The following is a 128,892-nucleotide window of genomic DNA, read 5'->3' as shown; positions in this document are numbered from 1 at the left end:
TTGTAAAATTAAAAAAAATTTAAATATGGGACTTGTAATAAAAGGTAACTAATTGAAAAAGGTTCTTGGTGAGGAAAATTTAAGTACTAGTGAATGATAAATAGAAAAATAGATGTAGCATGGTTACTTAGTAGTGTATAATGAAACATCTTATTCTAAAATAGGTTTCTTTCATATTTTTAAACCATATTTTGATAATTTTTCAATGAAAGAACATAACCAAATATTCATTTTTTTCTATTTGTAATTTTGTGTATGGGTTATGGGGCTTGAACTCTCATCCTAGGCGCTGTCCTGAGCTCTTCAGTTCAAGGCTACCTCCATACCACTTGAGCCACAGACCCCCATGTTTTAGTGATTATTTGGAGATAAGAGTTTCACAGTCTTTAGTGCCCAGGCTGGCTTTGAGCCTCGATCCTCAGATTTCAGCCTCCTGAGTGGCTAGTATTACAGACATGAACTACTGCATTGGCTCTATCCTGAAGGACAAAGTAAAATGAAATGAGAGGCTTTCAGTCTCTCTCTTATCACAAGGCCCAGGGCTTGATCTCAGGGCCTGAGCACTGTCCTTGGGCTTTCTCAAGGCTAGAACTCTACTACCTAAGCCACAGCACCGAGGAGTCGAACCTGGGTTTTTGTGCATGATAGGCAAGCATTCTACCACTAGGCCAAAGTCCCAGCCCTAGTGCTTTAGCTTTGAGAAAGCCCAAGGACAATGCTCACATCCTGAGTTCAAGCCCCAGGATTGGCAAAAAACATTATTCAATAAAACAACAATTAAAAATGTATTCTCTGTATCACTAGAGCATCTAGTCCCTCCAAACCCTCCTAACAGGTTTCTGACATTCTCTTAATCTTCACACTTCTTACCTTCTCGTTCTGTCCTTCACATGATCTCTTGTGGTTAACCCCACATCCTGCAGGTGAAGTGTGTGTATTTGCTGTTTGTCGCTCACTCACATATCAAGCCTTTTGAGATGTTTCTCTATAGGTTGTTGTAAAAACAACCTAGTAGTAGTTTCAGGGATCACCTTGTAGGCTTTTGTTACCCTATTTCCCTATCCTACTCCCTTCTCACTCTTTCTCATCTGGTCTTCATACAGACATTCTATCCACATTCAGTGCTCTTGATATCCCACCTTACAGCACACACAGTGGTGACAAGGCATTTATTTCCTTTGTACAAGTCTTGTACTTTCCCTGAAGGGAATTCTGGCAAACTCAATTTTCCTACTTTGTTGCACTAGCAAAACAGATTATGAAAGGCCTTATGAGATGGCAGGAGTAATATTTCATCTTTACTTTGGTAGTCTATTTTATTTTTGGTTGACTTTACCAAATGGCTTCAAATAGCACAAGGAAGAATAAGTTTCACAGATTCTTGACACAGATAAACTTCAGTATTGGAAACCATTGGTTTGGTAATGCTGTTTATGTGTATTTCCATTGGTTTGGTAATGCTGTTTATGTGTATTTCCTTTCTTTAAAATGAATTAAATAAAGAATCTCAGCTACAGTAATTATTTTTCTTTATTGCAATGTAGACTTACCATTGCTTGAAAAGAAGAAGGAGGAAGGAAAATAGGAAAGGAGGCAAAAGAACAAAAAAGAGGGGGTAAAAGGAAGGAGAACAAGAAAGAGAAGAAGAAAATCTATTAAATTATTTTTGCTATTTTTTTTCTTTCCTACAAATAAATGGTTAGAAGCCCTGGAGATCCATTGTGTTCTAGTAGAAAATCATTGTTTATCAGTGGAAGAAAATAAGCAACATTTTAGTATTCAACAAACAAACTGAATGTGATATCTGGCCAAAAGAAGGTTATAAATAAATGCATTGTTTTCATCTTTATTTTTTTCATTAGTAATTTTTAAAAAGAACAAAGACAATTCTGTCCTTTTGCTTTATTCTATTATTTCTTTTTCTTGGAGATTTATTTTGTTTTACTCACTTTGTCAAAATCTAAAGCATTTTATTTTTAGTTTTACTTGAAAAGGTTGGGAAATTGCTGAGCTATTTTCCTGGTGTGCTATTGAATATGTTTCAGATGAGACTTTCATGAGTCATTAGCCCAAGGTTGATATAATAAAATAACAAAAACTACCACAAAAATCACAGTCATTTTCTTGAGCCCTTTCTCTCTTTTCAGTATTTTTCAAATCTTTAACATTGTTCTCTTCCCCCTCCTTCCTACTCTGTTTTTTCTTTCTTCTCCTGTGTTAGTTAGTTTGCCTTATCTTAATGATGAATATGATCCACTTACTTCCTAAGAAAATATCCCTTAGGAATTGAGAAGCTTCTGACTCTCACTGCATGAGGAAAGCAGGCTGTGCCCTGCTCTCTTACTTCCACATTGTACAGAACAGCAATTTTCTTCTCAGGCTGTGCCTTGCTTGGCTCATTTCATAAAGCTCCATCCCAAGTGCAAATGCCTAGAAGGTCTCTGTATCTTGTTTTGGGAAATAAACAAATCTTCTCTGTCCAATACCAACCATGAGACAGAGAGAAAAACCTATGCAAATAATCATCTACTATAAATTTACCAAATTAAATATGAAACCCAGAGACACATGGGCAAATCAAAACCATATCAGAGAAAGCAGGCCTATGGCTTTTCAAACACACCAGACCAACAATGCTCACACCTGAATCACATAAAAGAAGGGGTTCCCACTGAAGCATCATGGAGGGATTGCCAGACCATGATGATTCCCAACAGGCTCTGCTCAGATCTCCGCTTGCAATGGTCATAGGTCTGCACTTTCCCTTGGCATCTCTGTCCCTGAACAGCTCTGTTCATATTAATATTGTATCTGACACTTGCAGTATTGACACTTTGTTAATATTGTATCTGACACTTGCAGTGATTCCCTTTGTGTCTGTATCAGCTCTCTGCCTTTACCTTCATCAAGGACCTTGGAAGCCTATGGCCGTATTCCTGTTTTCTTAGCTTATCTATAGCCTATATATTGTCATGGGATGTATGCTAGGTGATCTGAGGGTTGTTAATAATAGTTATTAGGATTAGAATGGAATAACGAACCTGTGATTGCAGTGGTGATGATTGCCAAGTGGACTAAAACGTACATCCTAAGTGACATAGCATGTCAGTTTAACATTATTCAATAAGTCCTGACATCATGGAAAGACACGGATATGTGTATATTGATGAGATAGCCCATTCAAGACATCATTTTTTTTGTCAGTTATGGGGCTTGAACTCAGGGCCTGGGCACTGTCCTTGGACACTTTTTGCTCAAGGCTAGTGCTCTGTCATTAGAGCTACGGCGCCACTTCTGGGTTTTTCTTTGTACATGGTACCAAGGGCTTCATGCCTGCTAAGAGAGCACTCTATCATTAGGCTATACTCCCTGTCAGGACATCACATTTTGATTTGCAAGCTTGCATCTCTGAAAACACCATACTCTATTTCTGTATTTATTTGATAATTTTTGTGGAACTCTTTTTAAAATGTTTCTCTCAGAATATTGTAAGCATTTTCCCCCAGATTCCAAGCTTCCCAACATCTCTGTTGAAAACCATGATATCATTATCCCCCCAAATCTTGAATATATCATTTTTTCTTTCTGGAAGCTTTGAGCTTAGCATACTATCTCTGTCCTTGATGGCCTCCAATTTCCTGATGATTCACTTAGGTATATATATTTTTAAAATTTACAATTAGTAGCTATTTGGCAGTCATATATAAGTTCAAGCTCTCATTTCAATATGGATGGTTCTTTCCTTTTAAATCATTTCTAGGTATTCTATAGTTATGTTGACACATCTTTCTGGCTTTCTTTATATATTTCCTTTTTTTTGATTGTCGCAGATATCATACAGTGTTAGAAGATGTTTTCTTTTCTTTTCTTTTTGTGGTACTGGAATTCAAAAACAGGGTCTTGCACAAGCTAAGCAAGTTCCCTTCCTCTGAGCTATGTACCCATTCTAATATGGATTTTTTAAAAAAGATTTTCTTCTTTCTCATTTAAAAAATTATTTTCTCTGTGTATTTCCTCAACTTCATCTGCCAAAGGTGTTTTGTTGTTGTTGTTGTTTTGTGGGTCATGGGCTTGAACTCAGGACCTGGGTTCTGTCTCTGAGCTTTTGTGCTCAAGATTAATATTCTACCACTTGAGCCAGAGCTCTTGCTTTGGCTTATTTGGGCAGTTAATTAGAGATAATAGTCTCACAGGCTTTTCTGTCCAGGGTGGCTTTGAACCATGATCCTCAGGTCTTATCCTCCTGAGTAGCCAGGGTTACGGGCGTGAGCCACCAGTGCCCAGCAAAATCAAACAATATTGAATGACTTCCTTGTACTTTTCCTTCTGTAAAAAAAAATATACCATTTCCCCTCAAACCCATTCGAGATTAGCTCCTCATGTATCCTGATTGAACTAAGAAAATCTATTGCTCTCTGTGGATCCAGGTTACATTTCAGGACAGATAATATGCTTTGACTTTACTGAAAAAGTGAAGTTCATCGCACTAAAACCACCAGTTCTCTATGTGAACAGGAGCCCTGGGAAATCGCAAGTGATGATGGCAGTCATTTATTTTTAGCATGGTGCCCAGCTGGGCTGTTTTTGTTTGAGCTTGCCAGCCAGGATTTCTAATCATTACCTTTTGCTTGTTTAGCAAGGCTCTGCAAAGAAAGGGCAGCACCTCTGTTAAGAGACCAATTAGAAAAGGAACATGGTGATATTTATTGAAACTGTATATTTGGCACCTTCTGCACAAAATGGCTTATTGAATTTTTTTCCAGAGCAATTATTATTTGCATTGGATTTTATGTGGATTCACCTCTGTGTTTTCTTTCATATCTGGTCTCTGTAGCCCACAGTTTTATTCTTCAGATAAGACTGTGCTTGTTTGCTGCATAATAACTATGGTGAAATTGACAGCCACTCTTAGTTTTCAATATCAGGCTCAAAGATGGTATTAATTACCTAATGAAAGGTCAGCTATTATGTTTATCAATTGTTTGAGGACCAGCGATTCTATTTGGGTAGAAATTGCCTTCAACCATAAGTGTCATCGTTCTGAGCTGTGACATCATAAAACTCCAACACCTGTGCATTGGTCTCAGAGTCTAAGACAATGCACAGAGGGATAAGAAAATTGGCAAGAGCTTATTGAAGAAAAAGATAAGCAGAGCTCCTCTTAGGCCAGCAGGAGCCCTCAGGGAAAGTACCACTCCTCAAGATCGTTGGATAGCTTGTAGGCCATATCGGTTCTGGGAACCAATCAGAGACTCCACACAGCCTTCCCAAGCTCTCCATGCATCCTCTAGCCCCTGGGACTGGATACCCAATCCAAGGCACACCTCTGGGGTCCAGTGAGTCTGCAGTTCCTGAGCATGTCTTCCTGGGGGCAGAGGGTCCTGCAGGCGCCAGAGCCCAGAGTTCAAGCCTACCACCAACCCCCGCCCCCCCCCAAATCTTATAGACTTTACTGCCTGGGCTGTGATTTAAACTGTGATTCTCAGATCTCAGCTTCCTGAGTAGCTAGGATTACAGTCATGAGCCACCAGTGTCCAGATCTTTGTAAGTGTTTTGGTGTGAATTTATAACCATTCTCTAACTGCAAACTGCTGAAGGAGACATGATTGTAACCCAGGCAAGCGAGAATATGTTTCTCTTAAAAGTTGTGATTAGTGCTGTTATAAGAGTCACATTAAATACATGCCATGTAACTTTCCTAGAACTTATTGTTGCTGTAAGCAACTCACAGGCAAATTTCACAATATGAAATCTATTCCATCAAAGAATTTTTTTTTAGCAAACATCTGGCACAGGAGAAGACATGAATCAGAAATGAAGTCACATGCTATGTAACAACGTTTAGCTGTAAGAGGAAGCACAGAGGACAAAGTAGGGAAAGATGCTTGCATCAGAGCTTGGGATTCTGTCCTTAAGGTCTTTCACATTATTTGTGAAGAAAGAAACAGAAGGTTAAGTGCTGGAGTTGAGATAATGTCTAGAACAGCCAATTTCACATTATGCGGTGCTAAATTCAAAGCTAATGTCACACAAAAAATTCCTAAGGCATGTATGAATTACATAGGCATATTATTTATTTACTTACTTGTTCTTCTGCTAGTACTGGGGTGTGATCTCAGGGCCTCATGCTCTCATTTGGCTTTTTCACTCAAGGCTGACATTCTTAAGTTACTTGAATTTCCCATTTCTAGCTTTTTTGGTGATTAATTAGAGATAAAGTGTTATGAATCTTTCCTTTCCTTTCCCCCTCCCTCATCCTCATTCTCTCCTTCTCTCTCTTTCTTTTCTTTCTTTCTCTCTCTTTCCCTCCCTTTCTCTCTCCTTCCTTCCTTCCTTCCTTCCTTCCTTCCTCCCTCCCTCCCTCCCTCCCTCCCTCCCTCCCTCCCTCTCTCTCTCTCTCTCTCTCTCTCTCTCTCTCTCTCTCTCTCTCTCTCTCTCTCTCTTTCTTTTTTTCTTTCTTTTTCTCATGGGTCTTGGACTCTGGGCTTGGATGCTGTACCTGAGAGCACAAGGCTAGTACTCGACTACGTGAACCACAGCGCCACTTCCAGTTTTCTGGTGGTTAATTGGAGATAAAAGTCTCACAGACTTTTGTGCCTGGGCTGGTTTGGACCACGATCCTCAGATCTCAGCCTCCTGAGTAGCTAGGATTACAGATGTGAGCTACTGGCACCTGGCTGTTATGGATTTCCTATTTGGATTGGCTTCAAACTGTGATCATGAGAACTCAGTCTTCTAAGTAGCTAAGCTGGTATGAGATACCAGCATGAGGTAGAAATCTTACAAAAACAACTCGGTGTTTTGGCTGATGGGGTGGCTCAAATGGTTGCACACTGGTCTAGCAAGTAAATGCAAGGCCTTGAATCTAAACCCTACCACTGCCAAATATAAAAATAAACTTAAGAAACTAGATTCTGAGGTTTCAGGTTGGGGCTGAGTTGTCAACAGTTTTGTGTTTCCCACTTGGTTTCTTGTGATGGTTTCTAGAGCAGCCCTGACAAAATATTTCTTTTTTTTTTTTTTTTTTTTTTTTGCCAGTACTGGAGCTTGAACTCAGGGCCTGGACACTGTCTATAGGCTTTCTCAAGAGTAATGCTCTACCACTTGAGGCATACCACCAGTGCTGGCCTTTTCTGTGTGTGTGGCACCAAGAAATGAAACCCAGGGCTTTGTGCCTGCTAGGCAGGCACTTTGCCACTAGGCCACACTCCCACCACCCTGACATGCTTCTTTTGGGCTTTGTTTCTTGCATAAATGGAGAAGGTGAGTGTTAGCTGGCTCTCTCACCTTTGAAAACATCATTATCTGTCATATAAAGCTTATTCCTGAGATGAACTGAACATTTTCTTTGGTGCTCCATTAAGAGATGCTTAAGACTGGCAGAGATGATTGGCAGTATCACTCAGACTGTCAAGCAAGGACCTGGTCCTGATCCTGCCCTCCAGGGGCCCTGATTCTTTGGAGCTTGTTCTTTGAAATTTTTGAATTCCATTTTTAGAGCTGCTTCTGTCTGTCATCAGTGGAGTGCGCTCTCCTTTTCTGTGTATAGGATTGACAACATATTCCAGTGAGCTGGGACTTCTATGTAGAGGTTTCTCCTGAGGCCCTGTTCCCAGGCTCGAGTCCCAAGATGGTAGCCTGGTGAGTATCAGCTGTTGTTACTTGGCAAGGAAATTATTTTGTAGTTTCATGTGAACATTGGCTGCTGGACACACACTGACTTGTTGCCACTCATAGGGGACATAGGTCAAGTTCAAGGCTCTGGACTATCAAAGTTCACTGTTTAAACCACACACACACACACACACACACACACACACACACACACACACACACACACACACACACGGTCCTGTGCATCCACTCTCATCGTCTGTGTTCCGAGCATTGGTGACTGCAGTAGCCCCACTGGGACACTTACTCCATGCCTCTGTGAATTCTATGCCATGGGTCAGGCACCTCTTATGTTCACACGTCTCTTTCCTGAGGGCATTCAAGATTGTGGTTTTCCATACCAAGAGATACTTGTTTTTTTGAGGGACTAGGGTTTTAACTCAGGAGCTTGCTCAGCTGGTACTCTACCACTTAAACTCAAGTTCAGCCCATTTTTTTTTGTTTGTTTGTTTTATTGGGTATTTTGGACATGGAATCTAGTGAAATTTTCTGCCCAGGCAAGTCTTAAATTGAGATCCTCCAGATTTAAGCCTCCTAAGTCTTTAGAATTACATGCACAAGCCACTGGCACCTGGCTCTGGGAAATGATTTATGTATTTTTTGGCTGCAATGATGCTATATTTTCCTTGGTTGGTTTAAGCTCTCCTAGATGAGGGACAGATATTCTTTATGCAAATGCAATTGCTCATCTTGTCCTGTCTCTTATCCCCTTGAGCTGCAGGTGGTGTACAGGGGACAAGGTTTCAGTCAATATGAAAGCGATCAATTCTTAGAACAATGAAAGGCCTGAAGACTTCAAGATGAGACATAGTTGGAAGATATGATGGTCTGTTATAGTCTAACATTCCAAATGATGAATTTATCATGGCCAGAAATCAAATTTATGATTCAGGTTTCCCTATACTCTGGATAATTCTTGAATTTGTGGTTATCACCAAAAAAGTACAATCAGAATCTTTAAGTGACTTGATGACTTGATGACAGCATTCACAGATAGCACAAACGATGATTCAAAGTCCAAAGTCGTGATGGAAGTAATAAGGAGTAAATGGTAGGTAGTAGGGTAAGTAGGGTATTGAAAGGGGAGAAGATTCCTGTTATTTGAATACAAAAGTACTACAGAGAGCCACAATATTGTAATAACAGTGTTGTGATCCATTCTTGTGGTGAAATGCGTGGTATTGTCATAGAGTGGCTTATTTCATAGACAAACGAATGAACAACAACAAAAAACACAAATGGTACCTGACCAAACAAAAATGTTACGTGGATACTAAGAAACATCTTAACATGCATTGACTGTATAATAAAATCTACCAATGTTTCAGTATTCTATAACTTCATCAACACATGCACACAGACTTATGATACATCTTTAGTCAAATTGCTTATACAGATAGAAGCTCTACAAGAAAAAATTCTGCCTAGGAAATTTCCCACTGAAATTGGAATTTTAGTGGGAGTGAAGGCCCTTGGGGGAGTTAGGAAATGGAGATTGTCACAGTAAAACATTTGGGCCTTCAGTGAAAAATTCTAAGGAAGAAGCTCACACTTGAAATATGAAGAGAAATGGTAACACACACACACACACACACACACACACACACACACACAGAGCACTAATTGTTCTATGGGAGCAAGCTGCTCATACTTGTAAATTCTACCTACTCAGGAAGCTGAAATCTGAGGATCAAGGTTTGAAGCCAGCTTGAGCAGGAAATTCTATGAAATTCTTATTTCCAATTAACTAACCAAAAGCCAGAAGTTGAGATGTGGCTGAAATGGCAGTGTCAGCCTTGAGTGAAAAAATCTAAGCAAGAGCAGGAGGCCCTGATTTCAAGCTCCAGCACTAGTTTAAAAAAAAATCTCTCTGTCTGTCTGTCTGTCTGTCTATCTATATCTAGCTATTGTGCTTATAGACATTTAGCTGAAATTCACTCATAAAGGGTGAAAAAGCTAGAATTAAAACATCAAGTGTTGAGCTTGATTTTAGAGTGCCTGCTTAACAAAGTCTTAGAACCAAAACACACACACACACACACACACACACACACACACACACACACACACAAAGAAACAATGACAAAATGCAGGAAGTTTTCTTTTTTGCACTTAATACTGGGGTTTATTCGGGAGAGGGTTATGTCTTGTTAACTGGTGTGTGATTAGATAATTTAAAGCCAGTTTATAGAAGACTGTTTGTATTTAGTAATTGCCCAAGAGGAGAGAAGAGAAAATCCAAATATATTCAAGGTCTTTCTAAAGTAAAGAACAAGGTGTTGAGATTTAGCAATATCAAGTGTGTGTGAAAGTTTCTCTTACCAGGTTAGATAAATAAAATGGCTTAATTATTTACAACTATGCTGTGAGGAAAAATTCATACACGAGGCAGAGAAGACAAAATTTCCATCTTTGTTCCACAAAGAACAAACTTATAGCAATGTCAAAATTCTCCATCAATCTATGTTGAAGGCTGAGGTTTGCAGATAAGCATAAGGATTTTGCCTATTGTGTATCACCAACATAAGACAAAATTACCGTGTCAGTATATGTTTCCACTTCATCTATACTTAGTAACATTTTCAGGTTTTTTTTTCAGTCTTGGGGCTTGAACTCAGGACCTGGGCACTGTCCTTGAGCTTTCTCAAGGCTAGAACTCTACCACTTGAATCACAGCACCACTTCTAGCCTTTACTCTGTGTGTGGTACAGAGGAATTGAACCCAGGGCTTCATGCATGTTAGGCAAGCACTCTACCACTAGGCAAAATGCCCAGTCCTTCGTTTGCCTTTTTTCATTTAATGTACAAAGGCAATTTTGATGTAGTTTCTCTTAAGTTTTGCATTTTTTCCTTTACTGTAACACTCAGCCTGAGTGTTAAGTCTTTATGTTAGTATTGTGAATAGTCACATGAAATGTTAGGAGACTGAGTATCCTGTTTGTGAGTATGGCTTTCTGACTTTTTATTTTTCATGTAGTAGGAACCTTTCTGTCAGAATGGAAAACTAGGAAAATTACTTTGTGCTGTAGAATCTGGTATCTGTAGATTACTTATAGATTAAAACTTATTTGTGAATAAAACATTTATTGAAGCACTATTTTTTAATTAAAAATACCTCCATCAAAACAGACGTCATTGCAATCTTTTGGAATACAATTTGGCAATATTTGTGCAACATTTACATCATTTGACCCTTTAGCTTAGTAATATTAAGTAATTTATTTTATAAAGTATTCCCACAAGGGCCTGGAGTTTGGCCTAGTGGTAGAGTGCTTACCTAGCATGTATGAAGTCTCGGGTTTGATTCCTCAGTACCACAGACATAGAAAAGCTGGAAGTGGTGCTGTGGTTCAAGTTGTAGAGCACTAGCCTTGATAAAAGCCCAAGGACAGTGCTCAGGCCTTGAGTTCAAGCCCCAGGACCGGCAAAAATAAATGTTTGCAAAAATTTGTAATCTTTCTGTAAAAAACACAGCTATTACCTTTTCATTTGGTTGTGTAACAGTCACTAGTCTTAGTCTCTTTCTTATGCTACAACAAACACCTCAGAGTGAGTTATTTATAAGTAGTAGAAATTTATTTCTCAGTTCTCTATTTTTGAAAAATAGAAATACAGACAATTAGTCCCACTTATTCAATTGTAGATAATGCCAAACCAATGTTTTTAATATTCATAGCACTGAGGGAAAAATGGTTGCAGCACTGATTCTAAACTTAGGTTCAGATCATAAGTGTGCATACATCTCCGGTATATTTTATTTCTTCTTGGTTTTTTGACCAACCAGTGCTTCAAACTGAATATTCTGTACACGACTTATAGCTGCCAAAGCACGTTCTGGAAGAAACCTGCGTTTGAAAAGAGATGGAAAAATTCTGATATTAAATCTTTGCTATCACAGTGTCTCTCCTTTTGCTTTGTTGTTAATCAGCAAAGCCCTGAATTATCAGGCTGGCCTTTCTTCCCCAATGTCTGTCTTTCTGATGTGTATGACATGTTTTGCAAAGTCATATTAAAAATCAGCTTGTATGTTGGGTGGTGGTGGCTCATGTCTAAAATTGTAGCTACTTAGGAGGGTGAGATCTGAAGTTCATTGTTCAAAGCCAATGTGAGTTGATAAATCAGTCAGATTTTTGTCTCCAATTAAATAGCAAAAAGCTGGATTAGAAGGAGGTATGGTTCAAGTGATACAGTGAAAAAGGTAAGGAAGAGTGCGAGGCTCTGAATTTCAGTGCCAGTTCTGCATACAGTCAGCTGGTATTGTTGACCTGTATTGTTTACAAATGCTGGATTTACTGATTGGGCCTTGGAGGGTTGGGAGGTGGGTGAATGAGGAAAGACCCAATCTGGGAAAACTTGTGTAGGTCTTTCTAACTACACGCACAAAGAAATGTTCTTTTTTTTTTTTTTGCCAGTCCGGGGACTTGAACTCAGAGTGGGTATACTGTCCCCGAGCCTTTCTGTGCTCAAGGCTAGTACTCCACCATCTGAACCACAGTGCCACTTCCAACCTTTTCTTTTTATGTGGTACAAGGAATTGAACCCAGGGCTCCATGCATGCTAGGCAAGCACTCTACTACTAAGCCACATTCCCAGCCCAGATACTTTCATACTATTAATTGCACATGCCAATAAAATTGCCTCTGTAACAGAAGTTAAGTGCAGAGAGTATGAGCAAGTTGTTTCTCTGTTGCTGACCTACCATGATAATTCCATAATGATACAAAAATTTTGAAGGCCCAGAATTGTATAGGGGTATGCCTAGAAGAGGTATCTTTACAATTTTTGTCATGTGCATGTCAGCTCTGATTTTATTTTCTTTTTATTTTCTAATTTATTTTATGTTTTATTTTTATTATTTTTTTCCATTGCATGTGTATGTGCCAGTACTGGGGCTTGAACTCAGTGCCTCACACTATTACTGGTCTTTTTCATTCAAGGCTGGCACTCTACCATATGAGCCATATCTGTACTGCCCAGCTCTGATTTTATAATTTCAGCATTAATATGATCTATTTTAGCTAAGGAGGTTTAAAGTAGAAAGATGAACGAATATGCTAACTATATTAATATCAAAGTGTATGTCAAAACAAAGAATTTTACTAAAGTACTTTTAATATCTCTACTAAAGAAATAAAGTTTGTAATTAAACTTTTCTCATTATGAAAATTACAGTCATGCACAACAAAGCAAATGAGCATGAGATCCTGAGTGCCAGCCCCAGAGCCAACACACACACACACACACACACACACACACACACACACACACACACAGATCACTAATGAGATGAAGGTTGAAGGATTGTGAGGGTTGTTTGTTTGTTTGTTTTTTTTTTTGCCAGTCCTGGGCTTGAACTCAGGGCCTGAGCACTGTCCTTGGACTTTCTCAAGGCTAGAGTTCTTCCACTTGAGCCTCAGCACCACTTTCAGCTTTTTTCTATGTATGTGGTAATGAGGAATTGATCAGAGTCTTTGTGCAGGCTAGGCATGCACTCTACCACTAGGCCAAACTCTTGGCCCAGGATTGTGAGTTTTAAGCCAGTCTTAGATACATAGCAAGACCTTGTCTGAAGAAAATAAAATAAAAATGAAGAAACAAAAAAAAGCACAAGATGAAGTAAAAAAAGAAAAAGGGAGGCAGAAAAAGGCTCAGAAGAGGAAAAGAAAAAAATTACAGAAAAAGGAAGAGGAGAAAGAGAAAGATATAGAAAGGAATGAGGAGGAGGAGGAGGAAGTGGAGGAGGAAGAAATTACTGAAGAGCATGAAAGAGGAAGAGAAGGAAGAGGAAAAAGAAATGTCAAAAGAAGGTGAAGGAGCAGGAGGAAGAGGAAACATTACAGACCAATGTAGGATTGGAAGTGTGGCTCACATAGTAGAGAGCTTGACAAGAGAATGCAAGACCTACAATTAAAATCCTAGTTCATCTTCCCCACTCTCCCCAAAGAAGCAAAAGTACAATCAAGCTGTTTTTGATAAAAACTCTTATCAAAATCCTGGTAGCTTGCAACTGTAATCATAGCAATTCAAGAGGCTGAGATCTGAAGATCATGGTTCAAAGCCAGCCCCAGTAAAAAAGTTCAGGAGACTCTGCAATTAACCACCCAAAAGTCAGAAATAGAGCTGTGGCTCAAGTGGTAGAGGGCCAGCCTTGAAACCAAAAGCTCATGAACAGCTCAGGTTTTGAGTTCAAGCACTATGACTGACATAAAAACAAAAACAACAATAACAACAAAAAGCAGCAATAAAAGGGAAATTCATGGGCTGGGAGCATGGTCTAGTGGTAGCATGCTCACCTAGCATGCACGAAGCCCTGGGTTCAATTTCCCAGAACCACATAAACACAAAAAGCCAGAAGTGGCGCTGTGGCACAAGTGGCAGAGTGGTAGGCTTGAACAAAATGTTTAAGCCCCAAGACTGGCAAAAAATAAAAGGAAATTCCTTAACATGATAAAGGGCGGCTGTGGGGGAAAATATATAGATGTCATTGTACTCAGTCTTGAACGACGGAACACTTTTTTTCTTAGATGAGGAAGTGTACTTGCATTCATATCCTCTCTTATCCTATTTGATATTGGACTGTTTGCAGCAAGCGAATAGAGAGAAGGCATGTAGATCGTAGATGAAAAGTTTGGCAATATTGCAAAATGTGAGCACAAAATATAAAATTGAATGGATAATAGTAGCCTACAATGGGGAAGAGAAACTTTATAAAATGCTGTTTACAATAGCATCATAAAACCATGAAATTCCTTGTGATAAATCTGAGAAAAAATGTGTGATATTTGAACACCAAAGACTTGGAAAACTTGTCTAAAGATTTTAAAGAATGCCTGCCTGCCTGCCTTCCTTCCTTCCTTCCTTCCTTCCTTCCTTCCTTCCTTCCTTCCTTCCTTCCTCCCTCCCTCCCTCCCTCCCTCCCTCCCTCCCTCTCTCCCTCCCTCTCTCCCTCCTGCTCGCTCACTTGCTTGCTTTCTTCTTTTGCCAGTCCTGGGGCTTGAACTCAGGGCTTTAGCACTGTCCCTGAGCTTCTTTTGCTTAAGGCTAGCACTCTACCACTTGAGCCACAGCACCACTTCTAGCTTATATTTCTGTGTATGTGGTACTGAGGAATAGAACCCAGGGCTTCATGTATGCTAGACAAGCACATTCCCAGCCCTAAAGAATATATATCTATATCTACATCTATATCTATATATTTCTATATAATTTGTTGGTCATGGGAGTTGAACTCTCGGCCTAGGCATTGTCTCTGAGCTCTTCAACTCAAGGCCACAGTGCTACTTCCAGTTTTCTGGTGGTTGCTTGGAGATAAGAATCTCACAGACTTTGGTGCTGGGGCTGGCTTTGAACTGCGATCCTCAGATCTCAGCCTCCTGAGTAGCTAGGATTACAGACACGAGCCACTGCTCTAGGCTAAAGAATGTTTCTTAAAGAAAAAAAATATTGTGTTCTTGGAATGAATAACTCAACATTGTTAATATGTTAAGTATCCTCCAACTGATCTACAGATAAAAAAGCAATTCCAATGGAAACATTTTGTTAAAAAAAAAATAGTGACTAGCCAGGCACTGGTGGCTCAGGCTATAATCCTAGCAACTCAGGAAGCTGAGATCTGAGGATCCAGGTCCAAAGCCAGCCTGGGCCCGAAAGTCCATGAGATTCTTATTTCCAATTAACCACTAGAAAACCAGAAGTGGCACTGTGGCTCAACGTGGTAGGTGAGTTGAAGAGCTCAGGGACAGTGTCCAGGCTCTGAGTTCTAACTTCACAACTGGCCAAAAAAATAAAATAAAATAAAAGCGCCTTTGTTAACTATATTACTATATTACATTCTCTTAAAACTATTTTTCCATATGTGGAAGCTGGAACTAAATTATAAACAAGTGAAAATATTTACAGGTCATATGCATATATTCATAAACACATTGACTAAAGCATAGTTATACACAGGGAAGGATTCCTTCAAACAGCTCACAGTTTAACACAGTGAATACCAGGATTCTTGGACCTGTGTTGTCACGGGTGGGGAAGGTCAAGAGATAAAAGGGTAGACCGATGGAGAGAGGAAGGGTGGACAGATGGACTCACCATTCTCAATGTACATGAGTGAAAATGGATCGAGGTAACTTGAGGATATGAGCAGGGTTGGGAGAGGTGGAAGAGAAGGACGGAAGGGTCAACATTGATTGAGTGCACTGCATTCATAAAATGATATGTTGAACCAAAGTCCCTTTGTATAACTATGCAAAGGTATTAATAAACAAAAAAACCCCTCAAACAACAGCAACATTGTTTTTCCTTCGGTGTGAATAGTTTTCAGCAAAGATTTGGTAGAGATGGTAGGTGTAAAGAGAAGAATCCTTTTTTAGAACGGAGAAAGGAATAATAGAGGCAATACAGCTCTTCACCTAAGGATGGAGAGTTTCCATGGCAGCTTTCACAGTGGAAGACTGTCCATAATAATAGTTCTATTGTGTCGTCAGATGTTTTGTGCTCTACTTACTTTTCCAGGATTAGAGAAATATTGATATATGATGGAACAAAAATCATTTTCTTGTTGGTAAGTATTCCATCTATCAGACTTCTTGCAACTTCATCGGACTCTAAAATTGGCCACAATCTATGATGGAAAAGAAAATACATTTATTTCTCTTTTTGGTTGTATTTATTTATTTAGTTTAGTGCTAGGGATTAAATCCAGCCCCTCACCTATGCTATGTGCATGTCCTACCACTGAACTGCACACCTGTCCTCTCAATTTTAATTTTTTCTAAATTGGTAACAGTAATAAAACCGACCTTTTCATCAACTTTGTACTTATGGCAGGTACCTGTGGCATATGCCTATAATTCTAGTTACTTAGGAGGCTGAGATCTGAGAATTGAGGCTCAAAGCAAGCCCAGGCAAGAATGTCCAGGACTCTATTATCTCCAATTAACCATCAGAAACGCTGGAGACAAAGCTGTGGCTTAAGTAGAAGAAAGAGCACAAGCCTGGAACAAAAAATTTAAGGGGCAGTTCCTAAGTCCTGAGTTCAAGCTCTTCCCAGTATTGGCACACAGAAAATGTTGACCTAGGATTTGTTGACTGAACTGATCAAACACTTAGGTGTCAAACACTGTTTTAAGGCTTTGCATGTATCATATTAATCTTCTCATAACAACTCCATGAGACAGGCAGCTTTTATTATTGTGTAAAGCTTGTAAATCAGGGACATGGAACAGAATGAAATTAGGACATTGTGTTGCTTAGATTGCCACAAATACTAGTGACGCTGGGGTTAGAACTCAAATTCAGGAAGTAATGACTCTAAAGCCCACTATCATAACCATGGAATGTTATACTATCTGGCCCAAAGCAAGCACTAGATCATGATTTTTTTTTTTTGCCAGTCTAGGGCTTGATATCAGGGCCTGAATACTGTCCTTGAGCTTTCCTCAAGGCTAACACTCTACCTCTTGAGCCTCAGTAGCACTTCAGGCTTTTTTTCCTATGTATATGGTACTGAGGAATTGAACCCAGGTCTTTGTGCATGCTAGGCAAGCACTCTACCACTAGGCCAAACTTCTGGCCCCTAGATCATGAACTTAACCCTCATTTTCTTTATGTTGGAATGAGGACTGAAAGTATTCCAGAACTGTGCTAGAAAAGCCATCTCTGTCCTCCTGTCATCTCCTATATAGATCACCATGGAAATGAAACAAACAGAAACACTTGACTCTTGGCATTCCTCAAAGTCTAGTAAGGCACAGTCTCCAAGGAAAAGCCCATGGCATTTCAGGTAAGCTTAAGGAGTGGAGGACCAGTCAAGTTTGGAAAATGTTAGAGGACTGTGTGTTGGCATCATACTACGGAAGCGTTGAAGAGGCATGTGGTTTCACCTTGTTATGCCTTTTGGAGGATAACCACTGAGGGAAAGGGATGTTAGGATTCTATGTGGAGGCCTGGTTCCCTCCCTCCCCTCTCCTAGATAAGCGTCTTCAGCCCACTCATTTCCTGAGGTACTTGTCTTCCCACCACCCCCTTCCACCCATGCATGGCGCCCAAGGGCGGGTTCATTCTTTTCCTGAGCACAAATAAATACCAGTTGCTTAGTTATTGGTAGCTGATCAATACTGCTAGTCGTGTGTGTGTGTGTGTGTGTGTGTGTGTGTGTGTGTGTGTGTGTGTGTGTGTGTGTGTGTGTGTGTATCTGGTCCTGGGACTTGAACTTGGGGTCTGGGTGCTATGCCTGAGTTTCTTTTGCTCAAGGCTTCTGATCTACCACTTGAGCCACAGCTCCACTTCAGGCTGTGTGTGTGTGTGTGTGTGTGTGTGTGTGTGTGTGTGTGTGTGTGTATGTGTGTGTGTGTGATTAGTTGGAGATAAGAATCTTACGGACTTTCTTACCTGGGCTGCCTTTGAACCATGCTCCTTATACTTCAGCTTCCTGAGTAGCTAAGATTACAAGTGCTGGTTCCTAATATGGTTTTTTTTGTTGTTGTTGGTGGTGGTGGTCATGGAACTTGAACTCTGGGCCTGGGTGCTGTCCCTGAGCTCTTCAGCTCAAGGCTACCGCCCTATCCCTTGAGCCACAGCACCACTTCCAGTTTTCCAGTGGTTAATTGGAGATGAGTCTCACATATATTAGTGCCCCTGGCTGGCTTTGAACCATGATCTTCAGATCTCAGCCTCCTGAGTAGCTATGATTATAGGCATGAGCCACCATGCCCGGCTTCCTGTGATTTTTTTTTTCTCACCTTGTACTTGGGTTTTTGGTGAATCCGGTGTTCACAAAAACTGGGCAGAGGCATGAGGTTTTGATGCCAGTTTTCCCCAATGCCTCAAGTTCTGCGGTGAGACCCTTGTGGAAGCCAACAGCAGCAAACTTGCTGGAACTGTAAGACAATCACCCAAGCATTGTTACTCAACAAACAACACTGTGCTACAGTCCCTAGCTTCCTGTGAGCAGCAGGAAGCCATTTGTTTGAGAACAAGCACTAAAACACCTAGAATCTTCTAGTTGAGATTTTCCTGAGAAGATAAAAAAGACTTTCATTTTCTTATATTATTTAACAGAATTCTGAATTTCTTTTTAAAAAATTTTTTTGGTGCTAGAGATTGACCCCAGGGCCTTGAACATGCTAAGAATCCAATCTACCACTGAGCTGTACCCTCAACCTCTGTAACTCATTTCTCAACAACCAATGATAGTAAGACAACAATAAGAACTTTGACCAATTTAATGTGAGATTTTTCCATTCAACTCATTCAAGTTTCAAAATGTTTTCTAGTCACTATATTGTACTTACTTTTTGCCAGCACTTGAGATTGAACTCAATGCTTCAGGCTCATACAACTTGTTTGCTCATGGCTGGTGGTCTGTCACTTGTCCTATGCCATCAGTCTGGCTTTCATTTGGTTATCTTGGAGAAGAGAGTCTTGTACACTTTCTTACCTACCTGAGCTGGCTCTGAACTTTAGTCCTCTCAATGAGCCTCATGAGTAGCTAGGTTTACAGGTGTGAGTCAGATCTCCAGGCCTTTGGCTATAAAATTCTTTCTTTCTTTTTTTTTTTTTTGTTTGTTTTGGCTTTCCGACATGATTTCTTTACAGTGCCTTATAGTAAGTGCTATGAACTATTCTAATTTTTTTCCTATGTAGAGTCATTGTGAAATTCTTATGTAGAGTTTTAAGGTATTAGACACCACTTTTTCCCCCTCCAGTCCTAGGGCTTGAACTCAAGGCCTGAGCACTATCCTTGGGTTTTCTCAAGGCTAGCGCTCTACTGCTTGAGCCATAGTAGCACTTCTGGCTTTTTACTATGTACTGAGGAATCGACTCCAGGTCTTTGTGCATGCTAGGCAAACACTCTACCGCTAGGCCACACTCCTGGCCCCTAGACACTGCTTTATTTTTCATTTTTTATATATTTTTTTATTGTAATTAATAGAAGGGTTACATGATATTTGCGAGATAGATGATGCATTAATTCCTATACATTGATACCCTTTCACATGTCTTGGTCCCCATTTCCCTCCCCGCCACCCCCACCCCTCATCTTGTTTTCCCCTGTTCCCTATCCAATTTCAAATAACCAAATACAAATATATTTGATATATCAAATAACAAAGTGAGATACTGTAACAATATGAGATAACCAAGGGACAGCAAAAGAGATGAGAGATAACATAGTACCTTAAGAAAAACAATCATTCATTATATGGCTTATGTTTCCATATCCTAGAGATCCTTTCATTTAGCGTCCTACTATATGGTCTTTTGTATCAAGGTTTTGCTCTATTGCAAATCTCTGCTAGTAGAGTCCAAGGTTTCTACTGATTATGACAAATGGGGGAAACCATTGAGCCTAAGTTCCTTTGAGTCTGGCTTACTTCACTTAATGTGATTCTTTTCTAAGTCTTTCCATTTCCTAGCAAATGGGGCAATGTCATTCTTTCTGACAGCAGCATAAATTCCATTGTGTACAAATACCACATCTTGTTGATCCACTCATCAACTGAGGGACATCTAGGTTGGTTCCATATCTTTGCTATGGTAAATAGTGCTGCAATGAACATTGTTGTGCTGGTGGGTTTAGTATGTCCTTGTTTCTGGATGATTGGGTAAATGCCAAGTAGTGGAATTGCTGGGTCACAGGGGAGCTCTATGTTTAGTCTTTTGAGGAACTGCCATACTGCTTTCCATAGTGGTTGAACGAGTTTGCACTCCCACCAACAGTGTAGTAGTGATCCCTCCTGGCCACATCCCCTCCAGCATCTGTTGTTATTAGTTTTCCTGATCCTGGCCATTCTGACTGGAGTGAGGTGGAATCTTAGAGTTGTTTTGATTTGCATTTCTTTTATGACCAGAGATGTTGAGCATTTCTTCATGTGTCTATAGGCCATTTTTGTTTCTTCTTCAGACAAGATTCTCTTTAAGTCTTTGACCCATTTTTTAATGGGATGGTTGTTACTTTGGAGATTAGTTTTGGATTGATTCAATTTTTTGAGCTGTTGATATATTTTAGATATGAGGCCTTTGTCTGTTGTATGGTTGGTGAAGATCTTCTCCCACTCTGTACGCTTCCTAATTCCTATGTCCTTTGCCATACAGAAGCTCTGCAGTTTAATGCAGTCCCAGCCTTTCTCTGATTTGTTGTGATTCTTGGTCCTTATAAAGAAAGTTTTGACCTGTGCCAAGGAGGTCTAATGTATCTCCTATTCCTTCTTGTAAAGTTTTCAGAGTGTTGGCTTTTACCTCCAGTAGACACTGCTTTAAAAGCCATATATGTCTACAATGGCACCTTGCTCTGCCTGCACTGCCATTTATCTGAGTTCCTGTCCACCCTGTGGTACTCTTTCTCCCCCGGCTTTGCCTTCGTTGGGGATTCAAATTTTAAATATCCCTCTGAATACATGCCATGCCACACATTGTCTGTTCTATACCTAGATTGAATTTTGAATGTGTATATATAAATCAACAACTTTCAAGACCCGATAATATTCCATGAGTTGGTAGAAAATTTCTGAGATTAATATAAAACAGAAGTAGGAAAATAAGTGAGATATTATAAGAGTTTTCAAAGAAAGAATATTTAGTAAACAGTGCCTTCATCCCCCTTCTTTTTATGTCCATCATAGGGCATCTGTGTCATTTAATCAAGTAGGTGCTCTCTTTCTTTCTCACTTATTTATTTTTGATGCTAGTACTGGGGCTTGAACTCAGGGCCTTGGGATTGTTTGTTTGTTTGTTTTTGGTTGGTGATGGGGCTTGAACTCTGGGCCTGGGTGCTGTCCCTGAGCTCTTCCGCATCAAGGATAACATCCTATCCCTTGAACCACACTGCCACTTCTGGTTTTCTGGTGGTTAATTGGAGTTAAGTCTCATGGACTTTTGTGACTGAGCTGGCTTTGAGCTGCTATCCTCAGATCTCAGCCTCCTCCAGTCTCTCTCTCTCTCTCTCTCTCTCTCTCTCTCTCTCTCTTTCTCTGGCTCTCTCTCTTTTTCTCATGCCTGTGTATGCACACAACACACACAGAGGAACTTTTACTGCACACAGCAATATATTTTAATCCAGAGGTTTCTTCATCTTGGGCACCCAGGCCACAAGAGAGACTTGTGTTCAAACCTCTGCATCGTTTGCTGGGTAGTTTGTGTATTGTCTAATTCTTTGATCAACATCTAATCATTCTAGCATATAATGGACCCATCCTTTCTGGAGATATCATTTTATTATATTGTTCAACCGAGAAGTTTTCAAAAAATTAAAAAAGAATTTTAAATAAAATTATTTCATTTTATTGTTTAAAAATTATTCTACGTTAAAATAGAAATGCTGGGGGCCGGGAGTTTGGCCTAGTGGTTAAAGTGCTTGCCTAGCATGCATGAAGACCTGGGTTCGATTCCTCGGTACCACATACATAGAAAAAAGCCAGAAGTGGTGCTGAGGCTCAAGTGGTAGAGCTCTAGCCTTGAGAAAGTCCAAGGACAGTGCTCAGGCCCTGAGCTCAAGCCCAGGACTGGCAAAAAAAAAATAAATAAAATAGAAATGCTGTAAGTATGAATTATAATGTTGTGAACATTTAAAAGTAGGCAAATAATACCAGGCTGGTGGTTCATCCTGTAATACTAGATATTCTGGAGGCTAAGAGACACTTATCTTCTACTAACCAACAAAGCATTGAAATTAGAGGCATGGCTCAAATAGTAGAGTGCCACAAGAGTAAAACATCTGAGCAAGTGATTGAAGCCAGGAATTCTAGCCCCAGTACTGATTCAAAAGATAACTAAGGAAATAATGGTACCATTTGTAAATAATACTCACCAGTATGGGATGAGATAAGGAATCACTCCATGGCCACACACAGAAGCCACGGTGACAATGTGACCATAATTTCTCCTTATCATGGATGGAAGAAGAGCTTTGGTGACCTGAAAGTTGGTGAGAAAGAACAACAATGACACCTACACAGGGTCTGCTAAGGGTTTGTTAAGATAGAACGGCATTTGAGAGAGCTTTCACAATGACATGATTCTATGCTCATGTCTACACAAATAGTAAGAAAAAAGAAAATGAACATTTGTTGGTTTGAGCCAGCACTTCAGAAGGACTCTGGATATGTCACAGTATTCTGGTTCTGTCTTTCTTTTTCCTCCCTTCCTTCCCTCCCTTCGTCCATTTGTCCCTTCCTTCCTTCCTTCCCTCCTTCCTCCCTTCCCTCCTTCCTTCCTCCCTTCCCTCCTTCCCTCCTTCCCTCCTTCTTCCTCCCTCCCTCCCTCCTTCCTTCCTCCCTTCCCTCCTTCCCTTCTTCTTCCTCCCTCCCTCCCTCCTTTCCTCCCTCCCTTCCCTCCTTCTTCCCTTCCCTCCTTCCCTCCTTCCCTCCTTCCCTCCCTCCCTCCCCCTCCCTTCTTCCCTCTCTTCCTCCCTCCCTCCCTCCCTCCCTCCCTCCCTCCCTCCCTCCCTCCCTTCCTTCCTTCCTTCCTTCCTTCCTTCCTTCCTTCCTTCCTTCCTTCCTTCCTTCTCTTGTGTGCTAGTCCTGGGACTTGACCTCAAGGTTTGGATGTTGTCCCTGAGTTTTTTTGCTTTTGTTGTTGTTGTTGTTGTCACTGCTCAAGGCTATCTACCACTTTGAGCTGGAACAACATTTCCAGCTTTTTGGTAATTAATTAGAGATAAGAGTCTAATGGACTTTCCTGCCTGGCCTTACTTCAGATCTCAGATATGGCTGAGATTCTTAGATCTCACCCTCCAGAGTAGCTAGGATTACAGGCAAGAGGCACTGGTACCCAACTGGGTCTTGCACTCTTGCTTGGCCTTTGCAGTTAAGGCTGGTGCTCTAATATTTGAGCCACACCTCCACTTTGTCTCATGGACTTTTTGCCTAACTAAGTCTTGATCCTCAGAGCTCAGTCTTTTGAATAGCTGGGAATTCAGGCATGAGCCACCAGCACCAACACAGCCTGCCATATTCTTCTCGTTGTTGTTTGTGTGGCTGGGAGAGATGCATCATAAGCAATCACTGTATCATAGAGCTATACTCCACTCCCAAAGAGTATATTACTATTCATGTATTATTATTACTGACATTTTTCTTATTGCTGTTCTGGGGTTTGAACCCAGGTACTTGGGCTTGCTAGATAGGCATTTGAACCACATTCCTAGTCCATATAATATTATTGAGGGAGAAATTCAGAGTTTTTATATCAGAAGGAATTCCCTGTATTAGCCTGTGACTTTGTAAGGTTTGGGTTTGAGACTTTATCATTTCAATTGGAAGATCTGAAACCTTATGTATATATATCGACACAGCTTAATAAAATCAATTAAGATTTCCATTCTGATCCACAACCATGATGTGCCCAGAGTAGATTCATTATCTCCATATTTGTATAATAATGCTATTTGTACCAATATTTATGACTGTTATAGGAAACAGAAGTCTTTTTTTTCCAAAAAGCTTTATCATTCTGTGAGAAATATAAAAAATGCTGTATTCAAATTTTATAGACCACTTCCCATAGATTCTGTGCAAATTTATAGAGCCAGAACTGTAAAACCAAGCTGACTGCATCTTCCTGGCCCTCAGAAACTGTAAGCCAAGAGGGAACTTTTTCTGGTGTTGCTAAACTTACAGGTTTGAGTATGATATCTTGTTTAGCTGCAGATAACAATATAGAAGTCTCCCAAAAGTCTGGTGGGCTCAATAATTAGACTGGGAAATATGATCTTCCAGAACCCTGGTTTTCCCTGTGTTCTATGTTAATTTTGAAATCTTACTTCAGTCTAACCAATTGTTAAATCTCCTTCTCTTGCCCCTCTCCCTTTTCCTCTCCCTCCTATTTCTCCCCCTCTCTGTCTTTCTCCCTAGCAGTACTGAAGTTTGAACTCAAAGTCTAGGCTTGCTAGGTAGGGGCTGTACCACTTAAGTCATGCATCTACCTCCTTCATTGCATGAGTTATTTTTTTCAGATATGATCTCACAATTTTTATTTGGGGTCAACCTTAGACTGCAATCTTTCCACATATGCCTTCGGTGTACCTGGAAAACAGGTATAAGCCTTCATAATCAGCTTATTTGTTCAGATGAGGGGTGTCTCACTAACTTTTAGTAGTCCAAAACGACTACTTTTGGTAGTCTCAAACTATGAGACTCCCTACCTTCACTTCTGGAGAAGCTGGGATAATAGGTATGAGCTGCTGTGCCCATCTGTAAGAGAGGTCTTTTGAGTTCTTATAGATGTCTAACTTTCAGCATGCCATAAGTTTCAGAGTTCTAAATCACCCGTACCCTTGTATACATTGAAATAGTTACTTCTGATACCTTTTTTTTTTTTTTTGGTGGTTGTGGGGCTTGAACTCTGGGCCTGGGAGCTGTCTCTGAGCTTCTCAGCTCAAGGCTAGTGCTCTACCACTTGAGCCACAGCGTCACTTCTGGTTTACTGGTGGTTAATTGGAGATAAGAGTTCCTGGACTTTTGTGCCTGGGCTGGCTTTTAACTGTGATCCTCAGATCTCAGCCTCCTGTGTAGTTAGGATTACAGGTGTGAGCCACTGATTCCTGGAGTACTTTTTTTTTCTTTTATGATTTAAAAAAAATTTTTTTATTTCAATGTATAGAGGGGTTACAGTTATACTCACCAGACAGAGGGTGCATACTTCTCACACACTGATATCCTTTCTCACGTTTTTGTCCCCATTTCCCTCCCTCCACCTCTCCCCTCATTTTTCCCCTCCTATTTCAAATAAACAAGTAAACATCTATATAATATACCAGGTAGCAAAGTGGGATACTGCAGCAATATGAGATTAACCAAAGGGCAACACAAGAAAGAAAAACACAATACATAAAGAATAACAGTCACTTATAAATAAGCTCTTGTTTCCATGTCCTGTAGGTCCATTAATTTGGGCCTCATCCTATAAGGCCTTATGTATCTAGGGTTTGGGCTATTGTAATCCTCTGCTAGAAGAGTTTTAGATGTCTCGGGTACTTCTGATACCTTTTTATTTCTAAGATTCCATAAAGGGAGGTTACAGATGATGGTTCATTGTATATATTTACTTTGAATAAATGTGCATTGACAATAAAACTCCACAAACATTTGTTGAAGATCAGGGCCACGCCAGGTTCTGTGTTAGGTACTTGTAGATAAGACAGACCAAGTGGCATACACCCTGGTAGACTGTGTCTATTTGACACGCTTCCTTCCTGTCAGAGACTCTGGGACTTCTGGTGATGCTTATGTTAAGAAATAAATTCCCACTCAAATTTCCCACCCGAAATACATGAACTTGATTATCAACTTCATGCATCCTGAGAGAAGGCACAGGAGGATTTTTTTTTTTTTTTTGCCGGTTCTGGGGCTTGAACTCAGAGCCTGAGCACTGTACCTGAGCTTCTTTTGCTCAAGGCTAGTACTCTGTTACTTGAGTCAAAGCACCATTTCTGGCTTTTTTTCTGTGTATGTGGTACTAGGGAATGGAACCCAGGGCTTCGTGCATGCCAGGCAAGCACTCTACCACTAAGCCACCCTCCCAGCCATCAGAGGTATTTTTGATTCACACTTACCCAAAAGTGTCCTAGGATATTGACCTCAAACGTTTTGGTAATCTCTTCATCCTTAGTACTAAGAAGGTCAGCTGGGTAGATTGCGCCTGCGTTATTCACTATGATGGTCACATCACCCACTTCTTTCTTTACCTTTCAAACGGAAAGAACACATTCAGGAAGCCTGCTATTTAAACTCAAGATTTGGCACGAATACCACTCAGGGATAGATTTAAAAACAAAATCCTACTGGGTGAAGCGAAGTATCTAAGAGTTCAGCCATGAAAAAATTTCTAGCTCAAATAGTAGATATAAAGAAATCTGCCAAAAAGATGGGCTAAAAATGTTAAACATCTGCATTTCAGTAACTAGTGTTATTATGAGCTCTTTGAAAGTTTATTAACAAAATGTATGAAAAAAAGTAAAATTAGCATTTGCACTACATAAATCATGATAATTATCACCTGTTTTTGTTCTTTTCTCCCCCAACCCCTTACTAAAGCTTCAACTCAGAGCTCAGAGCCTTAGGCTTGCTAGGCTGGCTCTCTACTACACTCTCAGCCCCTGACAAAATAATTCTAAAGTACTAATTGAATAATCCTGCTTTCACCACCCACAGGCTACATGACCTTTGTCTGGCTTAACCTCTTTTGAGTCTTAACTTGCTTATCTAGAACGTGTAGCTAATAGGATCATTGAATTAAATTAAATTGAATTTAAAAAGAATAAACAATTGAGGCAGGGAGTTTGGCCTAGTGGTAGAGTGCTTGCCTAGCATGCACGAAGCCTTGGGTTTGATTCCTTGGTACCACATAAACAGAAAAAAGGTGGTGCTTTGGCTCAAGTGGTAGAGCACTAGTCTTGAGAAAAATCCAAGCACAGTGCCTAGGCCCTGAGTTCAAGCCTCAGGTCTGGCCAAAAAAAAAATTGAATCTATCTATTTGTCAATCTATCCATGGCATATATGTATATGTATATATGTATATGCACATATGTATATTTATATATATGTATGTGTGCATATATGTATATATATTCACAGCTACTTCATTTGGTAGGTAAGACTAATTTGTTATCTTTAAATGGTTGTAGAATGGGGTTTCAATTCCACATGTGAACTTATGTGTACAATTCATCTTGATTAATGCTGTCCCTTCCACCATCTGTCTCTCCAGTCTAATTTCCTTTCCCCCATCACTGGCAGGAGCTGCAAGCCCTCTGCTGCTGGTGACCTGCGCCTCACCTGATTCACGGAGTTGTAGATCTCCTCTCTGTTACTGCAGTCCACCACATATGCGTGCACCTGGACCCCTAGTTTCCTGCACTCCGCTGCAGTTTCCTCCACACCACGCTGAAATTGAAAAAAAACACAATAAAAAACAAACCCCCACCCCAACCAACATCTAAACACTGTACAATATTACTATTCTGTAAAATGAAACAACACAGAGATTTTGCTAGTCATTCACATATAAGTGTATAGCACACAGTAAGTACACAGAATTCCTGTATCTAAAGCAAACGCTGATGGACCAATTTATACAAATATAGTGAAATGAGAAATCTGCTTATATCTGTCTCTTCTACAAGGCTATGGTGTTTCACTGAAACATTAAGTTTGTGAAAAATAAAATGTAATCTAAAGTACTCAGAAAAAAAAAAACAAAACCCCAGATTCAGCAGAGTGGAAAATGTATTTAATAATTTGTAAAAATTTTTTTTGCCCAATTGGTGATAAGATTATACCTAGCTTTTCTGCTTGGGTCTTGTAGAAGAAAAGCAAAAGCAACACAAACAATAACGCAAAAAGAAACTAGCCAGCAAAAAACATCTTTTCTGTTTTTGTGTTTTCAGCTTTTCCTTTGGAGGTTCCGTAGCAGGCAGATTGTCTAAACCAAGCTACATTTGCAGAATGAAGGATATTCTGGATGATCCTACACTTTGAGGTGATATAGACAGATTTGAGTACAGAGAAGGAGGGAAGATTCAGTAGCTAGTTTAATACAACTTGGATGAGCGCCAACTATTGTGGCAAGTCACAATTCTAAGCAGGCACTATTGGCTCATGCCTAGCTGCCAGCTACCCTGGCTACTTAGGAGACTGACATCTAAGGATCCAAGTGCGAAGCCTTGGCAGGAAAGTCTGTGAGACTCTTTATCATCAACTAACCAGCAAAAAGCAGGTAGGGAAGTGTGGCTCAAGTAGCAGAGTACCACTTGAGCCTGTACATTTTTCTTGTGTGAGACAAGAAATGAAGGGGAAAAAAGGATCCTAATTTGAGAAAAATTCCACGTGGAGACCATGTTATTCTCCTAAGACATCATGGGATGTTCTTCAGGTGACTGAGTGAAGACAGGCCAGGACCACTGGCTCAAATGTCATTTAGACATAGTTTTGTACACAACTTGGGGACACAGAGACATTAGCACTGTGGTTTTCCTGCCTTTGGAACAGCAGTTGAGAGTAGATGTTTGAGCCACTATGCTTCCCTCTTGAAAATTTTATTTTTCATTTTCTTCAAGTTTTGGTACCTATTGACTTATATAGGGAGGATTATCATTAAACATTACACTTTCTCACTGGGCACTAGGGTTTCACTCCTGTAATTCTAGCTACTCAGGAGGCTGCGATCTGTGGATCAAGTTTCAAAGCCAGCTTGGTAGAAAGACCATGAGATTCTTATCTCCTCTAAGTGGAGATGTGGTTCAAGCAGTAGAGTACTAATCTTAAGCAAGAAGCTCAGAGACAGCACTCCAGCCCCTGAGTTCGAGTTCTAGGACCAGCATCACCTCCTCACCCTCTCCCCCACAGTTACACTTTCTCCTTTCACAGCTGCAAGCTCTTTTCTATGATGAAGAAACAAGAATGTCTGAAAAGTCCTTTTCTTGTCCTATGAGGTTGAATGTACTATGGTACTATTGTTGGGATCCACCATCTAACATTAGTCAGGCAGTTTTCCCTAGCTTGGTGGCCTCCCGGGGGTCCTTTGTATTTTACTATTACCCTGGAGTAGCAGCCAAGAGATGAAATCCAGTAGCAAATTCGGTGTCCTGTCTATTTGGAGATTGCACGAGTAAAATGAGGAGTGTGTTGGAAGTCTTTTTCACTGACTTCAGCTTCAGCTGGAAGCTTGCTTGTTGTCAGATGGCAAGAACCACTGTGTACTGTGCATTTTGCCTTTTATTTCAGAACTTGCATCAGAAGCTCTGACCGAAGCTTTGTCAGTCTCCAGTGTTATCACTGAAGCTAACACACAGCAAGAAGGATTGCCCTGTCTTTTTGCTTTAGGGTCAACTGCACTGGGCACAGTCACTTCCCTGCTCACTGAGTTCTAAAGCAGCACTTTAAGTTCAAAGGCTATGCCTAATATCTTGGAAGGGAAAAAGAACCTACAAAAGGCACTCGGTAGCTTCCTGGACCAAAGGAAATTGGAGTTACATGTACAGCCTTATGGTAAATTATGGAATAGCTTCAATGTCTAACCATGAAATTCTGGGATTCAAAGAGAATTTACAAAGTTAGATTCTTTGCCCTTCCAGTTAAAAGAAGTTTTAAATAATTTTAGGACTTCTTTCTAATTTTTATGTTTCTCTTATTACTAGAATTTTTTTCCTCTAGTCCTGGGGCTTGAACTCTGGGCCTGGGTGCTGTCTCTGAGCTGTCCCTTAAGGGACTTGAACCACAGTTCCACTTCTGACTTTTTGTGGTTAATTGGAGATAAGAATCACATGGACTCAGGGCCAAGAGTTTGGCCTAGTGGTAGAGTGCTTCCTAGCATGCACAAAAACCCAGGTTTGATTCCTTGGTACCACATATACAGAAAAAAAAGCCAGAAGTAGTGTTGTAGCTCAAGTGGTAGAGCTCTAGCCTTAAGAAAACCCAAGGACAGTGCCTAGGCCCTGAGTTCAAGCGCAGGACTGGCCAAAAAAGAAAAAAAATCATCTCAATCTCATGGACTTTTCTGCCTGGGCTGGCTTTGAATTGTGATCCTCAGATCACATAGCAAATCCTATGTGTGAATCACCGGTATCCATCTTACTATTAGAAATTTAAAAATTAAGAAAAAACATGAAGTAAGCACAGCCCACTCCCCAAATAATACATCTAGAAAGAGATTGGGAGACTAAATTTCATCGTCTTGTTCATGGATTTATAATAGTTATGCTTTAAAAAAAATAAATACCGGAGAAGAGCAGACAACAGTTTTCTCAACTTGTAAGTTCTTGCCTATTCTAGAAGTTTCACAAGAATCTCTTGGAAAACCAGACCCATGCCAAATCATTTTTTTTGTCATGCATTTTTTATCAGCTCATCATGTACATACAGCTATATCTGAAGAGTAAAGAAGTAACAACTTTTCTTGAATAATATTCTCTACCATCCAGAGAGGGCCAGACAATTTGTTCCCTAGGTTTTAGAGACATCTTGAAGTGTCTAAGAAAATAGTGAACAATGAGACATGACAACAAAGAACAAAAATCTCAATGTGACAGTTAAAATCCCAATCAGCGGGGCCGGGAGTTTGGCCAAGTGGTTAAAGTGCTTGCTTAGCATGCACGAAGACCCGGGTTCGATTCCTTGGTACCATATACATAGAAAAAAGCCGAAGTGGTGCTGAGGCTCAAGTGGTAAATCTCTAGCCTTGAGAAAGTCCCAGGACAGTGCTCAAGCCCTGAGCTCAAGCCCAGAACTAGCAAAAAAAAAAACAAAATCCTAATCAGCTTCTCAAAAAATACTTCAAAGGGGCTGGGAGTTTTACCTAGTGGTAGTATGCTTGCCTAGCATGCACCAAGACCCCGGTTCTATTCCTTAGTACCGCATACTTAGAAAAAAATAGCTGGAAGTGGTGTTGTGGCTCAAGTGGTAGAGCTCTAGCCTTGAGGAAAAAAAAGTCCAAGGACAGTGCTCAGGCCCTGAGTTCAAGCCTCACCACTGGCAAAAAAAAAGTACTTCAAAAATTTCCTGACTTTGAAATTCATAAACTTTTTTGGGCATATATATATATATCCATGGTTTTACTGAAGGAAAAGTAATATAAGATTAAAGTTTATTTGCATTGATGATGAGTAGTTAGTATTTGGAAATCGCAGTGTAAGAAAAATACAAATACTAAAGAGAGAGCCTAATGATACATAGGTATTTTTTTTCTTTTTGTCTGTCATGGGGCTTGAACTCTGGGCTTGGGTGCTATCCCTGAGCTCTTCAGCTCAAGGCTAGTGCTCTACTACTTTGAGCCGCAGAGCCACTTCCGGTTTTATGGTGGTTAATTGAAGATAGGGTCTCATGGACTTTCTCTTCTGCCCAGGCTGGCTTTGAACTGCAATCCTCAGATTTCAGCCTCCTGAGTAGCTAGGTTTATAGGCATGAGCCCCCAGCATCTGGGTGTACATAGATTCTTTTTAATCTTTTTTTTTTTTTTTTGGCCAGTCGTGGAGACTGAAATCAGGGCCTGCGCACTGTCTTTGGGCTTTCGCAAGGCTAGAACTCTACCACTTGAACCACAGTATCACTTCCAGCTCTTTTTCTATGTATGTGGTACTGAGGAATAGAACCCGGATCTTCATGCATGCTAGGCAAGCACTCTTACCACTAGGCCAAATTCCCGGCCCCAGGGTTTTGTTTTTTTTTTTTTTTTTTTTTAACACAACTAATGTTCACCATGTACCAGCCATCATGGTAAGCATTTAACTTATATCATTCTCTTCCCCGAGTAGTACTTGCCAAATTTGTTTCTTTAAAATATCACATAGATTTCTGCTTCATGCTATTTGTTTCTTTCTTTGTTTTAATTGTTTTCTTGTGTGGGGAGTTGTAGTTGGTCTTGAACTCTGGGCCTGGGCGCTATTCATGAGGTCTTCAGCTCAAGGCTAGTGCTCTACCATGCTGAGCCACAGTGCTACTTTTGGTTTACTGGTGGCTAATTGGAGGTAAAAATCTCATGGATTTTTCAGGCCTGGGTTGATTTTTGGACCATGACCCACAGATCTCAGCCTCCTGAGTCGTTAGGATTACAGGTGTGAGCCATTGGCACTCAGCTTGGTTTAATTTTGATATTTATTTTTGCCAGTCCTGGGCCTTGAACTCAAGGCCTAGGCATTGTCCCTGAGCCTTTCTGCTCAAGGCTAGTGCTCTACCACTTGAACCACAGTATCATTTCTGGGTTTTTCTGTTTATGTAGCATTGAGGAATTGGACCCAGGGCTTCATGCATGCTAGGCAAGTACTCTACCACTTAGCCACATTCCCAACCTTTATTTCGACAGTCTTTTAAAAGCATGAAAATCTAATCCAACTGTTGGTGGCTGATGTCTACAATTCTAGCTATCGAGGCACCTAAGATGTGAGGATCATAGCTTGAAGCCAGTCTGGGCAGAAAAATGACTGAGATTCTTATCTCCATCTAGCCACCAAAAATCTAGGAATGGAGTGGAGGTGTGCCTCAAGTGGTACAGCACCAGCCTTGATATTAAAAAAAAAAAAGCCAAGTATACCAGGTACTGTTGGCTCATGCCTGTAGTTATAGCTACTCAGGAGGCTGAGATCTGACAATCGTAGTTCAAAGCCAGCCTGGCCAGTAAAGTCAATGGGACTTTTATCTCCAGATAAACTGGAAGTGGAGCTGTGGCTCAAAGTGGTAGAGTCTTGACTAAAAGAGTTCAAGTCTGTGACCAACGACAACAAAAAAAGCCAAGTGAGAGCACAGGTCTTGAATGCAAGCTCTAGTATTGGCAAGCATGCACATGCACACAAAGACACACACACATCCGCTTTTTAAAAAGTATAAAATTATTCTTTGCTCAACAGAATGTCCACTGACCAATTTGGCCCTTTTCAGTAACTTGCTATCCCCATTGCAGGAATGAAAAAACTCAACTGAGCTTGGGGGAATGTGAGAGGCCTAATTTCAACAGCTTGGCAGGTGCCACCTACTACATTTTTGTTATCAACTTCAAAGCCTGCATATTAAAAGTCACTGCTAAGCTGGGTACCAATGGGTCACATGTATAATCTTAGCTACTCAGGAGGCTGAGATATGAGCATTGTGGTTTGAAGCCAGCCAGGGCAGGAAATTCCATCAGACTATGTCTCCAATTAACCACCAAAAAAAAAAAAAAAAAAAAAAAAAGAAAAGAAAAGAAAAAAAAAAGAAAAGCCAGCAATGGAGCTGTAGCTCAAGTGTCTTGCATTTGCCTTGAGCAAAAAAGCTCAGGAACAGCACCTGAGTTCAAGTTCCAGAACTGGCACAAAACAAAACAAAACATAGTCGCTAATCAATCTAATGTAAATGTACAGTAAGACTCCAGGGAATTTATCACACTTTGGAAAAGAAAAGTTCAAAGAGAAGCAGATGCTAATTCAAATCCTTTAGAAAACATAGGTCTCACTTTGTATGTTAAAAAGACTGGCAGGTTTATTTACCTTATTAATATCCCATAGAACCAGTCTGCTTTTCCGCTTTGCGAATTCATAGGCAGTCAGCCTGCCTATTCCATGCCCAGCTCCAGTGATGAGAACAGTCTCCCCCGCCACTGATTTCCTCCTTCGGGGAAGGCAAAACTTCACCAGTGCCTCCAAGTAGGAGTAGATAATGGTGAACAGAAGCAAGAGGAGGTCCAGGACAAGGTTCATGATTCTGCTCAATCCTCTTCCAGTGACTGAGTCCTTGTGTGGTTCCAGGAGAGACACTGTCTGCTCAGAACTCCAGAGAGTGGCAGCTGGAAATGAAGCCTTGAGTTAGGTTTTCTAATGGGTCAGATCCACCTTGAGGTTTTGAAGAGAGGCCAATTCAAGTAAGAGCTCAGTGCAGGTAAGGGAACCCAGCACGGTGTACTCTTTGGACTTGCTTATCAGAGGCACGCTTGTTTCTGGGGATCAACATGAAATTTCGCCTTTTGAAGCAATGCTAGAGCTATTGCGTCAGCTAATGGCTTGTTGATCTTTGTAGAGTTTGGAAAGCATTTCCACTGAATAAGATTCTGAATAGTATAGCTGAGAAAATTTTAACGAGAGTAACTCATTCTAATATGAAGAAAAGTAACGTTAAATTAAAAGTTGCCTAGTTTCTTTCATCTTTTCTTTGCTTGACATGTGTGGCGCTGTGGGACAAACTCAAGGACAAGCTTTGTGCATGCCATGAGGGCTTTCTCCTACCAAGCTGCATCGCCAGCCTTCTAGTTTACTTTTGTGTTATGAGGGCTTAAGTTTAGAGGTAGCTAATCTTAATCTATTTTATTCTTCTTTCATAAGCATTGAGTTTCAGCTGGATAATCACTTTATATGTAAGACCCTTTTCCCTGAAAATCTCCAGAACTGGAGAGAGCTATTTACATTGCACAAATCAATGCCCGTGGGACAATAGTAAAAGCAATATTAGAAAAGTTATCAGTACTCTCAATAGTGCTGTGCTTTCTGTCTCAGTCACTTCAGGCTGCTGCAATGAGTCACCGTAGATGGAACGGCTATAGAAATTCATTTTTCAGGGTTCTCAAGGCTGTGGAGTTCAAGATCAGGGTGCAGGCAGTATTCATGTCTGGAGAGGACTGTCTTTGTGGTATGTAGACAGCTGTTTTTCAATGTACCCATATATGGCAGCAGCAAGAAAGCTCTCTATGGTCACACTTACAAGAACAGTCAGGATAGCGTGGAGCTTTTGACCTAAGCATCTCCCCAAACCCTATTCTTCATACTGTTGCATTGGGAGGTAAGGCTTTGACTTAGGGTGGGGAACACATTCTAATGCGGAAATACTCATCTACAAGTGGATTAACGGAAAATGTATGGCATATAGTTGCATACTTAATGGCACATATATATGGTGTAAACATATCATAATAAAATAGAGCAGTACCCAATTTGGGTTGTTTTGGGGGTGCTGGCCCTGGGGCTTTAACTCAGGATATGGGCACTGCCATTGAGCTTTTTTGTTCAAGGTTATCACTGTAAGCCAGGTGCTAGTGGCTCATGTCTATGTTCCTAGCTACTCAGGAGGCTGAGATCTGAGGACTGTGGTTCAAAGACAGCTTGGGCACTAAAGTCCATGAGACTCTTATCTCCAATTAACCACCAGAAAACTGGAAGTGGTGCTGTGGCTCAAGGGGTAGAGTGGTAGCCTTGAGCTGAAAAACTCAGGGACAGCACCCAGGCCCAGAGTTCAAGCCCTGCGACCAACCAAAAAAAAAAAAAAGTTCTTACTGTACCACGTAAGCCATAGCTCCACTTCTAGCTTTCTGGTAGTTAACTGGAGTTAAGAATCTCATGGACTGACTTAGAACTGTAATCCTCAGCTTCCTGAGTAGCTAGGATTACAGGTGTGAGCCACCAGTGCCTGGCTGATTATTCAGTCTTTAACAGGAAGGAAATTCTGATACATATCCAATATGCATGAACCTAAAAGATTTGCTAAGTGAAGCAAATCGAACACCACTGCCTCAGTTGTTGGTGTTGCACTGCCGTGCTCTCATGTTGGCTGGGGCCTGGAGTGTACCACAACCCATCTGGAGACTTGGATCTGCCCAGTCTCTTTAATGCCAGATTTTGGAGGCAGTGGGAGATCAGGACCTCTGGATGGACTCTGCCTTGAAATCTTTGCCATATTCCCACAGCTGGACAATGTCCTCATTAGCATCTGTCAGTATAGTTATGACACCATTTCCCTGTGGGGGCATGGACTCAGCTCTAAATTCTATCTAGAAAAAAAGCACCGAAATCCAGTCTTTCAATGGCTTCAAGACAACCAGAAGTACTTGTTCTTGAGTCTAGCCAGCCCCTAGAGAAGACATTGCTGGGCATTTAGCTATAACACCCTTGAGGACTCTGTGCCCTCGACTCCCTTTCCACTGGACATGGGCAGCGCCTCCTGGAAGCCAGGCATTCCAGAGTGCAAGCATCAGAACCTCACCAAGGTAAAGCCAGTATATCATCCCTTCTCTATTTCAACGCTGTTAATGGCCACTGGTGATAGCATCAAGGTCCTGGTGGTGATGCATAAGGCTACCTGTGCCATCCTGAATATTTCAATCATAAAACAGACCAAGAAGAGCATCTAGCATTTTGAGCAACAGGCAGGGCTGAGAGATGCTGGCTGTAAACCCTACCAGGGCCTCACCACCAAGGAGACCAGTACTTCTGAGTAACAGGGGCATTCCACAAACTAAAGAAGAGAAGCAATCTGGATGCTGGTAGCTCACACTACTCAGAATCCTGCGATCTGAGGATTGCAGTTCAAAAACCAGTGAGAAAATGAAAGTCTGGGAGAATCTATCTCTCAGCAAGTAGCAAAATGTTGGACTGAAGGCATGACTCAAATGGTAAAGTATCAGTCATGAGTGATACTCCAATCTCATCAGTCCTTAAGTTCAAGCCCCAGTACTGGCACATACACATACATAAAACAGAGGCAGCCTATAGCAGCCTATAGCAGAAGTTCCCCTAAGCAGAAAGTTCAGAGGCTTATCTAACTTATCTCTCGTTCCTCTTTTGCCTTACCTGGGCCAAATCCTAGCACCAAGACCCTTCTAGAAGTCTGATTCTGGAGTTTTTGCCATCCAGTCCTACTAAGGGGTTCAGAAGCCCTCTCTCATGATGGGAACCCAAGCTCAGGACACCCAAATACCTAAAGACCCAATTACCTTCAGGCATCTCTCAGGGACTCTTTTTTACCTTGGCTCTGACATGAAAATGGTATGTTTTCACAAAGCCTCTTAAACTGAGGCTAGACCTAGCAACGTCACTGAATTTTTTTGGTGCCAGTTCTGGGGCTTCCACTCAGGGCATGGGCTCTGTCCTTCAGCTTCTCTTCACTTGAGGCTAGCGCTCTACCTTGAGCCATAGCTCTATTTCTAGCTCTTTGGCTGGTTCGCCAGAGGAAAGTGTTTCACGTACTTTGCTGCCAGGGTGAGCGTTGCCTCCTGAGTAGCTGGGATAAGGCACCAGTGCCCAGCCGTAACTGATTTTTGAGCAACATTAGTGCAAAGCTTGTCCTTTGTGTGGAAGTAATCCTCGTACATTCCCCGAGGAATGTCAGCAGTGTGTAAGGTGTTGGTGGTTCATGCCTTTAATCCTATCTACTCAGAAACTAGTTAAGATCTGAAATCATCCGGGACAGGAAAGCAGGTAAGACTCTTAGTTATGATTAATCACCGAAAAGCAGGAGGTAGAGCTGTGGCTCAAGTGTTAGGATGCTGGCCTTGAGCAAAAATGCTCAGGGATGGTGCTTGGCCCAGAGTTCAAGTCCAAGTACCAGAACAAAGAATGTCAGCAATTATGTTTGGGAGAAACTTAGGATAATTTTTTTTGGTATAATTTACCCTACGTAAGAAGTTTGATATTGTCAGGTTTCAGTGAAGATATGCTGATAAAAAACAAAACAAAACAAACAACAAAAAAACCACAACACTGGATAAGTTTTTATTCTCAATTGCGTTCACCCTGCCATGTATGCTAGATATGTGTGGCCGAAGGGACAAGCAGCAGCTTAGCTCCCATTTACGTAGGGAAGAGGTGGGGAAGAAGGTGTGGCCAGATGTAGCCAGGTGTGGTCACACTAGATGCAGCATGTGACCTCAGAGCCCACAGTTTAATGGGAGATGACCAGGGGTCATCAGGAATGCGACCTCAAGAAAGGGGGAGCCCTCCAGAACTGCCTTCTCAGGGCAGATCTTACATTCTAGCCCTTTAATAATTATGGAAAAGGGTGCAGACTCTCTCTGGCTGCTTGCTACTGTCAAGGGGCATGGACATTAGGGGTAAAGGCGGAGATGTGGTCCTCTCCAGCTGAAGGCAGCAGTCCCTGGTGGTGGAGGTGAATCCTAGGATGAAGTCTGAAAGAAGTCTCATCAGGCAGGGACTTGGCAATAAGAAAAATATTGCAACAGGGAGGATTCTGAACAAAATTAATTAAAAAATTTGGGTAACTTGGCCAGTTCTTATCTACTGCTTTCCAGTAGGTCCTGGGTGTATGGGAGATCTTGGAAGCTGCCAAGGCTAACAGACATTTGCTTACTATGAAAATATTTATTCTACTCTCAAACTTGGACTTTGTTGTTGTTGTTGTTGTTAGTCCTGGGCACTGTCCTTGAGCTTTCTCAATGCTAGTGTTCTACCACTTATGCCACAGCACCGCTTTGGCTTTTTCTATGTATGTGGTACCAAGGAATCAAACTCATGGTTTTGTGCATGCTAGGCAAGCACTCTACCACTAGGCTAAACTCCCAGCCCCAAATCTGGGCTTCTTTATTCTTTTAACATGAACAAGGTGAGCGCTGATAAATCATAGCATCAAGGTCCCTGCTAATTAGAGGGGGCTGAAACTAGAAGCACCTTGAGTTTTGATCAATTCAATGGATCAAGTTGTCCCACAGCCAGTTCTTGATAGCTCTGGGCCCATGGTTGTTGGAAGACATTTCCCTTCTCTGCCATAGGACAAATAGTATCCTTGCATAGCCTGTCTACTCTGGGGCAAAATCACTTGTCCTCTGTGGATTAAACTTATCCCGATGTGGATATACATTTATTTTAATTTCAGGAAATTTTAGAGTGTGATGAAACATGGCTAGACCAGGATGGGCCTTCTCATAAGGGGGAACAATTGTGTATCAGAACAGTAGTAGTGTGTGTGTGTGTGTGTGTGTGTGTGTGTGTGTGTGTGTGTGTGTGTGTGTGCTGGTCCTGAACTTGGGCCTAGGTGCTGTAACTGGATGTAACCAGAGTAACTGGATGGTAGTGATAAATTACTGCAAACTTCCTTTTTTTCTTTTTGTCAGTCCTGAGGCTCAAACTCAGGGCCTGGGCATTGTCCTTCGACATTTTTTGCTCTGCCACTTGAACTACAGCATCACTTCTGGCTCTTTCTGTGTATGTGGTACCGAGAAATCAAACCCAGAGCTTGTGGATGCTAGGCGAGCATTCTATTGCTAAGCTAGGTTATTGGTCCCACTGCAAACTTTTTTTTTTTTAATGTAGGGAACAGATCTCAGAATCTGAGCAATATTTGTTCACCTAGCTTGCGGATTAGAGTTTGACTTGAAGGTTCCTATTCTGGGTTGCTCACAGCTAGTTTCAATTCCTTCTAACACAATTATCAAACATCAGAGGACTGCTGTGATCCTGGGCCTGGCATGTGGACTTGGCTACTATTCTGTTGATAAGATATTTGAGGAAATAATGTGCATTTCTTATAATGTTTAATGCTAAAGTTTGTGAGAAAAAGCAATCTTTTCTGTCAACCCAAAATGTCTCTCTCTTATAACAAGTCATCATTCTGTACTGACATTTTCTGGTACTGATATTTCCTGGAATTATTTGATTCTTGACTTCAAACTCTTAATGCTCAGCTATGTTGTTTGTTTTCTTTTTCTCATCTTTCTGTAGTTGTACAAAGGTTTTTCTTTTCATCCATTTGTTACCAGCCAGTTGTGTTTAGGGAATGAGTCCTTATGACTCATTCTAAAGAATAGAATTCTCCTGAGTGGGTGATTTCTCACCGATTGTTAGAGTGCTTTCTAACTTCCTTTTTATTAGGACATCACCTTGGTAACCGATTGTGAATAAGATGTGAGCCTGACTCCTTGACAAGGAGATTAAAAACTGCAGACACTAGCCGAGTGTGGCCTAGTTGTAAAATGCTTGCCTAGCAAGCATGAAGATCTGGGTTCGATTCCTTGGTTACCAAAGATATAGAAAAAGCTGGATGTGGTGCTGTGGCTCAAGTAGTAGAGCTCTAGCCTTGAGAAGAGCCAAGGGACAGTGCTCAGGCCATGAGTTCAAAGCCCAGGACTGGCAAAAATAAATAAAAACAAAACAAAAAACAACAATCTCCCCCCCCCCCAAAAAAAACCTGAGCAGAGAGCTCCACCTAGTGGTGAGCCTGTCTAACTCTGGGGAGAGTGGCCTTGTACCTTGTACCCTTCTGTAGAGAAGTAGATTTGTATCTTTTCCTCTTGATTTTATAGTTGTGATCTAATTGGTCTATCTCCATGAACCTCACAGCCAAGAAATTTCTATAATTGATTTAATTTGCTGTTTTATTTGTGCCAGTCCTGGGCTTGACGTCAGGGCCTGAGCACTGTCCTTGGGTTTTTTTTTTTTTCAAAGCTAGAGCTCGACCACTTGAGCCACAGCACCACTTCTGGCTTTTTCCTATGTATGTGGTCTGAGGAATCAAACCCTGGTCTTTGTGCATGCTAGGGAAGCACTCTACCACTAGGCCAAACTCCTGCTCCATCCCCGCCCCCCCTTCTGTTTTTGTTAGTTGTAATAAGATTTAAATTTGGGGCCTGGGCACTGTCCTTGAGCACTTTGCTCAAGGCTAGCACTCTACCACTTTGAGCCACAGCACTACTTCTGGTTTGTTTTTTTTTTTTTTTTTGGTGGGTCATGAGGCTTGAATTCGGCCTGGGTGTTGTCCCTGAGCTCTTCAACTCAAAGCTACTACTGCTCTATCCCTAGTCCTGGGCATTGTCCCTGAACTCTTCAGCTCAAGGCTACTGCCCAATCCTTGAGCCAAGCCCCACTTCCTGTTTTCTAGAGGTTAACAGGAGATAAGAGTCTCAGGTCCTTTTGTGCCCAGCTGGCTTTGAATCTTGATCCTCAGATCTTAATCTCCTGCGTAGCTAGGATTATAGGCGTGAGCCATTGTGCCTGGCTCACTTCTGGTTTTTTTTGTTTTTTTTTTTTTGAGTGGTTTATTGGAGCTAAGAGTCTCACTAAGGCTCATGGCATGAGTCATGAGTGCCCGGCAGTTAGCCAGGTTCTTTTCTTTTCTTTTCTTTTCTTTTCTTTTCTTTTCCTTTCCTTCCTTCCTTTCGTCTTTCCTTCCTTCTCTCCCTCCCTCCCTCCCTCCTTCCCTCCTTTTGCTTCCTTCCTTCCTTTTTGTCATTTGTGGGGCTTGAACTCAAGGCTATCCCTGAGTGTCTTTTTTTTGTGCTCAAGGCTAGTACTCTACCACTCGAGCCATAGTGCTACTTCTGGTTTTTGAGTGGTTAGTTGGAGATAAGAGTCTCAGGAGGGTTTTTAGGCCCAGGCTAGCCTCAAAAAGCAATCTCAGCCACCAGGTGGCTAGGATTACAGGTGTGAGCCACCAGTGCCAGCAGTTAGCCAGGTTTTTAAGAGACATTTAAAAATAAAAGGCAAAACAAAAGGTTAAGTTGGGTTCATTTATTTTTGTTCCCATATATCACTGTACTCCCCTTTCTTCCACCATACCTTTCGGTTTGCCACATGTACCACCTCTGGTTTCCTTGGGCTGAGCATTTGACATTAGAATGTGAGGTATTTCTCAGGAAACATGGTGGCAATGTGCAGGATGAAGATTTTGGTACTCATGAGATTCACCATGAAGTGCTACTACACACAGCTACAGAACTTTCTATCTAGATATGTACAACTTAACATTTCTGGATTTTTTTTTGCCAGTCCTGGGGCTTGAACTCATGGCCTGGGCACTGTCCTTGGGCTTTCCTCAGGCTAGTACTCTACCACCTGAGCCACAGCACCACTTCTGTTTTTGTTGTGTAGTGTGGTACCAGGGAATTGGATGCAGGGCTTTGTGCATGCCAGGCAAGCAGTCAACCACGAGGCCATGCTCCCGGCCCACGTTTCTGGTTTTATACAGTATATGACTGGAAGCACAAATTACATAAGTTAAAGTGCTATTCAAAGTTATATATCTTAAGTAAACATTGATTGTACACAGTTTGCAAACCTTTGGATGAGGCACAAATCTAGGCCATTATTGTCATAAAATCGCATTTATCCTCTTCTTATTTCCCATGTGAATAACTGTTAAGATATTAGTTTACTGGATGAAATAGTATTATTAGAGTCTCAAAATACAATATTAAGGGAAGACTAATAAGGAAAATCAGAAGTTAAAACATTAAAAATTTGATTAACACTAGATGAAACTATCTTAAATCTAGTAAATAAGTTTTCAACAAAATCAGGCACTTTTTATCCTTTGACTTTATATCCAATAACTGCATCAAACTTAACATTGATCTTCTGTTTCGAAATGGCCAGGAAACGCTCAGGAAGTAGCCTGAAAGAAAGATATGTAAAAGTGATTAGAAAATTATTATGTTCATTTATAAAATATCTTCTTTTTGAAGACAGCAATAAATTTAAATCAAAATAAAAACAAAAAAACCCCAACTCATTTATAGTATTTATATTTAAGCACATACTATGCAAGGTTAATTTTTAGACATGATTAAGAACTTTTACTTTGAATTTTGATTATAGTCTTCCCTATTAAATTCAGCTTTTTTTTAAAATGAAAAGAAAGGAGGCTTAACTTTCTTGGGCTAGGTGTGATCTAATGTTTTCTTTTTTGTGTGTATATTCTTGAACGCAAAGCCTATCTTTATTCTTGGCTTCTTTACTCAAGGCTTGGGGCTCTTCCACTTGAACCACACTTCCATTTCTAGCTTTTTGTTGGTTAATTGGAGATAAGAGTTTCTTAGATTTTTCTTTCTAGCTTCAAACCCAGATCCTAAGTTCTCCGTCTCCTTGGTAGCTATGATTATAGATCTGAGCTATGGGTCCTCAACAACAAAGTTCATTTGAGATAATAGATTTACATATTTATTTTTATTTCAAAAATAAAAAGTAAATCCTTCATTATTTCATGAGACTAATTGAAAAACTGGTTGAAATGAGTAGTTGAAATACTAAAGGTTTAGAAAAGGAAACCTGCTATAGGAAAGCAAGCAAAAGTGGTAGCTAATATTATAAGCCTAAATGTCATTTAAATGTTCCACTGAAAAACAGGGAAATAGAATTGCTAAATGAAAATGTGAATCATGCACCTGGTTTTGAGCATAATCCTGAATAAATGGACTCACCTTTGGGTTTAAATTATTCACGTATAAGTGGAACAATTCATGTCTGCCTTAAAAGTGTTCTTTATAACAATACTTTATTCCTAGGGGCTAGGAATGTGGCTTAGTGGTAGAGTGTTTGCTGAACATGCATGAAGCCCTGGGCTCAATTCCGCAGTACCACATAAATAGAAAATGCCAGAAGTGGTGCTGTGACTCAAGTGATAGGGTGCTAGCTTTGAGCCAGAAAAGCTCAGAAACAGTGCTCAGACTGTAAGTTCGAGGCCCAGAACTGGCAAATAAAGAAATAAAGAATACTTTATGTATTATATTTATGTGTTCATGTAAAAGGTCTTAAACTGTGATGGACATGCAGCAAGTCTCATGTCTTTTCTCCCAATCTATACTTAAGAATTAAGAATTAAACTAGGCTCTGGTGGCTCACTCCTATAATCCTAGCTACTCAGGAGGTTGAGATCTAAGGATCATGGTTCAAAGCCAGCCCAGGGAGCCGGGAGCTTGGCCTCATGGTTTGCCTATAGGTCTGTAAATCTTGGATTAACTGTTGGTGGCAGTGACTTGTTAGCATAGAAATTTCTGAGTTCCAGCTCAAATATATTAATATCTATGACTTTTTGTCCCAGATAACCAAGAGCAAATATATATATATATATATATAACATATATATATATTTTTTTTTTTTGGCCAGTTCTGGGGCTTGAACTCAGAGACTGAGCATTATCCTTGGGCTTCCTCAAGACCTAGTGCTCTACCACTTGAGCAACAGCACCACTTCTGGCATTTTCTATGTATGTGGGTACCAAGGAATTGAACCTGAGTCTTTGTGCATGCTAGGCAAGCATTCTTACCACCAGGTCAAACTCCTGGCCCCTTGAGACTCTTTAAAAAATTTTTTTTCTTCTAGAACTGAGGACTCAACTCAGGGCCTTGCACTTGCTAGGCAAATGCTTTCCACTGAGCTTAAATCCCAAGCATTAGTATTGTTGTTGTTGCTGCTGTAACTAGGGTTTGAACTCAGGGCCTTGTACTTGTAACCAAGCATGGCTTACTTGCTTGACTGGTTCTCTATCCTTTGATTCATGCCTCTAGTCCTACTTTTTACTGTTATTTTAAAGATTGAGTCTCATGGAATTTTCTGCCCAGGCTGGTTTTGAACCTCAATCTTCTGAGTCTTAGTCTCCTGAGTAGCTGGGATTATAGGTACGAGCTTCCTGTACCAGCTTGCATCTGCATTTCAAAACCTCTCGGGTAATTGCAATATGCACCAAAGGAAGTGTTTCTGAGATTTTATTAACCATACAAGTCATATATACATACATAACCATACAAGTCTTACGTATAATGCATTTTTTTTTTTTTTTGCTCCAGTCCTGGGGCTTGAACTCAGGGCCTGATCACTGTCCCTGAGCATTTCTGTGCTCAAGGCTAGTGCTCTACCACTTGAACCACAGCACCATTTCTAACTTTTTCTGTGTTATGTGATACCAAGGAATTGAACCCAGGGCTTTGTGCATGCTAGGCAAGCACTCTATGACTAGGCCTCACTCTCGGCCCCTGTACATGCAAGTTTTTAGTAGGATCTGTGAGATTCTGTGTTTCTAACTCAGACATAGTGAGGCTAAAAACCTATGGAGCACACTGGAAGAAATAAGGCTCAAGGATCTTTAGAAGGATAAGATAATACAGCCACTCTTATTTCTTAATGTGGTTTCCCATATTAAGAAATGTGGAATGAACACTTAAAACTGAATTCATTTTCCTAAAATTCCACAGTGGAAAAATACCTTGAAACAATCCCGTATACCCATTCATTCAGAAGACAACAGTTCCAGAAATATACAGATTTTACTACTGATGCAGATTTCACTATTTTTTCCTTACAAAGAACTTAAGAAAACATGAAAATATTCACCAATATTATTGCCACTGTTGCCTCAATGATTAACAGTGTGTGTGTGTGTGTGTGTGTGTGTGTGTGTGTGTGTGTGTGTGCTACTTCACCTAGGGTTGGCATTCTACCACTTGACCTACAACTCCACTTCAGGCTTTTTTTTTGCCAGTCCTGGGCTTGAGCTCAGGGCCTGAGCACTGTCCTTGGACTTTCTCAAGGCTAGAGCTCTACCACTTGAGGCTCAGCACCATTTCTGGCTTTTTTTTCTATGTATGTGGTACCGAGGAATCAAACCCGGGTCTTCATGCATGCTAGGCAAGCGCTTTAACCACTAGGCCAAACTCCCGGCCCATACTTCAGGCTTTTTTGATGGTTAACTGAAAATAGGAGTCTCATGAACTTTCCTGCCCTTGCTGATTTTGAACTGTGATTCTTGGTAGGTAAGATTACAGATGTGCGGTGTGGACATCATGCTAACACATGTGTTCATAAAACATTCTGGCATGCTAGTTGGAGAGCTCAAGTGATAGCGTGACCCAACTGTGAGGACATGAGTTCAAATTACAGTACCACAAAAAGAAGAGAATGTATAGGGTAAAGGCTGCTTGCTTCCACACCACTTACCTTTCCAATGCTGTTAAAAATCGTACAGAAGATGGAACAAAAATCATTTTCTGCTCAGTCAGGATCCCGTTCATGAGCTTGCTGACAACTTCCTCAGGTTCCAGGTTGGCCCCTAGGCTGAAATCACAGGCAGTATTCAGAAACAGAAACCCACTGAGGTTGCGTGCTGGGGTTCACTGCAAGGCACATGACCCACTGCAAGACTTGAAGCCTAGCTGATCTGCAGCAGGCAGCCCATTCAGGTGCTTAGAGAGAGCAGTGCTTAACCATGAGTACCAACAAGCACCACCTCTATAATATTATTCTGAGCTACTTTGTCTATGAAAAGTTATCCCACTGAAGCTGTACAACCACCTACTGCCCTTGATCTATAATCCTTATTTTACAAATGAGGAGTATAGAAGTGACTAGGATGCAGAAACATTTTAACTAGATTAGGAAAAGTCCATTTCTGAACCTTCATTTTGAAGGATTGAGTGTTGTCTTATTTCCCAAGGTCAAACATGCTCAGGTGCTTGTCTGCAGGCAGCTCATTTCAACCTTGGACCCCAGGGGATAATAACCCCACATCCAAGGTGGAGCATTCCATTATGGGCCTGACCAAAGATACCACCCTGGGCCCCCAGGAGACCATAACCCACTTTTTATTTTTGCTTCCTTGTTAAGCCCTATATAAGTCTACCCCCAAATCTAGTCCCCAGTACAACTTCCAGTCCTGAGGGAAGTTCTGTGCCCCTGGCTGTTCCTCAATAGACAGTCCCCGTCTGTTGAGGACTGAGTCTGGCCTATTCCTTTTCCATTCTCCTCCATTTTCCTTACATATTTGACTTGGGCACAATTGTACAAGTTTTACTAGATAGACAATGAAGTGTTAGAGGAAATAAAATGTCATAGCTATATTTCTGGCTCTATGTTGTGAGTATTTAATAGGGTGAAAATATTAGCATGATGGATATAATAAATATAAAATGAAAATGGTATATGATAAACATATTGTGGAATGCTAAATGAATATGAATATGAATAAAATAGTGATATAATAATATGAGAAGAGTAGAGTAATTAAATGAAATACAGTAATGACATGAAACTAAGAATCATGTTGCAAATACAAACATGTACCTAAAGGCTTATGGACATGGGAGATAAACTATGATGTAAGGACACGCATGACTGTTACCACAGGAGTGGTCAGGAGCATGGCTTACAAGATGAAGTATCATAGGAGCCCAGAAACCTGGGCAGAATAGATAGAGCAAGTAACCAGCACATCTCTGGGCACCACTGACCCAAAAGGTGTAACCAATCCAGACCAAGCAAGGACCAAGACGTAACCAATCCAAATCAAACACGAAGGAGTTTGGGCTGGAGAGAAGCAGGCCAAGGACCAATATAAACCAAGGAGTCAGAACAAAGAGCAGCACTTCTGAGGGCCTTAACTGAGAAGATCCCGACAAGGACCGAGACTTGTCATGTGGCCCTGGAGCTCACACGGTGGCAGGACTGGGAGCTGCGTCTAACATCTGACGGGCAGGCCCTGTTCGACTTCGGGACTAAGAGATGTCAGAGAGGTGAGTCCAGGGAGTGTGCTGGATAGGCAGATTAGGCATCCCCACGGTGGCCCCGACACCCTGCCAAGCAGAGGCTGAATTTTTCACCTGTATTTACTCTACCTGAAGTTCTCAGTCCCTTTGAGACCTCTTTCAAATAGAATGGCTGGATAATATAGTTTATTTATTTTATTAGTGCGAATAAACTGTCGAAATGGGTTTCATTGTGACATTTCCTTGCACGCATACAAGGTGCCCTATCAAACTCACCCTCTCTTTCAACCCTTCTCATCCTTGTACTCCCACCGCACCCATCTCACTTTCTATTGTAAACAATTCCCACAGGATTTCATTCTCCTACATTCATACGTGTCTAATATTATTGGTTTGAAAACCAAAGATAAACTAGGTACTGATTGCTCATGCCTGTAATCCTAGTTCTCAGAGGCTGAGATCTGAAGATCAGGATTCAAAGCCAACCCTAGCAAGATGGTCTGTGAGATTCTTATTTACAACTAACCACCAGAAAACCAGAAGTGCAGAAGTGAAGCTACGGCTCACACGGTTTGAGTTGAGTTGAAGAACTCAGGGACAGCACCCAGGCCCAGACATCAAGCCCCGGGACTAAACAACAACAACAACAATAATGTCAATACTTGGCAATGCCTTCCTCCTAACCTTCAAATGTTAATGAAATTAAACAAATGTTCCATAGAGTTTGTAGAAACCACAAAAAAGACTGGAGTCGATCTGTTGGGGGATGGGCAGGAAAGTAGCTGTGGGGGTGGGGAGGCTGGGGGCAGAAGAGCAAGGAGTGTTTTCACTTTGGAAAAACAGTCTGCATCTCTATCTTGTCTCCTGCCTATGTGAGCATCTACTCAACTCATTTTGCTATTTCCTAGTCTGAAAATGGGGATAAGGCGATTGAATGATGGTAACAACAGGCTCTTCCTAGTTGGTACCATTGGCTGCTTTTCATGATTTCCCAGTGTGGCTGGTTTTAAGTTACCCTAGTGACATTGCTGAATGACTGCAAGCCGGCACTCAATGGGCAGTGGGTGGGATGATAACATGGAAGCAAACAAGTACAATATACACCATGGTTGTATGATACCATGCAATCAAACTAGCCCCCAGCCCTTCTCTGAATACAAGAATACATGCTTTTTTCAAAAACAGATGGGTGCCAGTGGCTGACATCTGTCATCCTAGATACTCAGGAGGCTGAGATCTGAGAATTGCAGTTTGGAAGTTTGAAGCCAATCCACGTAGGAAAGTTTGTGAGACGTTTATGTTGAATTAACCGGCAAAAGACACAAGTGAGGCTGTGACTCAAATGTTAAATCATAAGCCTTGAGAAGAAAAGCCAAGCGAACCTATGAGGCCTTGAGTTTTCAAGCCTTAGTACTTGCACCAAACAAACTGAGATCTGAGAATTGTGGTCTGAAGCCAGTCCTGGTAGGAAAATCCACAAGACCCACCTCCAGTTAACCACTTGAAAACCAGAAATGAAGCTCTGACTCAAGTGGTAGAGCACTAACTTTGAGCAAAAAGGCTCAGGGGCACCATCTAAGTTCTAAATTGTATCCCAGGACTGGCACACATACACACACACACATACACACACACACACACACATCCAATTAGGGTTATATGTTTTTTTCTCTACTTAAAAATCCTAAATTTCTGCTTTAAATTGTCTTCATTTTTAATATACACTCTACTGTCAGCTTAGCCTAGGGTAGGAAGAGCCTCTGGGCCCTTTCTAGAAAGGTTGGAATTCCTGTGACTAAGCTAGAATTATTATTAGCTGGTAGTATTTCAGTTTTAGTTTCCCAATTATTTCTTAATTATACTGGCAAGGTTACCAGCAGATGGCGTGCTTACCTTGCAGCCTTGTCCAGCGTTGGGTTTTGAATGTAGCATTTCAGTACTACAAAGGGATTTAGCATGGTTCAATTTTGGTTTTTCAACTTCACAATTTATATGCATTCAGTTTGTACTGAAATGCCATGTTTTTAACTTTGATATTTCCTGGGCTAGCAAGTAACATGCCATGCAGTAGCGGGTGCAGAGCCCTGAGGCAGGTACCACCCCCATAGGGGACAGGATAGGTATACCCGTGCATTCTGTTGCTGAGCTATAATGTTTGGTAGGCTACATGTATTATATGCATTTTTGACTTTTTAACTTAGAGTGTGTTTATTGGTCAGAATCCTACCTTAAGTTGCTGAACACTGAATATGTATTTCACTGACTTGGGTTCTAGAGAGTTCTGAACTTTTTTTTTTTTTTTTTTTTTTGCCAATCTTGGAGCTTGAACTCAGGGCCTGAGCACTGTCCTTGGGCTTTCTTAAGGCTAGAGCTCTACCACTCGAGCCACAGCACTGCTTCTGCCTTTTTTTTTTTCTATGTATGTGGTACCAAGGAACTGAACCTGGGTTTTCATGCATGCTCGGCAACTCTACTACTAGACAAACTCCCAGCCCAGTTCTGAACAATTTTAAGACAAATGCTCACGTCCCATTGTGCCTACCTATTGAATATCGTATACTAAAAAGCACTGGAAAAGAAACTACTTTTCTCAAGTGGTCAAACTCCATATTCCTCATCAGTTTCAACTACATTTCACCAAGAAGAGCTAAACTATAGGAAAAGAGGGATGAAGTTTGAAGGAGTAGAATGAAGATAAAATATCAGATCTTAACAATACAATGAAATAACAGATTCAAGAGCATTTCAAGTCAGTATGTGAACTTAATAGGGCATAAATCTTAAATCAGTGATATAGTGTATTATTAATAATTAATGTAGAAGAACTCATTATTTGGGCAAAGCAATTAAACTATACAATAACATTTTTTTTGGTCAGTCATGGGACTTGAATTCAGGGAGCTGTCCTTGAGCTCTTCAGCTCAAGGCTACTGCCCTACCCCTGGAGCCACAGTGCCACTTCCCATTTTCTAGTGATTTATTGGAGATGAGAGTCTCATGGACTTTAGTGCCTGGGCTAGCTTTGAACCGAGATACTCAGATTTCAGCCTCCTGAGTAGGATTACAGGCGTGAGCCACCATGCTTGGTTATGCCATTTCTTAAAGCAAGTTTGGGTAAAAAAATATTTCAATATAAAAGTACAATAATAAAATACCTACTGAAGCAAGGCAATGGGTCAAGCCAGTTATTCTAGCTATTCTGGGGGCAGAGATCAGGAGGATTGTGGTTGAAGGCCAGTACTCTAAAACTGAGCTACATCTTCCTCCCTTCAAAGATCACAAGATGACATTTCAAGCAATACATCATTGGACAGTGATGTATACACCTGTCATCCCAGCTACATAGGAAGCGTAAATAGGAAGGTCACAGTCTAGGCTTACTTGAGCAAAAATGAGATCCTACTTGGAAAATAATGAAAGCTAAATGGGCATGATTCAAGTGGTAGTGCACCTGCCTACAAAAGCAGGGCCCATGTATTTGGTTATTTGAAATTTGATAGGGAAGGGGGGAAAACCAAGACGGGTAGGGGGGGTGGGGAGGAGGGTAATGGGTACCAAGACATGTGAAAGGGTATCAATGTATGTGTATTAATGCACCTTCTATCTGGCAAATATCCGTAACCCTTTTATTAATTACAATAAAAAATTTAAAAAAAAAAGCAGGGCCCTGAGTTCAAACTCCAGTACTGACCAAAAAATCTGCTAAAGAGGCCGGCAATATAGTTCAGCGGTAGAGCGCTTGTCTCATATGTCCAAGACCCTAAACACTGCACATGCAAAAAAGGATCTACTAGAAATAAAACAGGTAGATATAGAAATATCTGAACCACAAATATTTATAACTTGGAAATACTGCATTTGATTCAGTATCAATCCTTATAAACCTTCCTGAAGGAAACAATTTCTCAAATGTGAAACAGCCATGTACAAAGACATTTCATGATGGCTCTGCTTCTTTAAAAGACCTGGAAAATTCAAGGGCTGAAGGTGTGGTTTAACAGAAGATCACTCACCTAGTAAACAGGAGGCCCTAATTTCAAACCCAATACCACCAAAAAATAAATAAGATAAATTATATGGAAAATCAAGAACACTGAAATGATCACTGGGGACACGAGTTTTCTAATAACCAATATAGTTTAAAGATTTGTATTCAACAACCATGAAAAGATACCCACAACGGTATGTACTGTGAATTACTTCTGAATTTACTGATACAAATAGATGATCAGGCTAAAATGCTCAGGAAAACAAGCAGTTTACTGTTGCCAGAACCTCATGTGTAATATGTTTGTTACTTAAAATTAGAGTTTTATTATGTACATGGATATATACAAGAATTTTTTTTCCAGTCATGGGGCTTGAACTTAGGATCTGGGCACTGTCACCAGCATCTAGTTTAGAGGATAATTTCTAAATCACCAACTCAGGACTTGTCACAGTGTAGTCCTGGTTGTCTTTCACCTGGGCGAGGGAGGACTCTACCTTTGTCCCCAACATTTGTGTTTGAATCTAAGAGCCACTGCTTGGGAAAGAAAAAGGATTAGCGAGTACACCTGTACCATTCCTATTTATATTTGTAATCACTCTCTCCCTTTTGTTTCTCCACCTGTTTTCTCATACGCCACAGAAACCGAAGGCAAGGTGAATGAAAGGCATTGACTATCAGGTGTTTTGGGGTTTCAAATACTTAGGAAAACCACAGGTTGTCTCCATAGGTATCGGGATCCTTTTGTTTCCATGCAGTCCCTACTTACCTGGTACTGGGGTTCTTGATAAAGCCAGTATTTATGAAATTAGGACAGAGACACGTTGTTTTGATTCCAGGTCTTCCTAAAGCAGCTACTTCATCAGTCAAAGCTCTATGAAATCCAACTGCAGCAAACTTGCTTGAGCTGCAACAGAGAATTCATAAGGTCAACTGGAGAACTCTAACCAGCCTGTTCATTGTAAACATGTATTTTCTCATTATCAAGTATCAGTTCCTGAACAGCAGCCGCAGTCTAAGTGCACAGCTACTGACTCAGGGGCTGCACTAAGATCTTCAGTGTCAATCCAGGCACATTGATGGCTGAAGACACAAGACATGGAAGAGTCAGAATCTGGTCTGAGAGATGTGGGGCTAGGAACATGGGCAGAGTTTTCATGGTTGTTCCTTCCACGGTCGTTTTCAGCTGTTCATAATTTATTATAAAATGTGCATGCAAATTCACTGGTAAATTCTCCCAGATAAATCCCTATTCTTCTTTAATTTTCAGCTTGACTTCCTTTGAGAGACTTTTTCTAAGCTCTACTCTAAATTATTTTCTAATGATACTGTGCTCTATGAAAGCATAATGCTCACAACTCACTTTGGCTATCTGGACAGTGGTAATTGCCAGATTGAAAAACTACTTATTTGGGCTGGAGATGTGGTTTAATGGTACAGTGCTTGCCTAGCATGCATGAAGCCCTGGGTTCGATTCCTCAGTACCACATAAACAGGAAAAGCTGGAAGTGGCACTGTGGCTTAAGCCTTGAGCAAAAGAAGTTCAGGGACAGTGCCTAGGCCCCGAGTTCAAGTCCTAGGACTGGCAAACAAAACAAAAAATCCCAAATGGTTAGTCAGCTAATTTTGTTCCTTTGTTTAAGAGAAAGTATTGGTAGCTGGTTGCTGGTGGTTCATGACTAGCCACTCAAGAGACTGAGATCTGAGGATCATGGTTCAAAGCTAGTCTAGGTAGGAAAGTCTCTGAGACTCTTATCTCTAATACCACACACACACACAAAACAGGCAAACAAACAAAGGAACCAAACCAAACCAAAAGGACAGAAAAACAAAGCAAAAAAACCCCCCAAAACACATAAATGGAGCTGTGACTCAAGTGACAGAGTGCTAGCCTTGAGTGAAAAAGTGCAGGCACAAGGCCTGAATTTAAGCCCCAGTAACTGCACATGCACACATGTGCACACACAAACACACACACAAGATACTGGTAAAAAATATACTTGGCAAGCAGCAAAATGTCTTTTTCAAGTAGAATCTTGCATTTTGCACATTCATCATTCAATTTGTTGTTCTAACTCTAAGAGAAACTGAACTTTTCTTCCTAAGATAGATGATTAGAATTGTAATAGATTGCATTGCTGATGGAACTCAAGGCTAAGGGATAGACTGGACAGAAAATAAAATAATTCTGTTTCCCTCATTTCATTTCAACCAAAACATTTATGACCAGTATCACAGAAGCAAAGTATTCTAGAAATTGAGAGGAGGAATGGACCGCATTGCTTTGTGTGAATATAAGGAAATGGGATTGAAACATAAAACCAGCAGGTACCTTCCTATTATCTAACACCTGTATAAGTTCAGATTCTGTGCCAAGTACATTGTATTGAACAATGTGAACCTTACGACAATTAACAGCCTATTGCATGGATGAAGAAACTAAACTCTAGAAGAGTCGATTAACTTGCCTAAGATTACAGAACTAGTGATTGAATTAATATTTACAATGTCATCATTCATAATAATCCTATCCTGGAAATAACCTACATATTCACAAACAGTATAGGAAAAATAGCCAGGTACTGGTGGCTCATGCCTATAATCCTAGCTACTCAGGAGGCTGAGATCTAAGGGTCATGGTTCAAAGCCAGCTTGGGCAGGGATGTTAATGAGACTCTTATCGCTAATTATTGCCAGAAAACCAGAAGTGGTGCTGTGGCTCGAAGTGCTAGCCTTGAGCTTGAAGAGCTCAGGGACAGCACCAAGGCTCTTGAGTTCACTTAAAGAGCTGTGTCTCAGTACCTGTCCAGCAGTAACAGCATCTGATAAGCTGCCTACCGCTGGTGGAAGTCTTTGGTGTGTTTCTTCCAAACTTTCTTCTACCATTGATGACATGTTTAATAAGGACCCAGGCCAAACAAAGAGGAGGATAACTGTGGTAAGGTAAGCCACAGAAGCTGTGGACTCCAGAAGGGAGTTCTGGAACTACTAGAAACCACAAATCTGTGCTTGGAAGGGTTCCGCTCCTTGGGTAGTTACCTCCCAGCCTGCTATTTCAAATGGCAACATGTATAGATATGCAAAGCCATTCCTCTTCTCAAGCTACTTTACTGCTGTCTGTTGGAGCTATCATTCAAGTCTGAAAGGACCAGAATGAGAAAACAGTTGTGTACTGCACAATCAGCACCCCAGTGTGTCATCCCTACTTAGTAATTAATGAGAATTTTATTTCTGCCAAAAGCTCCATCACTAACACCATGTATATGTTTGTTACACAAAATGCTGTCACTCTTCGTTATTACTAAGGAACACTCCTTGGCACAGAATCAAATCAGAGCCCCCAAAGCTACTGTTTAACACACAAAATGGCTGCTGTAAGGAGGGCTGAGATCTGAGGATGGTAGTTCAAAGCCAGCCTGGGAAAGTCTACAAAACTCTTATCTCTAATTAGCAAAAAGCCACAAGTGGAGCTGAGGTCCAAGTCATAGGATGCAAGCGTTGAACAACAAAGCTAAAGGACAGGGCCCAGGTCCAGAGTTCAAGCTCCAGGCCCACCCTTCCTCCTCATCCCCACAAAAGGGAGGGGAAAGCAAGTGGTTTCTTCCTATCTTGCTGGAGGCTAATCCTCTGCTTACCTCAGGGTCTAGTAACTAAGACCAGGTGGTGGCAGGAAAGTGGAATGTGGTGGAGTAGCTCTGTGGGCAGCCTACCTGAAAATACTTTTTGTCAAGGAAGTAAAGTAAGTATAGCTGCAGTGGCTCTTGACTTCCTGAGCTAATCCCCTAACTTAGATGGATGTGTGCAATGTAATGTAATGGCTCTGTTCTGGGATTGGCTCACCAGTTTACCATCTTCTTTTAAATCTGAAAATTCAATCTATTTATTTTTAAAACAGAAAACAAATCTAGAATCAAAAGAAAAGGAAAACTAAAGAAAGCAGATGAATAAAAAGCACAAAATAAAAATCAAGTAAATTAATTGTTGGAGCGCGGTAAGCTTTAAAAAACAAGAAAAGAAGTGGATATTCTTAGGAATGGTAACTTAAGTTTGTTATTTGTTTTCAGTGCTCAGTGTCTTGTGCATGAGTGATCTGGGGCTGAGCTATATCACTATATCACTAGCCTATGTGAATAACTTCTTGGACTGGGCATGTGGTTCAGCTCGCAAAGTGCATGTCTAGCATGTACAAGGCCCTGAGTTCAAACCTCAATATTGCTAAAATAAGTAAGAGTTGCATCTTTTTGGTGGGAGTTTGGTGTAGTAGTAGAGAGCTTGCCTAGCATGCACAAAGGCCTGGGTTTGATTCCTCCATACCACATACATAGAAAAAGCTGAAAGCGGTGCTGCGGCTGGAGTGGTAGAGCTCTAGCCTTAAGAAAGCCCAAGGACAGTGCTCATCCCCTGAGTTCAAGCCCCAGGACTTGGGATTTTTTTCCCCAAGCTGGCCTTGAACCTTTATCTTCTTGTCTACCTTCTAATGATATAGGTGTACAGGGAACCCCTTCCCCCAGATCTAGTTGCATAGCTGCTCCTTACAGTTCACTGGAGGACACTATCACCATGAAGTAACTACATGCTATGACAAGCTCTTCACTTATTACAATATGGTTCTTGAAGATGGATAGCCATTGCATTTTTAAAAAAAAATACAAAACAATTTCATGCAAATCAAAATAACTTTGAGGTTCCATTTCATTCCAGTTAGAATGGCCATGATCAAGAAATCTACTAACAACAGATGCTGGCGGGGAGGTGGCAGAGATCACTACTACACTGTTGGTGGGAGTGTAAACTCATTCAGGCACTCTGGAAAGCAGTATGGCAATTTCTCAAAAGACTAAACATAGAGCTCCCCTATGACCCAGCAGTCCCACTCCTTGGCATTTACCCAATGGTCCAGAAACAAGGGCAAGCTAAACTTACTAGCACAATGATGTTCACTGCAGTGTTATTTAGCATAGATAAAATATGGAACCAACCCAGATGCCCCTCAGTAGATGACTGGATCAAGAAGATGTGGTATTTATACACAATGGAATTCTATGCTGCCATCAGAAAGAATGACATTTGTAAGGAAATGGAAAGATTTGGAAAAAATCATATTAGTGAAGTAAGCCAGGCCCAAAGGAACATAGGCTCCAAAGTTTCCCTTATTTGTAATAATTAATACACATGTAATAATTAATACACTCTCCTAGCAGAGACTCACAATAGCGCAAAAGCTATGTGCATATGGTCATATAGGATGAGACTAAATGAAATGAACTCTAGGATATGGAAACAGGAAATTTATCTTTGTGATTGTTGTTCTCAATGTCCTATGTGCAGTTATTTCTTTTCTCTTTTTTTCTCCCTTATGGTTAATCTTCTGTGATTATTGTACGTGACTTTGTTATCTGACTTCATTTGTTTATTGGAAATAGGGAAGGGAAGGGGGAAAAAAGATGATGGGGAGGGATGGGGGAAGGGAAAGGGGGAAAAACATGAAAAGAAATATGAATTTTGGAGAAGTAATGCACCTCCTATCTGACGAATGTAACTGTAACCCCTCTACACATTATCCCGACAATAAAATTTAAAAAACAAACCAAAAAAAATCATTGTTTGGATGCTTTCCATGTTTAAAATCCCAGATATACACTGTCACTCATTCTCCCTCTTTTCATTGTGTTTCCTTCTGGAAAAATTTTACCAATATTTAAAAATCATGGGCCGGGAGTTTGGTCTAGTGGTTGAGTGCTTACCTAGCATGCATGAAGACCTGGGTTCAATTCCTTCATACCACACATATAGAAAAAAGCCAGAGGTGGTGCTGAGGCTCAAGTGGTAGAGCTCTAGCCTTGGGAAAGTCCAAGGACAGTGCTTAGGCCCTGAGCTCAAGCCCAGGACTGGCAAAAAAAAAAATCATGTACATGATTCATATTAATTTTTGTAACTATACAAAAATTCTGGCCTTGTTTTATAATTCCTTACTGCTGAAAAGAATGAGAAATAAGCTACATGGTTGGTCTGTAATTAGATAATTTCCCATAGCCACATCTAGAACAGCATTCTTATTATTTTCCTTATTTTTTTATTTTATTTTATTTTATATTTTGGCTTCTACTCAGTGGCTGAGTAATGTTCTTTTGCTTTTATGCTCAAAGCTTGAGCCATAGTTTTATGTCTGGCTTTTTGGTAGTTACTTGGACTTAGAATGTCAAGGGCTTCCCTGCCTGAGCTGGCTTCAAACCTTGATATTCGGATCTCAGCCTCTTAAGTAGCTCGGATTACAGGTGTCGTCACCAGCTGTCAGCAAGAATGCTGAAGTTCCTTGTCTATCAGGGATTTTAGGTTATTGTTGTGATAGTCTCATTCTGAGAGTAAGAAATCCCACGTGAGTGAAGCATAGGAACCAATGCCAATGAATCATGACCTTACATACCAGTAAGCCATCAGGAAGGGAACGGTGGTGTGGCCTGCTGCTGATGCCACGGTGACAATATGGCCATAATTCCTCTTCATCATCATCGGAAGAAATGCCTTAGTAGTCTAGACAGGGTTTTATTGAAAGAGAAAAACAAGTATTCTTTATGAGCCAGGGGACCACCAGGAATATTTTATAACACAAAGATACTTCAAAGACTTTGCTCTTGGTCTGAATGAAAAAATCTAAATTGCCAATGTGTCATCATAAGGATGTTCACATTAGAAACACATATGATGAAACACAATGATGTCTTCTCCCAACTCATGTGTAGAGTGGGGAGAACAAACTAGAGTCACCAGTAGATTTTACACGTAATGTGAAATTATTATTATTATTTTTATTGTTTTGTTGGCTGTAGGACTTGAACTCTGGGCCTGGGTGTTATCCCTGAGGCTCTTCAGCTCAAGGCTACCGCCCTACCCCTTGAGCATAACACCACTTCCAGTTTTCTGGTGGTTAATTGGAGATAAGAATCTCACAGATCTTTCGTGCCCAGGCTGGTTTTGAACTGTGATCCACAGATCTCACCCTCCTCAGTAGCTAGGATTACAGGTGTGAGCCACCGTGCTCGGCATTAATGTGAAATTATTAAAAAATACTTTGATCATAATATCGAACTATGGTAAAGGACAATTATTATTTTGTGGGTCATGGGGGCTTGAACTCTGTGCCTGGGCTCTTCAGCTCAAGGCTACCACGCTACTCTTCATCAAAGCTTCACTTCCCGTTTTCTAGAGGTTAATTGGAGATCAGAGTATAGTGTCCTTTTGTGCCCCAGCTGGCTTTGAAACTTGATCCTCAAATCTCAGCCTCCTCAGTAGCTAGAATTACAGTTGTGAGCCACCATGCTGGCTCACTTCATGATTTATGAACCAAATATTTATCTCCCATGCAGAAACAAATGCAAGCAGTCTTTTAACAAATGTAAGAGTACAAAGATAAAGCCAAGTGCGGTAGTGCCTGCATGTAATCCCAACATTTAGGCTGAAGCAGGATGGGTGTGAGTTCAAGGATGGCCTGTGCTATACAGTTCAAGGCTGGCCTCAACTATATAGCAGGGCCCTGTCTCATTTCCTCCCTACTCTCCAAACAATACAATTTTAGGAGCAATAATATAAAATAATAATGCATTTTCATCAATATCTGACATTTATGATGATTCAATTCATGATTCTTAGTATTATTTAATTTGGAGAATACGAAAATTGGTAGAATTTGGTCACAGCATGAAAAAAAGAATTCTTCATGAAATGTTATCTCTGGATACTTTAGGACTGACTTAATACTTTCATATATCTCCTGAAGGCACCCTTTAAACTTAATCTTTGGAGTTTTCAAAGTGCTTTTGTAGAGGGAATAGTGCTTACCCAAAAATGTGCAAGAACATTTACTTCAAAGGTCTTTTCAATCTGAGGGTCTTGTGTAGCAAACAAATCCGACGTGTAGACTACACCAGCATTATTGACCAAAATACTAACATCTCCAACATCTGCCTTCACCTTTAAAAGAAAACCAGAAAACTATACTCACAAAGAGGCAGGCACCTAGGTTTGCATATAATGACCCTTAAATGCATATATATATATATATATATATATATTACTAGATTTAGTAGGAGAGGTAGTTTTGTTATCTTTGTGCTGACATAAAGAAAAAAAACCATCCCCTTTATTTATTTTATGTACTTATTGTCCAAAGCAACTCTGCCAACCAGTGTGCCATTTAGACATTTTCTTCTCAATTGTAGTCGAGACTAAGTTGACGCTTCTCTATTATAGCTCAAGAGACCTCTGTTGAAGCACCATTTATTTTTGAAGCACTGTTTAAAAAGGCACATCTAGAGCAGTACAATTTATGGGCAATTTCAGGGACTACTATGGAGACTTGAGAACTGGCTACACTGATTGGCTGGCCACACACACACACACACACACACACACACACACACTTGGTCATAGGGCTTAAACTCAGGGCCCAGGCACTATCCCTGAGCTTTTCTGTCAAGGTTAGTGTTCTACCACTTTGAGCCCCAGGGCTAGGCCAGTGGTCTACCACTTGAGCTATACTTTCAATCCTGTATTATTATTATTATTATTATTATTATTATTATTCATATCATTCCCGTGCACATGCTTGAAAGTTCTTTTTTTGTGATACTAGATTTGAACTCAGAGCCTCATGCTTGCCTGGTTTTCTTGCTCATATCTTCTGACACTATATCACTTGAACCACAACTCTAGCTTTGAGTTTTTGCTGTGTACTTTTTGGAGATAGAGTCTAGAACCTGGACTGGCCTTGAACTGAGGTCCTCTAGAAACCTGAACTAGCTTTGAATTGAGGTCCTCTAGACCTCTGCCTTCCGAGTAGCTAGGATTTATAGACATGGATTATCCATTTCACCTTCAAGGCTCTTTCCTTGACCTCTTGGGGGTCTATGAAGTTACTTAATATAGAAACTTAATATGAGAGAGATCACATTACACGTATATTTTCCTAATAATATGTGCGTGGTATAGATGTATGTTTTGACAACTAAATCTCTTTTTTTAGATTTATCAGAAGGAAGGACATTCAAGAAGTTAAGTGGTTGCATGGGAGAGCCTTTTATTGTGTTTGCCAGCACTCGGACTTAAAGTAATAAGGTCCAGCTTGCTCTTACTTAGCTTTTTTACTTAGAGTTGGTCCTCTACCATTGAACCACAGCTCTACTTCTGTCTTTTTGCTGGTTCACTAGTGATAAAAGTATTGGGGATTTTTCTACTAGTTTGGCTTTGAACCTCAATCCGCAGATCTTAGTCTCCGGAGTAGCTAGGATTACAGGCATGAACCACGGAAGGGCTCATGTGTGAAGATAGTTGTAATAGCCTTTGAAATTTAGCCTGTCATAGGAAAATTGATTTCAACTGAGAAAGTATAAGCAAGAGAACAGAGCCTTCTGCCTAAAGCAATAGAAGGCATTCCTTGAACTGTGAAGAATATTTGGACTGTTGAGGAAACTCACAGAAATTTTATGCTTAAGTTGTACTTTCTGGTTGTTGTTGTTGGTCATGGGGCTTGAACTCCGGGTCTGGATGCTGTCCCTGAGCTCATCAGCTCAGAGCTAGCACTCTACCACTTTTAGCCACAGTGCCACTTTCTGTTTTCTGGTGGTTAATTGGAGATGAGTCTCATTAATTTTTAGTGCCAGGCTGGCTTTGAACTGCAACCCTCAGATCACAGCCTCCTAAACAGATAGGATTACAGACATGAGCCACTGGTGCCTGATATATATATATATATATCATATATACATATACATATATTATATATATTTAAGATTAAAGTGTCATATTTTTAAAGACTAGCAACACCAGGCTATTTTATCCAGTATTTTAATGTCTCTTTGAGTAATTCAGTGTACTATTTAAATAGACACTAGAGTCACACACATTCAGGTGTATGCTGTGTTCTAAATACAGCCTAACTACTAGTAGAAGTGTTATTATGTAAGCCAGTGCTGCTGGGTGCTGCAGATCTAAGAACTTGCAACACGAGCACTCAACTGTATCAGAATCATGAGTGACATGAGGATGCCAGGTTGCTAGACATATGAATTTCTCAGCCCTGGCCCATGCCTACTGTAAGAAAACCTCTGTGGATAGAGCTCAAGAGTGGGTATTTTTAAAAGCTTCCTGGAAGGCTCTAGAATATCCCATGTTCTGCAAATCTCAGTTCTAAATCTGGGTCTACTGCTACCCAGCTACTGGGAAAAAAACAAGCATAATATTTGTCAATTGCCTTGTATCATGAGCAGACTTGATCATCCTCAAAAGACTTCCTAACTCTAACAGATGTGATTCTAGCTACATGCAAAAAAAAAATCCTCACCTTCTTTGCACAGCTGTAAATCTCTTCTCGGTTACTGCAGTCCACTACATAGGAATAAGCCTGGGCACCGAGTTTCTTGCATTGGGCAGCAGTTTCCTCAATGCCATGCTAGAAAAAGCGACAGAGGGCAAGAGAACAAGTGACAGATGTTAGTTGGGAAGGTTAGAATTCCCAGGCAAATGGTGGAGTAGTAAAATTGAGCTTATTTCACCTGATAAAGAGCTCACTGTAGCATCCTTAATTTTTTTCCAATCACTTTTGGCAACCTCTACTACCAACCTGGTGCCACCATATTACCTCTTATTGGGATGACCACAATAGTGTTGTAACTTCTTTGTTGTTCTTTCCCATTCTCCTCAATGCTTTGTTCTTGAACTGGAAGCTGCAGGATCTGTCTCCATAGAGACTGAGTCAAACCCTCCATCACCTTCCCAGAGGAGACTCCAAGGTCAAACAATAGTTTTGTTTCCTAAAAAAACTATGAGTTGGAGCATTTATCCTTATATTTCTAGACCAGCTTGGTCCCAGAGAAAGGAATGTGAGCTACATACCTAATTTAAAATTTTAATTCGACTTTTATTATCTGTAAGTAGTTGTACAACAGAGCTACCATTCAACAAGTCAGTTCATGAGTACAATGAATCTTGATAGATGCATTTCCTCATTCTTCCCTGTCAACTTTTCCTCTAATTTTTATTTTTCTAGTAGCCTGTTACAAATATATACTTATATATTTGCTTATATAATATATAACTGTATATGTATAAAACATGTATATGGAGAGAGCTGGTACTAGGGCTTGAACTCAGAGACTAGGCACTGTTCCATAACTTTATTGCTAAAGACTAGCAGCTTACCACATGAGCTATAGCACCACTTCTAGCTTTTTGCTAATTAGTTGGAAATAAGATATCTTACAGACATTCCTGCTAGCGCTGGCATTGAACGGTGATTTGAGCTCAGATCTCTACCTGCTTAGAAGCTAGGATTACAGGTCTGAGCCACTGTGGCCTGGCTTAGAAAAATAATATATTTTATATAATATATATCTTATATATAAATCACCTGAACAATTTATCTCTCAAGTGCCCTCAAACTCTGTTCTTTATCGTTGGCTAACTTGTGGATATTTGCACTAATTCCTGCGTATGTGTACTAAAAGCAGATGACTGTCAAAGGTCAAAATGTCATGGTTAACAGGAAATGTTTCAGACATGGAGAGTAAAAGGGAATTGAAAGTATTATTTCCGAACTGACTGTACCATGTAAATTCAGACAAATAAAGCACAACAGCTTGTAACACACTCGCCTCGTGGTTTTGTGCTTTGCTTTTACTGTTCCAACAGGCCTTGATCTGGGGGTATGCGTACCACAGATAACATGGAACTAAATTGACATTATAACGATTGATTCAAGTGTATGGGACGTCAAGGAAAGGCTGAATGTTATTATCCACAACCCATGAATCAGAGTGAATGGCAGAGTCAGGTTGAGCTACGTGCATCACAAAATAGGCAGGAAAGTTTGAGCAGAATGATGGCCAACTGTTTCTGAATGACAATTGACAATGTCTACAAACCTGCATATCTGACCAACCATTCAACTGTTCCAACTTTTATTTATCCTGTATGTCAAAATCATTGTCATTTGAACAAATTAAATATGATAGTCTATATTCTTTTTTCACACTAACTCATGAAAAACAAGTGGGTTAGAAACATGATACCTTAGCTCATATTTTTCATATTTCAAATGCTCAACGGCCACAATTGCCCACTGGCTGTTCTCTGGCTCCGTATTTGATAGCTCAGATCCAAATGCTTTATTTCTCTCTGCTTCCTCCCAAGCAATGCATTTGCTGAGCACTCGACAGAATATGACATTCCCTGCATTCTCAGCCTCTTCTGTTGTTGACTCAAGTCATCACCTCTTACTTGCTGGGCAAATGTTTACCACTCAGCTACATCTCAAGCCTCTAATGTTCCTATCTTTTTTAAATTTTTTATTTTTTGGCCAGTCCTGGGGCTTGAACTCAGGGCCTGCGCAGTGTCCTTGGGCTTCCTCAAGACTAGCGCTCTAGCTCTTGAGCCACAGTACCACTAGCTTTTTCTGTGTGTGTGGTACTGAGGAACTGAACTCATGGCTTTGTGCATGTTAGGTGAGCACTCTACCACTAGGCCACACTCTCAGCCCTAATGTCTCTATCTTAATGAGGCCTTTTTTAGATATTTGTATGAAATAAACAGCCAACCTAGCCCTCTCCACTACACACAATCCTCCCTCCTTTTAAGTATTAGTTTTCTTTTATACTTAACAACATCCAACAATTGTATTATTATACAGTATAACTTATTCATTGTCTTTGGCCCAGATAGCAGCTTGCTTTTTCCTTTATCACCAGATTTGCATTGCAACATTGGCTGGCAGAAAGTTAAGTGTTCAATAAGTGTTTGTTGGATACACAAACATCATTTTTGATCAGAAACATTTTGTGCTAATCAGCCCTAGGCATTGATCAGGAACCATTATCTTCCTCTTTGTCAAACAAGAACAATATCATCTCATGAATTATCTCCTATCATTTTTCTGGTTCTTTTGAAGGACAGTTATTTTATCCATAGTTTCTGAAAACTAGTTCTGAGAATTTGGCTAAGATTCTAAGCTAAGGTCATATGTGTCTGGCCATTGTACTATTTAGACTTTGGCCAGAAACCTAAGTAGCAACCTCTTGTTATCTTTCACTGCCCTAGTCAGTACTTAAAAACAATTTTCTGAGCCAGGTATTTGTGGTGCAAGCCTGTAATCCTAGTTACTCAGGAAGCTGAGATCCAAGAATCACAGTCCAAAGTTGGCCCATGGAAGAAAAGTCTATGAAACTCCTACCTCCACTAAACGACTCAGAAATCGCTAGAAATGGAGCTCTGGCTCAGGTGGTAGAGCCCTAGCTTTGAGCAAAAGCTTAGGGATAGCAGCACCCAGGCCTTGAGTTCAAGCCCCAGGACTAGTACCAAAAACAAAAACAAAAATAGGTTTTTTTCTGTGCTGAATTTAGTGCCCAAGACTCTACCTTCTGTTTATTATCCGATCTTAATGTCTAGACTGCTAATAATTAGTACTTGCTGATTATAATCTTCATTAATTAACTTGGGCTAACATTAACTTAGTATTCTGAAATTCTTGTTTTCAGAATTTGATGTTGTTTAGTTGGCGAATATGCAATCAATAGCATTTCAACAGTTGCCTCCTAGAAACCTCTGCTCAACTGTCAAAGGTCAAACAAAATCTTTGATTTTAGGTTTTTCCTCTTTCCTCTAAGCCCACACTTTTGCTTGTCCTGCAGAAAAAATTACATTGAAGTGTTACCTCTTTCTTCTTTTCCTTCTTTCTTCTCTCTCTCTCTCTCCCCCCCCTCTCTCTCTCCCCCTCTCTCCCCCTCTCTCCCCCTCTCTCTCCCTCTCTCTCCCTCTCTCTCCTCTCTCTCTCTCTCTCTCTCTCTCCCTCTCCCTCCCTCCCTCCCTCCCTCCCTCCCTCCCTCCCTCCCCCTCCCTCCCTCCCTCCCTCCCTCCCTCCCTCCCTCCCTCCCTCCCTCCCCCCTCTCTCTCTCTCTCTCTCTCTCTCTCTCTCTCTCTCTCTCTCTCTCTCTCTCTCTCTCTCTCTCTCTCTCTTTTGTGGGACATGGGGCTTGAACTCTGCCTGGGCACTGTCCCTGAGCTCTTCAGCTCAAGGTTACCACCCTACCCTTGAGCCAAGCCCCACTTCCCGTTTTTTAGAGGTTAATTGGAGATATGAGTCTCAGGTCCTTTTGTGCTCGGGCTGGCTTTGAACCTTGATCCCCAGATCTCAGTCTCCTGAGTAGCTAGGATTATAGGCATGAGCCACCTGGACGGACTCTTTCTTTTCTTCCTTCCTTCTTTTCTAAAAATAATTTTCACAAAAGGCGATTTCCAAAACTTTTTCTAGGCAGTAACCACGATAAAATATTATTTTTTGTTGGATGCAATCTTTGTAATCATTTATCTCAACAACTGCAAATAGGACCCATTAGGTGTAAGTTTCTTAATAGATAAGCTGAGACGACTATTTCCCACATGATCTGGATAAAGTGAAATCAGGTTGGGGAAAGATTAGAAATGATTTTTCAAGGCAAAAGTTTGGCATGGTAATACAACGTTCCATGGTGCCGGGCAGAAACTGAGAATGCAGTCTCCTACACAGATTAATCAATTCATGTTTCCCGACAAGAAAACAACAACAACAAAACAACAACAACAACAACAAAAACCCGACCATGGTAATCACTTGTCTTGTGCCTTCTGGAAGAAGTCGGCCCCAAGGGTGGCAGAAGAGAAAAGGCAGCCATCGCCCTCAGCTGACCAGGGCCAGGAAGCAGTGCACAGACAGCGCTATTACCTTATTGATATCCCAGAGAACGACTTTGGCCTTAAGTTTGGCAAACTCGTAGGCAGTCAGTCTTCCAATGCCATGTCCAGCGCCAGTGATGAGCACGATTTCTCCCGTGACTGATTTCCTCTTCTTGGGAAGGAAAAGCTTGACGAGCGACTCGAGGGCGCAGAGGAGGAGCAGGGGCAGAAGCAGGAGGCAGCCCACAAGGACTTTCATTCTCTCGCCGGGCGCCTCGGCTGTCCCCTGCCAGTCCTCTCCCTGGCTTCTGGAGGTGGGGAAGGAGGGAAGATCTGCTTGCAGGGAAATCAACAACCCCGAATCCTTTCCTTCCGCGGGGCCGGGCTTTGTTAAGGGATTTTTTTTTTTTAATTGGCTGTGACTGCGTTGCAGGGCGACCGACGGCACAGCTGGGAGGGACAAAGTTCAGGTCCCCGCCGGGCTTCCACTGCGGGAGGGGCCTGGCGCGTACGTCCTGCCCTCCAGAGCTGGCCTGAGAGGGATAGTGGACCCTTGTCTCCTGCTGGACTGCCTGCAGCCCTGAGTGGGCTTCTTTGGAATTTCAAGGCTGTCTGTGTTTAGCTAACGGATTGCAAAGGAAGAATCAGATCTGAAAGTACTCAGGCAAAGACAGCAGTTCGGCTCCCGACAAACCCTGCATTTTACTTTAGTTTGAATTTAGCACCGTTTCCGGAAAACGGAGGAAATTTTATCCTTCTAAGTTATAATCAGATTTTATAGATGAGTCTTAATCGTATTGTCCTTTCACAAGAGACAGCCTTTCCACTTGGTCCATTCGAATTGGGACAAAGGAACCAACAAGGCATATATTTTATGGTAGTTAATTGTATCTTTAGTCTCATAAACAGCCGTGTCCTAAGTGAATAATAAAATAGAAATGTATTACACCAAAAGATAACCTTTGTCATTTGTGGCTTTGTAGCCTAAATAGGTGAACATTCAAAATATATCAACTGGTGTTTAAAAAAAAAAAAACAAAAGAAAAACAACACATCAAACCTCTAGAGATTAGGAATGGAAAGAAAATATGCAAGTAAAGCTGCATGCAGTATGAGCTTCATAATTACCTGTTACATTTTAACCAATCATCAGCAAGAGGTCTGTGTCAATCTGACCACCCCTTGAGGAATGAGAGTGGAGGAAGTTGGTGTCCCAGCTGTACTGAACAAGGTGCTTCAGTAGTTTTCCTGTCACCTTGGGTAAGAACCCTTCATTGCTGGCTCTGGAATCTGAATTTTAGAGCTAGAGAGAAATAGATTTCAGCTTGTGTAACCATATTTTTAGTTATTAATAATGATGATGATGATAATAATATTGAAGTCGCATGCTGATGGCTCACACCTATAATTTTAGCTACTCAGGAGGCTGAATGGGTTCTGAGGATCAACTTTTGCCTGGGCAGAAACCTTTGTGAGATTCTTATCTTCCATTAATTGGCAAAAAGATGGAACTGGAGGTATGTGTGGGTCAAGGCGTATTGTGCCAAACTTAAGTCGAAAAAGCTAAGGGAGAGGCCCTGGTGTGAATGTGAGTCTCTGAATTCATATCCCATTTTACACACACACACACACACACACACACACACACACACACACACACACACAATGCTGGAAGTAGAGGTGTGGCTCAAGTGGTAAGATGCCAACTTCAAGCAAAAAAACGCCAAGCAGAACAAGAGGCCTGGAGTTCATGTGTGTGTGTGTGTGTGTGTGTGTGTGTGTGTGTGTGTGTATGCTGGTACATACTCATATACAAATGAACCTTTTGACTCAAAGCAATGAATTCATCACCTTTTAGAGTAGCTCAGTAAATAACTCTACCATTGCTCAGTTCTTCTAATGAATCACTTTTTAAAAAATAATTTTTATTGTGATTAATAGAAGGGATACATTATATTCACCAGATAGAAGGTGCATAACTTCACAAACATTGATACCCTTTCTCATGACATGGTCCCCATTTCCCTCCCTCCCTCCTCCCGCTTATCTTGATTTCCCCCCTTCCCTATCCAATTTCAAATAACCAATTAAGCACATATAAAATATATCAGATGACAAGGTGAAAAATTGTAACAATATGAGATAACCAAGGGATGGCAAAAGAGATGAGCGCTAACATAGTACATTAAGGACAACAGTCACTCATTATATTGCTTTTATTTCCTTATCCTGGAGGTCCTTACATTCAGTGTCATACTATTTGGCCTTATGTCTCTAGATTTTGTTCTATTGTGAATCTCTGCTAGGAGAGCCCAAGGTTTCTACTGATTATGACAAATGAGGGAAACTATTGGGCCTATGTTCCTTTGAGTCTGGCTTACTTCACTTAATACTAATGAATTACTTTCAACCCATTTCTCTGTCTATTACAGGGTTGACTGTTCTGTCTTTACTAAAGGTTCACAAGAGTTTCACAATTGTAGATAATTTTAATTGATTTTCCTCCTATGACAGTTAAAGATGTGGCCAATAATCTTTCTTTTCTTTCTTTCTTTCTTTCTTTCTTTCTTTCTTTCTTTCTTTCTTTCTTTCTTTCCTCCTTCCTTCCTCCTTCTCTCTCTCTCTCTCTCTCTCTCTCTCTCTCTGTTTTAGGTCTTACTTCGTTCTCTGTCTATATCACTACTTGTTTACTACTTCGGTTAGATTTTAGTTGTAACTTTAGGGAACATATTTAATTTTATTTCCTGCTGTTGCAACTATAGGTAGCAACTGTTGGTTTCCTGTTTTGTAAAAGGAAGACATGCCCTTTTCCTCAGTTGCTCATTTCTACCTGTCACTTTCTATATTCTGTTTGTGTTCCTTCACATGGTCAGGGCCGATAATATTTCCTTCTCATTTATATGGCTGTAACCATTGCTTCTGATTTTGGTTGATTCCAAAAGCTGAAGGTCAACAAATAGTATTTACATGACTGAATAGTGGAATTGCTCAAAATGATGTTGCTTAAGGTTCCTCCCAGTGCAGGAAAGAACAGAAAATGTCGGTGAACTCAACACTATGAGTAATTGGACTTTATGAAGTCTGAGGCACCATGGTGTTAAAGTCAAAGCTCCAAGGTTCGGTTAGAATTTTGGCTTTCTTACCAGCAGCTAATAGGTTATGCCTGCAATCCTAGCTAGAGAGCAGGTTGAGAGCTAAGGATCTCAGTTTGAAGTCAGTCCAGGACACACACACACACACACACACGCGCACACACACACACACAAAAGTATGTGAAATACCTCGAATTAACCTGCAAAAAGTTGCAAGTGAAGATGTGGATCAAGTGGTAGAGTGCTAGCCTTGAGCAAAGGAGCTTAGGGACAGTGTCCTGGCTCAGAGTTCAAGCCCCAGGACTAGTAAAATAAGTAAATGGTCAGCTATGGGATAAAATGTTTCAATTCTGTTCCTATACAACAGAGAGAGAATGAAAAAAGCTGTACTTCCAAGAGAGGCATCACTAAACTTTTGTATTATTATTATTATTATTATTATTATTATTATTATCATTATCTGTTACAGTTTTGGTTTGAACTCAGCGTCCTGGACACTGTCTCTTAGTTTTTTCACTCAAGGCTGGTTGGAGCCAGTTTCACTTTATACTTTTTTTTACTGGTTAGTTGGAGAAAATAGTCTCAGGCTTTTCTTCCCCAGCTGGCTTCAAATCTTAGCTCTCAGATCATAACCTCCTGAGCCACTATCCATCTTAAAATTGCATCTTTTACCTGCAACTAAGGGAGCAGGAGTGTGACCCAGTGATAAAGTGCCTGCCTAGCATGCAGGAAACTCTGGGTTTCATTCCTTGGTACCACATATGCAGAAAAAGCAGCAAGTGGTGCTATGGCCCAAGTGGTAGAGACTAGCCTTGAGAAAGTTCAAAGACAGTGTTCAGGCTCTGAGATCAGGCCCCAGGACTATCCCAAATAACTAACTAACTAAATAAATAAAATTTTGAGTATTTAAAAAAATAAATAAAAGCCCCAGTAACCAGTTCATATGTGATGTGATGAGGATTTGGAAGCAAGAAATTTGGAAAGTCATTCTTTCAGTCAAACCCATATTAACTCCAATACCTCAGAATTTTGAGAACCACTTTATTTATTTATTTATTTATTTATTTATTTATTTATTTATTTATTTATTTATTTTGTGGGTCTTGGGGCTTGAACTTGGCCCCAGCACTGTCCCTGAGCTCTTCAGCTCAAGGCTATTGCCTTACCCCATGAGCCAAGCCCCACTTCCCGTTTTCTAGAGGTTAATTGGAGACAAGAGTTTCAGGTCCTTTTATGCAAGACTTTGAACCTTAAGAATCCTGTGTAGCTAGGGATTTTTTTTTTTTTTTTTTTTTTTGCTTGTCGTGGGCCTTGAACTCAGAGTCTGGCATCTGTCCCTGAGCCTCTCTATGCTCAAGGTTAGAGCTCTACTGTTTAAATAACAGCACCACTTCTGGTTGTTTCTGTGTATGTTATAGAGAAATCAAACCCAGGGCTTTATGCAAGTTAGGCAAGCACTCTACCACTAAGTCACATTCCCAGCCCACAGAAACACATGATTTTTAATATGAATTTAGGCTGAAGGCTTAGTCTGTAACAGACCTTGGAGTTTTTAGTTCTACTTCAAAAGGAATCACACATGGAAATATTGAGTAAATGATAAAATAAAACCATTTCTCAGAGAAAGAAAATAAATTTCCCAACAGCCAAAGAAAGACCAGCTCAGAAAAGATAAATAACTTGTCCAAAGAAATACTGGCTACAAGCACTTGAAATAGGATCTATTTCCATGACTTTTAAAAAAGTGGTATTGTTATAGAAGTCATGTACCATGCAGTTTGCCTGTGTGGTGTCCCATCCAGTGATTTTCAGAGTATCCTTAGGGTTGTATAATCATTACAAATCAGTATTACTATTTATGAATTAAAATCAAGTGAGGTGTGAATGCAAATCATTCTGGACACTGCTGGCTCATGCCTGTAAATCTAGCTGCTTGTGAAGTGAGATCTGATGATCAGGGTTAGAAGCCCTCTGTTAGAAAAGCCTCTGAGACTTGTATGTGCAATGACCAGAAATTTGAAAGTGGAATTGTGTCTCCAGCCTTGAGCAAAAAAAACAAAGGGACAGGGCCGGGAGTTTGGCCTAGTGGTTAAAGTGCTTGCCTAGCATGCATGAAGACCCGGGTTCGATTCCTCGGTACCACATACATAGAAAAAAGCCAGAAGTGGTGCTGAGGCTCAAGTGGTAGAGCTCTCGCCTTGAGAAAGTCCAAGGACAGTGCTCAGGCCCTGAGCTCAAGCCCAGGACTGGCAAAAAAAAAAAAAAAAAAAAAAAAAAAAACACCCCCAAAAAACCCCAAAGGGACAGCACCTTGAATTCAATCCAAAATATTATTCACTTGAATAGAAAATCATGAACAAATAATCACTTCCTTTATTTTTTTATATAAGCTGCGAAATGCATAATATTTCAAATAAGGAACCGACATAGAAACTCTAGAAAATAGAAAAGCAATCCCTGGCACCCCCCACACAAAGTTAAAGTCTTATGCTTTCTTTTGATATTGTTTGAAAAGCATTAACAAATATTAATGATAATTTTCATATATAGATAAATTTCAGATTTTATAATCAGCGTAATGATGTTCAATGTGCTTTTACTTAAAATTATGTATTGGCTTGATGATCCTTTTATCTTCTGATTGTCCTGTGGTCCATTTTAACTTTACATATCCAAGTTTTGCTAGGTCTCAGAAGTTTCTCTTTCTTTTTTTCTTTTTTTTTTCTTTTTGCCAGTCCTGAGCTTGAGCTCAGGGCCTGAGCACTGTCCTTGGACTTTCTCAAGGCGAGAGCTCTACCACTTGAGCCTCAGCACCACTTCCGGATTTTTTCTATGTATGTGGTACTGAGGAATTGAACCCAGGTCTTCGTACATGCTAGGCAAGCACTCTACTACTCAAACTCCCGGCCTTCAGAAGTTTCTTTATTTGCATTACAAACACTAATCTATAGATACATTTCTTTCCTGGGAGAGCAGAAGGAAGCATACTTTCTGGTAACTATATTGCAAGCTCCTCTCTTTTATAATCAATCATATCAAGGCATTGCCTGTCATCACAAAAGAAGGAGAAAATGCCTACAAGAATAGTCTTCTGTTTCTTTAATTTTATTTATTTAATTAATTTACTCCTGAGCTTCTGTATGGCAAAAGACATAGCCAACAAGATAAACAGAAAGTCCACAGAATGGGAGAAGATCTTCACTAGCCATAGAACAGAGAAGGTCCTCATATCTAAAATATACCTACAGCTCAAAAAGTTAAATCTCGAGCCTGGGGGTGTAGCCTAATGGTAGAGTGCTGGCTTAGCATACACAAAGCCCTGGGTTCGTGTGGTCGTCGGGGTCCTTAGCAGACTTCTGGGAAGGTGGGTGAAGTGGCGACGTGGGTGAAGTGGCGACAGAGCCCACAGATAATCCCTGGAACACAGACCCCGGAGACCAGACTCAAGACACAGGGTCACCAGGTGTTCCCAGGGGTGTATGTGCCTGACAGAACAGGGTCACAGAAGCACAGAGAGCAAACCTGGCTTCTACGCCACCAGCTACGAGGCTCCACAGGTTCCATTTCTCAGTTACAGTGGCGCTGTGGATCAAGTGGCAGAGTGCTAGCCTTGAGCAAAAAATGTCCAAGGCCCTGAGGTCAAGCCCCAGTACTGGAAAAAAAAAAAGTCAAATCTTTCAAAAACATCTCCAAAAACCAAAAACAAGCATTCCATAAAAAGGTGCTAAAGACTTAAAGAGAGGCTTATCTGAAGAGGAAATAAAAATGGCTGATAGGAAATGCTCTACATCTCTGGCCATAAAACAAATACAAATCAAAACAACTTTGAGATTCCACTTCATTCCAGTTAGAATGGCCATGATCAAGAAATCTAATAACAGACACTGGTGAAGATGTGGCCAGGAGGAAATGCTACTAAACTCTTAGTGGGAGGAGTGGGGGTAAACTTGTCCAAGCACTCTGGAAAGCAGTTCCTCAAAAGACTAAACATAGAGCTCCTCTACGACCCTCCAAACCCACTGTTGGACATTTATCCAAATGTCCAGAAACAAGGCCATACTAAGCCTGCCATCACAACCATGTATGTTCATTGCAGCATTATTCACCATAGCCAAGATAGGGAACCAACCCAGATGCCCCTCAGTAGATGAATGGATCAGAAGATGTAGTACTTATACATAATGGAATTTTTGCTGCCATCAGAAAGAATGACATTGTCCCACTTGTAAGGGAATAGAAAGACTTGGGAAAAAATCATTAACTGAAGTAAGCCAGACCAAAGAGCACATAGGGTCTATGGTTTACCTTGTTAGTAATAACCAGTATGCGTCTAGGATTACACAACAGAGGAGTGCAATAGCTGCTGAAAAACTATGTTCATATGGCCATATAGGAAGAGGATAAGTGAAATGACCTTCAGGATAGGGAAACAAGGAAATAGGAGATTTATCCTTGTGATTGTTGATTTTAATGCATTATGTGAAATTACTTTTCTTTGGGGGGGGTCAGTTGTGGGACTTGAACTCCAAGTCTGGGCATTGTCCCTGAGCTTTTCAGCTCAAGGCTACTGCCATACCCTTTGAGCCACAGTGCCACTTCCGGTTTTCTGGTGATTAATTGGAGATAAGAGTCTCACAGACAGGGCAGGGTTTGAACTGTGATCCTCAGATCTCAACCTCCTGAGTAGCTAGGAGTAGAGGCATGAAATTATTTCTTCACTCTTTTTCTTTTTTCTTTCACCTATGGTTTATGCTCTGTTTTTGCTGTATCTGACTTTGGAACTTGGTGTATTGTATATACATTTATTTGTTTATTTGAGTTAAGAAAGGGAAGAGGGAAAACCAGACAATGAGGGATAGGGAAACGGGTTGAACCAGTATAACTGCAATATTCACAAGACAGTATGTTGGAAATGAACTTTACAGATTGGGAGGAGGTGTGGGGAGGGGAAGTGGGAGAAAAACATGGGAAGGGGTAACAAGTAAGAAGTAATGTACTCACTACTTTTTGAATGTCACTGTATCCCCTCTATAAATCACCCTGATAATAAAATAAAGAGGAAAAAAAAGAAGAGCAAATTCTCAAATTATACGGGATTTATGGTCCAGGAAAAAACTACATATTGGAGAGAAACTAACTAGACATTCCTGATTGTCCGGCTCTTGAAAATGAAACAAGAAGCAAAAGAATAAAAACATCTTTCCTGCCTTGCTCAAAAAAATTGATTTAGAAGTGTTGATACTAGAGATTAAATTCAGGCCCTTGAATTCTCCCTTGGCTTTTGTTCTCAAGGCTGGCATACTACTAAGTACCATAGGTATGATCCACCAGCATATGGCTCCTTACAATTTTTTTTAGCATAAATGATTAGTAAATTATATTTAACTATAAGAACAAAGGAATGGCTGGGAATGTTGCTTAATGGTAGAGAGTTTGCCTAGCATGCATGAAACCCTGGGTTGCATTCCTTCAATATGACATATACAGGAAGAGCTGGAAGTGGGTCTGTGGCTCAACTGATAGAGTGCTAGCCTTGAGCAAAAAAAGCTCAGGGACTGAGTTCAAGCCTCAGGACCTGCAAAATACAATACAAAACAACAACGAATAGGAGAACTGACTAATGTAAGTTATATTTTGGAGTCCAAATGGAATTTTATTACCTTGTTTAGTTTAAAATAAAGTACATGCTATTGACCTGTACATTGTACATTTGGTTTATTGCCCTGCATTTTAAAGATAAGACTGTATTGAGGTGGCACTGTTGCTCAATTGGCAAAGTGCTACGCTTCAACTGAAGAGCTCAGGGACAGCATTCAAGCCCAGAGTTCAAGCCTCATGAGCCACAAAAAAGAAAAAAAAAAGATTGTATTGAATTGACTCACAGAGTGAATGTCAAGGATAAAACTATTCATTGATTTATTAATTTTTTTGGCCATCCCTGGTGCTTGAACTCGGGGCCTAGGCACTGTTTGTTAGCTTCTTTTATGTAGAACTGAGGAGTTGAACCCAGGGCTTCATGCATGCTAGGCAAGCACTCTACCACTAAGCCACATTCCCATTCTAAAGTTAAAACTTTTGAAGAGCCAGGTATTGTAATACGAGGAATCCAAGTGGATGAGTTCTGAGGATTGTGGCTCCAATCCAGTCAGGGCAGGAAATTCTGGGAGACTCTTTTATCTTCAAATAAGCACCAGACAGCAAGAAGTGGTGCTGTGGCTCAAAAGGATAGAGAGTAGCCTCAAGCAAAAAAGCTCAGGATCAGAGTCCTGACCCCACAACCAGCCCATCACCACCACCACCACCACCAGTTCATTTGAAGAGTAACTTAGTTACAGTTATTGAAAATTTCAGCACATCATGAATTCATAAGTAAGGAACACTACGACTTCATCAGTAAGGAAGCACCTTATAATAAGGTATTACCTAATGTCTTCTGAGAAAAGCCAATCCCTGAATGAAATTATGAAGTTATTAAACCAGAATTGGAGCAGATATCTGGAGATCAAGATTTTTTATGTTTGCTCTTTTGCCTTAGAAATGAGACTAGAATTTGATCTCATAACTTCACTATTCAGAATGTCATACAATACAAATTTATCATTACTATTAGGATTGATTTTTGTGGTTCTGGCACTCCAGTATTGTAAGAGGAAACCAATTCCTGATGAGAAGAGAGTAGGTAAATGCAAAAAAATAAGGCCTTCTTTTAGCCTTGTCTTCCTGATCACCCAATCCTATGATAAGATATCTGACAGGAAGTGACAAGTTACTTACACAGTGACTTAAGAGCTAACTGACTGAAGTGACAATCCTGTCCTTGGAAGTCCCCTAGATAAACAGAGCCAGCAAGTAATGGCCTCAGAAAGAGGAGTGTGTCCACTACCAGAGGGAAGAATGGACCAGAATAAAATGCATAAGTGCCAGAAAACACATACCAGAAGAGCCTTGCTGCCACAAAAGGGGTGGGGAATGGAGGCGAGAAACCTTTCTAACGTGTAACTATCGGCCAAAGGTGAATTGTGCGTAAGCTTCGTAATAGAATCAAGGGGATGGACTTTCAGATTGGGCAAATGAAGTGCTTGGTATAATCTGTCTGGGTGTTTCTGCCCACCACATATCCCAACTTGAAGACTGTCATTTAAATTAAAAAATTAAAATTAATTAAAATGTTTGCTAGTCCTGGGACTTGAACTCAGGGCCTAGACTCTGTCCCTTGTTGTACCCAAAGTTCCCAATCTCCCTGAAAGACTACCAGAGTCCACAACCAATGCAAGCAACAAAGAGCCGTTTATTAGCAAGCTCCAGCTTGGTCCTCCATGCCTTAGAAACCAGTGACGCTTGGAGGCCCCGAGTACAGAATTAGCATAGCTTTTATAGTACAGAATAAACAAGTGTTAATTTTTATTCTCACAGCCTTATGTTTTAGTTAACTTTTACACAGAGACATTTCACAATTTCTTATGTTATGGTTTCCTACAGAAGTTTAGTCTTGGGTGTCCTTGCTAGCTGTGGGACACAGCTGCACTCCTAGAGATTACCTTTGAATGTCCTTGCTAGTTGTCTTACAGTTCTCCCGAGAAGAGGCAGTTAGGAGATTTCTCAGAACTTTACAAAATGGAGACTGCTTAGAAATAACTTTTTACTGAAGTTCATCAAACTTCAAAATTAATTTAGGCCTCACACCCTGAGCTGCTTTGGCTTAAGGCTAGCTCTTTACAACTATCACTTGAGCTGGAGTGCCACTTTGGGATTTTTCTGCTGATATGAAACTGAGAATCACACCCAGGCCTTCTTGCATACTAGTTAAGGGTAGAGTGCCACCTTTCAGAAAGCTATGTCGTCTGATGCAGGATAATTGTGAGTTTGAGGCCAACTTGGGCTCTCCAGTAAGACAACCTACCCCTGTCCCAAATGATAAGGATGGAAAAGAAAACACCCACCAGCCCCATAGTTACATAACATCTTGCCTTACTGAAGAGATAGCAAGATGTAAGAACAGCTAAGACTTCTACTGATCTACTTTATGAGAGTCTCCATCCGCCAGAATCCACCACAATCCATCCAGCTTTAGAAATGATCAGAGGAGCAGGGACTTGAATAATGAACCTCACCATGGAATGGCGGGTCGTTGGCTAGTAGCACTAACCTCACTTCAAGGGGGGTTCTGGGTTTGCTAGGCCCTTCTTTTCACAAGGCCTCATCCATAGTTCAAGGAAGCAGGGTGAGGGGTCTGTTAGCTACAGGTATTCTGGCCCCAATTTCTTATCAGAGAGAGAAAACAATCAAATCACTCCCAATAGGATGGTTTCAGAAATCTAAAGGCTCCATTGTGAGGCATGACAGCCTTCCAGGTTCCCTGCAATTAGCGTCACATCAAATACTACATCCAACAGTCCTAAGAGTCTGGGAAAAAGTGGGGCTGTGGTTCAAGTGGTGGAGCATCATTCCTGAGCAGAAAAGCTAAGGGACAGCAAGTAAAACCTGAGTTCAAGTCCCAGTACTGGTACACACTAAGAAAAGAGAGAAAGAAAGAAAGAAAGAGAAAGAGAGAAAGAAAGAAAGAAAAAGAGAAGATAGAGAGGGAGGGAGGGAAGGAGAGAGGGAGAAAGAGTGAAAGAGAAAGAAAAAAGAGAGAGAAGGAATGAAAGATTTAAGGAACTTTCATAACTTTATGATCATTTAGCTGTGCGCTGATGGCTTATAACTATAATCTTAGCTACATGGTTGGCTAAGATATGACTATCACAGATTTAAAGCCATCCTTGAAAGTCTGTGAATTTTTTTTTAAGTCTCTAATTAACCAGCAAAACCTAGAAATGGAGCTGTGGCTCAAATGCTAGTGTATCAGCCTTGAGTTTAAAAACTACAACACAGTCCATTCCCTCAGTTCAAGATCTAGTAATGAAACAACACATAGCAAGCGCAGAAATCTGGGCTGGGAGTTTGGCCTAGTGGAAGAGTGCTTGTCAAGCATGCACAAAGACCCGGGTTCAATTCCTTGGCACCACATATGTAGAAAAAGTTGAAAGTGGTGTTGTGGCTTCAGTGGTAGAGCTCTAGACTTGAGAAAACTCAAGGACAGTGCCCAGGTCCTGAGTTCAAGCCCTATGACTGGCAAACAAAAAACAAAAAATCCCCCAAATCCCTCTAAATCTGAGAATTACTATGGTAAATGGGTGTAGATTCCTTTGGGCAATAGACGGAAGCAATATGTAGCAGGGCAAGTTTCTTTCTTTCTTTCTTCCTTCCTTCCTTCCTTCCTTCCTTCCTTCTTTCTTTTCTTTTCTTTCTTTTCTTTCTTTCTTTCTTTCTTTCTTTCTTTCTTTCTTTCTTTCTTTCTTTCTTTCTTTCTTTCCTTCCTTCCTTCCTTCCTTCCTTCCTTCCTTCCTTCCTTCCTTTCTTTCTTTCTTTTTTTCTTTCTTTCTTTCTTCCCAGTCCTGGGGCTTGAACTCAGGGCCTGAACACTGTCCTTGGGATTTCCTGAAGACTATCACTCTACCACTTGAACCACAGCACCACTTCTGGCATGTTCTATTTATGTGGTACCTAGGAATCAAACCCAGGGCTTCATCCATGCTAGGCAAGTACTCTACACTAGGTCATATTCCGGCCCTGTTTATTTTTTCTTGTTTGTTTGTTTGTTTGTTTGTGTGTGTGTGTGTATGTCTGTGTCTGTGTCTGTGTGTCTGTGTATGTATGTGTTGTACCAGGATAGCAGTGCCCTTGGATCAATGATTCTGGGTCACACAACTACTCATATGTGTTAGCTAGGTAGGAGATCATAGTTATCTATCGTGTCTATCAATGCCAAACATGTGTTTGCCTTCGCTTTTTTTCCTCTAAGTCAAAGTGACATATATCTTTCTGATGAGAAAGTTTTAATCTGTTTGACAAACTCACTTCACTCCTAAGCTGGGAATGCCAATGTCCCTTTAGATTCCCCTTTATCGAAGACAGTGTCTTCCACATTTTTCCAGTGAATACAGCAAGAAGACTAATTCATTTCCACATCCTTGAGCCATCTAACATCTTTCATACTTTGCCACAACAGTAACAGCGTTGTCACCTCATTTTCTACAAGCTGTCACAGTCAACTTTCATGGAGGAATTCCAGAAACCTAGGAGCTCTTCAAGAATCCGTGGAACCCTGAGTCCCAAGGGAAGGGAGCTTTCATGCCTATGCCTATATCATCTTTTTGTTGTTATTGTTCTTTCCTTTTTTATTTTTTTGGCTTGAACTCTGGTTGTGTATGCTGTCCCTGAGCTCTTCAACTAATGGCTACTGCCCTACCTCTGGAGCTACATGAACCATCTCGCCCAGTTTCCTTTTTTTTTTTTTTGCCTGACTTGGGGCTTGAACTCAGGGCCTGAGCACTGTTCTTGAGCTTCTTTTGCTCAAGGCTAGCACTCTATCACTTGAGTCACAGCACTACCTCTGGCCTTTTCTGGGTTTGTGTTACTGAGGAATCAAATCCAGGGCTTCATGCATCTGAGGCAAGCACTCTACCACAAAGCCACATTCCCCCTATATCATCTTCCTGTCCACTTTTATATTTGGTCTCCACTCTTTTTTCTTTCTCTTACAATGCACTTTTTTTCCCCCCAAACCTGCTCCATGAAGCCAGATCTGATTCCTCTAAATACTTCTCTTTGTCAATTGCCACAATATTTTTATTGTAATTAAAAGAAGGGTTACATTATATTCACCAGATAGAAGGTGCATTACTTCACAAGCAGTGATACCCATTCTCATGTTTTTGTCCTCATTTCCCCCCTCATCCCCTCCCCACATCTTGTTTTCCTCCCTTTCTTATCCTATTTCAAATAAACAAATAACACATATACAATATATCCGATAACAAGGTAGAATACTATAACAATATGAGATAACAAAGGGACAGCAAAAGAGATGAGAAATAACATAGTACATTAAGAACAACAATCACATATTATATGGCTCTTATTTCTATATCTTGGAGGTCCTTTCATTTAGCCTCATCCTATATGGCCTTGTGTATCTAGGTTTTGCCCTATTGTAAACCTCTGCTAGGAAAGTCCAAGGTTTCTACTAATTATGACAAACGAGAGAAACCATTGAGCCTATGTTCCTTTGAGTCTGGCTTATTCACTTAATATGATTCTAAGTCTTTCCATTTCCTTACAAATGAGAGATGTAGTTCTTTGTGATGGCAGCATGTAATTCCATTGTGTACAAATACCACATCTTGTTGATCCACTCATCGACTGAGGGACATCTGGGTTGGTTCCATATCTTTGCTATTGTAAATAGTGCTGGAATGAACATTGTTGTGCTAGTGGATTTAGTATGTCTGTGTTTCTGGATCATTGGTTAGATGCCAAGTAGTAGAATTACTGCATCATAGGGGAGCTCTATGTTTAATCTTTTGAGGAACCACCATAGTGGTTGAATGAGTTTACACTTCCACCAACAGTGTAGTAGTGATCCCTTCTGGCTACATCCCCATCAGCATCTGTTATTATTAGATTTCTTGATCATAGCCATTCTAACTGGAGTGAGGTGGAATCTAAGAGTTGTTTTGATTTGCATTTCTTTTATGGCCAGAGATGTTGAGCATTTTTTTGTGACTATAGGCCATTCTTATTTCTTCTTCAGAGAAGACTCTCTTTAAGTCTTTGGCCCATCTTTTAATGGGATGGTTGAGAAAGGAATTTTGCATTCCTGTTTCTAGTGTATTTTCTGTGCAGGACCTTGCTTCTACAGAGTCCATTTTCCTCCAGTTCTCAGCAGACAAAATTCAGTAGTCAGCAGCCTTTCTGGCATCCTTGGCAAGACACTGTTCTCTGAATAGCTTTTTCTGGACCCCTAGAGGGTACATTCCCCACACAATTCCGAGTTCCAGGCCTCGGAGTGTGGCCTGGTGCTAGTGTGCTTGCCTAGCATGCATGAAGTCCTGGGTTCAAATCCTTGGTATCATATACACAGAAAACATCGGAAGTGGTGTTTTGACTCAAGGGTAGATTGCTAACCTTGAGAAAACTCAAGAACATTGCTCAGGCCCTGAGTTCAAGCCCCAGGGCTGGCAACAAACAAACAAAACAAACAAACAAAAGCAATTCAGAGAACTCTGAATTGTTCTAGCAAGTTTTGCAGGTGGACAGAGTGGTGAGTTGTGTTGGTATCTAGTCCACCATGGCCAAGCCCTGTTCAATAAAGTCTCCATCTCAGTCTGGGAAGAAAGAACTCTTAAACATTCTGTTTCACCCTACAACAGTCACTTCTCCGCATATATTCAGTATTGGGATTTGAACCCAGAGTCTTTTGCTTGCAGGCACTTTACCACTGGTAGTAATGAGGTCTGATGTCTTCAGACCTCTCCTCCACATATTCTTTGGATTTCTCCATTTATCACTAGCTAACTCTTCATTATAGCAATCCTCTCTTACAGTTAACAATTGTTCTTGTTTAACTTCCTTGTTTATATTGCTGTGTGGGTTTTTTCCACTGATTATACCCAGACTGACACAACATGTGAGTCTTCTAGTCAGGAGAGAGCTTACCTTCTCTTTGAAGAAACAAGTTAACAAGTGCTTCTGGCTTGGAGAAATTGGAGAGTCTGAATGTTTGAGATTCCTAGACTTTGTTCATCAAACATCTTCAGCCAAGCTCTCAAAATTCTCTCTCTAGTTCTCAGTTGTAAGCCTGCTGTTTTTGGTTCTTTCTCTAGCTTTAATATTTGAGTCATTTTTTAGGGCTCTCTGGAACTCACATACACACAAAAGAGTAAGAATTACTAACCAAAAATAGAAACTCTCTCATATTTTGTTTTCAACTACCTGCTGAACTAGATAAACTTGTTTCTCTCATGTGACAAATATTCATGAAAACTTGGAAAAGTACCTATTTCCAGTGGCAAAATCAGTCAGAAATTTTCTTCACTGTAACATCTGTAAAGACTTTATCTTATCTAACAATGGATTTGAGATACAGTCAACAAGGTCTTCTGTTACTATAAACCTGTATTACCAGATTGTTGATTGGGCTCTGAATGTCCTAAGTCCTGTCTTAATCTCATTATACAAAATTGGGTGCAGCATTATCTTTCTTAATAATGGTCTGAGATTAATGTTTGGTTCCTGCTTTTGCATAGCAAGGTACATTATGAATTAGAATTTCATTGATCAAGCATGACCTTTGAAGTTAAGTTGCATGCCTTATGTTACACATGTGAAGGGAACTCAGGTTCCTCTGTACTAGATCTACATGCTAGAATACCCTTCTAGCTGCTCTAGTAGATTCTCTCAGGATACGAGGAGTGAGGGAAGGGGAAACATGAGATTTTGAGTACTTACATTTGCTAAACCATTCTGTAGTAGAGCTGCTACATCCATTTTTGTTCATTCTCCATTGTATGTCAGATAGTTCTTCTTTCAGTAGTTACCACCAGTGTTTTTTCTCATGTGAAACTTCCTCAGACTTGTTCAAAGTATCCTATCACATGTTCTTAGAGTATAATGAACTTTTCCTTATAATATATGTTTGCAACTTGATATATGTGTGACTATTTTTACAGTGGCTACCTTCTCAGCTAACCTGTAGGTTTATGAGGCAGTCCAGTCAACCAGCAATGATTTGATTTGTTCCCATTTGCAGTATCTGCCAAAGTGTTTGCCTGGATCCAGTGATTAATGCATAGCGAATCATGAGTTAACAAACACATAGTTAGAATTAGTGTTACAGGTGAGGTAACAGGGATCAAGAAGTTGAAATATTTGCTCAAATTTCATGATCAAAATGAAAAACACCATGAGGATAATTTTCTGAGACATTTTTTAGATATGATTTTTAATATTCTGAGTATCTTGTTGCTTGGAGGCACTGCCTCTAAAATAATGGTTTCAGTGTTTCAGAGAAAAGGACAGATAGTAATTAGAACAAAGAAGTAACTGTCCAGTGGGATTTTCAAGTCTCCAACCCAGGATTAATCTTGAAAGCCAGGCTTTGTTATGTGAGCAGGGGGGCCTTAAAAATTCTTTCAGCATACATATTAACTCATTAAGAAACAGGACAAGGGGGTGTGAAATTTTCTTACTGAGAGAACACAGACAATACGAAAAAAATCATGACCACAGAGAAGAGACAAGAGGAGAAAGTTGCATCAGAACAGATAGCAGGAAATGAGGAAGGAATGACAGTAATGAAAGCAATTATTAAGAATATAGTGCCAGGTCTAGGGTTACATGTTTTCAGCCTCAGTACTCAGGAGGTGAAGACAGCAGGATGATAAGGTTTAGGTCAGTGTGGGCAACACAGTGAGATTTTTATCTCAACAAAACAACTACAAACCAACAAAATCCAAACCAACAAACCAAACAAAGCAAAATCTGGTAATCTGCCTTGTTACCTGATTAATTTGGGGTCTGAATGTTCCCTAAGACTGCAGCCCATCATGCTGTCAAGAGGTAGTATAACTTCCTGGGTGTGGGGCCTAATGGAAGGATGCCCTTGAATGGGTACGAGGTACCAGGCACACCACTATGTATGCTGCTTCACCAGGGGTTCACAAGCAGCCATGAGCCGAAACGTTTAAAAACTTTCTTTCTTATTAGTTAACCTATCCTAGGTATCGGAATGCAATACTGGGAAACTGATTCAGACATACTTCAATTTCTACCATGCTGCTATTATTTATTTATTCACTTTCAAGTTCCATAACACCCACTTGTCTATCTTGTGTAGAACCAAGTTTTGTGGAGTTCTAAGGGCTTCTTCATTGTACTTAGACTGACTTCTCGGTAGTCTTTGTTAAAGGTCTGGCTTTTCTGACACACTGAAAATTCTACAGGAAGGAATAGGAGATACACTAGGCTTCCTTGGCACAGGTCGAAACTTTCTTAATAAGGACCAAGAATCACAACAAATCAGAGAAAGGCTGGATAAGTGGGACTGCATTAAACTGCAGAGCTTTTGTATGGCAAAGGACATAGCTAGTAAACTAATCAGGAAGCCTACAGAGTGGGAGAAGATCTTCACCAACCAAACAACGGACAAAGGCCTCATATCTAAAATATATCAACAACTCAAAAAATTGAATCACTCCAAAACTAACCTCCAAAGTAACAACCATCCCATTAAAAAGTGGGCCAAAGACTTAAAGAGAGTCTTCTCTGAAGAAGAAACAAAAATGGCCTATAGACACATGAAGAAATGCTCAACATCTCTGGTCATAAAAGAAATGCAAATCAAAACAACTCTAAGATTCCACCTCACTCCAGCTAGAATGGCCAGGATCAGGAAAACGAATGACAACAGATGCTGGAGGGGATGTGGCCAGGAGGGATCACTACTACACTGTTGGTGGGAGTGCAAACTCGTTCAACCACTATGGAAAGCAGTGTGGCAATTCCTCAAAAGACTAAACATAGACCTCCCCTATGACCCAGCAATTCCACTACTTGGCATTTACCCAACCATACAGAAACAAGGACATACTAAACCCACCAGCACAACAATGTTCATTGCAGCACTATTCACCATAGCAAAGATATGGAACCAACCTAGATGTCCCTCAGTTGATGAGTGGATCAACAAGTTGTGGTATTTGTACACAATGGAATTCTATGCTGCTGTCAGAAAGAATGACATCGCCCCATTTGTTAGGAAATGGAAAGACTTAGAAAAAATCATATTAAGTGAAGTAAGCCAGACTCAAAGGAACTTAGGCTCAATAGTTTCCCTCATTCGTCATAATCAGTAGAAACCTTGGGCTCTACTAGCAGAGATTTGCAATAGAGCAAAATCTGGATACATAAGGCCATATAATGTGAAGCTAATTGAAAGGACCTCCAGGATAGTGAAACAAAAGCCATATAATGAATGATTGTTGTCCTTAATGTACTATGTTGTCTCTCATCTCCTTTGCTGTCCCTTGGTTATCTCATATTGGTATAGTATCTCACTTTGTTATCTGATATATTGAATTTATTTGTATTTGGATATTTGAAATTTGATAGGGAAGGGGGGAAAACCAAGACGGGTGGGGGGTGTGGGGGGGGGAGGGAAACGGGTACCAAGACACGTGAAAGGATATCAATGTATGTGAATTAATGCACCTTCTATCTGGCAAATATCATGTAACCCTTTTACTAATTACAATAAAAAAAAACTTCAAAAAAAAAAAGGTCTGGCTTTTATGTCAGAATTTTTGTATAAAATAAATAAATTCAATGCAATACCTATCAAAATCCCAATGTCATACTTTAATGAAATAGAGGAAGCAATCCCAAAATTCATACGGAATAATAAATGACCCTGAATAGCGAAAACAATCATTAGCAGAAAGAACAGTGCTGGAGGAATATCAATACCAAACTTCAAACTCTACCATATGCTTTATTAATCAAAACAGCTTGGTACTGGCATATGAACAGGTGTGAAGACAAATGAAATAGACCTGAAGATCCAGAAATCAGCCCACAGACCTATGGCCATCTAATCTTTGATAAAGAAGTCAAGAATACTGGCTGTGACGGGCCGGGAGTTTGGCCTAGTGGTAAAGTGCTTGCCTAGCATGCACAAAGACCTGGGTTTGATTCCTTTGTAATTAGAAAAAGCCAGAAGTGGTGCTGAGGCTCAAGTGGTAGAATCTAGCCTTGAGAAAAATCTAAGGACAGTGCTCAGGCCCTGAGCTTAAGCCCAGGACTGGCAAAAAAAAAAAAAAATACTGACTGTGAGAAAGACCGCCTCTTCAACAAATGGTACTGGCAGAATTGGCTAAACACATGTAGAAAACTAAAGTTGGATCTTTATCTGACTCCCTGCACTAGAATCAACTCCAAATGTATCAGATACCTTGAGGTAAAAGCAGATACCCTGAAAATTTTATAGGAAGAAATAGGAGACACACTTGGGCTCCTCAGCATGGGTCGAAACTCTCTTAATAAAGGCCTCAGGAACACAACAAATCAAAGACAGGTTGGACAAATGGGACTGCATTTAACTGCAGAGCTTCTGTATGGCAAAGGACATAGCCGGCAAGATAGATAGGAAGCCCACAGAGTGGGAAAAGTTCTTATATCATAAATATACCTACAACTCAAGAAATTAAACATTCCAAAAAACAAACACTTTAAGAAACAGCCACCCCATTAAAAGATGGGCCAAAGACTTAAAGAGACACTTCTCTGAACAGGAAATAAACATAGCCAATAGACACATGAAGAAATGCTTGACATCTCTGGCCATAAAAGAAATGTAAATCAAAACAACTTTGAGATTCCACTTCACTCCAGTTAGAATGGCCATGATCAAGAAATCTAATAACGGGGCCAGGAGTTTGGCCTAGTGGTAAGAGTGCCTGCCTAGCATGCACAAAGACCCGGGTTCAATTCCTCGGTACCACATACATAGAAAAAGCCAGATGTGGTGCTAAGGCTCAAGTGGCAGAGCTCTAGCCTTGAGGAAAGCCCAAGGACAATGCTCACGCCCTGATTTTAAGCCCCAGGACTGCCAAAAAAAAAAAAAAAAAAGAAATCTAATAACAACAGATGCTGGCAGGGGTGTGGCCAGGAGGGATCACTATTACACTGTTGGTGGGAGTGTAAACTTGTCCAACCATTCTGGAAAGCAGTATGATGATTCCTCAAAAAACTAAACATAAAGCTCCCCTATGACCCAGCAATCCCACTTCTGGGCATTTACCCAAATATCCAGAAACAAAGTCATACTATACCTACCAGTACAACAGCATTATTCACCATAGCTAAGATATGGAACCAACCTAGATGCCCCTCAGTAGATGAATGGATCATGAAGATGTGGTTTATTTACAACATGGAATTCTATGCTGCCATCAGAAAGAATGACATTGCTTTACTCATAAGGAAACGGAAAGACTTGGAAACAATCATGTTAAGTAAAATAAGCCAGACCCAAAGAAACACAGGCTACAGGGCTTCCCTCATTTGTAATAATTAGTATACGTTTTGGTTTCTTTTAACAGAGAATCACAATAGCTCAAAAGCTATGTACACATGGACATATAAAGTGAGTCTAGGCAAAATGAAGTCCAGGATATGGAAACAAGAGGTTTATCTTTGTGATTGTTGTTCTTAATGTACTATGTGAAGATATTCCTTTTTTCTTCTTTTCTCTTTAAGGTCTATCTCATGTTGTATAAACTTTTATTTGTGTATTTGTAAATGGGAAGGTAAGGGAAAAACAAGATGGGTGGGAGGTGTTGGGGAGGAAAAGTGGGAGTAAAACGTGGGAAGGGGTAACAATGTTTAAGAAGTATGGGCTGGGAGTTTGGCCTAGAGGTGGAATGCTTGCCTAGCATTCAGGAAGACCCAGGTTCGATTCCTCAGTACCACATATATAAGAAAGCCGGAAGTGGTTCTGTGGCTCAAGTGGTAGAGGGCTAGCCTTGAGAAAGTCCAAGGCCAATGCTTAGCCCTGAATTCAAGCCTCAGGACTGGCAAAAAATGCAAACAAAAACAAAAACCCCAAAGCCAAATAAACCTAAAACTTGGGCCGGGACTTTTCTGCCAAGGCTGGCTTTAAGCTTTGATCTTCAGATCTCAGCCTCCTGAGTATCTAGTATTACAGACCCGAGCCACTGAGACCAGACATATCTTGTTTTGGTGTTTGTTTTCCTTTTGAATGACTTTCTTCTTACCTAAATCATATCCCTGATGAGTGTCAGGAACAATTTCTCTTCTTTTGAACCTCTCAGGATTTTGTGAGATGTGCTCATTTATTGTTTTCACACAAATCCAAACAGGAATATCTATTCTGCCCTCAAGGCTGGAGTTCCGTAGAACACGTGAACGGAAATAGCTGCAAACAGACAAATCCTGTTAGGAGAGGGAGGCAGGAGTACTGAGAGGTGACAGGACTGGCAGTAGACATTTTTGCCTCTTGGACACAAGGTGGCAGACCGCCTCCACTTCAATCATCCTTATGAGGCGACGGCAGGAAGCTGAAGTTTTCTGGCCTATTTAGATACCTGTGTTCATTAAGAAAACACAGTGAGGATGGTATAATTCAGCGAGATATGCATGCTGTGTGGGTCTTGCTCTGTGTTTGGCCTGACTCCATGTCTGCATTCAAAAGCGATGCTTTGTCATGGTGAATTTCTTCTGGTGATTTGTTCTGTCTGCCTTCCGTTCAATGGGTGAACAAAATGTGAGCCTTGACAGTGTTTGGAAGAAATATACACACTTCACTTGGGACTTGGGAGTTGACTTGTGCAGTTTCCCCATAGGACACAGACAAGTACCTTTTTTTTTTGGTCAGTCATGGTGCTTGGACTCTGGGACTGGTCACTGTCCCTGAGCTCTTCAGCTCAAGGCTACCACCCTACCCATTGAGCCACAGTGCCACTTCCAGTTTTCTAGTGGTTAATTGGAGACAAGGGTGTCATGGTCTTTAGTGCCTGGGCTGGCTTTGAACCCTGATCCTCAGATTTCAGCCTCCTGAGTAGCTAAGATTATAGGCGTGAGCCACCACGCCAGGCTGGGCAAGTACTCTTGATCTTGGGAGGCTTTATCTGAAAGACACCCAAGGGAGTATTTAATTTCTCCATGTATGTTTTTCTTTTACAACCTAAGGTGTTTTATGTTATTAGACCACCCACATATAAAAGTTTATTATAACTTGGAATATGAGTATTTGAAAATTAGATTCCAATATAGTTTTCTTTATTTCATTGATTAAACCAATAATTCAAAAAGTAGTTCAAAAAGTCTATATTTCATTCGAAAGCAAAGTGCTAGGAATTGCCTACCTGGTATTTTTGATGGTGTGATATGAGGGGAAGTTAGAAGACTTTCTCTTGATACTCCCCTGCGATTCCAGAAGATGGAGAACAAATGCAAGGTATTTGTAAACTTCCAAATTTAACCTTATTTAACCTTCCTTCTTTTTTTCTTTCTTTCTTCCTTCCTTTTTTACTTTCTTTTTTCTTTCCAACCACTTAAGTAGTTAGGATCATAGATAAGAGCCCTCTGCTATCTGTATAGCATTTTTTTTTTTGGCAAGTCCTGGGATTTTACTCAGGGTCTGAGTCTGTCCTTGGGTTTTCTCAAGGCTAGAGCTCTACCACTTGAGTCACAGAAACACTTTTTATGTATGTGGTACCAAGGAATCGAACCTGGTTCTTTGTGCATGCTAGGCAAGCACTCAACCACTAGGCCAAACTCCCAGCCCTGCATAGCATTTCTTTTAAAGGTTTCTCTCTCTCTCTTTCTCTCTGTTCAGACATACACAATCAAAAATATGTCTCTACACAATAACCATTAACACATAATTATATATTATATATATAATACAAAAACTAAGATCATGCTAGGAACAATTCCTAGTGTAGTGTACACTGCAGGATTCCTGCATGTTACACCTGATGAGTTTCTGCTCACATGAGCCATTACTTCTACCTGTTTGGATGTGGAATTCCAGATGGGTTCCATAGATTATTTTACCACTTGCCTTTCATAAAGAAGAATTGCTGTCTACTCAAAGTAATTCAGACTGTTTTTGAAGTTACTGTAGTTTTGATTTGTATTCACTTGTGTTGTATGCCATTTCCTATTGCTTGCTCCCTGTATGGAGGGTTTAAACACTTGCTAGGCTGGCATGATAGAGCTGAGCCATGTCTCCAGCCTTATATTTTTATTGGTTAATTTTTAGGGTAAGATCTCCCTTCCTGTCTGAGTATACACCTGTACAGAAATCTGTTTAGTTTTAGGCTTGCTGATTTGGACTTTTCTTCCTAGGCTGGCCTGGAATCATGATCCTTCTAGTCTCAGCCTCTGACACACAAAGCTCAGGATGACACTGTGCCCAGCTATGGGCTGAGAAGGAGTTTAATGAATTTTTCTGTCTGACCTAGCCTCAAACCATGGTGTTCCCATTCTCAGCCTCCTAAGTAGCTGGGATTCCAGGCATGGTCAGCAGCTTGAGTTGTACACAGTAACGGACTTGGTAATCTAATGTGTCAGTCATGACTTCTGGTTTAGCGAGTTTATGCTTGAGGAGAATGCTTTTTTCTCACTCTTTCTCTTTCCAACCCTTTTCATTTAGAAGAATATCACAGAGGGAGAGGAAGACCCATTAACAACTTGTTTCAGATCTGAGCAACAAACCCAAGGAACAGTAGAGAATCCCAGTGCAGAATTATTTTTTGGCATAGAGTAAAGATGCTGGAAGCAAGCAGTGTCTGACAGTACTGATTCTATGGCATTTCTAGCATTATTTTATCCTTTCCCTCATCGCTACAAAATGACTGCTGCACCTCAAAAGTCATGTTCATATTAAACCAAGAAGAAAGCAGAAAGGCAGGAGTGTGTTCCTTTACTTAGAGAGAGGCAAGCCTTCCAGAGCTCTGCCTCCTTCCTTCTCAGGAGACCCAGCTGTGTTTTCCAGCACTTTGTCAGAAGGCCATCATTATTGGAAAAGCCTCTGCGCTGAAGGAAGGGAGCTAGAAATCCTTTGGGACGGGCCAGTGGACAGGCACCATGGAAGTCCACTTCCACCTTGCCTTTTCCTTTCTATTTCTCCTCGAATTTGTGGCCCTCTTTCCCCTATTCCACCTGGGTCTGTGCTCATGAAGGAGGCAGCACTGTTTAAAGTGATTACCTGAGATTTCTTTGGAGAAATAAAACTAGCTTCACTAGAAATGAGAAATATACAACAGAGGAAAGAGAACAAATGGCTGTGAAACAGGACGTCTTTATTAGAGCAGAGGAAGGGGGGAAAGCGCTGGAGCCAGCAGGGGTGGAGGCACACTCACGCTGCACTCAGTGGATTCATGCAGTGAGCACGCAGTGCCCGTGCAGGAAGCAGAACTCATCTTGTTGCCTGTGAAATGTGCCACAGCTTACAGTTTCCTATGGGTTATTTAATTGTTACCGAGAAATAGTGAGCATTTGCATGTCTGCAGAGCAAATAACAGCAAAGTACGGGTGGCATTCACAGACTATCTAAAAAGACTCTTCTTCATGTCACCTAGTAACATAGATCCTTAGGGGGTCTTATTCCCTTAAAAAAGTGCTTTCATGTAGAATAGAACATTACATTACAACCATGAAAACAGCAAAACCTCCCACAAGACCAGACTTGCTGCTTTTCTCAGATTTTTGGTTTTTTTCCTCCGTCCTCCCCCCTGCCTCTGAGCTGTCGTCAAGGCCACCTTGCAGATGAGTGTTCAAACTGTACCCGTCAGGGAGCTCCCCAGGGACTAGTCACCCTCACTTGAGCTTGAACTCCCAGTGTCAGATGCCTCACTGCTATGGCCCCTTTTAGAAGGCCTAAAGCTCCTGTGAGAATGGGGTCTTCGGTAACTCCAGGGGCCTCTCCTTTGAGACCTCTCTTTATTCCATGGAGAATTATGTTGTCCATCATGGCTCTGTCTGTTGGGGACATTGTGGGAGCCCATTTCATTTCTAATTTCATTACCAAGGCCATGAGAAGGGGTCAGTAGGCCCTGCCTTTTTCCCTGACTGGAGAGTCTTGGTTTCTCACTTAAGGTCACCTCATTCCCATTAGATTGTTCTGGTCTTTTATTGTAGCTACCCTTGCCATGTTTAGGGATTTCATTGTAATTAGCACTTTCACTTGAATCTCTACCCCCTTCTTTTCCTTTCTCTCTTGGTGGTGAATTGGGATAATGAAGCTCCACTTTTCCTTGATGAGCATTTTGGCTGTTTCCTTCCTTTCCAGGGAGTTGCCTAAAATCAGAATTCCCTATGATGTCATTGCTGCCCTCCACCAGGCGCACACCAGTACCTGTCTCTCTCACTCTGTCACTGCTGGCTCCAGTGACACTGCCACCACGATCATCTCTCTCTGGGAGCTCGTTGTAACCTGGTACTCTTGGGTCAAGATTAATAGTCTCAGATCCACCTTGGCCTGAGATTTCTGTCTGAATATCTGGACCTATAACTCCTCCTTCCCCACAAAAGTCCTTAAAAGGCTGACCATCCCCACTGAAAGGAGATTGCCCATTATCCCCTGTGTTCCCCTGAGGATCTGTGTCAGTACTGCCCTCGAAGTCACTGGGGATGTTTTGGCCTCTGGGGAGCTGTGTTAGGTAGTGAGTATCACGTCTCATGTGGTGGTTGCTCTTGCTTTGTATAGAGCTGGTATGGTCTTGGGGACCTCTTTGTTGGTTCTTTTTCCCTCCTGAATGGGCTTTAACATAGTTGACACCTGGTTGACTTTTGTTTAGCACATTGCGGCGTGTCTTCTCTTGGCTTCCCTCCTTCCACAGTTCTGTCACCATCACCGGCCTCATGCTATTTTTCATGAGAATGGCTCCATATTCTTCCTGGACAAATAAGTGACTTATCGCGTCATCTCCACCCTCAGTTCTTTTCTCTGCAGTGGATTCTGGAATCCAGGGCATCATTAGGTCATCTCGGACATTTTCTTTGTGATGGATACCAGGGTTGTCATTGACTGCCTGTGTCTTTGCAGAAAGATTTGAAGAATTAGTGCTTTGAATATTTTCGCTGACTGCAAAAAGGGACAGGTCAGTTTTTGTCTTCTGGGTAATGTTCTCGTTAGGTGTGGCCTCTTGGCTTCTTCTCTGCTCCAAAGGATCAAAAGCAACATTGTTGATACATTTTTCCTCCTGCTAAAGTATAATTTTCAACACAATGGTTATTCTATGTAAAGAATCAAAGCAGGATAATTATCAGGCAGTATCTAAAAACCAAATTGTCATGTATTGTACAAAACAAATAGAGGTTTATTGGCAGAAATCATTTTTGAATGAACAAGGCAGGTTTCTTGGAGAAAAAAGAATGAGCTGGGCTTGGTGGTGGTTAAGGTGCAGATCTGCAGATGGAGGATGGAAGAAGAGTTTAAGAGTCAACTGGAAATTCAACAACTGAAAGACAATATTGATAACTCTCTATGCCTGGAGCAGAGCGATCATCAATAAGAGGATTAGAAATATCAGAAAGGTTAAGATCAAATTGTTAGTTACTAAAGGCTGGGAAGAGTGCAGTGGGAGAAAAAGATGAAGAAACATTTAGCAATATAGAATAGTATCAAGTTATAGAAGAATAAGAATTTCCAGTATAGTATTGCATATAAGAGGGCATTATAGAGTACAATTATAACAGTGTGTTGTACATTTCTGAATGCTAAAAGGCTTTTGAAAGTTTTTTTTACAAAGGAGAAATGATATATAATTTGAGGCGGTATATATGTTTTATTTCACTTAAATATTATGTAATGTAGAGCTGAGCACAATGGCTCCCACCTGCAATACTAGCTACTCAAGAGACTGAGATCTGAGGATCAAGGCCCAAAGACAGCCCGGTGTTAGGTCCTTTAGTGCCCGGGCTGGCTTTGATTGATCCTCAGTTCTCAGCCTTCTGAGTAGCTAGGATTATAGGCGTGAACCACAGAGCCTGGCTGAACCTGAGACTCTTATCTCCAGTTAATCTCTAAAAAAAATGGGAAGTGGGGCTTGGCTCAAGGGTAGGATGGTAGTCTTAAGCTGAAGAGCTCAGGGACAGCACCCAGGCCAAGTTCAAGCCCCACAATCCACCAAAAAATATTGTATAATGTAGACATATATCAAAACATTTCATAATGTCTTTAATATGAATCCAGTATTTCATACTTTAGTGTATTGGTTCAAAGGTAAATGAAAAGAGAAACAGAAAGAGTATAAGAAATGAATTTCGAAATGTAGATTTTTGGCGGCCATTGAAGAAAGCTAGCGATGTGAGAAGAATGTTGATTTCAGAGTGATGTTTGCTTGGCACTGGACGTTTACACTTGTAATTTAGTTATTTAGGAAGCTGAGATCTGGAGGATCAGGATTTGAAGGCCAGCCTGGGAAGGAAAAGTCGTGACGTAACCACTTGCAAAATAACCAGCAAAAAACAGGGGTAGAGGTGTGGCTCAATCAGTAGAATGTCAGCCCAAGAAGCATGAAGCCCTAAGTTCAAGCCTGGTACCCGGAGGGGGGAGGGGGCACTGCATTGTCAAAAATATTGAGTCCTTAGACATGAAATGCATTTTGTATTTAACATCTCTTTTCCCCCTCCACCATATAAGAATACTGTTTTCCTTAGAGGGCTGTCTGTTACAACATGTGTATGCTAGCTATTGGGAGTAGGTTTACAAAGTTAGTAATGGCTTACGGAAGCACTCCCTGATCATCCGAAGTTTGTTACTACGCCATCTGCAGAAGTGACAGGCACTTATGTTTGCCAATGTACTGTATACATTCCATCACAAGAATGCAGAGAATTCTTTTATAAAGGAAAACATTGTTTTTAAAAACTGGGAATTGGACCTAGGGCTTCCTGCTTATGAGGCAAGACTGTGAGATAGGTTCTCACTAAGTTTTCCTGGGATGGCCTTAGCTGGTGATCCTTTCACCTCCACCTTTCTCAGAGTAGCTGGAATGGGGTTACAGCATGTAGTACCATACCCGGCTCGATACTATGTTAAACTGATATGTTACAGTTCATGATGTGTTGGAAGACACAATAAAACAAAAATAGAAACATCTTTTGGTTTTGCATTTGCTTGTGTTAAGTGATTTCTAATTAGGCCATTGACTATATATGTTCTGTGAATCCACTGATGAATCTACTCTCCTTGCTGCTTTCCCACTCTGTGCCTTATCTATGTTACTGTCTTCTGGAGGACATACACACTTCTGTTTTCTTCTAATCTTGCTCAGACTCCAAGGCTTAGCTCATTATTTCTACCACACAGCTTTCCCTGAATACTAGGCAGAGGATTCAGTAGAGTTCTTTCTACTCCAAGCCTCTTAAGCATGATTATTGTTTCTTTTTAATATTTTTACCTTCACTTCAAGTATGTTGCTATTAATTTTATCAGACACTTAGATTAGGTCTTCAGAGATGCCAAGTAAAGGTCAATGAGCAGTAAAAAGAAAAGAAAAAAGTATTCCAAAAGGAAAGGAAGTCCTTCTTGCACAGGAAATGAAACCCCATTGGGAAAAGCAAATAATCTTCTGGCCCATGGCATTTTAGGTTGTTTCCAGCTCTTTGGGCAGTGATTCAGTGAAAGGGAATGACGTAAGGAGAATTCATGTCATCTCCATGACAAGGGATCATTCTTCCCTTTATTAGCATCCCACAGATGGAGGCACCTATGGGGTAAATGTAAGATCTACAAAAGTGAGTCCCTCTTAACCCGCTTTTCCTACGTCAAAGATAACTCTACCTGGGAAACTCTCATAAAATTTCCAAATATCATGCATACACAATGAAAGAATCCAACTAACCATGGATATCTAGGGTCCACCAAACCATCACCACCTCAGCAGAACCAAGTGGATGACTCCAGAACAGAGCTGTGTAGTAGTGAGGCTTGAGGACAGTGAGGAAAAGAAGTCACCAGCCATAGACAGAAATCCCAGAGCAAGTGATTTCTCCTAGTGCTAGCCCAGAACTTGGCTCATGTAAAGGTCCTTCACTCAGAGCCAGCTTATCTTTATGCTGGTTTGATCTTTTCTTTCCAGGTGATATGTAAACATAGTTAGGAATGTAGTCTCTATGCTTTTTATGATGGCCCTTGTGTGTTCTCTACTGTAAGCTTATATTAAGGTGGGTTTCTCTCTCTTCTTTTATGCTTTAACACATTAAAAATTACCTTTCTGTAGTTGTTCAATGTAGTTTATGAATGTAATGCACTTTGATAAATGCTACCCAAAGTTTATTTGTCTCTTACTAAGACTCTTTCTTGATTTCTTTCTAATAATAGAAAATATTTTTTATGGAACTGCATTAAACTGCAGGCAAAGGACATAGCTAGTAAGCTAAATAGAAAGTCCACAGAATGGGAGAAGATCTTTACTAACCATAAAACAAAGACCTCATATCTAAATATATCTATAGCTTAAAAAATTGAATCTCTCCAAAACAAATCTTCAAAGAAACAACCATCCCATTAAAAGATGGGCTAAAGACTTAAAGAGAGACTTCTCTGAAGAAGAAATAAGAATGGCCTGTAGACACATGAAGGAATGCTCAACATCTCTGGCCATAAAAGAAATGCAAATCAGGGGCTGGGAGTTTAGCCTAGTGGTAGAGTGCTTGCCTAGCATGCATGAAGACCTGGGTTCCATTCTTCATTACCACATACATACAAAAAAGCCGGGAGTGGTGCTGAGGCTCAAGTGGTAGAGCACTAACCTCAAGAAAGTCCAAGGACAGTGCTCAGGACCTGAACTCAAGCCCAGGACTGGCAAAAAAAAATGCATGTGAAAGGGTATCAATGTATGTGAATTAATGCACCTTCTATCTGGCAAATATCATGGAAGCCTTCTATTAATTACAATAAAAATATATGAAAAAATGCAAATCAAAATAACTCTGAGATTCTACCTCACTCCAGTTAGAATGGCCATGATCAAGAAATCTAATAACAACAGATGCTGGTGGGGATGTGGCCAGGAGGGATCCCTACTACACTGTTAGTGGGAGTGCAAACTCGTTCAACCACTATGGAAAGCAGTATGGCGGTTCCTCAAAAGACTGAACATAGAGATTCCCTACAAACCAGCAATTCCACTCTTTGGCATTTACCCAAATGTCCAGTAAGAAGGGCATACTAAAGCCACTAGCACAACGATGTTCATTGTAGCACTATTTACCATACCTAAGATATGGAACCAACCTAGATGCCCCTCAGTAGATGATTGGATCAAGAAGATGTGGTATATACAATGGTATTCTATGCTGCCATCAGAAAGAATGACATTGCCCCATTTGTAAGGAAATGGAAAGACTTGGAACAATTATTAAGCGAAGTAAGCCAGAACCAAAGGAACATAGGCTCAATGGTTTCCCTCACTGGTAATAGTACACATTTACGACTCATCTAGCAGAGGATTACAATAGCATAAAACCTAGATACATAAGGTCATATAGGATGTGGCTTAATGAAAGGATCTCCAGGATCAAGAACTTTATCTTGTGTGATTGTTGTTCTTATTGTACTATGTTATTTCTCTTCTCTATTGTTGCCCTTTAGTTAATCTAATATCATTACAGCATTTGATTTTGTACCTGGCATGTTGTATATACCTGTTTATGTGAACTAGGAAAGGGAAGGGGGGAAACAAGACGAGAGGATGGGGTGGCGAGAGGGAAATGGGGACAAAAACATGAGAAGGGGTATCAATGTGAGAAGCAATGCACCTTCTGTCTGGCAAATGTAACTGTAAGCCCTCTATTAATTACAATAAAAAGAAAGTATTTTTTAACTTGGGAGAAGTGGTGTTCTGCCCCTGACAAAGTGTTCTACCGTGTTATCACTGGAGGGGGTGTGTCAGCCAGTTCCTGAAGACAGCCACTACTCCTTTCTACAAACTTCTAAATGGGCCTGACCTGTGTGTGTGACTGACTAGGTTCTATCAATTCTATTATCAAATTTTAATGCAAATACTTCCAGTCAGGGGTGAGAGAATTAGGAGAAAATTGAGTTTTGGCAAAGCTTACGTCTGGCATCCAAGTTGGCAAAGCACGAAGCATGAGCATTCAGGTTTTCTAAAAGTTTATAGGTTGGGCCTATGTAATCGTCAGCTGAATTGAAAATAGAATGAGAATAGAAAATGAAAATGAGAATAGAATTCTTGGGTATAGCCTGGAGAAACTGTGGGAGGCAGAAGAAGCTGCAATTTGGTGATATCAAGGCTGAGAACATTTGCTTAATTTTTCTGGTGAGGTATGGAAAACAAGTTCCCTGGAAACAAAATTCCCCATTAAGCCCGCTAGCCACCTTTCTACCCTTGCCTAGTTTCTCAGTTGTTCTCATGTACACATGTGGGAAGCAGTGCATTCCACATGTATCCCTCTGAAAGTTGCCTGGCAAAGCATTGTTTCATTTGAAGGAAGAAATCACATTTATACCATCTCCATTCATAATGCTTCTCTGAACCAAGTGTAGGTGGCTTAGCCTGTAATCCTAGCTATCCAGGAAGCTGAGATCTGAGAATCATGGCAAATCAAAGCCAGTTGGAGAGTCTCTTAACTGCAATTAACCAGCAAAAAGCTGGAAGTAGACCTGTGGCATCCAGGGGTAGAAGGCCAACCTTAAAAAAGCTAAGAGATAGCGCCTAAGCTCCAAGTTTAAGACCCATTGTGAACACACACACACACACACACACACACACACACACACACACACCCCTTCCCTTCTTGTCTATCATTGTGAATTATAATACCTGCTTCAGGTATTACATGCCAACATTCTGTTGAATAATGTTGTTTTTCCACTCTACTCAAGAATATTTTGCCTGTAACCTTTTTCTTTTATTGACTTTCTTTCTTTGCAGAGCCAAAATAGAGTTGTTTGAGAAGAATAATTTTATTTACCTTCTGTTCCTCCACACAGCCTTGACTGGTTTTCACAGTCTGTGGTTGAAAAGTCTGCAAGGAAATAACGACTACAGCTTCACCAAATAGGACTTTTTACATTCATTTCTTCAAACAACAGTCATTTAATTTATTTTCCCCTCTCGGTTCTGGAAAACCATCCTGACAAAAGGACTATGGATCCCTCTCATCCCCTCATGTTTATTTTATTATGAAAGAGGGTTCCATCTTTGCTCCCCTTCCTTCATCCTGAGTAAGACAATATTATCCCTGCTGTAGAACCAGATTCTAGCATGGAGAACCACCACTTGGCAGGGTAGAGAGAAGCAAGCATCACATCCTAGGTGAAGGGAATTTGGGAGCCTTTGATGTCCACATGAAAAGAAAATTTCATCAGACTATATTGTGTGCAGTGATAGAATAAGTTCAGCGTTGATTTCTTTTGACTTGTTTTGGTTTCTTTTGACTTGATGGCATCGATCCAGCAGGAGTCAAACCATCCTCCTGAATGTTTAATGATACTTGGCCCTTATCTTGCCAGTCACCTGACCAGAATTTTTTGCTCCCGGCACTGTCAAAATTTCTTGAGGGGAGCCAAGTGCTGGTGGTTTTACACCTGTAAATATAGCTATTTGGGAGGTGGAGATTTAGAAGGTTGTGATCAGAGCCTATGGTTTTGCTGGGGCAAAAGATTCCTGAGATCCTCATCTCAACCAGTAGCGGGTCATGGTGGTACACACCAATCAACTTAGTCCCTCAGGAAGTCTCGTGACCCAGGTTGACCTGTGCAAAGAGCAAGATTTCCATCTGAAGAATAATCAGAGCAAAAATATCTAGACATGTAGTCCTAAGTTCAAACCCCAGTACTATCAAAAAGAAAGGAAGGGAGGAATGTGGGGGGAAGGTAGGGAAGAAGGAAGGAAGGAAGGAAGGAAGGAAGGAAGGAAGGAGAGAAGGAAGGAAGGAAGGTGGGAAGAAAGGAAACAAGGAAAGAGAGAGAAGTTAGATGTTGAGGACCCCTAAGGGTAAAGGATCACTGCTGAAGTTGACGAAGACTAGAAACTAAGACGAAATAGAATCAGATAGCTATTCGTGGCCTCTGAGCAGAATGTATCATAGAAGAAGAACACACAGAGTAGAATCCCAGAGTAAGGTTTCTATAACAGAAGTAAGTTTAATGCTTTTTTTACATTTTTGTAATTTTGTTTATTTTTGAGTCCTAGCTCTTATGTGGCAAGAGAAACCAATGAGTGGAGTGCATTTTGTGTTTTCATTTGTATATGTGAGAGCAGAAGTAGCCACTGTGGAGAAGAAAAGTCTCCCAAGGAAAGATTTAAGAGGGATTATATAATCCAGCTGTCCTACTCGCCTACAGAGCACTTGTTTTTGTTTTCCTGCCTAGATTCTGATTAACAACTTCTTTTAGAAATATAAATTGAAAAGCTGAGAACTGGTGGCTCAAGCCTGCAATCCTAACAACTTAGGAAGCTAAGATCCTGAGGATCGAAGTTTGAAATTAGCCTGAGCAGAAAAATCCCTGAGGCTCTCATCTCCAAATAACCAGCAAAAACTTGGGCTGTAGGCATGACTCAAGTAGAAGGACAACTAAGGAAACTGAACAAGTGAGAGGCTCTGATTCCCAGTACTGTGTGTGTGTGTGTGTGTGTGTGTGTGTGTGTGTGTGTGTATAAGAAAGAGAGACAGAGACAGAGACAAAGAGAGAGAGACAGAGACAGAGGGAGAGAGATAGGAGAGAGAAGAAAAGAAACGAGGATGGAAGGAGAGAGGGTGGACAAAAGAAAGAAAGAGAGAGAGAAAGAAAGAAAGAAGGAAGGAAGGAAGGAAGGAAGGAAAGAAAGAAAAGAACGAAGAAGCTTTAAAAGTTTGGTGAAAGTACCCCATTGGCTATTACTAGCTATCTAATATTTCATTTCTTCTAGAGATAAACAATAATTGGTCAACCAATTTATAAATCATGCTTTGTTTATATAATACCTCACATCAGAGTATGTGAACTAATTTTGCATAGAAATATCACTTGAGTCTTGTAATATCCCCTATGAGATTTACAGTAGATGAAATAAATCTGCCTACACTCATAGCTGGTAATGGTAGAAATAGAGGAGATTTTTTTTTTTAGACATGAAGTAACTTCTTTTTTTTTATTTTTATTTTTTGGCAGATCTGGGCTTAAGTTCAGGGCCTGAGCACTGTCCTTGGACTTTTCTCAAGCTCTACCACTTGAGCTTTAGCACCACTTCTGGCTTTTTCTAAGTATGTGGTACTGAGGAATCGAACCCGGGTCTTCATGCATGCTAGGCAAGCACTCTACCACTAGGCCAAACGCCCGGCCCAGGAGATTTTTTTTTAGTAGAATTGGGTACCTTAAAGTCTGAGGATGAAAATAATAGTGACTTAAGTAATTGTTTATAAAAGAACATTGATTAATAAAAGGAAATGTTTCTGAAGTTTATATTGAGTTTTCAAGATCTATTTTATAATTTTATTCTCTAGTGCATTTATTTATTATGTTGGTTCTAATGATCTTGTAAATATAAATTTAGACAATTACATAATTTTCACTAATATCAAATAGTTCTGTGAATGGGGTTGAAGGAAGAATAAGATCTAAAAATGAAATACTAGATATTAAGCTATCCGTGCTTGTGACTCACCTGTGTAACACTAGTTACTCAGAAAGGTGAGGACTGAGGTTGAAGCCAACCTTGGAAGAAAAATATAAGAGACCCAAGAGATTCAATTTCCAATTATCCAGCAAAAAATGGAATAGGAGGTTTGGCTCAGGTGGTAGAGCACCAGCTCAGAAGTTGAAGAAGTGCAAAGTTCTTTATGCAAACTCTAGTACCACCACCCACACCAAAAAAGAGACATTGACGAAGATGAAGAAATGAAAAAGTGGTTATATTCACAGAATGCACAGGGACACAATCACACACATTTATGTATTAGCAGTATATTCTGGACTTTTAGAGTACCCTAGTATAGTTATGATTTATTGTGACTTAGAACAAAGTCCTTACAGTCTAATTGCTTATTGATGATGTTAATTAAACTGCATGTTTCAAGAATCTTTTATTTCTTTTCTCATATCTTCATTTCTTTTCTCAAATGTCATATTTGGCTTATAATTGTAAGGCATATCATGTGCAAGTGATTCAGTATATACTGACATTGTATTCTCTTCCTCCTCAACTTATTGTCGGTAATTTATGTGGGAGAAAGCCTCCCACAAAGCCAAATGTTGTCTCCATACCACTACTGAAGGCTTCGTTGAAATCCACACCCCTCTTTTCTCCCCTAACACCTACTTTGGTGGTTGACATGGGCCTCATAACGGACATTGCCTACCTTTGGCAGGAAAGCTGGCACTCACTTCTGATTGCCCCATCACTTGGTAGATGTTGACATAGCACTTTACTGGAAGTGGTCAGAAAGGCCCACTCCAGCGATTTCAATTGGCTGGACTAACCTGAGTCAGCAAGGCCCACACTCCCACCATCCTGCCTTAGTGCACAGCTGTTATGTCTCTGATGGAGTGTGGTCCTGTGAGTTGAGTCTGAGAGATGTCTGTGTCTGGAAATATGGCCCCTGGGAATGTGTGAGAATGTGTGCTGAGAGAGGAAGGCTTTCTCCAACCCTGCGTCCTCACCAGATGGTGTGGTTAATTCTTGTTGGTCTGGTTACCCAACTGGTCATGGACTTGTCCAGACCTATATTTAAGCAAAGCTAGCAATAGTTGTTTCCATAGTTTGTTCAGCCAAAAAAGTTACTGTGGAAAGCTGAGATGCTGTGAGACATTATCTAAATGAGCATATCGTTTACTCTGCACAACATGTCTGGAATGCTCAGTATTGTCACAGGATGATTTGGTCACATCACCCATGTGAATCAGAAGAACTCGGCACAGGCACAAAGGCTTTAGGAGCTTGGCTTGCTGAAGTACATAAGTGCTCTGTCCACCTTTGACCTTATTGGTGAATGAAGTAGCATTAGTAAGATGCCAGAGTGCTGAGGCCTTGCAAAAAGTACAGAAATATTTCATCTTTCTTCATTGTGCCATCTATTTACAAAACTGGTTAACTTAAAAAAAAAACCCAACACTTCCTGATAAATTCTTCATATTTTTAGTAGAACATTGAAAGATTCTTTTGACATATTTTAATTTTACCAAAGCCTCATTTGACATGGGAGGTTGTGACTGGCTATTGGTTTTCTCAAATGATATTGTTGTTGCTGTTCCTTTTAAGACAACATGGTGACACCTTGTAATTCAGCACATATTTTAAGACCTCTTGAATGACAGGCCCTTTGTGCCAAGTGCTAGATGCTTTTATTTGTTTGATGCTCTACTGTCACTGAATTATGTGAGTACTCCAAATTAAAAAAATTGCTATACAAACAGTGCAAGAGATGACATAAAACAGGAATGAATTTGCAAATGCTTACTGGTGCTGCCCAAGTGACACTGAAAAGGAGCAATCCTATGCCCACAAGTTGCATCTTTGAGAATCTCTGTGGAAAGACAATGAAAGTTTAGCCTTAAGTCCTTGTCACTGTATATTATAGCCATAAATAGAAGTACACACAAGCATCCTTCCTCCCTGAGCTGCATTTTTTTAACCTATGAAGTTACATCTATAGTTATAACTACAAAATCGGAATGCATATATAAGTAATTTGCATAACTTATAGCCAAGTACGGATATTACTAATGTGAAAATGAAAATTATTGAATATAATTTAAATAATGATCAGTGGATTGAAATAAAATTTTATTTATTTGTTTATTTATTTATTATTTATTTATTTATTTATAGTTTTGTGGGTCATGGGGCTTGTACTCGGCCTGGGCGCTGTCCCTAAGCTCTACAGCTAAAGGCCACGACCCTACCCTTGGGCCAAGCCCCACTTCCCATTTTCTATAGGTTAATTGGAAATAAGTCTCAGGTCCTTTTGTGCCTGGGCTGGCTTTGAACCTTTATCTTCAGATCTCAGCCTCCTGAGTAGCTAGGATTACTGGTGTGAGCCACTATATCCAGCAGAAATGAATTTTTATAGCCATAATTTCTTTGGTCTTTTGTCAGTTCTACATTTTTCCCCTTTTTCTTAGAAAGACATTATGAAGTATTTGTGAAATTCTAAGGGACAGCAAGTTAACAGTGAAGGTACAGCTCATAATAAAGTCTTTCAAAAAATTAAGGCAGCAGCTATCACTGGAGGAATAGGATTGTAACTGATTCCAGCCTAATCTACACTCATATGCATTAACAATGTATTTGAATTAGCACCACCGGGGCTAGAGACCAAAGGAATTTTCATTGTACTTAAACTGAAATAATTACTTACTTTAATGGTAGTTATTAAATATTAAAATGTGCCAAACATGGCTATAGAAATTTTACTTATGTTTAATTATTTGAGCCACATAATAATCATATGAGCTACTTAACATTGCCTGTATGTGACCCAGAGCTCATAGTTATTACAAGGCAGACTAGGATTAGAATCCAGGCAGTGTAGCTATAGCATCCTTCTCCCCGCTCTGTTTTCTTCTTCTTCCTCCTCCCCCTCCTCCTTCCCCTCCTCTCTTGTCTCTTCTCCCTTCCTCCTTCTTCTATTTTTTTTTTGCCAGTATCAGGGCTTGAAGTCAGGATCTGGGTGCTGTCCACAGTCCCTCAGCTTTCTTTGCTCCAGGCTAGCAATCTATCATTTGACTCACAAATGCATTTCCAGCTTTTTTGGGTGGTTAATTTGGTGGTTATGTGCTTCCCTTCTGGAGCTGGCTTCTAACATTGATGATCAGATCTCAGCATGAACCATAGGCACCTGGTTTAGAGTCAGTATTCTTAATACAGCCTACGCCATCTCAAACTTCTTTATCTTACTACAGAAAAATCTATGTTAACAAAGGAAAATTATATTTTGCATTGGGCCCCAAAATAATGTTTAGAATGCTATCATTCAGTTATACATCTAAATACATGTTTATAGTTTGATAAATATGTTAAAAGGCTCTAATGAGCTCACTTAACTCAAGCAGTTGTCAGACCGGAAAACTTAGCATAGCTTTGGACAATCTGTTGGTTTGGATGCACATTAATATTTTACTACCTGCCACATAAAAACATAGCTGCCAATATGAAGATAATAAATTTATGTTGTTCTTCATGGAGAAACACTTTTAATGGGAAAAGTAAATACCTTATAATCTTTAAACATTTCAAAATAAAAACTTGTTTGAAGAAATAAATTGAGTTATTAGGTATATTCTGAAATTCTAGGTTATTCTATTCCAACTTGATACAATTTTAAGAATCTTAATTCAAACTCCAATTTCACTTTCCAGGTATTTTATAGATAAGCCATTTATTAAATAACTTGGTGCTAGTCAGTAGAAATATCAGCACAGACAAGTTATGACCAGATTCTCTCGTTTCTGGTGTGTGGAGGGATATAACCTGACTTATGAAAATATAGAAGAAAATTAGCCATTGAGTGACTGTGTCTCCTGATACTGCTAGTAGCCAAATCAAAGGAAAAGAGGTACCATGCCATCAGTTTTAGTTGCTTTCCAGAGTTTTGTAACACACTCCCTATTTTATAAAACAAATTATTAAATACTACCTAGTTGTTCTCAGGAGAAAATATTTTCAATACAGATTTCTTTCACAAAAGTTACTTGTCTAGAGTGATAAGCATTTTGCAAACACAAATGACTATCACATAAATCCATTTTCTATCAGGAATATTAAAAGTGCCAAATTACCTGGTATCTTACCTTCAGGATACCTGGCTACCTTGCTGGATTAGCAGGCTTTGGACATTTTGCTGAAATTTAAAGTTTGCTGGTATTCCCAGTGTCCAATCAGCACTTTGCACCAGCAAACAAATTGTCCCCAGTGCCCACAGATAACCACAAGGGACAAAGTAATTTTCATCTAAAAATGTTCCTGTGGCAGAAAGCTGCTATCAAATGTTCCAGAAAGTGGGATAAACAGAAACATAAATACCCCAGTTTAGATATCATATTGTCAGATAATTAGAATTGATTCTAGAAGTATTCGTTAAGACTGAGTGGATGTCTCATGAGCTTAAAAACAGAAAAATACTTGCAAACTAACGAGATGAAATGTGGAAACTATTCTTGCCATTCTATAGAAAGTGGATCATCTCCATTCTGTCTTAAAAATTGAGAAACATAGCAAAACATGTTACCAGTGCCCACATATTGATAGGCATTGGTGGAACCAATAAACCAGGTGGAGGATAATCCATTCTTTATGTAGTTCACCATCCAGTGAAGACAATAAATAAGACAGTGATGTAGATGAAGGTCTAAAGAGAAAATATGTTGCAGGAAGGGAAGAGCAAGTGCTACATGTGGAAGGACAATCGGCTGAAATTTCAGTTAGGTAGTCCTAGGAAGCCACCAATGAGAGAATGACTTCAAAAAGTGTCACTGTACAGGTGATATACAGAGGGTTTACAGTTACGTAAGTCAGGTAAAGAGATATTTCATTTTGAAAAGTCACCCCTTTCCTCGCTCACTGCCATGTTTTCACCCATAAGTTGTATAGTTCATTTTCTTTTCTCCCTTCCTTTCTTCCTCCCTTCCCTCTCTCCCGCTCTCCTTCCATCTTCTTTCTTTCTTTCCTTCCTTCCTTCCTTGCTTCCTTCCCTCCTTCCTTGCTTCTTTCTTTCTTTCTTTCTTTCTTTCTTTCTTTCTTTCTTTCTTTCTTTCTTTCTTCCTTCCTTCCTTCCTTCCTTGTCCCCCTTCCTTTCTTTCTTTTCCTTCCTTCCTTCCTTCCTTCCTTCCTTCCTTCCTTCCTTCCTTCCTTCCTTCCTTCCTTCCTTTTTGCCAGTCCTGGCTTGAACTCACAGCCTGAGCACTATCATTGGGCTTTCTTTACCACTTGAGCCATAGCACCATTTCTGATTTTTTCTATGTATGTGGTACTGAGGACTCAAATCCAGGTTTTCATGCATGCTTGGCAAGCACTCTACCACTAGGCCAAACTCTCGGCTGTACGGTTCATTTTTCAACATAGTGTCTGGTGAGTACCACCAAACTGTATTTGTTTACCCTTTGTCCCCCCCACCCCTTTTAGATCCCCCCTTCTCCCAGAGACAGATAAATAAGCAAAACAAGACAAAAAGAAAAGTGAACAAGAACAACCAAGGAAAAAACCCTCTTGTTTCTATTTCTTGGAGTTCATTTCAGCATGTCTTATTTTATGTGATGAGAGGCACAGAGGCGTCGGACCTTTGCAATCCTCCGCTGGTCTCACTATGTGTGAATGCCTAGAGAAAGTGACTTTTGAGTAAGGACTTGGCTGTCCTTTGCATGTGTGAATCTTTCCACATCCGTATATTGAAACTTACACCCCAATAGGATATTATTAAGAGGTAGGACCTGGATTTCATCAAATGGTTAGTCACAAGGACAACAACTTTAATGTAAGGACCAGCGAGAGCTACCCCAGACCTTTTTGTCCTTCAGCTTTTCTACTGTGAGAACACATGGCCTTCCCCTGCTTGGAAGGATGAAGTAATAAGCCTCCATCTTGGAATCAGATAATCAACCCATCCCAACACATTTACCAAACTCTTTCTTTTTTAAATATATTTTTATTGTAATTAATAGAAGGGTTACGTTATATTCGCCAGATAGAAGGTGCATTACTTTGTGAACATTGCTACCCTTTCTCATGTTTTTGTCCCCATTTCCTTCTCCCCACCCCTCCCCTCATCTTGTTTTGCCCCTTCCCTTTCCTATTTCAAATAAACAAATAACATATATCAATATATCAGATAACAAGGTAAGATACTGTAACAATATGAGATTAACCAAGGGACAACAAAATTGATGAGAAATAACTTAGTACCTTAAGAACAACAATCACACATTATATGGCTCTTGTTTCCATATCCTGGAGGTCCTTACATTTAGTCTCATCCTATATGGCCTTATGTATCTAGGTTTTGCCCTATTGTAAACCTCTGATAAGAGAGTCCAAGGTGGGGCCAGGAGTTTGGCCTAGTGGTTAAAGTGCTTGCCTAGCATGCACAAAGACCCGGGTTTGATTCCTTGGTACCACATACATAGAAAAAAGCCAAAAGTGGTGCTGAGGCTCAAGTGGTAGAGCTCTAGCCTTGAGAAAGTCTAAGGACAGTGCTCAGGCCCTGAGCTCAAGCCCAGGACTGGCAAAAAAAAAAAGAGAGTCCAAGGTTTATACTAATTATGACAAATGAGGGAAACCATTGAGCCTATGTTCCTTTGAGTCTTTGCCAATATCTTTCTCTGGGACTTTCTAGTTTTAGAAACTGTGAAGGATAAACTTCTGTTCTGTATAAATTATTCAATCTGTGGTATTTTGTGATAGCAGGAACAGACCTGCGGCCATGTGCTTATCTAACCAGGTGAGGAAGTGTAGCTATTGATGAGATAAGGCCTAGGAAATCATTCGCTGCATAACTGGATACGTATATACTTCTTGTCAGCTCTCAGTGACCATCTGCATGTATTGACAATTTTTTATGGCCTGTGGATTATATTATAAATATCTAAATGGCCTTAGGCAGAAACAAGTTTCCCTATCCCCGATAAAGTAAAATATTCTATGTAAAAGCAGATTTTCTGAAACCAGAGACTTCTGGCTTGGACCAGAACAGAAAGAGCAGCCAAACTGGCTGTAGAACTTGAGCAAGGGTAATACCAGCAATAGATCAGAAAGGAATTAAGTGGCAGATAACATGGGAACTGGAGTCAGTGCAGGGTTTTGACTTTACACTGGGTGAGAAATAATTCTACTGATTTTATGTGTAGGTGTGTGTGTGTGTGTGTGTGTGTGTGTGTGTGTGTGTGTGTGTGTGTGCACGTTGCGTCTTGAACTCAGGGCCTGGCCACTGTTCTCAAGGTATTTTGCTCAAGGCTAGCATACTACCACTTGAACCATAGCTCTATGATTGGCTTTTTGGAAATCAATTGGAGACTAGAATCTCATAAACTTTATTATCTGGGCTAGTTTTAAGCTGTGATCCCCAGATCTCAGTCTCCTGAGCAGCTGGGATTACAGGAATGAGTCACTGGTGCTTGACTGCACTGATGGTTTTAAGTAGGAGAAAGATGGAAGCAACTTCTGAAGAAGAAACAGGGCAGAAAGATGACCCCCCAAAAAAACCCCTCTGTAATAAACTGAGAAAAAGCCAATGGGGTTTGAATCATAGAGGTGGCAAAGGTATGATGAGACATGCTCATATTCTGAATATAGTTCTGAAGTCCTGACATTGTTCCATGTGTGGGCTGTGAATGTAAAACAGGCATCAGGATAAGACCCACATCTTATCCTGCAACTGGGAAAATGAAGTTTCTTCTATTGATATAGGAAAATAATCCAAAGAAGAGAGTTTTGAAGTTGTAAGGAAGAAAGAAATTTTATAAGGTAGGTAGTTTAAAACTTGGAATTTATTTCTGTGGTACTTGAGATGGGTCAGAGCCTTATACTTGCTAAACTAGTGTTCTCCCAATAGGATGCCCTATCATTAGCCCAAGGGCTGGATTTCTCTCTCTCTCTCTCTCTCTCTCTCTCTCTCTCTCTCTCTCTCTCTCTCTCTCTCTCTCTCTCTCTCTCTCTCTCTCTCTCTCTCCCCCTTTCTCTCTCCTTCCCTCTCTCTTTCTCTCACTCTCCCTTCCCTCACTTTCTCCCTCCTTCTCTCTCTCTCCCCCTCTTCCTCTCTCTCCCTCTCGGTCTCTCTGTCTCTCTGTCTCTGTCTCTGTCTCTCTCTCTCCCTCTCTCCCTCTTTCCCTCATAATGCTTTGGCTTGTTTGCTCTGCTAGTGTTCTACCACTACAGCCACACCTGCAGATGTTTTCTGCTGCTGCTGATTGTTATTATTATTATTATTATTATTTATTAGTCAGTCATGGCGTTTGAACTGTGGGCCTGGGCACTGTCCCTGAGCTCTTCAGCTCAAGGCTACTGCCATACCCCTGGGCCTGGGCATTGTCCCTGAGCTCTTCAGCTCAAGGCTACCACCCTACCCCTTAAGCCACATGCCACTTCCAGTTTTCTAGTCATTTATTGGAGATAAGCGTCATGGAGCCAGACGTGATGGCTCACGCCTGTAATCCTATCTAATCTGGAGACTGAGATCTTAGGATCCTGGCTCAAAGCCAGCCAGGGTTCTAAAGTCAGTGAGACTCTTATCTAGAGCTGAAGAGCTCAGGGACAGCACCCAAGTAGAGAGTTCAAGCCCTATAACTGACAAAACTCCCCTCCCCAAAAGTCTCATGATGCTGGCATTGAATGGTGACCCTCAGATCTCAGCCTCGTGAGTAGCTAGGATTTCAGGTATGAGCCACCAGCACCCAGCTCCGTAAACATTTTTTCAAGACTTTTTCAACTTATATTTAATGCATAGAAGGGCCTTGAGGTACAATTTGTATGAACTAGAAATATTAAATGAGATGTCTAAGTTTTCAGTTTACCTCAGCTCTTCAAATAGACAGAAATCCAAACAAGTGAACACACAAACAAGACAGCCCTGGGTATCTTTGGCTAACAGAATAGTGCCTTGTCTATTTAAGTCTAATTCTTCTTTCTTCTTTGACCAAATTCTGTGGCTTCTCTTCAGAGGTTCTTGAGCTCATTATTAACATGCATCATAGCTAGAGTTTGCATCATGGGCTGGAGCCACTCCTGATTCACAATCTTTCAGTGATGAATTTCAGAATTCTCACCTGTTATCTTTTACCATGGGGCTTTAAAGTGAAACATATCTGAGTTCTTTACTCTACCATATGTTTACTCTAGTCAAACAACTCAATTGAAATTATCTGTACCTTGATGTCTCCATCTGAAAGTAAGAACATACTAATAAGCTGAAATTTCAATGAGTAATTTCTATGATCCAAGCGTGGGCCTTGATGTGTTGCACTGATTCATTCGATCACTCTAATTTCAGAAATGAGATCTTAAGACAATAAAAAACTTTCTCAGAATCACATATTCCACAAGTACAAAAGTCAGAATTTTAATTAAGTAATTGACTTCTAAGCAAAGTTTAAAACTATTACCCTGTACTGTTTCTTAAAGTTGGCATAAACACTAAATGAACACTTTTTATTCTATCATTTAATTATAGTTAGCATTTAATTATAGTTAGCATACCTTTATAATGAAATGATGACTGGCTATCAGCCCCATGCATTGATGATAATCTGTTGCTCAGGTAAAGCAAGTATCCTTATTTTTTCTCCTTTCTATCCTTTCTTGGCTTTCTTCTATGGCTTATTGGATTTGAAGCTAGTCAGTGAATCATTAAGAGAAATAATAAGGTTCACATGTAAGAGATTGTAATAGTCTGTTGCTTTAGATCATCATTAGTCATACCAAAGATTTCAGCCAAGTGCTAAGGAGCTGGGTAACAGTTTCCAAGGAAATGGAAATCAAGGAAAGGACAGAAAAGAGGAGTGTTCAGTCAACTATGAGACTGAACAAAAACATAAACAATGGATGTACATAAAAACTATAAAATATCCATTTTGAATTTTTGATATGCTATTACAGTTAGATCAATGAACTGCTCAGAAATCTGTGCAGTAACAGGTCATTCATGTTTTAAGCTTTTACATTTTTCCTAACATTAACCTTGCATTTCTAATGATTCAAGTAAAAAGGTAGGCACCTGGTTTGGGTTCACATGTAGTCTTATCTTATAAATGCATTATAGTTTATTATACTAGTTCTATTTAACTGCTGAAATAATTTTCTGTCTTAGGAGAACATGTCCTCTAGGAAGAAAATTCATACATTTTTAAGAGGAAAAAAATTTAATGTAGCATCTAATTCTACCAAGGAATGAATTGGCAGCAGTTAAATACACATGCCCTCAAAACTGAAATGGATTCAAAACCAAAAACAAAGAAAAATTCAACTCAAGTCTTAAATTTAGAACCTACAATTGACAAGCCAAAATAGCAAGACCCTATTCTGGGTAGAAGGTTGCCGAGAAGACATTTTCTGGGAGAGAAAAAAAACCTAGATCAATCAATTGCTGAATTTTTGTGGACATTTTGTTTCTTCCCTCTTGACAGTTGCTTTCCATGTAACATGTGAATTGTGAAGACTCAAAGAAATTGCCTAAATATATTGTGTTATGAAAGTTTAGTCATAACCTGTCTTAGGAATCAGTACCCAAAGACCAGGGTTCTACAACAAGGACTACTTATATATATATTTCCATGCAATCTTTGTTAAATGGAAAACTAAACTTAAGAAATTCTCATGTTCAGTGCAACAAGACATGAAAAGACAAATATCAAATCTCTTTGCTCCTTTTTTTTTTTTGTTAGTCCTGGCTTGAACTCAGGGCCTGAACACTGTCCTAGGGCTTTCTCAAAGCTAGAGCTCTACGACCTAAGCCATGACACCATTTTGGCTTTTTCTATGTATGTAGTATACAGTCTAGAGTGCATGCGAGGCAAGCACTCTACCACTAGGCCAAACTCTCGGCCCCAAATGCCTTTACTCTTATGTGGATTTTTCTGGAAGAGAACATAAATGTAGAAGGAGGACGATTTGAGAAAAGGAAGGGACCACCTGAGGGTGAGAAGGGCAGGAGAGGGTAATGCATAATATACATGTATGAAATTGTCAAAAGTGAAACCCATTAAAATCTTCTTAAAACCTCATTATTCGGGAAGCTTAGATCCAAAAGCTCATGTTTTAAAGCCATCTTGGGCAGAAAAGTTGGTAAGACTCTATCTCCACAGTAACCAATAAAATCCTGGGATGGTTTTATGGCTCAGCATTTGCTAAGCAAGTAAGATAAACAAGCTTGAGACATTGCATTCAAACCTGGTTACTGTAAAACATACATAAATAAATAAATAAATAAATTCATTCTTAGTATTCCATTAAGAAAGGGGAAATAAAGAAAGCGAAACACCTGGGCACTTTTGCTGGTGGTTTGTCTTTGGTTGATATACAGAGCAGTAACTCAAGGAGATGCGACATGAATGCAGTCATTTGCATCTTGGGATGACTTTTTCACTTCTCAACCCTCACTTGAGTCTGAACACTCTTTCAAAATGTTACCTTGCTAGGAGCCTACATTTTCTGCTCCAGTTGGTGGAATTCTCTTAGCAGTTTAGCACTTTTGAGTTGTGTTTCTCTTCTTATCTGCTACGGTCATCTCCCACTCAGACTTTTCTGTATGTGTGCTTTAGGCCCAATTGATTAGATATACATTTGCTCAAAGCTTTCTTTTTCTTCTGAGATTAATACTTACTAGTAGCCTCACAAAAAATAACACTCTTAGATAGATGGTCCTCTATGATGTAAGTGCATTTACTCTCTATTTATTACCTAGTTAACAGGAACCAGAAGCAGAACTTCCTTTCATTTGTCCCTTGAAGAATCTTCAGTGCTAGGAGAGTAGGGGAAGTGGTATTTGGGGAGTAGCCTGTTCTTTACCATAGCCACACTTACGAGTTGGTTGGATGTATTTATTTCCCACTGATCTCTAAAATAGCATTCAAAATTAATGTGCTGGAAGTCTTGCCATGGTGATTTTTTTTATTAGAATGAAATGTTTTTGTTTGAAACCAATTCATTCATGATATTCATGCTGAGCTAGAAAAGGGTCACTTAAAAAAAAAGTTATTGGACTGGGAGCATGGCCTACGGGTTGAGTGCGTGCCTAGTATGCACAAAGCCCCGGATTTGGTTCCTAGGTACCACATACACAGAAAAAGCTGGAAGTGGCACTGTGGCTTTAAGTGGCAGAGTGCTAGCCTGGACCAAAAAATGTCCAAGGACAGTGCCAAGGCCCTAAATTCAAGTCCAGAACTGGCAAAAAAAAAAGAGTTGCTTAGAACTACCTTTTCCTTTAGTTCAAAATTATTTTTATTTTTAGTTAGTGTTTTTTTGTCTTTGTGAATTTCAACAGAAATACATAAAAATTACAGCCAGTTGCAGAATCATGGAAGGGTCACAGGACAGTGTAAAGCTAGCTGTGTTTATATACCCAGGCTATTTGTTTACCATTCATCTTACTACTAAGCAAAGTGAAGAAATGTCAATATAATTTGTCTTTATTTTTATATAAGAGAGCAGTTTTATTACATCTTAAGATGTAACTCAGAGGATGTAGTTAACATGTAATTATAATGATACCAATCCTTCCTTTCAGGACACGGTGACATAGTTGAAAGTGGCTGAAAAAGTTCTTTGTGACTCAAGAGGAAAATATCTCTCACTCTCAAATTAGTATATTTTAGAGGTTTCCAGGTTGCTTTTCACTGCTAAGAATTTTTTATATAGGAGCCAGAGCATGATATTTACTAATGAGTTTATTTGGTGTACATAGGACATGTATTTTGTTTATATTTTCCTACCTAATTATGGCATATCTAGTCTCCTCTGCTTTTAATTTTTTATCTACCCTGCATTATTTTATTTTAGCTTTAAACTCAGATTTTTCTCTATGCTTCTCAGTTCCAGTAATCTATTGCCATTTAACACATCACTACAAAACTTCATTTGAAACAACAAACTGTTGTTTCCCCATTGCTTCATATGTTGACTTGGTTCAGCTATATAGTTCACACCTGGAATCTGTGAGAGCACAATAAGAAAGGAGTGGGTACAGGAATCATCTGAAAATTTAACATAGTGCACATCTAAGATGGTATGTAGTGTTCCTCCATGTGATTTCTGTCTTCAACAGACTAGACTGGATTTCCAACATGGTGGCTCCATGGGGTTGAAAACCCACAAGCTTCACTTGTGAGAATTACTTTCTGTTATTCAGCCCTGCCTCAAGAAATTATCCTCTTGTGCTTTGTGAGTCTCAGGTCTCAAGAGTAGAAAGTAGAGATTGAGAGGCTGAATTTGTTGGCTGTCACAAAGTTGTTCTTTACATTGGTCAAGGAGTTTAGAATGGAAAAAGTGCAGACATGGGATATATTCTTCAGGGGAGCAGCACACTGAAGAGCTTATGGAGTAGAAGACAGTGGTATGAACATTTGGGGATTATAAGGTATGCCCAGAACATTCTCTGCTGGTAACTCAGGCATTTAGCATTCACTAAACGTTACTCTCAAAATACTTTGTGTACTGGATTTGTTAACAGCCCATTTTACTCAACATGAAACATTTGTTTGTGTTTGTGCTGCTGATTTTTCATTATTCTCCAGTAGGTAGAAATGAGGTGAGACTTTCTGCTAAGTGGTGAGACATTCTGCTCATCTCTCTAGATTTAACTAATCTCAAGGGAGAGACAGTACAGAGAAAATAAACTATCTTTAAACATTCATTTAAAATGATGTGTCATGTTGTATTCCATCTAGAGACTGTGAGAAGTATATTATAAACAACTCCAGAAAGAAAATCAATACTTTAAAGTACTAAATACCAGAAACTTTCACTGGGTTTTAAAGTAGAGTTTAGCACACAACACAAAGCTTCAGTTTGAGAATAAAAGATTAAAAGAATAACTCATTTATAGTTTGTTTATATTCTAAATAATTAACAACAGTGAAGATTATAGAAATAATCAGATCTTAAGATTTTAGAAAATTATTTAAAAAAATCATCAAACTATATTCCATAAGCCCAATCTGAAGTATCAACTGCCTTTGCAAATAAAGACTTATTAGAACCCAGCAATGCCTACCTGTGTATATTGGTGGCTGTGTTCAATACAATGACAGAAAAAAATATTACTATCTGGTCTTTCTAGAAAAAAATCTTGTGATATTTTTTCAGAGAATGTTTGTGGCCCTTTAACTAGAATAATGAAGGTTGTATTTTCAAAAAGATCCAATGCTTGGCTGGGAGTTTGGTCTAGTGGTTAAAGTGCTTGCCTAGCATGCACGAAGACCCAGGTTCAATTCCTCAGTACCACATACATAGAAAAAAGCCGAAAGTGGTGCTGAGGCTCAAGTGGTAGAGCTCTAGCCTTGAGAAAGTCCAAGGACAGTGCTCAGGCCCTGAGCACATTTACTAATGAGTTTATTTGGTGTACATAGGACATGTATTTTGTTTATATTTTCCTACCTAATTATGGCATATCTAGTCTCCTCTGCTTTTAATTTTTCTTATCTACACTGCATTAATTTATTTTAGCTTTAAACTCAGATTTTTTTCTAGGCTTTTCAGTTCCAGTAATCGATTGCCCTTTAACACATCACTACAAAACTTCATTTGAAACAACAAACTGTTGTTTCCCCATTGCTTCATATGTTGACTTGGTTCAGCTATATAGTTCACATTACCGAGGAATCGAACCCGGGTCTTCGTGCATGCTAGGCAAGCACTCTACCACTAGCCCAAACTCCTGGCCCTTTTGCAATTTTCTTAATGTATGCATATATACACCCCATATATATGGGGCTGGTACTGTACCACTTAAACCATACCTTCTGTTTCTTTTTTTCATGCTTACAGATGTTTCTTGAATCATCTGAACTCCTTTGTGTTGTCAGTCTCCTTGGTTGTCCATGGCCCTTAAAGCTTCCCAACATAGGATTTGGAAGACGTACATAGGGTAGCAGCTCTGCTGCAGCTTCCCAACAATCGTGTGTGATGCTATATGTATAGATCATATCTGAATGAATTGCATATGCAGCAATAATTGACTGCATCCCACATGAGTCAGGGCAAAGTGCCCTGCAGTTCTGGCAGAAACAAGAAGAGATGAGTAGCATAAAAGCAATTTCCCACTTACCAGCCTATCTTAGGGGAGACAACCACAGATGGCTTCTCATCCATCCACTCATTTCTTCAATCCAAGTTCAGCAGAAGACTTTCGAGGCCCCCTTAGTTCAAACTATAGGCTTCAATTCAAATCCAGGTGCTTGGTTGTAGTTTAGAGCTGATTACTGAACACCAGAAGTGACCTACAACTTGTGCCATCTGTCATCTGACCCTCTGGGTCAGTGGCATTGTGTGGCACGAGGGATATAAGGAGTTGATAGGATGCTGATGCTTCTAGTTCTCTGGAGAGTAACAACAATCTGTCTCTATTTGAGCTCATTGTCTCCCACTGAAATCTATGGAAGTGTGGTGTGTGAAAAATGGCTGTAGTCGGCATCTTCATGGGCCTGTCAGCATCACAGTATCACTTAGAGACCATGGGATCACCTGACAAGGTGTGATATCCAGGCCCTGGAAGTCTACACTGCAGTAGGAGTAGAGAGCACGAAACTCACCCACATTGTATAAACAACTCGCAAGTATTAGGAAGCACAAAGAGACAGGTGCTTGAGCTTCCTACTAGCTTAAAAATATATTAGCAATTCATTAAAATTACTTTTGGCCTATAGGCATAGTGGTGAGCAGAAGAAACTCACTTCGAGAATGGACTTTGCAAGGTGAAGGTCCAAAAAGAGAGATAGTTGAGGTTTTTAAAGTTAAAATGCAATGTTTTAAAGTTAAAATGCACTAGAAGGAGTGATGCTGGCTCTTAGTAATTGGCAGGAGCTGTCTGGGTGTATTTGTCAGGTGTAGTTATGCAGAAGGTGGTTCTGTGCGACATGGGTAAGGCTCCCTGATAGGATTATGGCACCAGCTATAATCTGAAATAGTGCTTTGACTTATTTCTTTTCTCCTGCCACAGCAATCATCCTTATTGTATTATGTAAGATCTACCTCTCTCTCTTTCTTTTTCTTTCAAATGCCCCAGGGTCCTTTTATTGTGTATATGTGTCTATCCTAGACTTGAATCCAGGGCCTAGGGGCTGTCCGTGAGCTTTTCAGCTCAAGACTAGCACTCTAGCACTTTGAGCCATAGCCCCACTTCCAGTTTTCTGGTGCTTAACTGGAGATAAGAGTCGTAGGACTTTTCTGCCAGGTCTGGTTTTGAATGATGATCCTCTGATCTCAGCCTCCTGAGTAGCTAGCATTACAATCATGAATGCCCAGCTTCCCAGAATCCTTTTTTTTTTGCAGGAGTAACATACTTTATTAAAATTTACATACACCATACACACAGTCCCAAAACACACTTGATTTAACATGCTAGCCACCATATCCTGGTAAAAGGGTCACCGTTCTAAAATTTTCTGTGGAAAAAAAGCCTCTATAGACGTTGTAAATAAAAGATTGTGTTCATTGTATACCCCTACACTTCAGCAATATTCTGACATTCAATTTGGTAGGTTGTATATACTTTGATATTGTGAAAAACAATTTTATTTTATTCTGGTTGTATTTGTAGAAGTTCAGGTAAGTTTTTACCATAAAACTGCGTATAGTGCTTCATTTTCTATGTCAGTTTATATAATGGTGGAAAGAAAAGGTTAAAATTTAAGATTATTTCAGTTAATATTAATAACCCAGGATCCTTTTTGATAGAAGCTAGAAGATAGAGCTATCAACAGTGGCCATTTCAGGATTAAAAACAAGTATACCAAAAGCCCAGTCAACAAAACCAAAAAGATAAATGGGACTATATCAAACTAAGAAGCTTCTTCATAGCAAAAGAAACAGTCGACAGAGTGAAGAGAATGAGAGAGATGTTTCCTAAACTAACAAAGAGTGTTAATATTCAGAATATGCAAGAAACAAAACCAAAAGCAAACAGAAAGTGAATTCATTTTGAAAATACATATGTCTTTTGAATATCTAGATATTCCTCCAAAGAAGGAACACAGGTGGTCCATAAGTGCTAAATATCATTGCTCATTAGGGAAATGTAACTCAAAACCACAGGGGCCTATGAGGCTATAGGAGACTCAAGGTATTTAGAATAGAAATAGGGAATCACTCTCTATGGGGAAAAAAAGAAAGCAGCTTGCTCAAATCCTGTAGGACAAATTTTTTTTTTAAATAAGAAAAATGATGGAGGACTTTCATTATATAGATGAGTAGTTTTTTCCAGGTGTGGTGGCTTACTTTTATAAGCTCCCGAGGAAGTGACATCAGGAAGACCAGAGTTTGAAGCCAGCCTCTGCAAAAAGTTTTCAGACTCATCTCAACCAATGAAAGCTGGCACAGCCGTACATGGTGGCTCACACCTGTAATCCTAGTTACTCAGGAGGCTGAGATCTGAGGATTGTGGCTCAAAGCTAGCCAGGGCACTAAAGTTTGTGAGACTCTTATCTCCAATTAACCATTAGGAAACTGGAAGTGGCATTGTGGCTCAAGGGGCAGGATGGTAACCTTGAGCTGAAGAGCTCAGGGACAACACCTAGGCTCAGAGTTCAAGCCCCATGACTGCAGGAAAAAAAGCTGGCACAGTGGTACTTGTCTGTTATTGCAGCTATCAGGAAGATTGCTGCCCATATCTAAGAACCTATTCAAAAAATGACTAAGGCAAAAGGGGTTGGGGGCATGGCTCAAGTGCCTACTAGCAAGTGCAAAGTCTTGAGTTCAAGCCTCAGTATAAAAAATATTGAGTGTGACAACAGGTAAATTTTAAACCTACACCTCCCATTAGAGAGAATTATTATATCTATGTTAAATTTCTTGAGAAAGACAATGAAAGTAATATCATGGAGAATCCATTCCCTTTCCTTTTCCCTTTTGACTTTTCCTTTCCTAACCAGGGTCTCAGTATATAGTCCAAGCCGACTTCAGACTCACAATCCTCCTGCCTCAGCTTCTCAAGTGCTGAAATTACAGTTCTGTGTCACGATACCTAGCTAATTATTTATTCTTTTGCTGAATGCGCACATATTTAGGAGTAAAGCATCATGATGTCTGCAACCTCACTTCAGTAGTTTAGTGAAGAAATATGCACATACACTGGCACACAGACAGGTAAACATATGTACACACACATATAAGCTCACATGCAGATACACCAGACTATCCACTGGTACATGTATAGTCATATTCATATAGGCACAGTCACACAGTCATATACATGGTCACACAACATGGGTACACACAAGCACACGTAGGCACATACAAAGATTACACATGCACAAGCATGCATACAGAGGCATATCCATACAGGTGTGTACATCAGAAAGAGCATTAAATGTGTTAAAATGTACAATGAGGGGCTTGTGTTCTAGTTTTCACACATTGGGAAGGCTTGGTAATTCTAAGGATAAAAAGGAGTAGTGAGTAGTTGAAGCTTTAACACCACAGCTGCAGCTGTCAAACTAAACCCCCTGTGAGGACAAGGATCTTCATTTTCACTTGCTTGATTGTCTTCACAGTGGGTCTGTACAGGTTCACCTTGGTACTTCTTGCTTTTCCTCCTTGCCTACCTTTTCTTCACTGCTTCCACTTAAACTGGCTTTCAGGTTTAGGTTAAGGTATAAATTGTTAAGGCTGTGTATCAGTCCTTCTTGGTATTGTGAGGGGGGTTAGTGGTTTTACCTCTGACATTCCACCTCGTATCCCATCTGATATCAAATGATGTTGTTGCCAGAAAAAGCACAGGACACCCCAATTAAAGTTGAGTATTAGGTTAATAGTCCCGTAGTATGCAAGGGCCAATTCTTCATGGAGCATGCTGGTATTAAAATTTAACAACTCTGTGTTTATATTTGTTAAATCTGGTAATTCTACAAAAAGCCCTTTGTTCTTTCAATGTGTGGGACTCATTGCCTACAAGTAGGACAAAGTCTTAGTTATACAGGCACTGGGGAGAAAATATTTACAGTTCTCTAACTTCTGCATGGGCTAGCTTCTAACCACAGCCCTCAGATCTTGGGTAGTTAGGATTAAGACATGAGCCATCAATGTCCAGACATAGTATCCATAGCTTTTCTCCTGTAGTTCAATGAGCTCCTCACACAGTTGAAGAACGCAGTTGAAGAATTGCATTTTTATTTGTGATTAAAACCCATAGATAGAATATACAGATGACAAATACAAGAGGATTGGAATTGCACCTATTACACCATGTTGGCTAGGTAATGAATAACAGATTTGCTGTATGCTGCACCATTCATCTCAACGAATCTTTTTAGCAATACTTGTTACAAGGATATATTTAGGCAGTTAGCAACGGTGCATACATGTTCAAATGCATTTATAGAGCTGCAACTTCAAGCATTCACTCTAATTCTATCTCATGGATTGGTATACTGCTTGATAAATGGCCCTGATTTGCAATGACCTTTCAGGATCATACCAAGGAAAAGCAACAAAAATTAGTCTACTACTGACAGAAACCATTAGAGAAAAAGTGTTTGGAACCATAGCACCATCCCACATTATAATATGCACATTGCTTATAGTGCACCTTCCTGAGTTGAACTTTGAAAAATGGTCGCCAGAAGCCATGCAAGAATGGAGACTTCATCCCAGGCTAGGCCTTCACTGATGGTAGTAGTAATTTTGCCCTTCATAGCGACCATAGCTCTGCCCTTTGTAATAGCTGTACTCATCCTCGTAGGCTCGGTAATTGTCCCCACGAGTTTCCCCATTCTCACTGTCATAGACTTCGTAGCCATAATCAGTGTTATACTCAGTGTTACCTACTTGCTCATACTCCCCATCATAAACGCCTGTGGTGGTTTTCCCGAGGGGTGAGGAGGTGGTCCCATAGGCCTCCTGTGGGGGGGTTGTGGGCACTAACCCACCATTTGCAGATGTTGTTCTCTGGAAGGCCGCACTCGTGGCTGTGATTCCTCCTGCCCTGATTGTAGTGACGTTTCCTTCTTCATCTTCTCCACCGCTGTGCCCATGGCCGTTGTCCAGCTCTGTACTGTTGGTGGTGGTGCCGTTTATGCCTTGTTCATTTTCATCCACTTCTGCTTCATTTTCTTCATTTTCTTCCTCTTCCTCTTCTTCCTCTTCATCCTCACTCTCCTTCACTTTGGGGGTCCCTATGCCCCCAGCCTAAAAGGAAAAGATTGAAAAAGGATCAAATTTTCAGGCCATAATTTTCTCCAGAACAGTACTTGATAGCGACAGACTCATTCTGGATGCCATCTTGAATGAAATCAATCAAATTTACCCAAGGGGAGGGTTCTGATCAGAGCCACCTTTGCAATTTTTGTTTTGTTTTGTGCTGGTCCTGGGGCTTAAACTCAGGACCTGGGTTCTTTTCCTGAGCTTTGTGCTCAAGGTTATTCTTTTACCACTCAAACCACAGCTCTACTTCCTGCTTTTTGGTGGTGATTGCAGATAAAAGCATCATGGATTGCTCTGCCATCTGATTATAATCGTCAGATCTCAGTCTCCTAAGTATCTAGGATTATAAACAAGTTACTGACGCTGGGCTTCCACTGTGTTTGGAGGGGGAAGGTATGTCTGATAATCCTTGGTGGGGAGAGGAGGGTTGTCTTTCTAAAGCTCTGCTATTGTTCTGTTTGGAACTCTTTCCTCTGAAATTCAGTAATTCCTCTCAGAATCCTGAAGACCTTGAGTAGAAATGTGTCAAAGTCAATGGAACAGATATGGAAGGAGAATTTACGTGGAAAAAGATCATTTCTTTGTGTAAATAGAGAAATTATATTTTTTTAACTTCTACTTATTTGCTGTAATTTTTAAAATTATCTTTAAGTAGCTGTACAGAAGGGGATGATTTCCACATGTCAGTTTATGAGTATAATGCATCTTGATCTATATCACTTCTTTGTATCATTCTGCCCCATCTCTCTTAGCTCCAGCCCTATTCCTTCAGATTTCCCACTTTTATTTCCACATATATAAACTGAATATTATGGCTGTATTTGCCAACCCTTCCTCTCTCCATTTTATATTTTTTTCTTGCTTCTTCAGTGAGTTAATGAAGGCAGTATAAAATTCTAACTGCACAGAGTTAACTTAACCTGAGACTTCAGTAGAGAAGTGAAAATAGAATTAGCATTTTGGGGGAATTCTCACCTTCTTGGGAAGCTGGATTGCAGCGAATGCCATGCTCTCTGTTCCAGCAGTGATCTCTTGCCCATAGCTAGGTGTTCCAGTAGAGAGGGTACTGTTCTCTGCCTCAGATTCCTCATCTTCATTTCCATTAGAATCCTCATTGTTTTCTTCCTCATTTGAAGTCTCCTGACAAAAACATCCATAGCAAGAAGTTTATGTAATCCAGCATATAGGTTAAGATCTGTTGGAGTTTGGATGACTGTCATAGTACAGCATGCTGGATATCCTGCCTTCTCCAATGACATCCATGATTTGTATTTCTAAGAGTCACTCAAAGTTACTTGATTCTGAATATCATAGTATAGCCTATTTTAGCTATTTCTGCTTTTGACTTCATCTATTAAAAATGTGTTTTTAGTCTTTGGCATATGATCAATTCTTTCTGAGCAAAGAAAAATGTTAAAACGTTCCAAAGTATTCCCGGTGGTTATATTATTGCATGACGATGGCTCAAAAAAGAACCCTCCTCAAGTTAATACTTATAATTGTTAATGGTTTATTATTTTATGTTTTATTATTTTTTATGTTTTATGTTTTATTATTTAATGTTTTATTATTTTGCTTTTATTTCATTGTGTTCTTTTGCTTTGGTTTTATTGTTGACTGAACTTATCTCCCAGTGTAATTTATAGCTAATATTAATGTGAGAATTTCTTACACAGACTGTATTTACTTTAAGTATGAGAAAATAGTAAGCTACATTTAATGTATATTTAGAAGACTGTGATGATATTAGCATTAACTTTAAGACTTTAAAACAAAGTAGAAAGCACAAACTTAGCATGTCTTATTATTAAAACAAAAATTTCATACCAGAATGCTTTTATTATCAAATTTATATAGTCTACAGTTTCAATGAAAGATCTTGGTGCTACTACAATCCAACCAAAAATAATTGCCAAGCTAATCATGTCCAATATCCCACAAATGCTACACAGTATATTTTTCTTCTTTTTTTTTGCAATTCACTCCAACAGATTAAACTCTGCAGTGTTTTCAGGAGAAATTATTAGCAGCCACCAGAAGATTTGCACAGGAAGAGACCTAACTAATCTTAACTCCTTCTCCTCACAGAAAAAGATTATGAAGTTCAGTGGGATAAATGATTTGTATGTCGTCAAAGTGGTATCAAGTTAATCACAGGATCACAAAGACTTAGTCTCCCAATTTTTTGCTTCCTCCTTCAGTATCCAATTTTTTCTTCCTTAAGGATGCTTTATGTTAGTCATTTAAAAAGGAAGTAGGCCAATATGTTTATAAATACTAGGTTTTAAACCATTTGGTTGCATCTACTATCGTTGAACATATGCACATCTTTTGACTCAGCAATTTCACTTTCAGGTTGAATGGCCTAGGGACATCGATGAGTATATTTACAAGAAGTTCTAGAATGTTCTTAGTACTCTTAATAACAGCCCTAACTACCCAAATGTTCACCAGTAGCTCTGCTTTCATGGACAGTTCCAGCTTAATTCTTATGTACAATTGCTACATAGTACTCCAAGCAAAATTTCCATGGTAGGTGACATTTTTCCTGCTCCTGGCTTAGCATACTTGTAAAGGCCTTCCTTCAAGTTATTAGTAAAGTTATGGGATGGGAAATGTTACTTACAAAAAAAACCTAATAATTTGTTGCCTTTCAAGTTCTCACACCACTTTGTTGGCAAAATTGTCAACACATATACAGGATCCATTTTTACTGTCATTTTCTATTCATAAATAACCATCCAAGGACACTTAAATTAGACAGTTCTCAAACCAGCCAACTATAATTGACTCTCCAGGAAAATGCATCCTAATTGGCATGTTTCCTTAGACAAAAGTGTCGGTTATAAGCGTAAAAGCACAATTTCCGAGATACGGAGATGAACTTTAGCCAATGACAGGTTTAATTTGTAGAGCTACAGAGGAAGGTATTTATATACCTTGAGTCTTTTTATATCTAAAACAATGTTTTCAACAGGTTATTTAGTTTGCTGCAATTTAAATAACATGACACTTGGTCCAAAATAGAAGGCTGTGGGCCTCTGATAAGGCAGCCTCTGATAGCCACTTGCTAAATCTAGATTACAATGGACAAGATTCCATTTGGCCTTTTTGTGCTGCTGAACTTATTATGAAAAGTCTGCAGAATTCCTTACCTCTCCTTCTTCCTCCTCATCGGAACTATCACCATCTCCATTTTCTTCTGAAGAGTCACTGCTTCCCTACAAAAAATATACACATAGATGTGAGTACATATACATCTGTGTAAATATCTACATAGCCTCAACAAAAATAAAAAACATTCTGCTGTTTAAAATAAAGAACCCATAGATATCTGATCAAACTGCTTAGTAGTATGAACTTGATTGATGTGTGTACTTAGACCAGGCTTCATGATTATGTGAGAAAGGCATGAAGACATTGGATGAATTTGAGATAGGAGACAAAGAGGAATTTTTATAGCCATTATATGAATTGCCTGATGGAATGGCTCAAGTAGTAAAACACCTGCCTACCAAGAACAAGGCCCCAAGATCAAAGTCAAGGGCAAAAAACAGAATATGAATCCCAATATTCCATGACCAGTTCTCAAAGCATTGAAAATGTGCTGAAACATTTTGTGTGTAAAGCCAGCACCAATTGGCTCACACCTGTAATTCTAGCTACATGGGTGCCTGAGATAGGGAGTCATGGTTTGCAGCCAGTCCAGACAAATATCAGAAATTCTTATCTCCAATTAGCAAAAAGCTAGAATTGGAAATGTGGCTTAAGTGGTTGAGCACCCGTCTTGAGTAGAAATATTGAGAGAGAACTTGAGACCTAAATCCAAGCCCCACTACCAGCACAAAACCAAAACAACAAAAAGTCACACTGTATATAAAAACTCAAATTGCAGAATTACTTAATTTTAAAAAAGAATGAAGGGCTTATTGAGTTCCATGCTTTATTATTAATATTATTACTATTATTTTTGCCACTCCTTGGGCTTGAACTCAGAGCCTGGAGCTTTCTCAAACTTAGTGCTCTACCACTTGAACCACAGCACCACTTGTGGATTTTTCTGTATGTGATTCCAAGGAATCAAACCCAGGGCTCCGTGTGAGGCCATACTCTTGGCCCAATACTTTAATTTTTATTGAGAAGGAATCAGAAATCCCCAAATGACGCTGAGTACCTGATCCACACATGCAATCCGACCTATTCAGGAGGCTGAGATCTCAGGACTATGCTTTAAAGCACAACATATGTTCTTTAATCAGCAAAAAGCAGAAAGTGGAGCAGTGTTTTGAGTGAGAAAGCTGAGGGACAACACCCAGGCTCTGAGTTAAAGCCTCAATACTAGCATTAAAAAAAGAAAAAAAAGTCCAAAATGTTGCCATTTTTCCCAGTCAGATCAAAACAGATCTTGGACCCAATAATTGATTTATTTTCTTTATGGAATATAAATTAAATGATGATATAAGTTGGTATGAGAAGATTCTTTTAAATAATGAGTCTTTCAATTACTCTAAATTACAAATTGATTTAAAGAAATTAAATTTGAATTTTATTTAAATTAATTTAAAGCTAATTGTTAAAATTGGCTTAATTTATACACACAAGATAAAATTCTATAAGAGAAACATGGACCTTTCCAGTAGACTGTCCTTCTAAGGAGCTTAGCATTGATTGAGATTGAACCAAGAATTCCATATATCAAAGTATAATTATATGTGAATGAGCTTCTCTGCTCTTTTGGTGGAGGGGTTGCTGTGCATTTTATTCAGGGTCTTGTATATGCTTGGCAAGGTCTCCACCATCAAGCCACATCTGAGGGCCAAACTGCCAGTGTCTGAAATGAAGAGGAAATTCTTCATGTTTCCACCAAACACTACCTTTCTGCCTCCATCTCTGATGGGTGTCAAATGGATCTTTCAGATTTTGCCATTTCCTGTCCTGAAAATTTTAGCTTTACTTCTGTGTTTAGAGAGTAGGGCTGCAGATAGAACTGCAGTTAGTTTCCTGGGTGAGAAATCAGGTTGAAGAAAACACTCAAGTGCTAGTCTCACTTGGGGCTGTCTCTTTTGGCCTAATTCTTCAGATGGCCACATCACCTAGCCCTGGAAAGGAAAAGCTTGCCACCTTGAGCCAAGAATAACCTCCAATGGAAAAGAGAATAATTAGACCTGTCACTCACTACCACAACTTCAGTGGTTGTGTCTTCCCTTGTACAGAGGGTGACTAAGGCAGATTATTTATATTAGAGCTATTTCTATTTGTGCATTAAATTAAATATAGAGACAAGTATATTTACACAGCAGAGCTGTTTTTCTCAGTGGGAGAATTTTAGTTGTTTTACGTTTTGCTTCAAAATTTCTCCATAATTCAATTGTATCAGTCTTTAGTCAGTATCTGTAGTCAGTTTCATTCATAAATTGTATGGAATGCAGCATATGAATTTTTCCTGCCTTTCATTATGTCTTATTTGTCACTAGGTCTTGCTGTTTTTTTTTTCCAGAAGCCTTTCTTGTATTTACATAGATAGGTGAATAATATATATAGATAGATAGTATAGAAGAAAGATATACATATATACATACATACATAGAAGAACATATAGATTATAACTATGTATATGTAGATGATTTCACTGGATTTTTTAAAACTTTTTGTGCCCATCCTGGGTCTTGAACTCGGAGCCTGGCTATTGTCCTTGAGCTTTTCCACTCAAGGAGAGCACTTGACCACTTGAGCCACAGCTTCATTTCTGGCTCCTTGAGTAGTTTATAGAATTTCATAAACTTTCCTGTCCAGCTTGGTTCCAAATTGCAATCCTTAGATCTCAGCCTCCTGTGTAGATAGAATTACAAGCACGAGCCACAGACACTCAGCCTCTGTGGATTTTTTCAGTGGATCATTTTATTATCATTTCTGTTGGAGAAAGATAATAACTTTCAAATGACCATTGTTTATTTCTGGGCTTGAGGGGAACCAAGAAATGAAAGACAATTCCACAAACCCACAATTCTCGTATCATTTATGCTTTTATTTCTGTGGCCACACAAATTCCCCGTAATTATGATGATGCTAGAAATACTTGGAAACGATCATTTCCTGCCATTGTGTGAGTTAGCTATGGGTTAGTTGGATATATGGCAAGATGCACTGCCAAGCCACTTTGCTGACCAGCATTTTCAGGGTCCTGATGGCTCTTAAAGTCTTAGGAGTCCTGGGTCAAATTGTGTAACTAGCATTCTGAATCCAGACTATATAGTCATAAAAATAGTGCACTTCTGGTTTGCTGTGTATTTAAAGGGAACACTACACCCTCCAGTTTTCAAAGGCCCCTTCACAAGTAGCCCAGCAAAAATGGCAACTCTTATTTTTAGTTCTAGTTACTTTGCTTTGGTTTACAATTTAAGGGATGCTTCCTTTTTCTCACAAGGTTTTAGTGCACTTCCTGAATTTCTCTCTGGCTTTGCAGTTTTTAGGCCACACTCGCATTATAATTATGCCCCACTCTATAACCTGTGGCTTAATCACTTATCTTGGTTACTCTTTAGCAAGGTTTTAGTTGTTTTAAGTCTCTGGTGTTTATGAAGTAAATTTCCCCCTGTCAATAAGAAGGCTTTGAATTAAGATGTAAAGTTAAGTCTGTCACAGTACTGAATCAACTAGAATGTGAAAATTAGAGAGCATCTCACTAGCTTAATTGTAAACATTTGAAAAACCGGGTCTACTATTAATTTTTGTGCCAAATACAGGGGATTGAACTAGGCTTACATACTATCCCAAGCCTTTTCTCTCAAGGTTAGTGCTCTACCACTTGAACCCTAGCTTTACTTTCAGCTTTTTGCTAACATCTCATGGAATTTTCTGCTCAGGCTGTCTTCACATTGCCATCCTTTGATCTCAGCATCTTGAGTAGTTTAGGGTTCTAGGTGCTACTGGCACCCAGCCAAAGTGTTGCACTTAAAAAAGAAATCAATTAACTAAAACAAACTCAGTATATCATAATATTTAATTTTATTGTTGCTCTTGACTCCAGATAATTTTACTTTCTTTTTCTATTTTAAAAGTAAAACATTATTGGGCCAGGAGTTTGGTTTAGTGGTAGAGTGCTTACCTAGCATGCACTAAGATTCCTTGGTACCACATACATAGAAAAAAGCTGCAAGTGGTGCTGTGGCTCAAGTGGTAGAGCTCTAGCCTACAAAAAGCTGAAGGACAGTGCTCAAGCCCTGAGTTCAAGGCCCAGGACTGCCAAAAAATTAGGTATACAATTTATTTTATTGTACTCAAAACCTTTATTTTTTGTATGCCAAGTTTTTGGTAATTTTTCTATCTAGATTTAACTAAAAGTTGAATATAGATGCTTTCATATTAAATTAGATCATCATTCAGCTATAATGTGTGAAAAGCTAAGTTTTTTGCTTACCTGGATTGGAAATCGTTTCAATGGAGGATAGAAGAAGGCATGTTTGTAAAGATAATATCGTGGCCTGTACTTAAAGACCTGTGTAGACAAAATTAGCATTATATTCATGTTTAATGTGCAGTAACTCTAGAGTAAGTATAGGTCAGAAAAGTATGCTAAAGTTAATTACCCCATTTTCTTCAGAATCTTCTAGTTTGATTCTTCGATGCAAATTTTTCATCTGTTTAAAAGAAAATTTACTCATTATTATATTTTCCTTTCTATAAAAATTGAAAAACATTCTAGGATTTTAATAATGAACTTACTGAGAATGCACAGGCCATTCCCAAAATGCTGAGCAGGATTAAAGCAGTCTTCATTTTGGTGGTTACTTCTGTAATTAAGGTTAATATATATTAAAA

The 128,892-nt window shown here is 40.1% G+C and overlaps 4 protein-coding genes across 4 annotated transcripts in view; all 4 read right to left on the bottom strand.

Annotated features, from left to right (window-relative positions):
* Positions 1-11,234: 11,234 nt before the first annotated feature.
* On the bottom strand, positions 11,235-34,030 carry Hsd17b13 (hydroxysteroid 17-beta dehydrogenase 13). The gene is made up of 7 exons (XM_090343232.1): positions 33,623-34,030; positions 27,447-27,554; positions 26,225-26,356; positions 22,481-22,587; positions 18,414-18,551; positions 16,178-16,294; positions 11,235-11,519 (listed from the first exon to the last, which is right to left on the bottom strand). The coding sequence occupies exons 1-7, from the start codon at positions 33,830-33,832 to the stop codon at positions 11,429-11,431; spliced, it is 903 nt and encodes a 300-aa protein (XP_090199358.1). The 5' UTR covers positions 33,833-34,030; the 3' UTR covers positions 11,235-11,428.
* A 7,311-nt stretch (positions 34,031-41,341) lies between these two features.
* Positions 41,342-66,192, bottom strand: Hsd17b11 (hydroxysteroid 17-beta dehydrogenase 11). The gene is made up of 7 exons (XM_090343231.1): positions 65,836-66,192; positions 61,426-61,533; positions 58,926-59,057; positions 57,514-57,620; positions 51,859-51,996; positions 45,558-45,674; positions 41,342-42,239 (listed from the first exon to the last, which is right to left on the bottom strand). Exons 1-7 carry the CDS (start codon positions 66,043-66,045, stop codon positions 42,152-42,154), a joined length of 900 nt encoding a protein of 299 aa, XP_090199357.1. The 5' UTR covers positions 66,046-66,192; the 3' UTR covers positions 41,342-42,151.
* A 24,903-nt stretch (positions 66,193-91,095) lies between these two features.
* Positions 91,096-92,280, bottom strand: Mepe (matrix extracellular phosphoglycoprotein). The gene has a single exon (XM_090343992.1). The coding sequence runs from the start codon at positions 92,263-92,265 to the stop codon at positions 91,096-91,098; it is 1,170 nt and encodes a 389-aa protein (XP_090200118.1). The 5' UTR covers positions 92,266-92,280.
* Positions 92,281-120,135: 27,855 nt separating this feature from the next.
* Ibsp (integrin binding sialoprotein) overlaps positions 120,136-128,892 on the bottom strand; it is an 11,289-nt gene continuing 2,532 nt past the window's right edge. Inside the window, exons 2-7 of the mRNA XM_090343991.1 lie at positions 128,797-128,864; positions 128,661-128,711; positions 128,492-128,569; positions 124,230-124,295; positions 122,050-122,214; positions 120,136-121,059 (exon numbers count right to left, since the gene is read on the bottom strand). Coding sequence (XP_090200117.1) covers positions 120,535-121,059; positions 122,050-122,214; positions 124,230-124,295; positions 128,492-128,569; positions 128,661-128,711; positions 128,797-128,850 — 939 coding nt within the window. The 5' untranslated portion in view covers positions 128,851-128,864 and the 3' untranslated portion in view covers positions 120,136-120,534. The remainder of the gene's footprint in view (positions 121,060-122,049; positions 122,215-124,229; positions 124,296-128,491; positions 128,570-128,660; positions 128,712-128,796; positions 128,865-128,892) is intronic.

The sequence above is a fragment of the Megascapheus bottae genome, chromosome 13 (genome assembly GCF_031878675.1).
Source record: "Megascapheus bottae isolate mThoBot1 chromosome 13, mThoBot2.hap1, whole genome shotgun sequence".
NCBI classification, from domain to species: Eukaryota; Metazoa; Chordata; class Mammalia; order Rodentia; family Geomyidae; genus Megascapheus; species Megascapheus bottae.
This window is presented reverse-complemented; position numbering and strand designations above follow the sequence as displayed.

What these genes read in the sequence shown, in the direction of transcription:
- Hsd17b13 (XM_090343232.1), bottom strand. Translation starts at nt 33,832, where the DNA reads ATGAACCTTGTCCTGGACCTCCTCTTGCTTCTGTTCACCATTATCTAC. An exon ending in ATATCCTAGGACACTTTTGG is followed by an intron (nt 22,588 to 26,224) that starts GTAAGTGTGAAT and finishes ACCAACTTTCAG; the next exon opens with GTCACCAAAGCTCTTCTTCC. An exon ending in CCTTATCTCATCCCATACTG is followed by an intron (nt 18,552 to 22,480) that starts GTGAGTATTATT and finishes ATTGTCTTACAG; the next exon opens with TTCCAGCAAGTTTGCTGCTG.
- Mepe (XM_090343992.1), bottom strand. Translation starts at nt 92,265, where the DNA reads ATGATGCCCTGGATTCCAGAATCCACTGCAGAGAAAAGAACTGAGGGT.
- Hsd17b11 (XM_090343231.1), bottom strand. Translation starts at nt 66,045, where the DNA reads ATGAAAGTCCTTGTGGGCTGCCTCCTGCTTCTGCCCCTGCTCCTCCTC. An exon ending in TTCTCTGGGATATCAATAAG is followed by an intron (nt 61,534 to 65,835) that starts GTAATAGCGCTG and finishes CGCTTTTTCTAG; the next exon opens with CATGGCATTGAGGAAACTGC. An exon ending in TTTACAGCTGTGCAAAGAAG is followed by an intron (nt 59,058 to 61,425) that starts GTGAGGATTTTT and finishes TTTCTTTTAAAG; the next exon opens with GTGAAGGCAGATGTTGGAGA.